This window comes from Hordeum vulgare, chromosome 1H (genome assembly GCF_904849725.1).
Source record: "Hordeum vulgare subsp. vulgare chromosome 1H, MorexV3_pseudomolecules_assembly, whole genome shotgun sequence".
In the NCBI taxonomy this organism is placed as follows: Eukaryota; Viridiplantae; Streptophyta; class Magnoliopsida; order Poales; family Poaceae; genus Hordeum; species Hordeum vulgare.
This window is the reverse complement of record NC_058518.1, coordinates 28,628,152-28,772,330: the sequence shown is the minus strand read 5'-3', so window position 1 is coordinate 28,772,330 and position 144,179 is coordinate 28,628,152. Positions and strand designations below refer to the sequence as shown.

At 44.8% G+C, this 144,179-nt stretch overlaps 2 long non-coding RNA genes and 2 pseudogenes across 4 annotated transcripts; 3 read left to right on the top strand and 1 right to left on the bottom strand.

Annotated features, from left to right (window-relative positions):
• Window positions 1-42,685: 42,685 nt before the first annotated feature.
• Window positions 42,686-43,255, top strand: LOC123405657. The gene is made up of 2 exons (XR_006611979.1): window positions 42,686-42,789; window positions 42,890-43,255. It is a non-coding gene; the product is annotated as an uncharacterized LOC123405657 (long non-coding RNA).
• A 2,351-nt stretch (window positions 43,256-45,606) lies between these two features.
• On the bottom strand, window positions 45,607-47,235 carry LOC123396042 (annotated as a pseudogene).
• Window positions 47,236-47,323: 88 nt separating this feature from the next.
• LOC123396031 lies at window positions 47,324-116,018 on the top strand (annotated as a pseudogene).
• A 6,101-nt stretch (window positions 116,019-122,119) lies between these two features.
• LOC123401700 lies at window positions 122,120-126,042 on the top strand. Of its 3 annotated transcripts, none has more exons than XR_006611186.1 (4): window positions 122,120-122,134; window positions 122,660-122,813; window positions 124,341-124,420; window positions 125,760-126,042. It is a non-coding gene; the product is annotated as an uncharacterized LOC123401700 (long non-coding RNA). The 3 variants fall into 3 exon arrangements; XR_006611182.1 differs by lacking the exon at window positions 122,120-122,134 and adding an exon at window positions 122,297-122,460; XR_006611176.1 differs by lacking the exon at window positions 122,120-122,134 and adding an exon at window positions 122,298-122,537.
• The last annotated feature ends 18,137 nt before the right edge of the window (window positions 126,043-144,179 follow it).

Sequence of the window (144,179 nt, the reverse complement as noted above, 5' to 3'; positions counted from 1 at the left end):
TTCAATGGACTGGTGCAAGCATCTCGGAGTTGGAATATACACTTTGATGAGATGATCAAAGATTTTGGGTTTGTACAAGGTTTATGAGAAACTTGTATTTCCAAAGAAGTGAGTGGGAGCACTATAGAATTTCTGATAGGTATATGTGGTTGACATATTGTGGATCAGAAGTAATGTAGAATTTCTGTAAAGCATACAAGGTTGTTTGAAAGAAGTTTTCAAAGGAGTACCTGGATTACGCTACTTGAACGTTGAGCATCAAAGATCTATGGAGATAGATCGAAAGCGCTTAATAGAAGTTTCAACAAGATGCATGCCTTGACAAGTTTTTGAAAGAGTTCAAAATAGACCAGCAAAGAAGGAGTTCTTGGTTGCGTTGTGAGGCGTGAATTTGAGTAAGACTCAAAACCCGACCACGGCAGAATAAAGAGAATAGACGAAGGTCGTCTTCTATGCCTTAGCCGTAGAATCTAAAGTATGCCATGCTGTGTACCGCACCTGATGTGTGCCTTGACTCAAAGTATGTTGAGAGATACAGAGAGTGATCCATGATTGAATCACTAGCAGCGGTCGAAATTTATCCTTAGTAACTAATGGACTAAGGAATTTTTCTCGATTATGGAGGTGGTTAAAGAGTTTGTCGTAAAGGGTTACGTCAATGCAAGCTTTGACACTAATCCGAATAACTATGAGTAGTGAAACGGATTCGTATAGTAGAGTAGATATTTGGAGCATTTCCGAATAGCACGTAGTAGTAGCATCTATAAGATGACATAAATATTTGTAAAGAACGCACGGATCTGAAAGTTTCAGAACCGTTGACTAAAACCTCTCTCACGAGCAAGACGTGATCAGACCCCATAACTATATGGGTGTTGGATTCGTTGGAATCACATGGTGATCTGAACTAGATTATTGACTCTAGTGCAAGTGGGAGACTGTTGGAAATATGCCCTAGAGGCAATAATAAATTAGTTATCATTATATTTCTTAGTTCATGATAATCGTTTATTATCCATGCTATAATTGTATTGATTGGAAACACAATACTTGTGTGGATACATAGACAAAACACTGTCCCTAGTAAGCCTCTAGTTGACTAGCTCGTTGATCAAAGATGGTCAAGATTTCCTGGCCATAGGCAAGTGTTGTCACTTGATAACGGGATCACATCATTAGGAGAATCATGTGATGGACTGGACCCAAACTAATAGACGTAGCATGTTGATCGTGTCATTTTGTTGCTACTGTTTTCTGCGTGTCAAGTATTTGTTCCTATGACCATGAGATCATATAACTCACTGACACCCGAGGAATGCTTTGTGTGTATCAAACGTCGCAACATAACTGGGTGACTATAAAGATGCTCTTTAGGTATCTCCGAAGGTGTTAGTTGAGTTAGTATGGATCAAGACTGGGATTTGTCACTCCGTGTGACGGAGAGGTATCTCGGGGCCCACTCGGTAATACAACATCACACACAAGCCTTGCAAGCAATGTAACTTAATGTAAGTTGCGGGATCTTGTATTACGGAACGAGTAAAGAGACTTGCCGGTAAACGAGATTGAAATAGGTGTGCGGATACTAACGATCGAATCTCGGGCAAGTAACATACCGAAGGACAAAGGGAATGACATACGGGATTATATGAATCCCTGGCACTGAGGTTCAAACGATAAGATCTTCGTAGAATATGTAGGATCCAATATGGGCATCCAGGTCCCGCTATTGGATATTGACCGAGGAGTCTCTCGGGTCATGTCTACATAGTTCTCGAACCCGCAGGGTCTGCACACTTAAGGTTCGACGTTGTTTTATGAGTATTTGAGTTATATGGTTGGTTACCGAATGTTGTTCGGAGTCCCGGATGAGATCACGGACGTCACGAGGGTTTCCGGAATGGTCCGGAAACAAAGATTGATATATAGGATGACCTCATTTGGTTACCGGAAGGTTTTCGTGCATTACTGGAAAAGTTTCGGGCTCATCGGTAGTGTACCGGGAGTGCCGGGAGGGGTGCCGGGGACCATCGGGAGGGGTGTCACGCCCCAAGGGGTCTCATGGGCTATGGGAAGAGATAAACCAGCCCCTAGTGGGCTGGAATAAGTTCCCACTAAGGCCCATAAGGTTTGAGAAGGAAAAAACACAAGGTGGAAAGAGTTTCCAAGTGGGAAGGTGGAATCCTACTCCAAGTAGGATTGGAGTAGGACTCCTCCACCTCCAATTTCGGCCAAACCTTTAGGTTTTGAGGCTGCCTCCTCCCCTCCCTCCCACCTATATATACGGAGGTTTTAGGGCTGATTTGAGACGACTTTTCCACGGCAGCCCGACCACATACCTCCACGGTTTTTCCTCTAGATCGCGTTTCTGCGGAGCTCGGGCGGAGCCCTGCTGAGACAAGGTCATCACCAACCTCCGGAGCGCCGTCACGCTGCCGGAGAACTCTTCTACCTCTCCGTATCTCTTGCTGGATCAAGAAGGCCGAGATCATCGTCGAGCTGTACGTGTGCTGAACGCGGAGGTGCCGTCCGTTCGGTACTAGATCGTGGGACTGATCGCGGGATTGTTCGCGGGGCGGATCGAGGGACGTGAGGACGTTCCACTACATCAACCGCATTCTCTAACGCTTCTGCTGTATGGTCTACAAGGGTACGTAGATCACTCATCCCCTCTCGTAGATGGACATCACCATGATAGGTCTTCGTGCGCGTAGGAAAATTTTGTTTCCCATGCGACGTTCCCCAAACAGTGGCATCATGAGCTAGGTTCATGCGTAGATGTCTTCTCGAGTAGAACACAAAAGTTTTTGTGGGCGGTGATGTGTGTTTTGCTGCCCTCCTTAGTCTTTTCTTGATTCCGCGGTATTGTTGGATTGAAGCGGCTTGGACCGACATTACTCGTACGCTTACGAGAGACTGGTTTCATCGTTACGAGTAACTCCGTTGCTCAAAGATGACTGGCAAGTGTCGGTTTCGCCAACTTTAGTTGAATCGGATTTGACCGAGGAGGTCCTTGGATGAGGTTCAATAGCAACTCATATATCTCCGTTGTGGTGTTTGCGTAAGTAAGACGCGATCCTACTAGATACCCATGGTCACCACGTAAAACATGCAACAACAAAATTAGAGGACGTCTAACTTGTTTTTGCAGGGTATGCTTGTGATGTGATATGGCCAACGATGTGATGTGATATATTGGATGTATGAGATGATCATGTTGTAATAGAAATATCGACTTGCACGTCGATGGTACGGCAACCGGCAGGAGCCATAGGGTTGTCTTTATACTAACGTTTGTGATTGCAGATGCGTTTACTATTTTGCTAGGATGTAGCTTTAGTAGTAATAGCATGAGTAGCACGACAACCCCGATGGCAACACGTTGATGGAGATCATGGTGTGGCGCCGGTGACAAGAAGATCGTGCCGGTGTTTTGGCGATGGAGATCAAGAAGCACGTGATGATGGCCATATCATGTCACTTATGAATTGCATGTGATGTTAATCCTTTTATGCACCTTATTTTGCTTAGAACGACGGTAGCATTATGAGGTGATCTCTCACTAAAATTTCAAGACGAAATTGTGTTCTCCCCGACTGTGCACCGTTGCTACAGTTCATCGTTTCGAGACACCACGTGATGATCGGGTGTGATAGACTCAACGTTCACATACAACGGGTGCAAAACAGTTGCGCACGCGGAACACTCGGGTTAAGCTTGACGAGCCTAGCATGTGCAGACATGGCCTCGGAACACATGAGACCGAAAGGTCGAGCATGAATCGTATAGTTGATATGATTAGCATAGAGATGCTTACCACTGAAACTATTCTCGACTCACGTGATGATCGGACTTGAGATAGTGGATTTGGATCATGTACCACTCAAATGACTAGAGAGATGTACTTTTTGAGTGGGAGTTCTTAAGTAATATGATTAATTGAACTAATTGTCATGAACATAGTCTAATGGTCTTTGCGAATTACGATGTAGCTTGCGCTATAGCTCTACTGTTTTTATATGTTCCTAGAGAAAATTTAGTTGAAAGTTGATAGTAGCAAACTTTGCAGACTGAGTCTGTAAAACCGAGGATTGTCCTTGTTGCTGCGCAGAAGGCTTATGTCCTTAATGCACCACTCGGTGTGCTGCACCTCGAGCGTCGTCTGTGGATGCTGTGAACATCTGACATACACATTTCTGATGACTACACGATAGTTTAGTACAAAAATACTTAATGGCTTAGAAGCAAGGCGCCGAAAACGTTGTAAAACGTCACGGAACATAAGTGATGTTCTAAAGAGATGAAATTGTGATTTCATGCTTGTGCCCTTGTTAAGAGGTACGAGACCTCCGACAAGATTATTTGTCCACAAAGTAAAGGAGAAAGGCTCAATCGTTGAGCATGTGCTCAAATTGTCTGAGTACGACAATCGCTTGAATCAAGTGGGAGTTAATCTTCCAGATGAGATAGTGATAGTTCTCCAAAGTCACTGCCACCAAGCTGTAAGAGCTTCGTGATGAACTATAACATATCAAGGATACATACAATGATCCTTGAGCGATTCGCGATGTTTGACACTGCGAAAGTAGAAATCAAGAAGGAGCATCAATAGTTGATGCTTTGTAAAACCACTAAGTTTCAAGAAGGGCAAGGGCTAGAAAGGATACTTCGTGAAACGGCAAAACAGTTGTTGCACTAATGAAGAGACCCAAGATTAAACCCAAACCCGAGACTAAGTGCTTCTGTAATGAGGGGAACAATCACTGAGGCGGAGCAACTCAAGATACTTGGTAGATAAGAAGGCTGGCAAAAGTCGAAAGAAGTGTATTTGATGTTGATGTGTACTTTACTAGTACTCCTAGTAGCATGAGGGTATTGGATACCGGTTCGGTTGCTAAGTGATTAGTAACATGAAATGTAAGCTACGGCATAAACGGAGACTAGCTAAAGGCGAGGTGACGATACGTGTTGGAAGTGTTTCCAAGGTTGATATGATCAAACGTCGCACGCTCCCTCTACCATCGGGATTGGTGTTAAACCTAAATAATTGTTATTTGGTGCTTGCGTTAAGCATGAACATGATTGGATCGTGTTTATTGCAATACGATTATTCATTTAAAGAGAATAATGGTTACTCTATTTTCTTGAATAATCACCTTCAATGGTTTATTGAATCTCGATCGTAGTGTTACACATGTTCATGATATTGGTGCCAAAAGTTACGAGTTAATGATGATAGTACCACTTACTTGTGGCACTGCCGCTTGAGTCATGTTAGTATAAATTGCATGAAGAGGCTCCATGCTGATGGATCTTTGTACTCACCTGATTTCGAATCACTAGTGACATGCAAATCATACCACATGAGCAAGGCCTTGTTTTCATTGAGATGAAATAAGATAGTAACTTGTTGGAAGTGATACATTTTGATGTATGCAGTCCAATGGGTGCTGAGGCACGTAGTGGATATCATTATGTTCTTGCTTCACTGACAATTTGAGTAGATACAGGAGTATTTACTTAATGAATCACAAGTCTGAAATGTTGAAAAGTTCAATTCCGTTTCAGAGTGAAGTTCATCGTAACAAGAGGATAAACTGTCTACGATATGATCATGGAAATGAATATCTGAGTTACGAGTTTTGGTACACAGTTAAGACAATGTGGAAATTGTTTCGCAGTTCATGCCACCTGGAACATCATAGTGTGATGATGTGTCTGAACGTCATAGCCACGCACTATTTGGTATGGTACATACTATGATGTCTCTTATCGAATTACCACTATCGTTTACGGGTTATGCATTAGAGACAACCGCACTCACTTTAAATAGGGCACCGCGTATTTCCGTTGAGATGACACAGTATAGACTGAGGTTTAGAGAAATCTAAACTGTCGTTTCTTGAAAGTTTGGGGTTTCGACACTTATGTGAAAAAGTTTCAGTCTGATAAGCTCGAACCCAAAGCGGATAAATGCATCTTCATAGGATATCCAAAACAGTTGGGTACATCTCCTATCTCATATCCGAAAGCAAAGTGTTTGTTTCTAGAAACGGATCCTTTCTCGAGGAAAGGTTTCTCTCGAAAGAATTGAGTGGGAGAGTGGTAGTGGAACTTGATGAGGTTATTGAACCATCACTTCAACCAGTGTGTAGCAGGGCACAGGAAGTTGTTCCTGTGGCGCCTACACCAATTGAAGTGGAAGCTGATGATGGTGATCATTGAGCTTCGAATCAAGTTACTACAAACCTCGTAGGTCGACAAGGTCGCGTACTGCTGCAGAGTAGTACGGTAACCCTGTCTTGGAGGTCATGTTGTTGAGCAACAGCAAACCTACGAGTTATGGAGAAAGCGATGGTGGGCCCAGATTCCGACAAATGGCTGGAAGCCATGAAATCCGAGAGAGGATCCACGTATGAAAACAAAGTGTATACTTTGGAAGAACTACTTGATGGTCAGAGGACTATTGAGTAAAGATGGATTTTTAAAAAGGAAGACAGACGATGATGGTGATAAATCACTATTAAGAAAAGCTCGACTTGTCGCAAAGATGTTTCCGACAAGATCAAACAGTTGACTATGATGAGACTTTCTCACTCGTAGCAATGCTGAAGGTCTGTTAGAATTATGTTAGTTGTTGATGCATTATTTATGAAATATTGCACGTAGGATGTCAAAACATTGTTTTCTCGACGGTTTCCTTGAGCAAACATTGTATGTGATACAACCAGAAGGTCTTGTCGATCCTAAAGATACTAACAAGTATGCAAGCTCCAGTGATCCTTCAATGGACTGGTGCAAGCATCTCGGAGTTGGAATATACACTTTGATGAGATGATCAAAGATTTTGGGTTTGTACAAGGTTTATGAGAAACTTGTATTTCCAAAGAAGTGAGTGGGAGCACTATAGAATTTCTGATAGGTATATGTGGTTGACATATTGTGGATCAGAAGTAATGTAGAATTTCTGTAAAGCATACAAGGTTGTTTGAAAGAAGTTTTCAAAGGAGTACCTGGATTACGCTACTTGAACGTTGAGCATCAAAGATCTATGGAGATAGATCGAAAGCGCTTAATAGAAGTTTCAACAAGATGCATGCCTTGACAAGTTTTTGAAAGAGTTCAAAATAGACCAGCAAAGAAGGAGTTCTTGGTTGCGTTGTGAGGCGTGAATTTGAGTAAGACTCAAAACCCGACCACGGCAGAATAAAGAGAATAGACGAAGGTCGTCTTCTATGCCTTAGCCGTAGAATCTAAAGTATGCCATGCTGTGTACCGCACCTGATGTGTGCCTTGACTCAAAGTATGTTGAGAGATACAGAGAGTGATCCATGATTGAATCACTAGCAGCGGTCGAAATTTATCCTTAGTAACTAATGGACTAAGGAATTTTTCTCGATTATGGAGGTGGTTAAAGAGTTTGTCGTAAAGGGTTACGTCAATGCAAGCTTTGACACTAATCCGAATAACTATGAGTAGTGAAACGGATTCGTATAGTAGAGTAGATATTTGGAGCATTTCCGAATAGCACGTAGTAGTAGCATCTATAAGATGACATAAATATTTGTAAAGAACGCACGGATCTGAAAGTTTCAGAACCGTTGACTAAAACCTCTCTCACGAGCAAGACGTGATCAGACCCCATAACTATATGGGTGTTGGATTCGTTGGAATCACATGGTGATCTGAACTAGATTATTGACTCTAGTGCAAGTGGGAGACTGTTGGAAATATGCCCTAGAGGCAATAATAAATTAGTTATCATTATATTTCTTAGTTCATGATAATCGTTTATTATCCATGCTATAATTGTATTGATTGGAAACACAATACTTGTGTGGATACATAGACAAAACACTGTCCCTAGTAAGCCTCTAGTTGACTAGCTCGTTGATCAAAGATGGTCAAGATTTCCTGGCCATAGGCAAGTGTTGTCACTTGATAACGGGATCACATCATTAGGAGAATCATGTGATGGACTGGACCCAAACTAATAGACGTAGCATGTTGATCGTGTCATTTTGTTGCTACTGTTTTCTGCGTGTCAAGTATTTGTTCCTATGACCATGAGATCATATAACTCACTGACACCCGAGGAATGCTTTGTGTGTATCAAACGTCGCAACATAACTGGGTGACTATAAAGATGCTCTTTAGGTATCTCCGAAGGTGTTAGTTGAGTTAGTATGGATCAAGACTGGGATTTGTCACTCCGTGTGACGGAGAGGTATCTCGGGGCCCACTCGGTAATACAACATCACACACAAGCCTTGCAAGCAATGTAACTTAATGTAAGTTGCGGGATCTTGTATTACGGAACGAGTAAAGAGACTTGCCGGTAAACGAGATTGAAATAGGTGTGCGGATACTAACGATCGAATCTCGGGCAAGTAACATACCGAAGGACAAAGGGAATGACATACGGGATTATATGAATCCCTGGCACTGAGGTTCAAACGATAAGATCTTCGTAGAATATGTAGGATCCAATATGGGCATCCAGGTCCCGCTATTGGATATTGACCGAGGAGTCTCTCGGGTCATGTCTACATAGTTCTCGAACCCGCAGGGTCTGCACACTTAAGGTTCGACGTTGTTTTATGAGTATTTGAGTTATATGGTTGGTTACCGAATGTTGTTCGGAGTCCCGGATGAGATCACGGACGTCACGAGGGTTTCCGGAATGGTCCGGAAACAAAGATTGATATATAGGATGACCTCATTTGGTTACCGGAAGGTTTTCGTGCATTACTGGAAAAGTTTCGGGCTCATCGGTAGTGTACCGGGAGTGCCGGGAGGGGTGCCGGGGACCATCGGGAGGGGTGTCACGCCCCAAGGGGTCTCATGGGCTATGGGAAGAGATAAACCAGCCCCTAGTGGGCTGGAATAAGTTCCCACTAAGGCCCATAAGGTTTGAGAAGGAAAAAACACAAGGTGGAAAGAGTTTCCAAGTGGGAAGGTGGAATCCTACTCCAAGTAGGATTGGAGTAGGACTCCTCCACCTCCAATTTCGGCCAAACCTTTAGGTTTTGAGGCTGCCTCCTCCCCTCCCTCCCACCTATATATACGGAGGTTTTAGGGCTGATTTGAGACGACTTTTCCACGGCAGCCCGACCACATACCTCCACGGTTTTTCCTCTAGATCGCGTTTCTGCGGAGCTCGGGCGGAGCCCTGCTGAGACAAGGTCATCACCAACCTCCGGAGCGCCGTCACGCTGCCGGAGAACTCTTCTACCTCTCCGTATCTCTTGCTGGATCAAGAAGGCCGAGATCATCGTCGAGCTGTACGTGTGCTGAACGCGGAGGTGCCGTCCGTTCGGTACTAGATCGTGGGACTGATCGCGGGATTGTTCGCGGGGCGGATCGAGGGACGTGAGGACGTTCCACTACATCAACCGCGTTCTCTAACGCTTCTGCTGTACGGTCTACAAGGGTACGTAGATCACTCTTCCCCTCTCGTAGATGGACATCACCATGATAGGTCTTCGTGCGCGTAGGAAAATTTTGTTTCCCATGCGACGTTCCCCAAACAGTGGCATCATGAGCTAGGTTCATGCGTAGATGTCTTCTCGAGTAGAACACAAAAGTTTTTGTGGGCGGTGATGTGTGTTTTGCTGCCCTCCTTAGTCTTTTCTTGATTCCGCGGTATTGTTGGATTGAAGCGGCTTGGACCGACATTACTCGTACGCTTACGAGAGACTGGTTTCATCGTTACGAGTAACTCCGTTGCTCAAAGATGACTGGCAAGTGTCGGTTTCGCCAACTTTAGTTGAATCGGATTTGACCGAGGAGGTCCTTGGATGAGGCTCAATAGCAACTCATATATCTCCGTTGTGGTGTTTGCGTAAGTAAGACGCGATCCTACTAGATACCTATGGTCACCACGTAAAACATGCAACAACAAAATTAGAGGACGTCTAACTTGTTTTTGCAGGGTATGCTTGTGATGTGATATGGCCAACGATGTGATGTGATATATTGGATGTATGAGATGATCATGTTGTAATAGAAATATCGACTTGCACGTCGATGGTACGGCAACCGGCAGGAGCCATAGGGTTGTCTTTATACTAACGTTTGTGATTGCAGATGCGTTTACTATTTTTCTAGGATGTAGCTTTAGTAGTAATAGCATGAGTAGCACGACAACCCCGATGGCAACACGTTGATGGAGATCATGGTGTGGCGCCGGTGACAAGAAGATCGTGCCGGTGTTTTGGCGATGGAGATCAAGAAGCACGTGATGATGGCCATATCATGTCACTTATGAATTGCATGTGATGTTAATCCTTTTATGCACCTTATTTTGCTTAGAACGACGGTAGCATTATGAGGTGATCTCTCACTAAAATTTCAAGACGAAATTGTGTTCTCCCCGACTGTGCACCGTTGCTACAGTTCATCGTTTCGAGACACCACGTGATGATCGGGTGTGATAGACTCAACGTTCACATACAACGGGTGCAAAACAGTTGCGCACGCGGAACACTCGGGTTAAGCTTGACGAGCCTAGCATGTGCAGACATGGCCTCGGAACACATGAGACCGAAAGGTCGAGCATGAATCGTATAGTTGATATGATTAGCATAGAGATGCTTACCACTGAAACTATTCTCGACTCACGTGATGATCGGACTTGAGATAGTGGATTTGGATCATGTACCACTCAAATGACTAGAGAGATGTACTTTTTGAGTGGGAGTTCTTAAGTAATATGATTAATTGAACTAATTGTCATGAACATAGTCTAATGGTCTTTGCGAATTACGATGTAGCTTGCGCTATAGCTCTACTGTTTTTATATGTTCCTAGAGAAAATTTAGTTTAAAGTTGATAGTAGCAAACTTTGCAGACTGAGTCTGTAAAACCGAGGATTGTCCTTGTTGCTGCGCAGAAGGCTTATGTCCTTAATGCACCACTCGGTGTGCTGCACCTCGAGCGTCGTCTGTGGATGCTGTGAACATCTGACATACACATTTCTGATGACTACACGATAGTTTAGTACAAAAATACTTAATGGCTTAGAAGCAAGGCGCCGAAAACGTTGTAAAACGTCACGGAACATAAGTGATGTTCTAAAGAGATGAAATTGTGATTTCATGCTTGTGCCCTTGTTAAGAGGTACGAGACCTCCGACAAGATTATTTGTCCACAAAGTAAAGGAGAAAGGCTCAATCGTTGAGCATGTGCTCAAATTGTCTGAGTACGACAATCGCTTGAATCAAGTGGGAGTTAATCTTCCAGATGAGATAGTGATAGTTCTCCAAAGTCACTGCCACCAAGCTGTAAGAGCTTCGTGATGAACTATAACATATCAAGGATACATACAATGATCCTTGAGCGATTCGCGATGTTTGACACTGCGAAAGTAGAAATCAAGAAGGAGCATCAATAGTTGATGCTTTGTAAAACCACTAAGTTTCAAGAAGGGCAAGGGCTAGAAAGGATACTTCGTGAAACGGCAAAACAGTTGTTGCACTAATGAAGAGACCCAAGATTAAACCCAAACCCGAGACTAAGTGCTTCTGTAATGAGGGGAACAATCACTGAGGCGGAGCAACTCAAGATACTTGGTAGATAAGAAGGCTGGCAAAAGTCGAAAGAAGTGTATTTGATGTTGATGTGTACTTTACTAGTACTCCTAGTAGCATGAGGGTATTGGATACCGGTTCGGTTGCTAAGTGATTAGTAACATGAAATGTAAGCTACGGCATAAACGGAGACTAGCTAAAGGCGAGGTGACGATACGTGTTGGAAGTGTTTCCAAGGTTGATATGATCAAACGTCGCACGCTCCCTCTACCATCGGGATTGGTGTTAAACCTAAATAATTGTTATTTGGTGCTTGCGTTAAGCATGAACATGATTGGATCGTGTTTATTGCAATACGATTATTCATTTAAAGAGAATAATGGTTACTCTATTTTCTTGAATAATCACCTTCAATGGTTTATTGAATCTCGATCGTAGTGTTACACATGTTCATGATATTGGTGCCAAAAGATACGAGTTGATGATGATAGTACCACTTACTTGTGGCACTGCTGCTTGAGTCATGTTAGTATAAATTGCATGAAGAGGCTCCATGCTGATGGATCTTTGTACTCACCTGATTTCGAATCACTAGTGACATGCAAATCATACCACATGAGCAAGGCCTTGTTTTCATTGAGATGAAATTAGATAGTAACTTGTTGGAAGTGATACATTTTGATGTATGCAGTCCAATGGGTGCTGAGGCACGCAGTGGATATCATTATGTTCTTACTTCACTGACGATTTGAGTAGATACAGGAGTATTTACTTAATGAATCACAAGTCTGAAATGTTGAAAAGTTCAATTCCGTTTCAGAGTGAAGTTCATCGTAACAAGAGGATAAACTGTCTACGATATGATCATGGAAATGAATATCTGAGTTACGAGTTTTGGTACACAGTTAAGACAATGTGGAAATTGTTTCGCAGTTCATGCCACCTGGAACATCATAGTGTGATGATGTGTCTGAACGTCATAGCCACGCACTATTTGGTATGGTACATACTATGATGTCTCTTATCGAATTACCACTATCGTTTACGGGTTATGCATTAGAGACAACCGCACTCACTTTAAATAGGGCACCGCGTATTTCCGTTGAGATGACACAGTATAGACTGAGGTTTAGAGAAATCTAAACTGTCGTTTCTTGAAAGTTTGGGGTTTCGACACTTATGTGAAAAAGTTTCAGTCTGAGAAGCTCGAACCCAAAGTGGATAAATGCATCTTCATAGGATATCCAAAACAGTTGGGTACATCTCCTATCTCATATCCGAAAGCAAAGTGTTTGTTTCTAGAAACGGATCCTTTCTCGAGGAAAGGTTTCTCTCGAAAGAATTGAGTGGGAGAGTGGTAGTGGAACTTGATGAGGTTATTGAACCATCACTTCAACCAGTGTGTAGCAGGGCACAGGAAGTTGTTCCTGTGGCGCCTACACCAATTGAAGTGGAAGCTGATGATGGTGATCATTGAGCTTCGAATCAAGTTACTACAAACCTCGTAGGTCGACAAGGTCGCGTACTGCTGCAGAGTAGTACGGTAACCCTGTCTTGGAGGTCATGTTGTTGAGCAACAGTGAACCTACGAGTTATGGAGAAAGCGATGGTGGGCCCAGATTCCGAGAAATGGCTGGAAGCCATGAAATCCGAGAGAGGATCCACGTATGAAAACAAAGTGTATACTTTGGAAGAACTACTTGATGGTCAGAGGACTATTGAGTAAAGATGGATTTTTAAAAAGGAAGACAGACGATGATGGTGATAAATCACTATTAAGAAAAGCTCGACTTGTCGCAAAGATGTTTCCGACAAGATCAAACAGTTGACTATGATGAGACTTTCTCACTCGTAGCAATGCTGAAGGTCTGTTAGAATTATGTTAGTTGTTGATGCATTATTTATGAAATATTGCACGTAGGATGTCAAAACATTGTTTTCTCGACGGTTTCCTTGAGCAAACATTGTATGTGATACAACCAGAAGGTCTTGTCGATCCTAAAGATACTAACAAGTATGCAAGCTCCAGTGATCCTTCAATGGACTGGTGCAAGCATCTCGGAGTTGGAATATACACTTTGATGAGATGATCAAAGATTTTGGGTTTGTACAAGGTTTATGAGAAACTTGTATTTCCAAAGAAGTGAGTGGGAGCACTATAGAATTTCTGATAGGTATATGTGGTTGACATATTGTGGATCAGAAGTAATGTAGAATTTCTGTAAAGCATACAAGGTTGTTTGAAAGAAGTTTTCAAAGGAGTACCTGGATTACGCTACTTGAACGTTGAGCATCAAAGATCTATGGAGATAGATCGAAAGCGCTTAATAGAAGTTTCAACAAGATGCATGCCTTGACAAGTTTTTGAAAGAGTTCAAAATAGACCAGCAAAGAAGGAGTTCTTGGTTGCGTTGTGAGGCGTGAATTTGAGTAAGACTCAAAACCCGACCACGGCAGAATAAAGAGAATAGACGAAGGTCGTCTTCTATGCCTTAGCCGTAGAATCTAAAGTATGCCATGCTGTGTACCGCACCTGATGTGTGCCTTGACTCAAAGTATGTTGAGAGATACAGAGAGTGATCCATGATTGAATCACTAGCAGCGGTCGAAATTTATCCTTAGTAACTAATGGACTAAGGAATTTTTCTCGATTATGGAGGTGGTTAAAGAGTTTGTCGTAAAGGGTTACGTCAATGCAAGCTTTGACACTAATCCGAATAACTATGAGTAGTGAAACGGATTCGTATAGTAGAGTAGATATTTGGAGCATTTCCGAATAGCACGTAGTAGTAGCATCTATAAGATGACATAAATATTTGTAAAGAACGCACGGATCTGAAAGTTTCAGAACCGTTGACTAAAACCTCTCTCACGAGCAAGACGTGATCAGACCCCATAACTATATGGGTGTTGGATTCGTTGGAATCACATGGTGATCTGAACTAGATTATTGACTCTAGTGCAAGTGGGAGACTGTTGGAAATATGCCCTAGAGGCAATAATAAATTAGTTATCATTATATTTCTTAGTTCATGATAATCGTTTATTATCCATGCTATAATTGTATTGATTGGAAACACAATACTTGTGTGGATACATAGACAAAACACTGTCCCTAGTAAGCCTCTAGTTGACTAGCTCGTTGATCAAAGATGGTCAAGATTTCCTGGCCATAGGCAAGTGTTGTCACTTGATAACGGGATCACATCATTAGGAGAATCATGTGATGGACTGGACCCAAACTAATAGACGTAGCATGTTGATCGTGTCATTTTGTTGCTACTGTTTTCTGCGTGTCAAGTATTTGTTCCTATGACCATGAGATCATATAACTCACTGACACCCGAGGAATGCTTTGTGTGTATCAAACGTCGCAACATAACTGGGTGACTATAAAGATGCTCTTTAGGTATCTCCGAAGGTGTTAGTTGAGTTAGTATGGATCAAGACTGGGATTTGTCACTCCGTGTGACGGAGAGGTATCTCGGGGCCCACTCGGTAATACAACATCACACACAAGCCTTGCAAGCAATGTAACTTAATGTAAGTTGCGGGATCTTGTATTACGGAACGAGTAAAGAGACTTGCCGGTAAACGAGATTGAAATAGGTGTGCGGATACTAACGATCGAATCTCGGGCAAGTAACATACCGAAGGACAAAGGGAATGACATACGGGATTATATGAATCCCTGGCACTGAGGTTCAAACGATAAGATCTTCGTAGAATATGTAGGATCCAATATGGGCATCCAGGTCCCGCTATTGGATATTGACCGAGGAGTCTCTCGGGTCATGTCTACATAGTTCTCGAACCCGCAGGGTCTGCACACTTAAGGTTCGACGTTGTTTTATGAGTATTTGAGTTATATGGTTGGTTACCGAATGTTGTTCGGAGTCCCGGATGAGATCACGGACGTCACGAGGGTTTCCGGAATGGTCCGGAAACAAAGATTGATATATAGGATGACCTCATTTGGTTACCGGAAGGTTTTCGTGCATTACTGGAAAAGTTTCGGGCTCATCGGTAGTGTACCGGGAGTGCCGGGAGGGGTGCCGGGGACCATCGGGAGGGGTGTCACGCCCCAAGGGGTCTCATGGGCTATGGGAAGAGATAAACCAGCCCCTAGTGGGCTGGAATAAGTTCCCACTAAGGCCCATAAGGTTTGAGAAGGAAAAAACACAAGGTGGAAAGAGTTTCCAAGTGGGAAGGTGGAATCCTACTCCAAGTAGGATTGGAGTAGGACTCCTCCACCTCCAATTTCGGCCAAACCTTTAGGTTTTGAGGCTGCCTCCTCCCCTCCCTCCCACCTATATATACGGAGGTTTTAGGGCTGATTTGAGACGACTTTTCCACGGCAGCCCGACCACATACCTCCACGGTTTTTCCTCTAGATCGCGTTTCTGCGGAGCTCGGGCGGAGCCCTGCTGAGACAAGGTCATCACCAACCTCCGGAGCGCCGTCACGCTGCCGGAGAACTCTTCTACCTCTCCGTATCTCTTGCTGGATCAAGAAGGCCGAGATCATCGTCGAGCTGTACGTGTGCTGAACGCGGAGGTGCCGTCCGTTCGGTACTAGATCGTGGGACTGATCGCGGGATTGTTCGCGGGGCGGATCGAGGGACGTGAGGACGTTCCACTACATCAACCGCATTCTCTAACGCTTCTGCTGTATGGTCTACAAGGGTACGTAGATCACTCATCCCCTCTCGTAGATGGACATCACCATGATAGGTCTTCGTGCGCGTAGGAAAATTTTGTTTCCCATGCGACGTTCCCCAAACAGTGGCATCATGAGCTAGGTTCATGCGTAGATGTCTTCTCGAGTAGAACACAAAAGTTTTTGTGGGCGGTGATGTGTGTTTTGCTGCCCTCCTTAGTCTTTTCTTGATTCCGCGGTATTGTTGGATTGAAGCGGCTTGGACCGACATTACTCGTACGCTTACGAGAGACTGGTTTCATCGTTACGAGTAACTCCGTTGCTCAAAGATGACTGGCAAGTGTCGGTTTCGCCAACTTTAGTTGAATCGGATTTGACCGAGGAGGTCCTTGGATGAGGTTCAATAGCAACTCATATATCTCCGTTGTGGTGTTTGCGTAAGTAAGACGCGATCCTACTAGATACCCATGGTCACCACGTAAAACATGCAACAACAAAATTAGAGGACGTCTAACTTGTTTTTGCAGGGTATGCTTGTGATGTGATATGGCCAACGATGTGATGTGATATATTGGATGTATGAGATGATCATGTTGTAATAGAAATATCGGCTTGCACGTCGATGGTACGGCAACCGGCAGGAGCCATAGGGTTGTCTTTATACTAACGTTTGTGATTGCAGATGCGTTTACTATTTTGCTAGGATGTAGCTTTAGTAGTAATAGCATGAGTAGCACGACAACCCCGATGGCAACACGTTGATGGAGATCATGGTGTGGCGCCGGTGACAAGAAGATCGTGCCGGTGTTTTGGCGATGGAGATCAAGAAGCACGTGATGATGGCCATATCATGTCACTTATGAATTGCATGTGATGTTAATCCTTTTATGCACCTTATTTTGCTTAGAACGACGGTAGCATTATGAGGTGATCTCTCACTAAAATTTCAAGACGAAATTGTGTTCTCCCCGACTGTGCACCGTTGCTACAGTTCATCGTTTCGAGACACCACGTGATGATCGGGTGTGATAGACTCAACGTTCACATACAACGGGTGCAAAACAGTTGCGCACGCGGAACACTCGGGTTAAGCTTGACGAGCCTAGCATGTGCAGACATGGCCTCGGAACACATGAGACCGAAAGGTCGAGCATGAATCGTATAGTTGATATGATTAGCATAGAGATGCTTACCACTGAAACTATTCTCGACTCACGTGATGATCGGACTTGAGATAGTGGATTTGGATCATGTACCACTCAAATGACTAGAGAGATGTACTTTTTGAGTGGGAGTTCTTAAGTAATATGATTAATTGAACTAATTGTCATGAACATAGTCTAATGGTCTTTGCGAATTACGATGTAGCTTGCGCTATAGCTCTACTGTTTTTATATGTTCCTAGAGAAAATTTAGTTGAAAGTTGATAGTAGCAAACTTTGCAGACTGAGTCTGTAAAACCGAGGATTGTCCTTGTTGCTGCGCAGAAGGCTTATGTCCTTAATGCACCACTCGGTGTGCTGCACCTCGAGCGTCGTCTGTGGATGCTGTGAACATCTGACATACACATTTCTGATGACTACACGATAGTTTAGTACAAAAATACTTAATGGCTTAGAAGCAAGGCGCCGAAAACGTTGTAAAACGTCACGGAACATAAGTGATGTTCTAAAGAGATGAAATTGTGATTTCATGCTTGTGCCCTTGTTAAGAGGTACGAGACCTCCGACAAGATTATTTGTCCACAAAGTAAAGGAGAAAGGCTCAATCGTTGAGCATGTGCTCAAATTGTCTGAGTACGACAATCGCTTGAATCAAGTGGGAGTTAATCTTCCAGATGAGATAGTGATAGTTCTCCAAAGTCACTGCCACCAAGCTGTAAGAGCTTCGTGATGAACTATAACATATCAAGGATACATACAATGATCCTTGAGCGATTCGCGATGTTTGACACTGCGAAAGTAGAAATCAAGAAGGAGCATCAATAGTTGATGCTTTGTAAAACCACTAAGTTTCAAGAAGGGCAAGGGCTAGAAAGGATACTTCGTGAAACGGCAAAACAGTTGTTGCACTAATGAAGAGACCCAAGATTAAACCCAAACCCGAGACTAAGTGCTTCTGTAATGAGGGGAACAATCACTGAGGCGGAGCAACTCAAGATACTTGGTAGATAAGAAGGCTGGCAAAAGTCGAAAGAAGTGTATTTGATGTTGATGTGTACTTTACTAGTACTCCTAGTAGCATGAGGGTATTGGATACCGGTTCGGTTGCTAAGTGATTAGTAACATGAAATGTAAGCTACGGCATAAACGGAGACTAGCTAAAGGCGAGGTGACGATACGTGTTGGAAGTGTTTCCAAGGTTGATATGATCAAACGTCGCACGCTCCCTCTACCATCGGGATTGGTGTTAAACCTAAATAATTGTTATTTGGTGCTTGCGTTAAGCATGAACATGATTGGATCGTGTTTATTGCAATACGATTATTCATTTAAAGAGAATAATGGTTACTCTATTTTCTTGAATAATCACCTTCAATGGTTTATTGAATCTCGATCGTAGTGTTACACATGTTCATGATATTGGTGCCAAAAGTTACGAGTTAATGATGATAGTACCACTTACTTGTGGCACTGCCGCTTGAGTCATGTTAGTATAAATTGCATGAAGAGGCTCCATGCTGATGGATCTTTGTACTCACCTGATTTCGAATCACTAGTGACATGCAAATCATACCACATGAGCAAGGCCTTGTTTTCATTGAGATGAAATAAGATAGTAACTTGTTGGAAGTGATACATTTTGATGTATGCAGTCCAATGGGTGCTGAGGCACGTAGTGGATATCATTATGTTCTTGCTTCACTGACAATTTGAGTAGATACAGGAGTATTTACTTAATGAATCACAAGTCTGAAATGTTGAAAAGTTCAATTCCGTTTCAGAGTGAAGTTCATCGTAACAAGAGGATAAACTGTCTACGATATGATCATGGAAATGAATATCTGAGTTACGAGTTTTGGTACACAGTTAAGACAATGTGGAAATTGTTTCGCAGTTCATGCCACCTGGAACATCATAGTGTGATGATGTGTCTGAACGTCATAGCCACGCACTATTTGGTATGGTACATACTATGATGTCTCTTATCGAATTACCACTATCGTTTACGGGTTATGCATTAGAGACAACCGCACTCACTTTAAATAGGGCACCGCGTATTTCCGTTGAGATGACACAGTATAGACTGAGGTTTAGAGAAATCTAAACTGTCGTTTCTTGAAAGTTTGGGGTTTCGACACTTATGTGAAAAAGTTTCAGTCTGATAAGCTCGAACCCAAAGCGGATAAATGCATCTTCATAGGATATCCAAAACAGTTGGGTACATCTCCTATCTCATATCCGAAAGCAAAGTGTTTGTTTCTAGAAACGGATCCTTTCTCGAGGAAAGGTTTCTCTCGAAAGAATTGAGTGGGAGAGTGGTAGTGGAACTTGATGAGGTTATTGAACCATCACTTCAACCAGTGTGTAGCAGGGCACAGGAAGTTGTTCCTGTGGCGCCTACACCAATTGAAGTGGAAGCTGATGATGGTGATCATTGAGCTTCGAATCAAGTTACTACAAACCTCGTAGGTCGACAAGGTCGCGTACTGCTGCAGAGTAGTACGGTAACCCTGTCTTGGAGGTCATGTTGTTGAGCAACAGCAAACCTACGAGTTATGGAGAAAGCGATGGTGGGCCCAGATTCCGACAAATGGCTGGAAGCCATGAAATCCGAGAGAGGATCCACGTATGAAAACAAAGTGTATACTTTGGAAGAACTACTTGATGGTCAGAGGACTATTGAGTAAAGATGGATTTTTAAAAAGGAAGACAGACGATGATGGTGATAAATCACTATTAAGAAAAGCTCGACTTGTCGCAAAGATGTTTCCGACAAGATCAAACAGTTGACTATGATGAGACTTTCTCACTCGTAGCAATGCTGAAGGTCTGTTAGAATTATGTTAGTTGTTGATGCATTATTTATGAAATATTGCACGTAGGATGTCAAAACATTGTTTTCTCGACGGTTTCCTTGAGCAAACATTGTATGTGATACAACCAGAAGGTCTTGTCGATCCTAAAGATACTAACAAGTATGCAAGCTCCAGTGATCCTTCAATGGACTGGTGCAAGCATCTCGGAGTTGGAATATACACTTTGATGAGATGATCAAAGATTTTGGGTTTGTACAAGGTTTATGAGAAACTTGTATTTCCAAAGAAGTGAGTGGGAGCACTATAGAATTTCTGATAGGTATATGTGGTTGACATATTGTGGATCAGAAGTAATGTAGAATTTCTGTAAAGCATACAAGGTTGTTTGAAAGAAGTTTTCAAAGGAGTACCTGGATTACGCTACTTGAACGTTGAGCATCAAAGATCTATGGAGATAGATCGAAAGCGCTTAATAGAAGTTTCAACAAGATGCATGCCTTGACAAGTTTTTGAAAGAGTTCAAAATAGACCAGCAAAGAAGGAGTTCTTGGTTGCGTTGTGAGGCGTGAATTTGAGTAAGACTCAAAACCCGACCACGGCAGAATAAAGAGAATAGACGAAGGTCGTCTTCTATGCCTTAGCCGTAGAATCTAAAGTATGCCATGCTGTGTACCGCACCTGATGTGTGCCTTGACTCAAAGTATGTTGAGAGATACAGAGAGTGATCCATGATTGAATCACTAGCAGCGGTCGAAATTTATCCTTAGTAACTAATGGACTAAGGAATTTTTCTCGATTATGGAGGTGGTTAAAGAGTTTGTCGTAAAGGGTTACGTCAATGCAAGCTTTGACACTAATCCGAATAACTATGAGTAGTGAAACGGATTCGTATAGTAGAGTAGATATTTGGAGCATTTCCGAATAGCACGTAGTAGTAGCATCTATAAGATGACATAAATATTTGTAAAGAACGCACGGATCTGAAAGTTTCAGAACCGTTGACTAAAACCTCTCTCACGAGCAAGACGTGATCAGACCCCATAACTATATGGGTGTTGGATTCGTTGGAATCACATGGTGATCTGAACTAGATTATTGACTCTAGTGCAAGTGGGAGACTGTTGGAAATATGCCCTAGAGGCAATAATAAATTAGTTATCATTATATTTCTTAGTTCATGATAATCGTTTATTATCCATGCTATAATTGTATTGATTGGAAACACAATACTTGTGTGGATACATAGACAAAACACTGTCCCTAGTAAGCCTCTAGTTGACTAGCTCGTTGATCAAAGATGGTCAAGATTTCCTGGCCATAGGCAAGTGTTGTCACTTGATAACGGGATCACATCATTAGGAGAATCATGTGATGGACTGGACCCAAACTAATAGACGTAGCATGTTGATCGTGTCATTTTGTTGCTACTGTTTTCTGCGTGTCAAGTATTTGTTCCTATGACCATGAGATCATATAACTCACTGACACCCGAGGAATGCTTTGTGTGTATCAAACGTCGCAACATAACTGGGTGACTATAAAGATGCTCTTTAGGTATCTCCGAAGGTGTTAGTTGAGTTAGTATGGATCAAGACTGGGATTTGTCACTCCGTGTGACGGAGAGGTATCTCGGGGCCCACTCGGTAATACAACATCACACACAAGCCTTGCAAGCAATGTAACTTAATGTAAGTTGCGGGATCTTGTATTACGGAACGAGTAAAGAGACTTGCCGGTAAACGAGATTGAAATAGGTGTGCGGATACTAACGATCGAATCTCGGGCAAGTAACATACCGAAGGACAAAGGGAATGACATACGGGATTATATGAATCCCTGGCACTGAGGTTCAAACGATAAGATCTTCGTAGAATATGTAGGATCCAATATGGGCATCCAGGTCCCGCTATTGGATATTGACCGAGGAGTCTCTCGGGTCATGTCTACATAGTTCTCGAACCCGCAGGGTCTGCACACTTAAGGTTCGACGTTGTTTTATGAGTATTTGAGTTATATGGTTGGTTACCGAATGTTGTTCGGAGTCCCGGATGAGATCACGGACGTCACGAGGGTTTCCGGAATGGTCCGGAAACAAAGATTGATATATAGGATGACCTCATTTGGTTACCGGAAGGTTTTCGTGCATTACTGGAAAAGTTTCGGGCTCATCGGTAGTGTACCGGGAGTGCCGGGAGGGGTGCCGGGGACCATCGGGAGGGGTGTCACGCCCCAAGGGGTCTCATGGGCTATGGGAAGAGATAAACCAGCCCCTAGTGGGCTGGAATAAGTTCCCACTAAGGCCCATAAGGTTTGAGAAGGAAAAAACACAAGGTGGAAAGAGTTTCCAAGTGGGAAGGTGGAATCCTACTCCAAGTAGGATTGGAGTAGGACTCCTCCACCTCCAATTTCGGCCAAACCTTTAGGTTTTGAGGCTGCCTCCTCCCCTCCCTCCCACCTATATATACGGAGGTTTTAGGGCTGATTTGAGACGACTTTTCCACGGCAGCCCGACCACATACCTCCACGGTTTTTCCTCTAGATCGCGTTTCTGCGGAGCTCGGGCGGAGCCCTGCTGAGACAAGGTCATCACCAACCTCCGGAGCGCCGTCACGCTGCCGGAGAACTCTTCTACCTCTCCGTATCTCTTGCTGGATCAAGAAGGCCGAGATCATCGTCGAGCTGTACGTGTGCTGAACGCGGAGGTGCCGTCCGTTCGGTACTAGATCGTGGGACTGATCGCGGGATTGTTCGCGGGGCGGATCGAGGGACGTGAGGACGTTCCACTACATCAACCGCGTTCTCTAACGCTTCTGCTGTACGGTCTACAAGGGTACGTAGATCACTCTTCCCCTCTCGTAGATGGACATCACCATGATAGGTCTTCGTGCGCGTAGGAAAATTTTGTTTCCCATGCGACGTTCCCCAAACAGTGGCATCATGAGCTAGGTTCATGCGTAGATGTCTTCTCGAGTAGAACACAAAAGTTTTTGTGGGCGGTGATGTGTGTTTTGCTGCCCTCCTTAGTCTTTTCTTGATTCCGCGGTATTGTTGGATTGAAGCGGCTTGGACCGACATTACTCGTACGCTTACGAGAGACTGGTTTCATCGTTACGAGTAACTCCGTTGCTCAAAGATGACTGGCAAGTGTCGGTTTCGCCAACTTTAGTTGAATCGGATTTGACCGAGGAGGTCCTTGGATGAGGCTCAATAGCAACTCATATATCTCCGTTGTGGTGTTTGCGTAAGTAAGACGCGATCCTACTAGATACCTATGGTCACCACGTAAAACATGCAACAACAAAATTAGAGGACGTCTAACTTGTTTTTGCAGGGTATGCTTGTGATGTGATATGGCCAACGATGTGATGTGATATATTGGATGTATGAGATGATCATGTTGTAATAGAAATATCGACTTGCACGTCGATGGTACGGCAACCGGCAGGAGCCATAGGGTTGTCTTTATACTAACGTTTGTGATTGCAGATGCGTTTACTATTTTGCTAGGATGTAGCTTTAGTAGTAATAGCATGAGTAGCACGACAACCCCGATGGCAACACGTTGATGGAGATCATGGTGTGGCGCCGGTGACAAGAAGATCGTGCCGGTGTTTTGGCGATGGAGATCAAGAAGCACGTGATGATGGCCATATCATGTCACTTATGAATTGCATGTGATGTTAATCCTTTTATGCACCTTATTTTGCTTAGAACGACGGTAGCATTATGAGGTGATCTCTCACTAAAATTTCAAGACGAAATTGTGTTCTCCCCGACTGTGCACCGTTGCTACAGTTCATCGTTTCGAGACACCACGTGATGATCGGGTGTGATAGACTCAACGTTCACATACAACGGGTGCAAAACAGTTGCGCACGCGGAACACTCGGGTTAAGCTTGACGAGCCTAGCATGTGCAGACATGGCCTCGGAACACATGAGACCGAAAGGTCGAGCATGAATCGTATAGTTGATATGATTAGCATAGAGATGCTTACCACTGAAACTATTCTCGACTCACGTGATGATCGGACTTGAGATAGTGGATTTGGATCATGTACCACTCAAATGACTAGAGAGATGTACTTTTTGAGTGGGAGTTCTTAAGTAATATGATTAATTGAACTAATTGTCATGAACATAGTCTAATGGTCTTTGCGAATTACGATGTAGCTTGCGCTATAGCTCTACTGTTTTTATATGTTCCTAGAGAAAATTTAGTTGAAAGTTGATAGTAGCAAACTTTGCAGACTGAGTCTGTAAAACCGAGGATTGTCCTTGTTGCTGCGCAGAAGGCTTATGTCCTTAATGCACCACTCGGTGTGCTGCACCTCGAGCGTCGTCTGTGGATGCTGTGAACATCTGACATACACATTTCTGATGACTACACGATAGTTTAGTACAAAAATACTTAATGGCTTAGAAGCAAGGCGCCGAAAACGTTGTAAAACGTCACGGAACATAAGTGATGTTCTAAAGAGATGAAATTGTGATTTCATGCTTGTGCCCTTGTTAAGAGGTACGAGACCTCCGACAAGATTATTTGTCCACAAAGTAAAGGAGAAAGGCTCAATCGTTGAGCATGTGCTCAAATTGTCTGAGTACGACAATCGCTTGAATCAAGTGGGAGTTAATCTTCCAGATGAGATAGTGATAGTTCTCCAAAGTCACTGCCACCAAGCTGTAAGAGCTTCGTGATGAACTATAACATATCAAGGATACATACAATGATCCTTGAGCGATTCGCGATGTTTGACACTGCGAAAGTAGAAATCAAGAAGGAGCATCAATAGTTGATGCTTTGTAAAACCACTAAGTTTCAAGAAGGGCAAGGGCTAGAAAGGATACTTCGTGAAACGGCAAAACAGTTGTTGCACTAATGAAGAGACCCAAGATTAAACCCAAACCCGAGACTAAGTGCTTCTGTAATGAGGGGAACAATCACTGAGGCGGAGCAACTCAAGATACTTGGTAGATAAGAAGGCTGGCAAAAGTCGAAAGAAGTGTATTTGATGTTGATGTGTACTTTACTAGTACTCCTAGTAGCATGAGGGTATTGGATACCGGTTCGGTTGCTAAGTGATTAGTAACATGAAATGTAAGCTACGGCATAAACGGAGACTAGCTAAAGGCGAGGTGACGATACGTGTTGGAAGTGTTTCCAAGGTTGATATGATCAAACGTCGCACGCTCCCTCTACCATCGGGATTGGTGTTAAACCTAAATAATTGTTATTTGGTGCTTGCGTTAAGCATGAACATGATTGGATCGTGTTTATTGCAATACGATTATTCATTTAAAGAGAATAATGGTTACTCTATTTTCTTGAATAATCACCTTCAATGGTTTATTGAATCTCGATCGTAGTGTTACACATGTTCATGATATTGGTGCCAAAAGATACGAGTTGATGATGATAGTACCACTTACTTGTGGCACTGCTGCTTGAGTCATGTTAGTATAAATTGCATGAAGAGGCTCCATGCTGATGGATCTTTGTACTCACCTGATTTCGAATCACTAGTGACATGCAAATCATACCACATGAGCAAGGCCTTGTTTTCATTGAGATGAAATTAGATAGTAACTTGTTGGAAGTGATACATTTTGATGTATGCAGTCCAATGGGTGCTGAGGCACGCAGTGGATATCATTATGTTCTTACTTCACTGACGATTTGAGTAGATACAGGAGTATTTACTTAATGAATCACAAGTCTGAAATGTTGAAAAGTTCAATTCCGTTTCAGAGTGAAGTTCATCGTAACAAGAGGATAAACTGTCTACGATATGATCATGGAAATGAATATCTGAGTTACGAGTTTTGGTACACAGTTAAGACAATGTGGAAATTGTTTCGCAGTTCATGCCACCTGGAACATCATAGTGTGATGATGTGTCTGAACGTCATAGCCACGCACTATTTGGTATGGTACATACTATGATGTCTCTTATCGAATTACCACTATCGTTTACGGGTTATGCATTAGAGACAACCGCACTCACTTTAAATAGGGCACCGCGTATTTCCGTTGAGATGACACAGTATAGACTGAGGTTTAGAGAAATCTAAACTGTCGTTTCTTGAAAGTTTGGGGTTTCGACACTTATGTGAAAAAGTTTCAGTCTGAGAAGCTCGAACCCAAAGTGGATAAATGCATCTTCATAGGATATCCAAAACAGTTGGGTACATCTCCTATCTCATATCCGAAAGCAAAGTGTTTGTTTCTAGAAACGGATCCTTTCTCGAGGAAAGGTTTCTCTCGAAAGAATTGAGTGGGAGAGTGGTAGTGGAACTTGATGAGGTTATTGAACCATCACTTCAACCAGTGTGTAGCAGGGCACAGGAAGTTGTTCCTGTGGCGCCTACACCAATTGAAGTGGAAGCTGATGATGGTGATCATTGAGCTTCGAATCAAGTTACTACAAACCTCGTAGGTCGACAAGGTCGCGTACTGCTGCAGAGTAGTACGGTAACCCTGTCTTGGAGGTCATGTTGTTGAGCAACAGTGAACCTACGAGTTATGGAGAAAGCGATGGTGGGCCCAGATTCCGAGAAATGGCTGGAAGCCATGAAATCCGAGAGAGGATCCACGTATGAAAACAAAGTGTATACTTTGGAAGAACTACTTGATGGTCAGAGGACTATTGAGTAAAGATGGATTTTTAAAAAGGAAGACAGACGATGATGGTGATAAATCACTATTAAGAAAAGCTCGACTTGTCGCAAAGATGTTTCCGACAAGATCAAACAGTTGACTATGATGAGACTTTCTCACTCGTAGCAATGCTGAAGGTCTGTTAGAATTATGTTAGTTGTTGATGCATTATTTATGAAATATTGCACGTAGGATGTCAAAACATTGTTTTCTCGACGGTTTCCTTGAGCAAACATTGTATGTGATACAACCAGAAGGTCTTGTCGATCCTAAAGATACTAACAAGTATGCAAGCTCCAGTGATCCTTCAATGGACTGGTGCAAGCATCTCGGAGTTGGAATATACACTTTGATGAGATGATCAAAGATTTTGGGTTTGTACAAGGTTTATGAGAAACTTGTATTTCCAAAGAAGTGAGTGGGAGCACTATAGAATTTCTGATAGGTATATGTGGTTGACATATTGTGGATCAGAAGTAATGTAGAATTTCTGTAAAGCATACAAGGTTGTTTGAAAGAAGTTTTCAAAGGAGTACCTGGATTACGCTACTTGAACGTTGAGCATCAAAGATCTATGGAGATAGATCGAAAGCGCTTAATAGAAGTTTCAACAAGATGCATGCCTTGACAAGTTTTTGAAAGAGTTCAAAATAGACCAGCAAAGAAGGAGTTCTTGGTTGCGTTGTGAGGTGTGAATTTGAGTAAGACTCAAAACCCGACCACGGCAGAATAAAGAGAATAGACGAAGGTCGTCTTCTATGCCTTAGCCGTAGAATCTAAAGTATGCCATGCTGTGTACCGCACCTGTAGTGTGCCTTGACTCAAAGTATGTTGAGAGGTACAGAGAGTGATCCATGATTGAATCACTAGCAGCGGTCGAAATTTAACCTTAGTAACTAATGGACTAAGGAATTTTTCTCGATTATGGAGGTGGTTAAAGAGTTTGTCGTAAAGGGTTACGTCAATGCAAGCTTTGACACTAATCCGGATAACTATGAGTAGTGAAACGGATTCGTATAGTAGAGTAGATATTTGGAGCATTTCCGAATAGCACGTAGTAGCAGCATCTATAAGATGACATAAATATTTGTAAAGAACGCACGGATCTGAAAGTTTCAGAACCGTTGACTAAAACCTCTCTCACGAGCAAGACGTGATCAGACCCCATAACTATATGGGTGTTGGATTCGTTAGAATCACATGGTGATCTGAACTAGATTATTGACTCTAGTGCAAGTGGGAGACTGTTGGAAATATGCCCTAGAGGCAATAATAAATTATTTATCATTATATTTCTTAGTTCATGATAATCGTTTATTATCCATGCTATAATTGTATTGATTGGAAACACAATACTTGTGTGGATACATAGACAAAACACTGTCCCTAGTAAGCCTCTAGTTGACTAGCTCGTTGATCAAAGATGGTCAAGATTTCCTGGCCATAGGCAAGTGTTGTCACTTGATAACGGGATCACATCATTAGGAGAATCATGTGATGGACTGGACCCAAACTAATAGACGTAGCATGTTGATCGTGTCATTTTGTTGCTACTGTTTTCTGCGTGTCAAGTATTTGTTCCTATGACCATGAGATCATATAACTCACTGACACCGGAGGAATGCTTTGTGTGTATCAAACGTCGCAACGTAACTGGGTGACTATAAAGATGCTCTACAGGTATCTCCGAAGGTGTTAGTTGAGTTAGTATGGATCAAGACTGGGATTTGTCACTCCGTGTGACGGAGAGGTATCTCGGGGCCCACTCGGTAATACAACATCATTCACAAGCCTTGCAAGCAATGTGACTTAGTGTAAGTTGCGGGATCTTGTATTACGGAACGAGTAAAGAGACTTGCCGGTAAACGAGATTGAAATAGGTATGCGGATACTGACGATCGAATCTCGGGCAAGTAACATACCGAAGGACAAAGGGAATGACATACGGGATTATATGAATCCTTGGCACTGAGGTTCAAACGATAAGATCTTCGTAGAATATGTAGGATCCAATATGGGCATCTAGGTCCCGCTATTGGATATTGACCGAGGAGTCTCTCGGGTCATGTCTACATAGTTCTCGAACCCGCAGGGTCTGCACACTTAAGGTTCGACGTTGTTTTATGCGTATTAGAGTTATATGGTTGGTTACCGAATGTTGTTCGGAGTCCCGGATGAGATCACGGACGTCACGAGGGTTTCCGGAATGGTCCGGAAACGAAGATTGATATATAGGATGACCTCATTTGATTACCGGAAGGTTTTCGGAGTTACCGGGAATGTACCGGGAATGACGAATGGGTTCCGGGAGTTCACCGGGGGGGCAACCCACCCCGGGGAAGCCCATAGGCCTTTGGGGAGACACACCAGCCCTTAGTGGGCTGGTGGGACAGCCCACAAGTGCCCTATGCGCCAAGGAGAAGAAAATCAAGAGAGAAAGAAAAAAAGGAGGAGGTGGGAAGGAAGGGGGACTCCCTCCCACCAAACCTAGTCCAACTCGGTTTGGGGGGGAGAGTCCTCCCCCTTGGCTCGGCCGACCCCCTTGAGGGTCCTTGGACCCCAAGGCAAGGCCCCCTCCCTCCCACCTATATATACGGAGGTTTTAGGGCTGATTTGAGACGACTTTCCCACGGCAGCCCGACCATATACCTCCACGGTTTTTCCTCTAGATCGCGTTTCTGCGGAGCTCGGGCGGAGCCCTGCCGAGACAAGGTCATCACCAACCTCCGGAGCGCCGTCACGCTGCCGGAGAACTCTTCTACCTCTCCGTCTCTCTTGCTGGATCAAGAAGGCCGAGATCATCGTCGAGCTGTACGTGTGCTGAACGCGGAGGTGCCGTCCGTTCGGTACTAGATCGTGAGACTGATCGCGGGATTGTTCGCGGGGCGGATCGAGGGACGTGAGGACGTTCCACTACATCAACCGCGTTCTCTAACGCTTCTGCTGTACGGTCTACAAGGGTACGTAGATCACTCATCCCCTCTTGTAGATGGACATCACCATGATAGGTCTTCGTGCGCGTAGGAAAATTTTTGTTTCCCATGCGACGTTTCTCCAACAGTAGTACCGCTGGGGGTCATAGCGGTAGTACCGCTACCCCTGGCGGTAGTACCGCTGGGGGTTTGACTTTCAGATCTGACATATAAAAATCGTTTTTCGAGGGCATGGGCTGAATGTGAACACTAAGACTTACACCCCAGCCCTATTGTCATGAGGAACACTTAGTAACACGAAATAAGTACATGCCTAGGCAAGAGAGAGCACGTTTTAGATCTAATCCAAAAGTTCAAGTGCTAGATCTAAAACGAGTAAATCCTAGGGCATGGTAACCAACTCAACAACAAACCATAGAACCTATACTCCCCTCAAATATCTCCTTCATGCCATCCAAGAACTAGCCATAAGATCAAAGATATGGATCCAATCCCCAATGCTCCTAACCCTAGAACACGAACATCAACCAAATAGAAGAAGGGAGGAGCTTTACCGGGATTCATGGCTCTTGGAGGAGGAAGAAGAGGTGAAGCAACCCTTCCAAACCAACGGGGAGAAGGAGCTCCACGAAGTGAGATCCAACCAGGGAGATTTCGGGCTAGGGGAGGGAGGAGCCGCGAGGAAGAAGAAACATATGAGAAAATCGGGCTCCCCCTCCCTTTATATAGCCCAAGGGGTACGAGCCAGCAGTAGTACCGCTGGGGTGCAGCGGTAGTACCGCTGACCTGGCGGTAGTACCGCTGGGGTGCAACGGTAGTACCGCTGGGGTCCTGGCGGTAGTACCGCTCCCCCTGGCGGTAATACCGCTCCCCCCCTTGAAACCCTAGAAATTTTCTAGCCGGTCGTGTTAGATTTTGAATCCTGGCGGTAGTACCGCCATACCTGGCGGTAGTACCGCTGGGGTCCTGGCGGTAGTACCGCTACCCCTGGCGGTAGTACCGCTGTAAATGTTGCAACACGGCTAAGGAAAAAGGATGAACTTGGACACATGACAAGTGAGTAAAAAGAGATGGCATCCAAGAAAATGTACTGACTTGTCATTATATATCCTTTCTTCTATACGCAAGAAAGGATGGAGGGGCGGTGGCCGAGGCCACCTATGTTTGAGACAATGGTATGACACCGCGAAGAATTATCCTTGAGTTCATGACCAATGCTCGTCTTTGAAGCACAAGTGCCATTTGACAACGGCTAAAGTGAAAGACTAGATTGATTTACGCATAATGGGGGGAGGGAAAGTTCATTGAGAGAACAACACTCCCCCTATGTCCATGCCTACATCTAGACCAAGATGGAATGCGAAGTGAGGTGCAATATGCCTAGTTTCAATCCACGTTACTTGAATCAATGATATTTAGCTCATGCCTTAACTCCCGGAACCTTGCTTCATCTAGAGGCTTAGTGAAAATATCTGCAAGTTGTTCTTCAGTGTGGATGAAGTGGACCTCAATATCACCTAGCTTGATATGTTCACGAATGAAGTGATGACGAATATCAATATGTTTGGTTTTGCTATGTGGCACTGGGTTGAGGGAAATCTTGATGGCGCTTTGATTGTCACATAGAAGAGGCACTTTGTCACAAGTGACACCATAATCCTTTAGAGTTTGCCTCATCCATAGCAATTGTGCACAACAACTTGCAGCTGCCACATACTCAGCTTCGGTGGATGATAAGGAGACACAATTCTGCTTCTTTGAAGACCAACTTACCAAAGAGCGACCAAGGAATTGGCATCCTCCAGGCGTTGACTTCCTCTCCACACAATCTCCAGCCCAGTCGGAGTCAGAATAGCCAATTAGATTGAACTTTGCTCCTTTGGGATACCAGAGGCCAAAGTTTGGGGTATGAGCCAAATATCGAAAGATTCGTTTGACAGCCATGTAATGACTTTCTTTTGGTGCGGATTGAAACCGTGCACATATCCCTACACTCAACATAATATCTGGTCTAGATGCACATAGGTAAAGGAGGGATCCAATCATGGAGCGGTATACCTTTTGATCCACTCCTTTACCATTGGGATCACTGTCAAGCTTGCATCTGGTTGGCATGGGGAACTTGACCGGTTTGACATCTTCGAGCTCGAAACGCTTGAGCATGTCTTGAGTGTACTTGGCTTGTTTGATGAATGTCCCTTCTAGACCTTGTCTAATCTCAAACCCGAGGAAGAACTTCAACTCTCCCATCATGGACATCTCAAACTTCTCAGTCATTAGTGCAGCAAATTCTTCATTGAATGAAATGTTAGGAGAGCCAAAGATAATATCATCAACGTATAGTTGGCATATGAACAAATCCCCTTTAACCCTCTTAGTAAAAAGAGTGGGATCAATCTTCCCAATTTCAAACCCACGATCTTGTAACAACTCAGTAAGATACTCATACCACACGCGTGGGGCTTGTTTAAGGCCATAGAGTGCCTTATTGAGTTTGTACACATGATTGGGGACCTTGGGGTGTTCGAATCCCGGGGGTTGTTTGACATAGACCAACTCGTTCAAAGGACCATTAAGAAATGCACTTTTCACATCCATTTGCTGTAATATGAAGTTATGATGAGAAGCAAATGCAAGTAACATGCGAATAGATTCTAGACGAGCAACAGGGGCAAAGGTTTCACCGTAGTCGATACCCTCGACTTGGGAGTAGCCTTGAGCCACCAATCTTGCCTTGTTTCGAATCACAATTCCATTTGCATCTTGCTTGTTCTTGAATATCCATTTGGTCCCGATGACATTATGTTCCTCCGTTGGCCGAGGCACTAAATCCCAGACATGGTTGCGCTTGAAGTTGTTAAGTTCTTCGTGCATGGCCATAAGCCAATCCTCATCATCGAGCGCTTCATGTACCTGTTGAGGTTCACAATACGAGACAAACGCGTGATGCTCACAATAATTCCAAAGCTGTTGACGGGTGGATACTCCCCTTTTTAAACTGCCAAGAACATTCTTCATAAGATGTGACTTGGCTCTCAGCTTGTTCGCATTCTTGGCTGCTCGACGCTCCAAGAGTTCTTCATTAGATAACGGGGGAGCATCGACTTGTTTCTTTTGTTTGCCCTTGCGTCTTGATCCGGTGGTTGGAGCTCCAGACGGGAATTGTGAGACAGACTCCTGATCATCTTGTCCTTCGACTTGAGCAGGTTCACTAGTTTGATCTTGTATTAGTGGTTGCTCTTGATCTTGATCTTGTGCTTCTACTTGGTCTTGGGGTAGTGCTTGAATATCATGGGGCATATCACCATTGTTAGGTAGTTGATCTTGACCGTGAGCTTGATCAACTTGTTGAGAGTCTTCTCTTTGTTCATCGGAAGCGTGTGGGGCTTGTGGGGGTGATGGCTCCACTTGAGTAGAGCATTGTCCTTCTCCTTCGGCCACAAAGGGTTCCTCAATGGGGAATATTTGACCAATCCCCATTCTTCTTATGGCTTCGGGAGGAATTTCATCACCTATATCACAAAGACCACTTTGCTCCACTTGGGAGCCATTATTTTCGTCAAACTCTACGTTACACGTCTCCTCAATTAGTCTGGTGGACTTGTTGAGGACACGGTAAGCATGAGAGTTTGTAGCATAACCAACAAAGATACCCTCATGAGCTCTAGAATCAATTTAGCTAACTGAGCTCCCTTTTTGAGAATGAAACACTTACAACCGAATACCCGGAAGTACTTGAGATTGGGTTTGTTTCCAGTTAGAATCTCATACGGAGTCTTGTTCAAGCCTTTGCAGATGTAGAGCCGATTGGACGCATGACATGCTGTGTTGATGGCCTCTGCCGAGAAGTTATATGGAGATTTGAATTCTGCCATCATTGTTCTTGCAGCGTCTATCAAGGTCCGGTTCTTCCTTTCTGCCATGCCGTTTTGCTGAGGGGTATATGGTGCAGAATATTGGTTCTTTATTCCCTCATCACCTAGAAACTCATCTAGGGTGTAGTTCTTGAACTCGGTGCCGTTGTCACTCCTAATCATCAAGATCTTTGCTTCATGTTGACGTTGCGCTTCATTAGCAAAGTTGATGACCGTTTGTTGAGTTTCACTCTTCCTTTTAAAGAAATATACCCAGGTAAATCTTGAGTAGTTGTCAACAATCACTAAGCAGTATTTTCTGCCTCCAAGACTATGAAATGTTGGAGGACCAAACAGATCCATATGGAGAAGTTCCAATGGCCTCTTAGTGTAGATAAGATTCGTTGGACGATGAGCAGTTTCATGAATCTTTCCTTCAATGCAAGCACTGCAAACACGATCTTTAGCAAAGCTCACATTTGTTAGTCCACGAACATGGTCCCCTGTCAGAAGACTTTGCAAAGATCTCATATTGACATGAGCTAAACGGCGATGCCAAAGCCAGCCCACGTCAACTTTAGCCATTAAACATGTCGCAGTCTTAGTGGGTCGCTTTGATAAGTTCACCACATAGAGACCATTTTCGACATGTCCAACATAGGCTACTTTAAGAGTCTTGCTCCTTAGGAGGACCACAGTGTCAATATTAAAGAATGTGGAAAAACCCATGATTGCAAGTTGACGAACCGAAAGTAAATTGTAGGCAAGTGACTCAACAAGCATGACCTTCTCAATAGCTAAATCTTGAGAGACGACCACCTTACCAAATCCCAATACCTTTGACGAGGATGCATCGGCGAATTGGACATGGGTGGGCATAGATGGAGAAGGATGCACATCCACCACTAAGTCCTTGCTTCCGGTCATATGATTTGTTGCTCCACTATCGAGCAATCATGACACCCCACCGGAAGCAAAGTCCTGCAATATATCAAGACTTGGTTTTAGGTACCCATTTTTTAATGGGTCCTTTCATGTTAGAGACAAGGGTCTTAGGAACCCAGATAGCCCATTCAATATCTTCATCGTAGGAACCAACAAATCTGGCATAAACATGCCCATCACTAGCACAACATAAAACATAAGAAGAATTGAGTTTGCCGGCGGTGTTAGTAGGAACGGTTTTGCCCTTCTTGGGGTTCCCATAGTCCACCTTGTTCCTGTTCACCTTCTGAGTCCCCTCACCCTCTTTGACAAAGATGTCCATGAGGGTGAGAGATCGTTTGTTCTTGTTCTTCCTTTTACCTTTTGACTTGGAGGTAAGTCCAAGTCCTTCCTTTCCTACAACACCCTTTTGAGTGCTCAAGAGATCGTTCAGGCTCTTCTCACCTTGTCTGCATGCCACAAGGCCCTTCTCAAGTTTCTCCTTTAACTTGGCATTTTCCTCCACAAGATGAACATGCTCACAACAGGGGTTAGTTGCACAAGTATTATCAATTAACACAAAGGGAGGACAAGTAGAGATCTCCTTGGTAAGCTTTGCTTGGAGTTGATCATGAGACTCTTTCAGAGAGAAATGGGCACCTTTCAAGGCTTTGTGGGCCTTGTCAAGTATGTCAAACTCCTCTTTGAGTCTGTCACGGCCAACCTCAAGAGCATACTTTTCATATTTAAGCATGCGAGTAAGAACAACATCATGATCTAGTTTCTTTTGCATCTTAGCGCAGTCATCGTTATATGACTCCTCAAGAGCCAAACGAAGAGTGCGCTCTTCTTCTAGAGCACTAGATAACTCGGCAATTTCATCGGCATAGTCACGACTATGTCCCTGAAGCTCGGAGATGGTCTCCTCATGAGACTCCATGAGGTCAGTGGCCTCACCCAGTTGTTCCAAGAGAGCAACAAAGTGCTTCTTGGGTTCTCCCTTAATAGTGCACAGAAACTTATCAAGATCATGCTCATTAAGTTCTCCAACATCACTATCTTCAACACAATTTAACAATGAAGGAGCAGAAGCAATGTTGGTCTTAATGATGGGAGTTACCTGATTGGTACCTTTTGCCATGAGGCACTTGGTGATGTGGTTCTCGTTGGGGCGTTGAAGAGAGACACCTTCTGGGAAGAGGTAGTGGCAATAGCAACAGTTGCCGTTGCCACTGTATCATCATCATCACCATCATCATCGGAAGGATACTCCTCCAGGGCCACCATCCCTTTTGGGTGAGGTTTCTTCACAAAGTTGTTCTTGATTGGAAATGATTTGGTTTTGTCTTTGCGGATGAGCTTGCCTCCGTTGTCTTCCCTTTTCTCATAGGGACATTCTTCCACGAAGTGACTCACGTTGCCACAGTTATAACATGTCCTTACTCGTTGTTTGGGTTTGAATCCACTCGAGTTGTTCTTGGTGAAGGTGGGTCTTGAGTTCCTTTTATTTCCCCAGAATTGCCTTGATGCAAGAGCCATGTGCTCATGATAAGCATACTTTGTGTCTTTAGGACAGCTCTCCTCTTCCTCATCTTCTTCTTCTTCTTCAGGCACCGCTCTTGCTTTCAACGCAAGGTTGGGTGAAGTAGTCTTTGATCGAACACGAGCATGTGCATTGTCGGCTGTTTCGTTCATGATTGACATTGCAATGAACTCATCCAACACTTCACTGGAAGACAAGGAGTGGAAGTCTGGCCGCTGACGAATGACAGATGACATGGCTTTATTGAAAGGCATGATGGCTTTGAGAAACTTGCGCTTGACCCATGTATCATCCACATCCTTACTCCCATGATCCTTTAGTGCCACAGCAATAGCAGTCACCCTCCGATAGAGATCACGAGGGTCCTCGTCTTCCTTCATCACAAACTCATCGGCCTTATCAAGTATCACTTTATAGTTGGATCGTTGAATACTTGAGCTTCCCTTGTACAGCACCATAATATGCTCCCAACAATCCTTGGCCAATGTGAAGGGACGTAAGTGAGGAAGATCTTCAGGTGGCACAGCAGACTGGAGAATAAACAACGCAGAGTGATTATATTGATTGTCTGCATCTTCTCTTGGAGTGAGGTTGCTTGGGTCATGGGGATAATATCCTTGCTCGATAATTCTCCACAAGTTTGTTGAGCTGTGATTCAAATGAGACTTAATAGAAAATACCCAGTTAGCAAAGTCACCTTTCACAAGTTTAGGAGGAGGACCAACAGGATTAAGACGAGGTGCGGGAACGGGTCCTCCATAGACCATGGGGGGTGGAACTGAGGCATATGTTCCAGTCCCATCCTTTTCGTGAGATGAAGCGGGTCGCATACCTTTAGCCGCTTCCTTAGAGGAGTTGGCCTCCGAATCGGAAATGGTGGGTTTAACCACTAAAGCCGGTTCGGGTGAACTTTTAAGACCCTCAGTTAATTCTTTAAGCATGGTTTTGACTTCGCTCGTCAAGGACGTCTTGAGGGCTGCCATAGCCGTATTCAAGTCGTCCCTTGTGACCGAAGTCAAGTCCATGTCCTCGGGTTGCCCATGGTTAACTTCCTCTCCGCCTTCCATACTCTTCGGGTGATTAAACCCTTAATAAAGAGACGTGGCTCTGATACCAATTGAAAGGATCGATATGGTTGGCTAGAGGGGGGGTGAATAGACAACGACCACTTTTTAATTGATCTTAGCAAGTTGAGGTAAACACTATACGGGTTCACAACTAATATGGCAATGAGGTGAACTCTATAGAAGCTAACAACGAGAGCTATTAAGACAAGTAAGATATAGTCACAAGCATAAGCAAATACAAAGTAAAGGATAGAGATAACCACAAGTGGAACCGATGGAGAAGAGGATGTGTTACCGAAGTTCCTTCCCTTTGACGGGAAGTACGTCTCCGTTGGAGCGGTGTTGAGGCACAATGCTCCCCAAAAAGCCACTAAGGCCACCGTATTCTCCTCACGCCCCCGCACGATGCAAGGTACCGTGATTCCACTATAGGTGCCCTTGAAGGCGGCGACCGAACCTTTACAAACAAGGTTGGGGCAACTCCACACAAAGCTTGGAGGCTCCCAACTAAACCACGAAGCTTCACCACAATGGAATATGGCTTCGAGGTGACCTCAACCGTCTAGGATGCTCAAACACCCAAGAGTAACAAGATCCGCAAGGGATTGGTGGGGGAATCAACTTTTCTCTTGGTGGAAGTGTAGATCTAGGCCTTCTCAACCAATCCCTAAAGAATCAACAAGTTTGATTGGCTAGGGAGAGAGATCGGGCACTTTTGAGCTTAGGGAGCAACAATGGAGCTTAGAGAGGTAAGAGATAGGGTTCCTCAGCTAGAAGAACCCTTTATATAATGGGGGGGATTCAGACCGTTTTCCCACTCACTGCCCAAGCTCCAGCGGTACTACCGCTGAGCAGGAGCGGTACTACCGCTGCCTGGCGGTACTACCGCTGGATGCAGCGATACTACCGCTGGGCCTCCAGCGGTACTACCGCTGACACCAGCGGTACTACCACTGACACCAGCGGTACTACCGCTGACCCGTTGGTAGTGCAAAAACACTACTACCGCCGAGAAAGTCTTCGCAAAAGGGTCCGTCCATGAACTACCGCTAGGTAGGTGGAACAAAGCACCTGGAGCGGTACTACCGCTGACCAGGGGCGGTACTACCGCCAGCTAGCGGTACTACCGCTGGCTGCAGCGGTACTACCGCTAGCAGTCCAGCGGTACTACCGCTGGGGACCATTTTGCACAGACCTAAAGACAAATAGGCGAGGGCCGCTCCAAAGATAAGGAAAGGGAGAATGTGAAGTGTGCGTGTGTAAAGATAGATTCCACCCAAACCTTTCCACTACGGATCCCCTCTTAATAGTATGGCTTTCCTATGACTCAAATAAAGAGAATCGTAGAGAGCGTCGTGCTTCCGTTCCATGAGATAGGAGACGTATCGTCTTGTGTCGTTGACGTGTGTTATCTGAAACCTTGACACACACGGTTAGTCCTGTACGGTACTGTCATCAATCACCAAAATTACTTAGGCATAAACTATGCCCCAACAGTCGATGTCTACGAAGAACCCTCCATTAGGGTCATTAGTAACCTCTGCAACATTTATTAAGCTAACATGAGTACGAAGGTACTCTACAAGACTTTAGGATAACTATCTACTCATGCAATGTATCAAAAGGTATTGTGGGGTTTCATGCGGGACGCCAGCATTTGACTCGTGGCTAGACAACTTGCATTTTTAAATAATTTTGACAACTTGATTTCTCGCACACGAGTCCACTAACACCACAACAATACACTATCGTGGAATCATTCCGTCTCCATACGGAATTGCCGTCCACGACACTCACGCTTATCTTGACAATTTTATGAGTAGCCATTGAAGTTATCTATGAACAACATATGTCTCCAAGTAGTCCATATCCGCGGACGCGGCTATTCGAATAGATCATAACCCTGCAGGGGGTACTTCGTCACACACGCTCTCGCCACTTATCGCCATGTGCACGTCATGCACCTCGGCAACCTTCAAGCGGAAGCCTAGCGAGGGAGTCGGCCACGACCGTTAACCACACTAGTACCTAGTTTAGGTTTATCGCCTATCTGAGAGTAACCCGTATGGAAGTCCGGCCGAGGTTTCCGCCACGGCCTCAAACGATGTGCGCAGGGTTCCCAAGCCCACCATCCGGGTGCCACTTTGTACACCGTGCCACTGCCTACCGCATCACAGCCCACCTCTCAGGTCAGCACCATGCACGGCCTCCAGCATGACTATAAACACCAGAAACTACTTGCAACTCCTGGACCGAGTACTAAGCGATTAATAGGTCGAGCGGGGTCATATTTCAGGTCCGAGCATGTGGTAGTATCTAGTCTTGGATTACATACACGGAACTCAGTTCCTAAGGACAGTTCCAATGGAAAAACCCGCCATGTACTCCTACACAGCCTTTCACCGGTACCTTTACCAAATCAGGTTCAACACACAGCCTTTGCTTACCGGACACATTCTCACCATTTTGTTCATCTCCCAGATGACAGACCATACACAACTCTAATCATAGCATGCATAGCAGGATAAGGCATATCATGGCTCAAGCAACTACCAGGTATGCTAGGTTGCAAGGTTTAGCTATTTACTGTGACAAGGATAGGTCATGCAAAGGAAGTGGGTTCAACTAAAGTGGCAAAAGCATTTGAAGCATTTGATCCTAATGCAATGAGTAAGTGCATGAGCAAGAACATGGGATTTATCGGGATGATCAAAATGGTTGCTTGCCTTGTTGCTCAAAGGATTGACAATATCCGTCGGACGGATATTCTGTGGAATCCGGGGGAGCGGAGCCTACCGAAAGGAATGACAACAATCAATATCAAGCATATGCAATCAAGATGATGCATGAGCGTGGCATGAGAATGCAAGGTGACAAACTAATATAGTTAGCATATATTAGGTTTGAAGTTGATTTGAATCATATTCAAATATCACTTCAAACGAGGTATTCTCGGATACCGTTTTAATTGATTCGACCTGATGCTCAGATCAACTTGATGTTAACATGCATGGGATGACATGTTAAGTTGCTGGTTTGGATTTAGAGCAGTGTGTGATCATGTCATTCATAAATAAAATTTAATATTTTCCATATTCCATTTATAAAATATTTATAAGAATTGACTTATTCATTAATCTACATGTTTGGGTTCTGTAACTTTTTCAAACATGATGGAAAATAGCATATTCAGATTCCTTGAATTTTTCTGATACTTTTTCATATATAAATTATTTTCATTGGAGTTACAGATTAATTTCTATGAATTTTTTAAGTTTTAAACATTTGTGGAATTATTTTTATACTGGAAAATACTTTTACTGCATCAGCATGACATCAGCAGGTCCAACTGGCCGTTGAAAGTCAAACCTGACAAGTGGGACCCACTGGTCAGTGTCTCTGGTTAGTTTTAGATTAGGATTAATCTTATTTAGTTAATTAAACTCACTAGACCCACATGCGAGTGACTTATTAATTTATTTGATTTATTTTTATTATTTCTAAACTATCCAGAGGCTGGCCCCACACGTCAGTGGCTCAGGCCAGCTGAGATCCACCGGCGGCGAGGTCGTCCTCGCCGGAGGGGAGCCTCCGGCGACCACCAGTACGGTGGAGGGCATCGGAAACTCACCTCCGACGGCCAAACTCACGGCAGAGACCACGGGGAGAACGGCCACTCGATGGCGCGCACAATGGGACAAACCCCAGGGGCTGGGGTGGCCGGAATCAACGCCGGCGACGAGCTTGGCAGCGACCAAGTTCGGCCATCGTCGAAGCCATCGCATACGGGGTCAAAACGCGCGGGGCTGAGCACCTAAAGCATCTACGTGATGTCCTGAGGCTGCTGATGGCCTCAGACGGACCAACCCTTCACCGGAGGGCTACCGGTGACGAGCTGCAGCGGCGGTCCTTGTCGGGCTCCGATGGAACTAAGCCTAGAGGAGGGGATCGATGGAGAGAGCTTAGGGAAAATGACCGCATACTCACGGGGAGTGCAGAGCAGGGTTTAGACGGCTCGGGGAAGGGCTGAGGGCGACGAATCGGGTAGAGCTCACCGACGGCCGAAGGTTGAAGACGACGGTGTCGTGGGCGTTGCAGGGCTCGGGAAGGCTTCGGCTTCTGCAGGGAGGACCAGATCGACGAGGCGGAGCTAACAGCACACTCAGAAAGAGGATTCTATGGCTAGGGGCACGGGCAGCTCGAGCTCGAGCTCCTGTCAATGGCGGCAGAGGGGATCGACAGAACCGAGAGGAGAGGGGGAGGAATGAGCACGGGAATGGATAGGAACGGGCTCGGGGAGCTTATCCCCGTGCTTGCCAGCGCGAAGCGGCGGCCAGGCAGGCGCACAGGTGCGTTGCCGCGCCGGAGTACGCGGCGGCCACCTCCTGCTGCCCACTGGCGGGGGAGGAAGACGACAGGAAGGGGATGGGCCGGGCCAGGTGAGCGTCACGTAAGCTTTTCTCATTTTCTTTTCTGCTTTGTTTCTGTTTTGCTATTTCATTGATTTACCATTTATTTTAACTCCCAAATAGTTTGTAAAAACTATTTTAAACACACCAGAATATTTTTTGGAATATTTCCAACCATTCCCAAAGTTTTCAATATTTTTGAAAGTTTAAAGTTTCTGATTTCAAATTTAAAACTTGAAATCAGTAGCTTTTTGCATTTATTTAAAATGTTTAAAGTGTCAAAAAAAAGGTTTTCTTCATTGCTCATTTACTTTCATGATTTATCAGAAAGATTGAACTTTTCTTGAGGCCATTTTGGGTTCATTGATTTTAACTAGTTTGAGATTTCCTTTATTTAAAGAAGTGGCTAGGGTTTTGAGTTTTTTCCTTCACCACTTTCTTTGTTCTTGTTGAAAATTTCTTAGATGCAATGCAAAGAAAAACATGAGCACAAGCTAACTTGCTTAAGGTGTCAGGGATGTGACATGAGGACACTTCAGGTCATTATGTACAAATACCTCTTCAGGTCATTATGTAGAGTTGCATTGGTCATCGTGGAAATTGTTTACAAGTAAGTATTTAAACACATTCTACTTTACTTCCAAAATTGCTTAGAATAAGTATAATTGGTTTGTTGGATTTGGGAAGTGGAATTGATAGGTTAATCTGTCTTATTTTAAGTGGAGTCATATTCTTCTGACTTTTGTCAAACTCTTCCCATTTTCTGTGTGTGGAATCCCTTCATTAGGTTGTACAGATCGTGTGATACTACTAATCAAAGAGTACAATTTGATATTGAGCCCTGTGGCAAGCATCTTGCCACTGGTGGGCAGGTTTGCTTCTCATGTTTTCTGTTCATTTTCGTTCTTATTCCAAACCATTGAACCTTTCAAACAAGATTTTTGTGTTTCGACAGGACGACATGGTCCATATTTACGACCTTCAAGGTGGTCAGTGGGTGACAGGCTTCCAAGCAGCTGCTGGTATGTGTTTCTAAATTTCTGTCTATAGAGCGGTTTACATAATATATATGCAATTCTTTTATGGTACAGCCCATGTGATTTTCTATCTCCTTGATCTTAGATATTGTCAACGGTTTCTCCTTTCATCCATACCTTCCTCTTGCTACAACATCATCTGGGCACAGAAGATTTGGTATGCAAGATGAATTCGAAGAGGAATCGAGTTTGGCAGGTGTGTGTGAATGTTCTAGACTTCAGGCATTCAGAATATGTTTATGTTGCTTCAATGGCAGGTGCTACACACTTCTTTATGATTTATCTTCCACATTTAGGCGATGAGAACTGCTGCTCCTTCTGGAAGTTTTCTTGCTGACAAGAAGCTTGAAACAACATCAAGCCCTAAGCTATGGAGGGACAGGCGAACATTTTGGACTGCGGATGCTGGAGATACATGGTGTAATGACATCGGGCTATAGCTATGGATGAGCAAGAACTGGATGCAGACCGCTAAAACGTGAACTGTACCGATGAGTTACTAGAGAATTTGCCGGCTTATCCTGTTCCAGACAGACAACTTACCGTGCTAGGTAACAAGCTGGTAAAGCATGATAGTACGATTGTTTTTTGGGGGATATGAGCTGATATTTTTATCATGGCATGTAAAGATGGTATTTGTGTGCATAAACACCTTGTATGTCGGTCGATTAGGTCCCATTCAATTTGAAGTCTTATTCACCAATGTCTCGTCATTTGCAAGTTTTCGCTGGGAACTCGGATCGCTCTAACTTTCCACATGCCCATGGCCCACCTATGATCTTGTGTATACATTTTGAATTTGGTTTTTCTTTTAAGTTTCACAGCTGCAATATTTGTACTTTTTTTTAATTGAACGCCCACGACTCAAGCATATTTGCAAAGCATTTGCTTGTCTTTTTTAAAGGTCACTTTTGGAATTTTTTATCAACACCCAACCATCATGTCCTCAGCCCCAAGTCTATGCTTAATTTGTAGAACGAAGATAACATTAACATATTTTGCTAAAATGGCACACCTTCAAACATCACATTTCAGGCTTAGTCGAGTGCAATTCTAGGGATCAATATTTCAAAATTATCAAGTCTATGCGCGGCATGTGTGCGTTAGACTAGGGCTCATGTAGCGTGCTGGACCGGGTCTCCATGGCACGATCTGACGCGGGCCTCGCGCGTGTGGGGCGCGTACGCGCGTGTGGTGGTCGCGCGAGAGCGGGCGGGGCTGGATCGTGTGCACTGGAGAGGGGGGGTTGTTCCCGACGCCAGCCCTGGGTATAAAATCCGAGTGGGGTGCGTTGTAACCTGGTGTGGGTGTCGAGTTCGTACTCTGAATAGAAGCCGTGGTTGCGGCGATGGTGTACGTGCGTCGGGAGAAAATCCCCACCATGTCCCTGTGCTCTCCTTCCTCCTTTCTTCTCCGTTCGCCGTGGAGTAGCGCGGCGAGGCAGTGCGTGAGCGAGCGAGAGGTGCCAGGGCAACAACAATGACACAAACCTATCTGTACTAATGGTACTTGTATTTTTTAAAGATTTTTTGATATATAAAAAATGAATTTTGGATTTTTCAGTTTATTATTTTCATCCCACATTATTGGATTATACGTGCGTTGCATGTGTACTGTTACTAGTTTTTTTAAATGGAACAACTTTTGAGAATTTTGACCGGTTTTAAAAAGGCATGAATATATATAAATGTGTATTTATTATAAAACTAATTTTACTACATTGAGTTTTTTAGATATATAAGTTTGTTGTTTGGTTGGAAATCGTTATTCTTGTATTTTTCATTATTTGGGCTTGACCCAAATAAACCACTTGACATAAATACTTTACGTACACAGAGAGCACTTCGGTATTAAAAAAAAGAAGTGTCTATATTACAATCGACTGAAATTGAATTGACCTTCAATAAAATATGCCAACCAGTGCATTTAACCACACTTCGGTATTAAAAAAAAGAGTGTCTATATTACAATCGACTGAAATTGAATTGGCCTTCAATCAAATATGCCAACCAATGCAATCATACGAGCGCTTCCGCATTTAAATATGCCGACTACTACGTTATAATAACAAATAGTTATAATCGATGGTCATTGAATATTATTTTTTATATAATCAATGCTAGCACGCTGCACGCATGACATCCATCAGCTTCCACGGTACAGCACAACAGCTAGCAATTCTACTTGGAAAAAAAATCTAGCAATTGATTAGTAGAAAAAAGCAATTGTGTCACTCCCACCACCCACTTTATCCAGAAAAATCTAGCAATTGATTAGTAGAAAAAAAACTGTGGCACTCCCACCATCCACTTTATGCAGAGCATCGTCATTTCATCTACTTGGAGTCTGCAGAAGATGCGGTGCCATCTTCAAGTAATTTCTTGATTTCTTTTAGTTATGTATTGCTACCTGAAATTTGAGTAATGTACAGTTTTAGCTTATGTTTGCTGACCGGTAACAAGCGCTCAAAGCTGAAGAGAGTAAATTCTTGAACATTTTGTTGCTCCAGCAACCAAATATAGAAGTCTGAATGGGAGGAACTTCAAACCTGTAACCCTGCTACCACTGTCAACATATCATTCGAACTTCTTAGTAGAAGAAATGATGAGGTATTTTTCATGGCCAAGTATATGATTTGTGTGCATTTTTGCGAATTTAGTAACACCAAATAATGTGCATACCAGCATTATATTTCAGTCACAGCTTCGAGTTTTGTTCTATCCTGGTAGGAACATAAGAACAATACTTAGATTCGGTAAATGAGGAGGACAGCCCATTGCAACCTGCTACTGGTTCTCAAAGAACATGTAGTGATATGTTGCTCTCAATCTCAAGATAATGACCTATTTCAGTGTACATTTTTACTTTAAGTTTACACAAAATATCATATTAGAGTACAGAGTGGTGTATCTAATAATGTACAACGACAATACCAAGCCTGAATGTCTGATGCTGAGAAAAAAAGAGTACACCTAGTTCACAGAAGGCGGCGACCGTGCAACCGGCAGAGGAGCTAGCGCCGCCACGCTAGCGGGCTACCGTCTTCCAGCTCCGGCCGCGTCCTCACCATCTTCGCCGCCGGCATCCTGCTCCCCCACACCGCCATCCTCCCCAGCTCCTCCCTGGCCAACGCCCGCACATCCATGTCCTCCCTCCTGCGCCTCCTGCTCCACCGCACCGCGGTGGCCACGGTGACCGCCAGGAAACTCACCGCCACCACCCCGCCCAGGCCAACCACCACCGTCCACGCCCACCACCGCTCCCGCACCATCGCGGGAGGCGGCGGCGGTGGCAGTGGCGTTGGCGGTGGCGGTGGCGGTTGCAGCCGCACCGCCACACCGTAGGGCCCCGTGCCGGTCACCGCGCACGCGGTCGCCGACGCCATGGCGTGCGTGGCCACGACCTTACCGCTGTCCACCACGAAGGTCACACACCTGGCCGCCATGGCGTTGAACAGCGTCGTCCCGTTCGCCGCCGCCGCCGCAGACGCGAGGTCCCCGAAATCCACGCGGACCGGCGCGCCGAGCGCCCGGAGCGAGACGGCCCGGCAGAGACGTCGTACGCGAGCAGCGCGGCGACCGGGGCAGCCAGTGCATACCCTCGCGGCGCGGCGAAGAGCGCGGTAGAGGTGTTGCCGATAAATCGCTCGAAGACGACGTCGACGCGGCGGGCGAACGGGGCCGGCACGACGCGCGGCGGTACTGTGAACCCGGCCGTGTTGTGGGTGGTGGCATTGACGCTGTCGAACCAGAGGGAGCTGCTGCGCACGCGCAACGCCGAGGCCTGGACCGCGACGCCGCCGCACGCCGATGCGCAGGCCGTGAGGGGCACGCCCACCGCCCACTTTATCCAGAAAAATCTAGCAATTGATTAGTAGAAAAAAAGCAACCGTGGCACTCCCACCGTCTACTTTATCCAGAGCATCGTCACTCACCTCCTCCTGATCCATCAGACATCAGCTAACGCCACCTCCTTCTTCTTCCTCCTGCTCTACCCCTGACCACCCAGCGCTCCTCCTCCTCACCACCCAGCGCACTGCTCTCCTCTTCTCTATCCAGTGGCTCGGGGCGATGGGGGCTGCGAGGCTGGTGTGTAGTGGCTCGATTGCTGTCCAGATCTGGCGGTCGACCAACACGCCCCGGGCCCTGGCTGGGCCTATGGTGGAGCCGCGGGAGGTAGTTTAGTGATGTTGCGTGTGTGCCAGCGATTCCCAATTTTTTCCTGCAGGAGTCTCCCTCGTGTTTTTCCTCTCGCAATCCATGGAGGAGCTTCGCCTGCACTGAATCCGCCGTCGATCGCCTCTAGCCCTCCTCCTGGATCCACTTCATCCCACCCTTGTTGGCCTCGTTCCTGTCGCGTTGTCCTCCTCTTCTTCCCGCAGTCCATGGAGGAGCGCCACCGCCTGCGCCTGAATCCGCCGCCAGTTGCCTCTAGCCCGCCTCTGGGATCCGGCCCCATCCAACCTCACTGGTCTCGTTGTCAGCGCTCTGTCCTCCTCTGCGCCTGCTTCGCTTCCTCTTCCCTCTGGAGGGACGGTAGGGCCCGGTCGGATCCGGTCGGATCTAGCCAGGGTGGATCCATTTCCGGTGGATTTGGCATGGACGCGGCCAGATCCGACGATATTGAGGGCCGGCGGCGCCATCGTCCTCCTAGAGGTCCCTGTTCAGCGAGAAAGAGGGAGAGATGCGAGAAGATTGAGAGGAAGAAGGAGAAGGGGGAGGGGCGAGGCGATGGTGTGGGGTCACCGGCGAGGCGGCCCGCAGGCGCGAGGGGAGCTCGGGCAGGATGAGCTGCGGGCGACGGTGCAGTTTTTTTATAGAAGTGAAACGTTTTCTCTGAATTCACTAAAGTAAGGGATTGCGGGTTGATTTCAAAATAACACGGGGGCTTTTGTGCAAAAGTGTTGACGACGGACGACAAAAGCCATCAGTGCTTTATTATTAGGGAGAGATAGCAATCCTAGACCGTTCCAATCTAGCAACTATGGGAACAATAACAATTATCCTAGCACCAAAAACTCCACTTCTGAATTAGAGAGCATGCTTAAGTATTTTATCACTTCTCAAAAATCCTTCAACAAGAATGTAGAGGAGAAACTAGAAAAATTAGATAGTCTCTCTTTGAAGGTGGACAACATAGCTCATGATGTAGATATACTTAAAATTAGAACTTCCCCACTTGAGGAAAGGAACACCACACCCATGAATGCTATCCAAGTCCAAATTAATGAGAACATAAGAATGCTAGCCAAAATTAAAGAGAGATCGGCTAGAGAAAAGGAAGAGGAAGAGAGAATTAAGAGCCTTCCTACACACACTACCATTGCTACTATAGAAGTTGTTGAGGATCTCAAAACTTTTAGCACCCATCGCACTCCTAGTGCCAATGGACCTATTAATGGTGATGCTAATACCTCAACTATAGGACAAGAAGGTCCTATGAATTTAGACACTACCAAAAGAATGAGCTTAGATGACATTACTACCACTTTAATTAATGGTAGTAACCTTGATTTTGAAAATTGTAGTCTCTCCGAAGTTATCACCTTTTTGCAAAGAATGGCTAAAGACCCCCACACTAGTACGCTCAATATTGCCTTCACCGAGCATATTACCAATGCTCTTATCAAAGCTAGGGAGGAGAAGCTCAAGCTAGAGACTTCTATTCCTAGAAAACTAGAAGATGGTTGGGATCCTATGGTCAAAATTAAATTGAATAATATCTCTTGCTTTGCATTGTGTGATGTTGGAGCTAGTGCTTCCGTTATGCCCAAAAGAATGTATGATATGCTTCATTGAAAACCTTATGATCCATGTTCTTTTGGTGTTCGTCTTGTTGATTCTTCTATAAAGAAACCTTTAGGGAGAATTTATGATGTTCTTATTATTGTCAATGATAATTATGTGCCCGTTGATTTTCTTATTATGGACATTGAATGTGATCCTTCATGTCCAATTATTTTGGGACGTCCTTTTCTCCGTACTGTTGGTGCTATCATTGACATGAAAGTGGGAATTATTGAATTCCAATTTCCTCTTAAAAAGGGAATGGAACACTTCCCTAGAAAGAAGATTAAGTTATCTTATGAGTCCGTTACTCGGGCAAGTTATTCTTTTGAAGTTGATAACATTTGATCTTCTTCCATTTTGCCTAGCTCAAAGGCATAAAAGAAAGCGCTTGATGGGAGGCAACCCAATTTGTTTTTACTTTATGTTTTAGAGGTATTGATGCTTGTTACTACTGTAGCAACATCATTCTATCTTTATTTTTAAGCTTTGTGCCAAGTTATAGCCTCCGATTGCAAGAAAGTTCAAAAAGTGTGACATGTTGTCTAGAAACAGATTCTATGTGCTTGACGGAAATATTCGCCAAACATCACCAGATCATATTTTTTATCTCAATTGTTTTGACAGCATGATCTATATAATTTCCTTTCTGGCATCTGTACTGATTTTTTTGATTTGAGTTGCAGAAGTGCCCCGGATAAATTATTTACTACCTGTTGTTCTGTTTTTCACACATTCTGCCATGTTTTGTGTTAACCTTGTTTTGCGAATCCTAAGCTTGCTTTTTATTTGCAAAACTCTTTTGGCAATCATGAGAAGTAGTAGATTTTCATGAAAATCTTTATTTCCAGTAGGTAATGAATTATTTTATTAATGGTACTAACCACTCTAATCAGCTTATGATGAGTTTCGTATGAAGGGAGTTTTCGAGTATGCGATGGAAGAGATGATGAAAGAAGATGCACGAGTGTCAAGCGCTCAAGCTTGGGGATGCCCGCATGCACCCCAAGAAATATTCAAAGGACACTCAAGCGTCTATGCTTGGAAATGCCCCCCGTGCATCCCCTTCTCTATCAACAATCATCAGTCCGTCCATCTCCATGCTATATTTTTATCACTTCATATGATATGTGCTATGCTTGGAGCATCCCGCTATTTGCTTTTTAGTTTGTTTTAGTTTTGCTTGCTGTTCATAACAAGCAGGAACCTAGCCTACCTTTTTTGGGAGAGAGACACGCTCCATTCCACTCTAAAACACAACATAGGTTTTCATGCTTATCTTCTTGTGTGTTCTTCATCTTTTCGTAGCTACTGTCATGCTTAGCTCTTAGTTTTCATGCTTATCTTTTTAAGAGCTATTATTTAGGTTGTTTCTGGAACTCTCCTCAGTTATCATGCTTACCTTGTTTAGAGAGTTGGCTCGTTGCACTGAGTTGTGTGTCTTGCATGAGTAGGTAATTGAGGTTGCTATTTAAGTATAATAGTAACTTGCAATAGTTTTGAGGTATTGATTTGAGTAATGTTTGGACTATTGGTGCCAAGAGCTTGAACCTATTAATGATAGTTGTCGTATTTTGGGAAATCTGTGTGTTTTTCAAAAACTAAAAATTAGTTGAGAACTCTAGCTACTAAATTGATCGCTAACCTCTGGAGGGGTTGGAATATATAGAGTACCCTCACGTTACCATGAGTCGAGGATGCGCAAGGATAACCAAACCCCCATACACTCTCCTCGGGATACTTGTCTCTTTGTGAATTTCCTAACTAGATAGAGAGTTACCGATAATAAGTGTATGAGTTCTTCGGGCTAATGTGAGTATTCGATTGTTGGCACTTCCACCATCCATATTTCGCTAGCCACCTCGGTACCGTGCATTGCCCTTTCTCACATTGAGAGTTGGTGCAAACTCCACCGGTGCATCCAAACCCATGACATGATACGCTCTGTCATACATAAGCCTCATTACATCTTTCCTCAAAACAACCACCATACCTACCTATTAAGGCATTTCCATAGCCTTTCCGAGATACATTGCCATGGAACATGCACCATCTCATGACTTGATCTTCATGTCATACATGCTTTTGCTTGATCGTAGAGCTGCATGATAGTTGGGCCTTGCCCTTATTACTGCTACATGACGCGCTAGTATCATTGCATATCCTGCTACACTGCCAGAGGCATACATTTGCATACATCCTGATAGTTTTCACTTGTCTTTATGTTGATTACTTCTTATAAAGTGTGATGATTTTTTTTCATGTAAAACATAGAGTGTTGCCCTTAAGTGAGGAAAAGATCCCAAAGTGGACAAAATAAAAGATCCCAAAGAGGACAAATGAGAGATAAAAAGAAAGAGCCAAAGAGGCCACAATTTAAAAAAAAGAAATAAAAAGAGAAATAAAAAGAGAGAAGGGGGCAACACTACTATCCCTTTTGAAAGATCCACACTCGTGCTCCATTGCTATATTGGTACTACATAGAGATTATCATTCATGCATAACTAAGTGGGGACCCTTACACTATAGAACTTGGTTTGCATATTCCAATGATGAGCCTCCTCAAATGAGCTCTAGGTCTTCATGAGCAAACAAGTTGGATACACCCCCACTAGTTCCATTGGAGAACTTACCTTAGCTCATATGTGCATCCGTTACATGGCAATCCCTACTCCTCACATCATATCTATCATTTGGCTTTCTCTCGCCTACGGTTGTCCTCATTGATGTGAGCCTTTCACACCTTTTTGTCTTCCTTCTCCAACATTATTCTCTTTGCCGCCAACATATCTTGCTTATGCTCATCCATTGCATGAGTGCTCAAAATCGAAAGGGAGAGGATCATTTTGACTTGTGCCTGACTAGTGGTCTGGGGATGAGTCAAAATAAGATTTCGACGGAGACTAAGTGTGAGGTTTAGTAGATTGAGTTCTCAATTAAAAAATATTTTATGATCTCAACCCATCTCCCACTTCTTGCACGCAAACACCATTTGGAGACATTCGAGTCACGAACAGCGAGAGCTCTTGCACCTTTATGTTCTTACTTTGCTAAACTCAATACTGGATATAGACTCTTGCTTGTTATTGTCTTGACTTGAATTGCATATCTCACTTCCTTTACTTTGAAGTTCTTATATGTGTGTTAGCATGTCACCACATAAATTATTTGTGTTATCATTTATCTACTCGAGGACGAGCAAAAATTAAGCTTGGGGTGTTGATACGTCCCGAACGTATCTATAATTTATGTTTGTTCCATGATCTTTGGGTGACATTGTATATGTTTTGCAACACTTTTATATCATTTTACACATATTTGGACTAACCTACTAACTCAGTGCACCCAGTGCCAGTTTCTGTCCGCTCATGTATATTTTGCACGGGCTTTTTACCAACTTTCCGAAGTCTAAAAAATTCCAGAAAATATATATAAAAAATTAGCGAAACATAAGCTTCCGGATCCCCGAAGGAGGGCCAGAGGGGGCCAGGGGCCTCCTAGGCGGCCTGCTGGTGCGACCAGGCCCTAGGCCGTGCCAGGAGGTCGCCTGGGTGGGTCCCACTTCTTTTGGTGCCCTCCTTTGGCCTATATTTAGAGTCTCGAGAGGAAACCCTCGCAGACTTTCTGGAATCGCGATTTTCTCCACCGTTCCGCCGCCGTAACGCTTCCGAGATTGGGAGCTTCAGGAGACCTCTTCCCGGCACCCTGTCGGAGGGAGGATTAACCTCCGGGAGCTTCTCCACCACCATGGACGCTTCCCAGACGTGCCATGAGTAGTCCTCCTTGGACCATGAGTCCATGACCAATAGCTATGTGATGTCTTCTCTCCAATCTTGTGCTTCAATGGTTAGTCCTTGTGTGCTTCCCTACATGATCAAGGCATCTATGTAATTATCTTGCTATTGCTATGCTCGGTTTGTTGGGATCCGATGGATTATGAGATTATGTTCAGATTGTTATGAGTTATATATTTGATTATCCTTTTATATTATGTTCCTTAGTGATTCATGCATGTTCTCAGTTGCTATTTATTGCTTTGGCGGAGTAGTAGATTGTAACTCCAAGAGGGAGCGTTATGCATGATTGTGGGTTCATGCCCCTCGATGTCTAGCTTGAGTAACAGAAACATGATACTAGGGGATGTGCTTGTTGCCACCAGGGAGAAAACAACGATACTTGTGACCACGGTTGCAAGGATTGTTTACCTTACGCATAGTTCATTAATGCAGTTGTCCGTTGCTTTGAGTTTACACATTGGGTGGGGCTCGCAACTTAATACCGGAGAAATGTTCCGGATAGATATCTCAAGGTGGATGATTAGTAAGTAGATGCTGATAAATAAACGGTCTACTTGTCTTGGCGTACTGCCCATTACTATTGAACCTCTAACTATCAAGTAGCATAATTAGCATAGCAGTGCAATCCTAATTCTGTCAATTGCCAACTGTGATTTTTTGCCCAAGCATAGTTGTTTATCGTCTTTTGGGAGAGAGACATCACTAGTGAACATCATGTGACTCCGGTCCATATCACCATCATTGTTTACACCTCCATCATTTACCGCTTTCATTTACTTTTCCGTTGCAATCGCTATTACTTCCCTGCTTGTGTTCTGATCCTTTGCAAACTACAAGGCCAGAGAGATTGACAACCTCTCTGTACTCGTTGGGAGCAAAGTTATTTGTTGTGTGTGCAGGTCAACTTCTTCTGCCAGCGCCAGGGTGGAAGAAGCCTACTTGTTGAGCCTAGGAGTCTTTCTGGTTCGATAAACCTTACAGTCTTCGTGTAAGGGAAATCTGTTGCTGACTACATCTCCACCTTCCACTTGGGGTAACCAACGAGGGGCGAGAAGTATATCCATGAACTCATCATCACCCTTATGAATTACCTTACCACAAAACTATATGTTACCGATAATTTTAGTGCTTGCATAGAATACCTTACTGAAAACCGCTTGTCATTTCCTTCCGGTCCTCGTTGCGTTCGACACTCTTACTTATCAAAAGGACTATGATAGATCCCCTACACTTATGGGTCAACAAGACTCTTTTCTGGCGCCGTTTTCAGGGAGTGAAGCGCCTTTTGTGAGTGGAACTTGGTAAGGAAAAATTTATATATTGTGCTGAAATTTACTGTCACTTGTCACTATGGAAAATAATCCTTTGAGGGGCTTGCTCGGGGTATCTTCACCCCAATGGGAAGCACAAAGAGATGTTCCTCAACCTTCTGCACCTACTGAAAATATTTATTATGAAATTCCTTCGGGTATGATAGAAAAACTGCTAGCTAATCCTAATGCAGGAGATGGAACACTACATACTGATTTGCATCTAATCTATGTGGATGAAGTTTGTGGATTATTTAGGCTTGCAGGTCTGCCCGAGGATGATGTCTAGAAGAAGGTCTTTCCTTTATCTTTGAAGGAAAAGGCGCTGACGTGGTATAATCTATGTGATGATATTGGATCATGGAACTACAACCGATTGAAATTGGAATTTCATCAGATGTTTTATCCTATGCATCTGGTTCATCATGATTGGAATTATATTTATAATTTTTGGCCTCATGAAGGAGAAAGAATCGCTCAAGCTTGGGGGAGTCTTAAGTCAATGTTATATTCACGTCCCAATCATGAGCTCTCGAGAGAAATTATTATTCATAATTTTTATGCTGAGCTCTCTTGTAATGATCAATCCATGCTCTATACTTCTTGTGTTGGTTCCTTTATGAAGAAAGATATTGAATTCAAATGTGACTTATTGGAATGAATTAAACGCAACTTTGAAGATTGGTAACTCTACGAAGGTAATGATTTAGGTATAAGCCTTAAGTTTGATTGTGTTAAATCCTTTATAGACACCGATGCTTTTCGTGATTTTAGCACTAAATATGGACTTAACTCTGAGGTAGTAGCTTCGTTATATGAATATTTTGCTATTCATGTTCATCTCCCCAAGGATAAGTGGTTTAGATATCATCCTCCCATTGAAGTTAAAGTGGTTGAACCTTTCAAAGTTGAAGAAGAAACTATTATTTGTAATGCTAATCATGTTATTCCGACTGCTTATATTGAGAAACCTCCCTTTCCTGTTAGAATAAAGGAACATGCTAAAGCTTTAACTGTGGTTCATAAGAGTTGTACTAGGAAACCTATACCTCCCGAACAAATTAAATTCAAACCTAATATTGCTATGGTTAAAGATCTCTTGGTTGATATTATTGATGGGCATGTCATTCATTTCTGTGATGAAGCTGCTAGAATTGCTAGACCTGATACTAAAGGTAAACATAGACCTTTTGTTGGCATGCCTGTTGTTTCTATTAAAATAGGAGATCATTGTTATCATGGCTTATGTAATGTGGGTGCTAGTGTGAGTGCAATTCCCTTTACCTTATACCAAGAAATTATGAATGATATTGCACCAGGTGAATTAGAAGAAATTGATGTTACCATCATGCTTGCTAGTAAGATACTATTGCACCAATTGGGATTGTTAGAGATGTTGAAGTCTTGTGTGGGAAAATAAAGTATCCTACTGATTTTCTTGTTCTTGGTTCCGCACAAGATGATTTTTGTCCCATTATATTTGGTAGACCCTTCTTGAATAGTGTTAATGCTAAGATTGATTGTGAGAAAGAAACGATTACTATAAATTTTGGGGATGTGTCCCATGAGTTCAATTTCTCTAAATTTCGTAGACAACCCCATGAGAAAGAATTGCCTAGTAAAGATGGAATTATTTTTCTCACTTCTATCACGGGGCCTCCTACTGATCCCTTAGAACAATCTTTGCTAGACCAGGAAAATGTTATTCATATGAATGAAAGGAATGAAATAGATAAGATTTTCTTTGATCAACAGCCTATTTTGAAACACGGCCTGCCTGTTGAAAGACTTGGGGATCCTCCTCCACCCAAGGGTGGTCCCGTGTTTGAGCTTAAACAATTACCTGGTACTCTGAAGTGTGCTTATCTTGATGAAAAGGAGATATATCCTGTTATTATTAGTGCTAACCTTTCAGAGCATGAATAAAAGAGATTATTGAGAACTTTGAGGAAGCACCGTACCGCTATTGGATATACTCTTGATGATCTTAAGGGCATTAGACCCACTCTATGTCAACACAAAATCAATATGGAGCATGATGCTAAACCAGTTGTTGATCACCAACGATGATTAAATCCTAAAATGAAGGAAGTGGTAAGAAATGAAATACTAAAGCTTCTGGAGGCAGGTATAATTTATCCTATTGCTCATAGTAGATGGGTTAGTCCCATTCATTGTGTCCCTAAAAAAGGAGGTATTACCATTGTTCCTCATGATAAAAATGAATTGATCCTCCAAAGAATTTATACCGCCTAGCTTCACATCCAACAAAAGAAAAAAGTTCTTCTATGATTTAATACATTACTTTTTGGACGATCCACACCTTTATAAAGAAGGAGGAGATGGCATTATTATATGTTGTGTACCTGACCTTGAATAGGGACATATCCTACACAAGTGTCACTCTAAGGCCTACGGAGGACATCACGCTGGAAATAGAAGTGCACAGAAGGTATTACAATCTGGTTTTTATTGGCCTACTCTCTTCAAGGATGCTCCTAAGTTTGTCTTGTCTTGTGATGAATGTCAAAGAATTGGTAACATTAGTAGACGTCAGGATATGTCTATGAATTACTCTCTTGTTATAGAACCATTTGATGTCTGTTTTTTTATTATATGGGAACTTTTCCAAAGTCCAACGGGTATACTCATATTCTAGTTGTTGCTGATTATGTTACTAAGTGGGTAGAAGCTATTCCAGCTAGTAATGTCGATCATAACATTTCTATTAAAATGCTGAAAGAAGTTATTTTCCTTAGATTTGGAGTCCCTAGATATTTAATGACTAATGGTGGTTCACACTATACTTATGGTGCTTTCCGTAAATTGCTTGCCAGGTATGATGTTAATCATAGAATCGCATGTCCTTATCATCCTCGGTCTAGTGGTCAAGTAGAATTGAGCAATAGAGAAATTAAATTGATCATGCAAAATATCTTTAATAGATCTAGAAAGAATTGGTCTAAGAAACTTGACAATGTGTTATGGGCTTATAGAACTTCTTACAAAAACCCTATGGGTATGTCTCCATATAAAATGGTTTATGGTAAAGCATGTCACTTACCTCTAGAGCTAGAACATAAAGCTTATTGGGAAATTAAAGAGCTTAACTATGATTTCAAACTTGCTGGTGAGAAGAGGTTATTTGACATTAGCTCACTTGATGAATGGAGAACCCAGGCCTATGAGAATGCAAGTTGTTTAAAGAAAAGGTTAAGAGATCGCATGATAAAAGGATACAAAAGCGTGAATACAGTGTAGGTGATCATGTCTTGCTATACAACTCTCCTTTAAGATTTTTTACAGGAAAACTTCTCTCTGAATGGGAAGGGCCTTACATTATCGAGGAAGTATATCGTTCTGGTGCCATCAAGATCAACAACGCCGAAGGCACAAATCCTAAGGTGGTAAATGGGAAAGAATCAAACATTATATCTCAAGTACTCCCATAAATGTTGAAACCAATATTATCAATACCATAACTCCGGCAGAGTACATTACGGAGATTTATCAGAATGTTTCAGACTTCGAAAAGGAATAGGTATGTGTTATGGTAAGCAAACCTAATCCAAAATGTTCCCAATGGCAATTTTTATCAGTTTTGGAATATTTAAAAAATTAGGAAAATTTAAAGCAGTCAAAAAAGTGCACGAGGAGGGAACAAGCCAGGGGGCGCGCCTACCCCCCTGGGCGCGCCCTACAGGCTTGTGGCCACCCGTGTACCCTTCAGACTCCGTTTTCTTGTGGTATACTCTTTCGGGTTGGTAAAAATTCATTATATAATCTCTAGAAGGTTTTGACCTTCGTATCACGACAATATCTGTTGTTTCGTTTTGAACTGTTTCTGGAGCAGATTTAGAGTAAGATATCGTCCCAAGATTCCGGTGGGGAGAGCTATGTATCACATCATGATACGTCCATTTTGCATCATGATTTTATATCATTATTTATTGCATTATGGGATGATATTACATATTATGGTACAATACTTATGCCTTTTCTCTCTTCTTTTACAAGATTTACATGAAGAGGGAGAATGCCGGCAGCTGGAATTCTGGACTGGAAAAGGATTAAATCTTAGAGACCTATTCCGCACAGCTCCAAAAGTCCTGAAAACTTACTGAGAATTGTTTTTTAATATATAAAATATAATTGGCAAAAGAAGTAACGTAAGGGACCCACCAGGAAGCCACAAGCCCAGGGGGCGCGGCGTACCCCCCTGGTCGCGACCTACATGCATGTGGGCCCCCTGGCAGGCCTATGATACGTTCGTTCTGCATCATGCTTTCATGTTGATATTTATCGCTTTATAGGCTGTTATTATACTTTGTGGAACCATACTTATGCCTTTTCTCTCTTATTTTGCAAGGTTTATTTGAAGAGGGAGAATACCGGCAACTGGAATTCTGGACTGGAAAAGGAGCAAGTCTGAGTCCTCTATTCTGCGCAACTCCAAATGCCCTAAAAATCAACGTGGATTTTTCTGGGGATATATAAAAAATATTGGGCGAAAGAAGTGTCAGAGGGGAGCAACCAGGGGCCCACAAGCCTGGTTGTCGCGGCCTACGCCCCTGGCCACGGCAACAGGGCTTGTGGGCACCCTGGTGGCCCACTGGCCCCCCTCTTTTGCTATATGAAGGATTTCGTCCGAGAAAAAAAATTAGAGTGGAGCTTTTTCGTGGATTCACCGCCGCCACGAGGCGGAACTTGAGCAGAACCAATCTAGGGCTCCGGCAGGACGATCCTGCCGGGGAAACTTCCCTCCCGGAGGGGGAAATCGTCGCCTTCGTCATCACCAACACTCCTCTCGTCGCAGGGGAGTCATCTCCATCAACATCTTCATCAACACCATATCCTCTCCAAACCCTAGTTCATCTCTTGTAAACAATCTCCGTCTCACGACTCCGATTGGTACTTGTAAGGTTGCTAGTAGTGTTGATTACTCTTTGTAGTTGATGCTAGTTGGATTACTTGGTGGAAGAGTTTATGTTCAGATCCTTGATGCTATTCATTACACCTCTGATCATGATTAAGATTATGCTTTGTGAGTAGTTACTATTGTTCTTGAGGACATGGGATAAGTCATGCTAATAATAGTCATGTGAATTTGGTATTCGTTCGGTATTTTGATATGTTGTATGTTGTTTTTCCTCTAGTGGTGTTATGTGAACGTCGACTACATAACACTTCACCATATTTGGGCCTAGAGGAAAGCATTGGGGAGTAGTAAGTAGATGATGGGTTGCTAGAGTGACAGAAGCTTAAACCCCAGTCTATGCGTTGCTTCGTAAGGGGCTGATTTGGATCCACTAGTTTAATGCTATGGTTAGACGTTGTCTTAATTCTTCTTTCGTAGTTGCAGATGCTTGCGAGAGGGGTTAATCATAAGTGGGATGCTTGTCCAAGTAAGGGTAGTACCCAAGCGCCGGTCCACCCACATATCAAACTATCAAAGTAACGAACGCGAATCATATGAACATGATGAAACTAGCATGACAGAAATTCCCGTGTGTCCTCGGGAGCGTTTTTCCTCTTATAAGACTTTGCTCAGGCTTGTCCCTTGCTACAAAAGGGATTGGGACACTTTTCTGCACCGTTGCTACTACTTGTCACTTGCTACTTTTCGCTTGCTATGTTTCACCTCACTACACCATCACTTGTTACCGCTACTTTCAGTGCTTGCAGTTATTACCTTGCTAAAAACCGTTTATCTGAGCCTTCTCCTCCTCGTTGAGTTCGATACTATTACTTATCGAAAGGACTACGATTGATCCCCTATACTTGTGGGTCATCAGCCTACGGCACGCATATTCTCCTATATGAAGGGTTTTAACCTGGAAAAAATCATACAGGCCTTTCGGGATGGGACGCGACGCTGTCGTCTCGAGGAGTAACTTTGACAGAACCAATCTAGAGCTCGGCGGAGCGATTTGCTGGGGAAACTTCCCTCTCGGAGGGGGAAATCGAAGCCATCATCATCACCAACGATCCTCTCATCGAGAGGGGGTCAATCTCCATCCACATCTTCATCAGGACCATCTCCTCTCCAAACCATAGTTCATCTCTTGTATCCGATATTTGTCTCAAAACCTAAGATTGGTACATGTGGGTTGCTAGTAGTGTTGATTACTCCTTTTAGTTGATGCTAGTTGGTTTATTTGTTGGAGATCATATGTTTAGATCCTTAATGATTATTAATACACCTCTGATCATGAATATGAATATGCTTTGTGAGTAGTTACATTTGTTCCTGAGGACATGGGATAAGTCTTGTTATAAGTAATCATGTGAGTTTGGTATTCGTTCGATATTGTAATAAGTTATATGTTGTCTATCCTCTAGTGGTGTCATGTGAACGTTGACTACATGAAACTTCACCATTGTTTGGGCCTAGAGGAAGGCATTGGGAAGTAATAAGTAGATGATGGGTTGCTAGAGTGACAGAAGCTTAGACCCTAGTTTATGCGTTGCTTCGTAAGGGGCTGATTTGGATCCATATGTTTAATGCTATGGTTAGATTTATCTTAATTCCTATTTCATAGTTGAGGATGCTTGCGAGAGAGGTTAATCATAAGGGGGAGGTTTGTCCAAGTAAGGGCAGCACCCAAGCACTGGTCCACCCACATATCATATTATCAAAGTAACAAACGCGAATCATCTGAGCATGATTAGCTTGACATAAATTCCCATGTGTCCTCGAGAGCGCTTTTCTTTACATAAAAGTTTGTACAGGCTTGTCCTTTGTGACAAAAAGGATTGAGCCACCTTGCTACACCTTAGTTACAATTGTTACTTGTTACCAGTTACAAATTACCTTATCACAAAACTATCTGTCACCGATAATTTCAGTGCTTACACAGAATACCTTAATGAAAACCGCTTGTCATTTCCTTCTGCTCCTCGTTGGGTTCGACACTCTTACTTATCAAAAGGACTACGATAGATCCCCAGCACTTGTGGGTCGTCAAAACTCTTTTCTGGCGCCGTTGCCGGGGAGTGAAGGTCCTTTGGTAAGTGGAACTTGGTAAGGAAAAATTTATATACTGTGTTGAAATTTAATATCACTTGTCACTATGGAAAATAATCTTTTGAGGAACTTGTTCGGGGTATCTTCACCCCAACCAGAAGCACAAATATATGCTCCTTGATACGTCTCCGTCGTATCTACTTTTCCGAACTCTTTTGCTCTTGTTTTGGACTCTAATTTGCATGATTTGAACGGAACTAACTCGGACTGACGCTGTTTTCAGCAGAATTGCCATGGTGTTGTTTTTGTGCAGAAATAAAAGTTCTCCGAATGTCCTGAAAATTTACGGAGATTTTTTCTGGAATAAAAGAAAAATACCTGCGCAAAGATCTACCGAAGGAGGTGGACCAGTGGGCCACAAGCCCACAGGCCGCGGCCACCCCCCCCCCCCCTGGCCGCGCCGTGAGGGCTTGTGGGGCCCAAGTGGCTCCACCGCCCCCAAACTCAGCTCTATATCTTCCGTCTTGCCCGGAAAAAAATCAGAGAGAAGGTTTCATCGCGTTTTGCGATACGGAGGCGCCGACACATCCTGTTCTTCATCTGGAGGGCAGATCTGGAGTCCGTTCCGGGCTCCGGAGAGGGGAAATCGTCGCCATCGTCATCGTCAACCTTTCTCCATTGACAATTCCATGATGCTCTTCATCGTTCGTGAGTAATCTCATCGTAGGCTTGCTGGACGGTGATGAGTTGGATGAGATCTATCATGTAATCGAGTTAGTTCTTGATGGGGATTGATCCCTAGTATCCACTATGTTCTAGATTGATGTTGCTACTACTTGGCTATGCTTAATGCTTGTCACTAGGGCCCGAGTGCCATGATTTCAGATCTGAACCTATTATGTTGTCGCCAATATATGTGTGTTTTAGATCCTATCTTGCAAGTTGTAGTCACCTACTATGTGTTATGACCCAGCAACCCCGGAGTGACAATAGCCGGAACCACTCCAGGAGATGACCATAGTATGAGGAGTTCATGTATTCACCAAGTGTTAATGCGTTGGTCCGGTTCTTTATTAAAAGGAGAACCTTAGTATCCCGTAGTTTCCATTAGGACCCCGCTGCCACGGGAGGGGTGGACAATAGATGTCATGCAAGTTCTTTTCCCTAAGCATGTATGACTATATACGGAATACATGCCTACATTAGATTGACGAACGGGAGCTAGTCACATATCTCTGCATGTTATAGCTGTTACATGATGAATCACATCCGTCATACTCATCCATCACCGATCCACTGCCTACGAGTCTCTTACTCATGGTCCTTGCTACGTTACTTTGTCTAGGCTTGTCCCTTGCTACAAAAGGGATTCGGCCACTTTGTTGTTACTGTTGCTAGTGTTGTTACTTTGTTGTTGCTGCTATTGTTGTTCCTTGCTACTCCGTTGTTACTTGTTGCAAGACTTTTCTAGAGCCCTTGCCTCGGAAGAATAGTTCCCCGTCCACGTGCTCTTTACTGGCGCCATTGATACAACAGTTAGGAATAGTCTGCCATCAACAGATCGTTTCTGGCACCGTTGCTTTCGTACCACTTTGCTACTAATACTTTGCTTGCAGACACTAATCTTTCAGGTGTGGTTGAATCTGACAACTCAGCTGCTAATACTTGAGAATATTCTTTCGCTTCCCCTTGGCGAACCAACAAATTTGGGTTGAATACTCTACCCTCGAAAACTGTTGCGATCCCATACGCTTGTGGGTTATCAAGGCTTTTTCTGGCGCCGTTGCCAGGGTGTGGGGACCCCGACTAGCAAGTCGAGTTCGCCGTGCCCAGTGACCCCAAGGATCAATGTTCACTGAACACAGATACTGAATAATATAGTCTTACATCCAAGTACCGAATTATTACATCAAATGACCAGAAGGTCGGGTTCAAGAGCAAGGCCTAAAGCCAAATTAAACGGATACATCGAGTAGCGGAAACTCGTAAGGGCTAAGCGGTGCCCATGACATCAAGCCTACACCGATATGCATTCTGACTTGGAAGCGTCCTAGATCGCGGGTCCGTCTCCGACGGCGTACTCATCGCCAAACTCCGGTCCTTCCATGTCTGGTCAATAACATAACCAGTGGCAAGCCAATGAGTACTTTGAATGTACTCGCAAACAGCCCATGATATAAATATGGTAAGGAGTAACAGTAACCGTTATCTTTAGTGGAATGCAATGTGGTGGTATGGTCAAGTATGAGCAACAAGTTAAAGAATTACTTTTGAAGAACAGGTTACAGATATCAACATATCTGCTAAGGGTTGAACCATCCGGGTTCACCCTATATGCCAAGTCATCGGACTTGTCATAACCTCAAGGTATTAAGTGAGGGTTAAACCATCCGGGTTTACCCTATATGTCAAGTCACCGAACTTGATCATGTTATTGCGATTATCATAACAACACCTTTTAACACCACGCACACACACTTGGTTTATGCGGAAACTCAGGACGTAGTTTAAGCAGCACCACCCAACTGTCCTTGACCGTGGACACGGCTATTCGAATTGTTTACACTCTGCAGAGGTAGTACGCTGGACCCACGAGAAACGGGAAACTTCCGTGTCATCCACGACTCGCGGTATATCACATATACCCGAGGTAAGTACCCGATCATCATCTTTCCCCTGACGATACTAGACAAAGAGGTCCACTCGATTGGTACCCAGCCCACATGTTGTACGTCTTACGAGCACCGACTCTGGACTGTAACAACCATGCAGGGACCAACGGTGTGCCTGGAACTCATAATAATGGCATAGTCGTCCTACCTGGCACGACCCCATCACGAGAGTGACACCGATCACTCCCGCCACTAGTAATGTGGCTCTTTGCTAGTACCGACCAGAGTAATCAACAAAGCCCCGTCCCATAAAGGGGTATCGTGGTCGTACTGGTAAGGTTGGGACGGTCGACACATCATAAATGTAATCCATTTCCGAAACCATACTCACACCAAAATCACCGGTGCATCACTTCACCAAAAGTGATCACCAACTCATCATCACCCTCGGGCATTAGTGGCACCCGACGGGGTTTTCATAAACTCTTTATTTAACTCATCATTATGCTTGAGATAATATGCCTTAACATTACTTGTCAACATGATAATATCATGACCCTCACGGGGTAGGGTCAAGTTCAATGCAGTGATTATACTCTACTAGCCAACATGATAGTAGCATGATCCTCGTAGATGGTAGGGTCAGCTCATCATGTTTGTGCTCCGAGGAGCCATGTGAATATCATTATCAACATGCAAGTGCTTCGAAGAAGCCTCCGGTACCATCACCACAATGATGAACCGGCACTGCGATCACATGCAACGGGAAAATACTTGCTATACTAGCATGCATCATTTTATTTACTTAAGTCATGGCAAAAGGGCTGCTTGCCTTGGTCAGCTAGGTATCCGGGGTCTTCGAGGTCTTCCGCTCCGGATCCTCCGTCACTCGGTAACTCTACCGTCGAGAAAGGAATAAATAAATACTAGCTCTCACTAAAACAGATCACAAAGTGCTTTTAAAAATGTTGCAAGGCTTGAATAAATTCAGGATATTATTTTGAAAAATGTTTCCTATTGTTTTATTAGCTAAGCATATTTATTTAAAAGCAAATAGAAGCAAACAAGTGCTTTTTAATATCATTTTATTATACCAAAATAGTTTCTGTTTTTGATAAATGTCAACTATTACAGAATCAAATACTACTCATTTTTAGAAAATTACTCGTGGAAGAATTATATTTTTCTACTGGCTAAATATTTTTATAAAAATCATTTAGTTTGCAGGATTAAAACAAAAGAAAAAGGCCAGGGGTTTGGATCCAATCGGCCCAGCCAGCAGGCCTGGCCACCAGGCGCGCGCGGGCCAGGTTCAAACCTGACCTGCGGGCCCCTGGGGTGAGCGTCAGCGGCTGCACGCGCTGGCTGCCCCAGGACACCGACAGGTGGGCTCCACCTGTCGGGCCCTTCTCCTACCTCCAGCCACAGAGGTGGAGATGGACGCCGGCGAGGCTGCCTTTGTCCTCAGACCTAGCTAGGAACGGGAATGGGTTCCTTGTGCCTCCGCCTACCTGCTCGCGGTCGGGACGTCACCGGAGGTGGTCTGGGTCGCCGGCGACGAGGTGCTCGTGGCGGAAGGGTTTCGGGTTGGTGTTTAGCTAGGGGCTAGGGGTATGGATTCGCTCGGGAGAGTTAGGGGAAACGTTCCTGGTGTCAAGGGGAGTGTAATGAGAGGTCGGGCAGCGCAGGAGCCGACGTGTAGCCGGAGATCGACCGGAGCTCCGAGGCGGAGGGGCCTCGATCGATCTCGAGCGCCGGGGCTCTGCGAGCTCGATTGGGCAGCTAGGGAGTGTCTATTGGTTGTGCTGAAGCTGCTTGGAGGGTGCTGGAGTGTCGGGGGGACCTATTTATAGGCCAACGACGGTGACCCGACTTGGGCAAGCTGGTGACTCACCGTGGCACGCGTGCAAGCACAGTGAGGTGCTGGCCGCGAAACCACGGGTTCGGGACGTGGTTTAGGGCCTCCTGGTGCAACGGCCGCAGAGGGAAAGTGAGTGGGGACGAGCTGCAGCAACCGTGCATGCTCGGCCGCGTCGGACGCGCACGGGCACGCGTCGCCTAAGCTCTTGCCCGAGGGGGAGAGGGTCCCTGGGGTAGCTTTGCACTGAATGGTTGTCGGGGGAGCGCTTGGACATAACTGGGGAGGCTGGGACCGGCCGGAGTGTCGGCCCCTTGCGGGTGGTTCTCTACAGCGCCCAGAGCACAGTTTTGGCATGCCACGGCATGCTGGCTTGCTCTGGGGCACTTGGGACGTGTCCTCCATGTCCTGAGTGTTGCTGGGAGTGTGCCTAGCCGTTGTGGTTTAGTGAGAGCTCGAGCTGGTCAAGGGAGCAAGGAACACTAGTGTTGCCAGTACTGCCCTGCAGCTCAAATTGGAGTTCTTGTCACTTGTGCTTGGAGTTGGGGAGGGGCTGATTGACTCGGTGTTCAGGGTGTTCTGGTTCTCTAACCCACCAAGTTTGGGGCCTTGACATTGGGTAAAACAATGGCTAGGAGGGTTTTTACCTTCCTGTCAGTAGGTGTTCGACAGTGACTTGGGGTGCTTCCACTCCACCACTAAAAATGAAACTTAACAGGTTTGGTCTTGGGGTAAAAACATGGGGTTCCACCAAATCTGAGCTCCATTGAACAAGTTTGGCTTTGCAAACTTGGAAATGTCTCAAAATGACCAGTACTGTCCTTTACAAAGGAAGTGTGGCCAAACAGATTCTCACAAATACCATCTTTGGTGTGGAGTCCTCATTTGGGGTGTTAAACACCTCTGCAAAGTTTCAGCTCCATTGGAGAAACTTCGCAATGTAGAGTTGTTCCAACTCTACTCTGTACACAGAGGGTTTTGGGCTCTTTAAGTGCACTTCCCCACCTTGGATCAAGGTGAGATTTTAGGTGAGGACCTAATATGGTTTGGGAGGGCTCCCGTAATTTTATGGGAATTTACTGAGATAATTTCCTTTGGAAACATCTCAAAAAGCTAAAACAGACAGAAATAGTTTTCAGGGTTTTACTCAAATAATATTAATATAAAATAGGGTTGAAAATCTTATATGTGGAAAATATATGTCCTTCTGAGCTTCCATGAATTTACTCGGAATTTTCTAAGGCAGGAAAGTAATTTTCCTTGTGGGAATATCATTACTGGCCTTAGAAATAGACATAGATATAAAATAGGAAAATAATATTTTAAATCACCAATTAATGTTTTTAATGAATGAAAATAATATTGGGATCAGATCACCAACTTTGGTTGGAAGTGCCACTTGGCTTCATGAGCTAGTAGTGTATCCCAACATGATGAAAGTGATCTTGATATAAAGGAAAAAGGGTTTTTGAAGAGAGCAAAATAATAAGTTTTTCATGGGTTTGAGTCATCAAACAAGCAAGCATACACTCAAACAAGGGCTGACATTGCACTCACAACATTATTTGAATAAGTTTTAACAAGCTCTGATTTTTGCAACACAGAAAACTTGGGGTGAAAAACAGGGTGTGACAGACCTATCCCCCTTACAAGAATCTCGTCCCCGAGATTCCTAAGCTAAGCGTTAAACAACTCGGGAAATTCTGATTGGAGATAGTCTTCACATTCCCATGTGGCTTCTGCTTCGGTATGGTTGCTCCACTGAACCTTGAAAAACTTGATGGTGCGGCTTCTGGTGCAACGCTCGGCTTCATCCAAAATGCGGATCGGTCTCTCGCGGTAGGTAAGGTCCGGTTGAAGGTCAATAGCTTGATGATCAATGTCCTTGTAAAGATCGGGACGGTTCGGCACTTGCAAACACTTTCGGAGTTGTGACACATGGAACACGTTGTGCACACCCGAAAGTTCAGGAGGTAGCTCCAACTGATAAGCTACTTCCCCGCGCCTTCCCGTGATCTTGAAGGGTCGAATGAACCTTGGAGCTAGCTTCCCCTTGACGTGGAAACGCTTGGTCCCCTTGAGAGGCATGAATCGCAAGTACACCTGGTCTCCTTGAACAAACTCCACGTTTCTGCGGCGAGGGTCCGCATAGCTCTTCTGCCTTGACTTAGCTGCCTCCAAATTCTCTCGGACAAGCTGAACCTTGTCCCCTGCTTCCTGCAGTGCTTCTGGTCCAAAAACTAGTCCTTCACCGGTTTCAGACCAATTGAGCGGGGTGCGGCATTTCCGCCCATATAATGCTTCGAATGGGGCCATCTGAAGACTGGACTGGTAACTGTTGTTGTAAGAGAACTCAGCAAAGGGTAGGCAGTCTTCCCACTTGGCACCATGGGCCAAAACACAAGCACGGAGCATGTCCTCAAGTATCTGGTTTACCCTCTCGGTCTGTCCGCCCGTTTACGGGTGGAAAGTCGTACTGAAGGAGAGTTTAGTTCCGAGAGCTTCTTGAAACTTCTTCCAGAATCTTGAGGTGAACTGCGTGCTGCGGTCGGACACGATCTCTTTGGGAACTCCATGGAGACTCACGACTCGATGAATGTACAGACTGGCCAGCTGGCTGCCATCGTAAGTGGTGTTAATGGGGATGAAATGGGCCACCTTGGTCAAATGATCAACTATGACCCAAATGGAGTTATGTCCCTTATTCGACCGGGGCAACCCGATGATGAAGTCCATGCCGACTATATCCCACTTCCATTCCGGCACTTGAAGAGGTTGTAGTAATCCAGCGGGTCGCTGGTGTTCAGCCTTGACTCGCTGACATACATCGCATTTAGCGACATAGGAGCCAATTTCCCTCTTCATGCCATGCCACCAGAATCGTTCTCGGATGTCTTGGTACATCTTGGTACCACCTGGATGGATAGAGTACGGTGTGTCATGTGCCTCTTGCGGGATCAAGTCCTTAATTCGGCCTTGTTGGGTACGCATAAGCGTTTCCTGTACCACAGTACGCCTTGCTCATCAGTTGAGAATCCTGGGGCTTTGCCCTCTCGTACCTTCCTCTTGAGGCCTTCGATACTCTTGTGCCCCTTCTGGGCTTTCTTGATGTCATCTGCCAGAGTAGGCTTGACTTCGAGGTTGGCCAGGTACCCTCGTTCGACTATCTCAAGTCCTAAGCCCTCCATCTCTTCACACAAGGCGGGTAACCTTTCCTTGAGCGTGACGTTCAAGGAGCCTGCCTTCCGGCTCAAGGCATCGGCTACCACATTCGCCTTGCCGGGATGGTACTGAATGCTGAGGTCGTAATCCTTGATTAACTCAAGCCATCTCCGCTATCTCATATTCAGCTCCCTCTGGGTGAAGATATATTTCAGACTCTTGTGGTCTGTATATATCTCGCATCGCTTTCCCAGAAGGTAATGTCGCCACGTCTTCAGAGCATGCACTACAGCTGCTAGCTCGAGATCATGGGTGGCGTAGATCTCCTCATGCGGTCGCAATTGCCGTGACAAGTACGCCACGACCCTGCCATCTTGCATCAGGACTCCACCGAGCCCGGTTCCCGAGGCATCACAATATATCACGAATTCCTTGTTGATGTCCGGAGTGGCCAATACCGGGGCGGTAGTTAGCCTCTTCTTCAACTCCTGGAAGCTTGCTTCACACGCCGGTGTCCACTCGAACTTCCGGCCTTTCTTCAAGAGCTGAGTCATAGGTCGAGCGATGCTGGAGAATCCTTCAACAAACTTGCGGTAGTATCCCGCGAGCCCGAGGAAACTCCTGACATCCTTCACGTCCTTTGGTGACTCCCAGTTGGTCACTATAGTAATCTTGGACTGATCTACGGCCAAACCGCGTGCCGTCAAGGTATGACCCAGAAATTCAACTTCGTTCAGCCAGAACTGACACTTGCTGAATTTGGCATAAAGTTGGTGCTCTCGAAGCTTTCCCAGAACTAGCCTCAGGTGTTGCTCATGCTCTTCTTCGGACTTGGAGAAGATTAGTATGTCATCGATGAACACGACGACAAACTTGTCCAAATATTCCATGAAGACCTTGTTCATGAGGTACATGAAGTAGGCTGGGGCATTTGTCAAACCGAAGGGCATGACCGTGCATTCATATAGACCGTACCGGGTCACGAATGCCGTCTTGGGTATATATTTGGGTCGGATCTTCAACTGGTAGTATCCCGATCGGAGATCGATCTTGGAAAATACCCTGGCCCCGTTTAACTGGTCAAACAGGTCTTCGATCTTGGGGAGCGGGTACTTGTTCTTAATTGTGACTTCATTAAGGGAACGGTAGTCGACGCAGAGTCGAATGGTACCATCCTTCTTTGAAACAAATAGAACAGGTGATCCCCAAGGTGACGCACTCGGACGGATGAACCCTTTCCTGAGTTGCTCATCCAGCTGCTTCTTCAGCTCTGCCAACTCCTCGGAACCCATCCTGTAAGGCTTTTTATATATAGGCCTCGATCCGGGCATGAGCTCAATGATGAACTCAATGTCTCGGTCAGGAGGCATTCCGGGTAGCTCGTCAGGAAAGACGTCCGGGTATTCACAGACTATAGGCACTCGATCAAGCTCTACCTCGGACAGACTGTTGACTCGAGGTGCGTGAGCCGATACTAGCTCGGAGACGAACTTGACCTTGACACCTTGGTTGCTCATCATGGTGATGGCCCTGTTGGCACAGTCCAAAAGACTCTAGTGCTTGGCCAACCAATCCATACCGAGGATTACTTCTACACCTTGCGTTTTAAGCACAATGAGGTCTGCCAAGAATCTCGTCCCATTGGTAACTTTCTCGACCCTTCTACACCCTAGGTTGGTCCTTAATACTGCTCCCGGGGTTTGGATTGCCATTTGCCCGCGGAGTAAAGTGGGTTTTAAACCGCATTTTTCCGCAAACCCTTGAGTAACAAAAGAATGCGAGGCACCACAATCAAACAACACTGTTGCTGGAGTTGAGTTGACGAGGAACGTACCCAGAATGCAGTCCGGGTCTTCCTGTGCTTCTTCTGTGGTGATGTGATTGATCCGGCCCCTACCATTGAACTGTTGGTTGCGGGGGGCCTGGTTCCTCCCTGGTGCACCTTGACCGGGGTTGGGTGCATTGGGACGCGGTGCGTCGGGCATCTTGTTGGGGCACTGCCTGGAATAGTGCCTAGTCTGACCACACCCAAAGCAGGTGACTTTCCCCAGAGGGTTGGTCTTGACTCCACCGTTGTTCGGTGGTTTGACTACTAGCTTGGCTTGCTGCTGAGGCTGATAATTCTGGCGGAACACCGGGTACTTGTACTGTTGCTGCTGAAAGTTGGGTCTTGCAGGTGCTGACTGCCATGGTCTTGGTCTTGCGTTACCGGGTCCTCCACTGCCTATCAGTTTGCGCTTGTGGGTGTCGTTCATTGCACGACGCTTGTCTTCCAGCATAAGCGCTTTGTTAACCAACTCGCTGAAAGTCCGGCAGTCGCAAACCACCAGCTGGTATTGCAGGGACTACTGTAACCCTTCCATGAAGCGTTCCACCTTAGCGGCCTCAGTGTTAACATCTTCAGGCGCGTACCTCGACAAGAGATTAAACTTTTGCAGGTACTCCTTAACAGTTCCACTGCCCTGCCTCAAGGCTCGGAATTCCCGCTTCTTAATGGTCATCAGTCCAGGTGGAATGTGAGCCGCGCAAAATCCTTCCTTGAACATCTCCCACGTGATGACTTGTCCTGCCCGCATGATCTGGAATCCATCCCACCATGCCCTGGCGGTGCCTCCGAGACAGTGAGAAGCATAAAGGACCTTCTCATGATCATCGGTGCACTTGACCAGCGCAAGGAGGTCTTCAATGGTGCGAATCCAGTCATCGGCGTCCAGGGGTTCAGTCGACTCCGTGAATATGGGGGGCGTAGTCCGAATGAACTCAGAAAGAGTAGAGCGACCACCGCCATACTCATTCTGCGGCGGGTTGTCCACCAGGACTTGAGTCAGCTGCTGGATAGCGGCATTGCTAGCTTGACGCTCCTCCCGAAGAGCTTGAAGGAACTGAGCCATCGTCAAGTTCTCAGGAGGAGGTGGTGGCGGAAGGTCTCTAGGCTGCTCGTGGTGACCTCCAGCGTGAGCTTCTCCTTCGGTTCCCTGCGGCGTCCCTGAGGAGCCGGCGCCGGGGTTGCCGAAGGTGCTGTTGCGGGTTGCGTTCACCATCCTGTCATAGAAATAGACAGGTCAGAATGCCACCTTGCTCGGGAGTACAAGGATTTGCTCCTAGTAAGAGGGGGTCCAATACGTGCATGTGCCAAGTCTTTAAAACCAAAGTTTTTGACAAACTGGAAATTGCATTCATGACAACTAGGTGATGTAGTCACTTACACGCTGCCCAAGGCAGTAGGTGACTTACATCAAGCACACATACACAAATTAAAAATGGATACATGGATACCCTATACTCGGGGTACTCCGAATTGCCTACGCTAAAACCTACGCGGCGGACTGCTCGGTCTCAAAGGCGGACTCAACGGGATCCTCATCTTCATCAACATCCTCTTCCTTTATAGGAGTGGAAGAAAGAATCCGCACATCTCGGCGTCTCTTGGGCGAGGCGGCGAAGATCTCAGTGTACTCTTCCGCCGTCAGGCGGCGACTCCGAAGAGGGACTGCCTGGATGGGTAACACACCACCCTTAGTGGCAACAGCTGCCCTCCCTTCAGGTGCGCCTGCCTTCTTTACTGTGCGGTTCTTCATCTTCTCAGTGTGGAGTAGGCCTTTGACTAGGTGCAGCTCTTGGCGAAGCTTGACTGATTCCTTAACCAGAAAGTGTGTCAGGGTGTCTGACGAGAGACTGAAGTAGGTCTGAAACCTTAGTGGCATCCCATCCTCCATGGCTGGGGTGAGTGTCCAACTCCCATCCACTCCTTCCTTAATGAAAGGTAGATGACGAGTGACAGGCTCATTAGCCATCTCAGGGAGGATGCTGCGGAGTTGCACGAGCGCCTCTCGTGCAGCCGTCTCCACTGCCAACATCAGCTCTCCCATCTGTGGTCCTTCGAAGAACCAACTAGACGGGGAGTCATTAGCCTTCACTATCACGTCCACGTGATATTCCTTGGTGTCGGCGTTGACCCAGTGCTCGTGGTAGAGGAAGATGGGCGTGCATCGTACGTGGCACTTCTTGAGACAATCCACCAGAAGTAGTGGAAAGCCGGTCTCCAGAAGCGTCTCAGGTACGACAGCCATCTACAAGGCATAGGAGAGAAGTCAGGAGGTTATATGTGCAAGAGTCTTGTGCAAGGCTGGCATTCTAACATTCTTGGTTAACGTCCATGCTATCTAAGGCTTCCTATAGTCAGGATGGCTCTCATACCAGTTCTGTGGGGACCCCGACTAGCAAGTCGAGTTCGCCGTGCCCAGTGACCCCAAGGATCAATGTTCACTGAACACAGATACTGAATAATAGAGTCTTACATCCAAGTACCGAATTATTACATCAAATGACCAGAAGGTCGGGTTCAAGAGCAAGGCCTAAAGCCAAATTAAACGGATACATCGAGTAGCGGAAACTCGTAAGGGCTAAGCGGTGCCCATGCCATCAAGCCTACACCGACAGGCATTCTGACTTGGAAGCGTCCTAGATCGTGGGTCCATCTCCGACGGCATACTCATCGCCAAACTCCGGTCCTTCCATGTCTGGTCAATAACATAACCAGTGGCAAGCCAATGAGTACTTTGAATGTACTCGCAAACAGCCCATGATATAAATATGGTAAGGAGTAACGGTAACCGTTATCTTTAGTGGAATGCAATGTGGTGGTATGGTCAAGTATGAGCAACAAGTTAAAGAATTACTTTTGAAGAACAGGTTACAGATATCAACATATCTGCTAAGGGTTGAACCATCCGGGTTCACCGTATATGCCAAGTCATCTGACTTGTCATAACCTCAAGGTATTAACTTAGGGTTAAACCATCCGGGTTTACCCTATATGTCAAGTCACCGAACTTGATCATGTTATTGCGATTATCATAACAACACCTTTTTAACGCCACGCACACACACTTGGTTTATGCGGAAACTCAGGACGTAGTTTAAGCAGCACCACCCAACTGTCCTTGACCGTGGACACGGCTATTCGAATAGTTTACACTCTGCAGAGGTAGTACGCTGGACCCACGAGAAACGGGAAACTTCCGTGTCATCCACGACTCGCGGTATATCACATATAGCCAAGGTAAGTACCCGATCATCATCTTTCCCCTGAAGATACTAGACAAAGAGGTCCACTCGGTTGGTACCCAGCCCACATGTTGTACGTCTTACGAGCACCGACTCTGGACTGTAACAACCATGCAGGGACCAACGGTGTGCCTGGAACTCATAATAATGGCATAGTCGTCCTACCTGGCACGACCCCATCACGAGAGTGACACCGATCACTCCCGCCACTAGTAATGTGCCTCTTTGCTAGTACCGACCAGAGTAATCAACAAAGCCCCGTCCCATAAAGGGGTATCGTGGTCGTACTGGTAAGGTTGGGACGGTCGACACATCATAAATGTAATCCATTTCCGAAACCATACTCACACCAAAATCACTGGTGCATCACTTCACCAAAAGTGATCACCAACTCATCGTCACCCTCGGGCATTAATGGCACCCGACGGGGTTTTCATAAACTCTTTATTTAACTCATCATTATGCTTGAGATAATATGCCTTAACATTACTTGTCAACATGATAATATCATGACCCTCACGGGGTAGGGTCAAGTTCAATGCAATGATTATACTCTACTAGCCAACATGATAGTAGCATGATCCTCGTAGATGGTAGGGTCAGCTCATCATGTTTGTGCTCCGAGGAGCCATGTGAATATCATTATCAACATGCAAGTGCTTCGAAGAAGCCTCCGGTACCATCACCACAATGATGAACCGGCACTGTGATCACATGCAACGGGAAAATACTTGCTATACTAGCATGCATCATTTTATTTACTTAAGTCATGGCAAAAGGGTTGCTTGCCTTGGTCAGCTAGGTATCCGGGGTCTTCGAGGTCTTCCGCTCCGGATCCTCCGTCACTCGGTAACTCTACCGTCGAGAAAGGAATAAATAAATACTAGCTCTCACTAAAACAGATCACAAAGTGCTTTTAAAAATGTTGCAAGGCTTGAATAAATTCAGGATATTATTTTGAAAAATGTTTCCTATTGTTTTATTAGCTAAGCATATTTATTTAAAAGCAAATAGAAGCAAACAAGTGCTTTTTAATATCATTTTATTATACCAAAATAGTTTCTGTTTTTGATAAATGTCAACTATTACAGAATCAAATACTACTCATTTTAGAAAATTACTGGTGGAAGAATTATATTTTTCTACTGGCTAAATCTTTTTATAAAAATCATTTAGTTTGCAGGATTAAAACAAAAGAAAAAGGCCAGGGGTTTGGATCCAGTCGGCCCAGCCAGCAGGCCTGGCCACCAGGCGCGCGCGGGCCAGGTTCAAACCTAACCTGCACGGCCCTGGGGTCAGCGTCAGCCGCTGCGCACGCTGACTGCCCCAGGACACCGACAGGTGGGCTCCACCTGTCGGGCCCTTCTCCTACCTCCAGCCAGAGAGGTGGAGATGGACGCCGGCGAGGCTGCCGTTGTCCTCAGGCCTAGCTAGGAATGGGAACGGGTTCCTCGTGCCTCCGCCTACCTGCTCGCGGTCGGGACGTCACCGGAGGTGGTCTGGGTCGCCGGCGACGAGGTGCTCGTGGCGGAAGGGTTTCGGGTTGGTGTTGAACTAGGGGCTAGGGGTATGGATTCGCTCGGGAGAGTTAGAGGAAACGTTCCTGGTGTCAAGGGGACTGTAATGAGAGGTCGGGCAGCGCAGGAGCCGACGTGTAGCCGGAGATCGACCGGAGCTCCGAGGCAGAGGGGCCTCGGTCGATCTCGAGCACCGGGGCTCTGCGAGCTCGATTGGGCGGCTAGGGAGTGTCTACTGGTTGTGCTGAAGCTGCTTGGAGGGTGCTGGAGTGCCGGGGGGACCTATTTATAGGCCAACGACGGTGACCCGACTCGGGCGCGCCGGTGACTCACTGTGGCACGCGTGCAAGCACAGTGAGGTGCTGGCCGCGAAACCACGGGCTCGGGACGTGGTTTAGGGCCTCCTGGTGCAACGGCCGCAGAGGGAAAGTGAGTGGGGACGAGCTGCAGCGACCGTGCATGCAAGGCCGCGTCGGGCGAGCACGGGCACGCGTCGCCTGAGCTCTTGCGCGAGTGGGAGAGGGTCCCTGGGGTAGCTTTGCACTGAATGGTTGTCGGGGGAGCGCTTGGACATAATTGGGGAGGCTGGGACCGGCTGGAGCGTCGGCCCCTTGCGGGTGGTTCTCTGCAGCGCGCCCAGAGCGCAGTTTTGGCATGCCACGGCATGTTGGCTCGCTCTGGGGCACTTGGGACGTGTCCTCCATGTCCCGAGTGTTGCTGGGAGTGTGCCTAACCGTTGTGGTTTAGTGGGAGCTCGAGCTGGTCAAGGGAGCAAGGAACACTAGTGTTGCCAGTACTGCCCTGCATCTCAAATTGGAGTTCTTGTCACTTGTGCTTGGACTTGGGGAGGGGCTGATTCACTGGGTGTTCAGGGTGTTCTGGTGCTCTAACCCACCAAGTTTGGGGCCTTGACATTATGTAAAACAGTGGCTAGGAGGGTTTTTACCTTCCTGTCAGTAGGTGTTCGACATTGACTTGGGGTGCTTCCACTCCACCACTGTAAATGAAACTTAACAGGTTTGGTCCTGGGGTAAAAACATGGGGTTCCACCAAATCTGAGCTCCATTGAACAATTTGGCTTTGCAAACTTGGAAATGTCTCAAAATGACCAGTACTATCCTTTACAAAGGAAGTGTGGCCAAACAGATTCTCACAAATCCCATCTTTGGTGTGGAGTCCTCATTTGGGGTGTTAAACACCTCTGCAAAGTTTCAGCTCCATTGGAGAAACTTTGCAATGTAGAGTTGTTCCAACTCTACTCTGGACAGAGAGGGTTTTGGGCTCTTTAAGTGCACTTCCCCACCTTGGATCAAGGTGAGATTTTAGGTGAGGACCTAATATGGTTTGGGAGGGCTCCCGTAATTTTATGGGAATTTACTGAGATAATTTCCTTTGGAAACATCTCAAAAAGCTAAAACAGACAGAAATAGTTTTCACGGTTTTACTCAAATAATATTAATATAAAATAGGGTTCAAAATCTTATATGTGGAAAATATATGTCCTTCTGAGCTTCCATGAATTTACTCGGAATTTTCTAAGGCAGGAAAGTAATTTTCCTTGTGGGAATATCATTACTGGCCTTAGAAATAGACATAGATATAAAATAGAAAATAATATTTTAAATCACCAATTAATGTTTTTAATGAATGAAAATAATATTGGGATCAGATCACCAACTTTGGTTGGAAGTGCCACTTGGCTTCATGAGCTAGTAGTTAATCCCAACATGATGAAAGTGATCTTGATATAAAGGAAAAAGGGTTTTTGAAGAGAGCAAAATAATAAGTTTTTCATGGGTTTGAGTCATCAAACAAGCAAGCATACACTCAAACAAGGGCTGACATTGCACTCACAACATTATTTGAAAAGGTTTTAACAAGCTATGATTTTTGCAACACAGAAAACTTGGGGTGAAAAACAGGGTGTGACACGGGGAAGCACAGCTATATTCTCTGAGTCACTTGGGATTGACGTCTGCTGATCACTATGAGGAATCCAAAAGATACAAGAACTAAAATCCTACCTTCCACTACGAGGAGAGGTAAGGAACTGCCATCTAGCTCTGCACTTGATTCACCTTTAGTTATGAGTAAGTTTGCGACATCACCTCCTCCTAGAAATCTTGATATGCCGCCTGTGCTTGATGATGCTACTTCTGCTGCCCATGATGCTTATGATGATGCTATGCTTGATACTATGCCTGATGATGCCATGCTTGATACTATGCCTGATGATGCTATGCTTGATACTATGCCTGAAGATGCTATGCCTAATACTGCTTTGCCACTAGGTGCCCTTGATGCACATATTGCTAGAGTTGCTGCTAGACGTGATGATACTTCTGAAATTGCTGATACTATTGAAGTAGAACCTGCTACTATGCCTGAATTGCCTGTTATGCCTGATACGCGCTATGTTATGGAGGGAGAGATAGTTGAGGATTTTCTTGCATGTAAGGATAGCTATGATGTTGAGAAACTTCTGGGCAAGTGGAAAGAAAAATCTCTGAACGCTAGGATGAAATACAACCCGGAGTTTGCCACTTCGCCTATCTTTGTGACCGATAAGGATTATGAATTCTCTGTCGACCCTCAGTTAATCACTCTGGTCGAATCTGATCCTTTTCACGGTTATGAGTCTGAAACGGTTGTAGCCCATCTTACCAAACTGCACGATATAGCCACCCTATTCACTAGTGAGGAAAAGATCCGCCACTACTACATGCTCAAGCTATTTCCTTTCTCGCTAAAGGATGATGCTAAGACCTGGTTCACTTCTCTTGCTCCTGGTTGTGTGCGTAGCCCCCAGGATATGGTATACTACTTCTCTGAAAAATATTTCCCTGCCCATAAGAAGCAAGCTGCCTTGCAGGAAATATACAACTTTGCTCAAGCTGAAGAAGAGAGTCTCCCACAAGCTTGGGGGAGGCTCACCCAGCTACTAAATGCTTTGCCTGATCACCCTCTTGAGAAGAATGAAATACTTGATATCTTCTATAATGGACTTACCGATGCTTCCAAAGACCACTTAGATAGTTGTGCCGGTAGTGTTTTTAGGGAACGAACTGTAGAACAAGCTGAGATTCTACTGAATAACATCTTGTGCAATGAGAATGCTTGGACTATTCCCGAACCACCTCCTAAGCCAACTCCAAAGAAAATAGGTATTCCATTCCTAAGTCCCAAAGATATGCAAGAAGCCAAGAAATCTATGCGAGAGAAAGGCATTAAATCTGAAGATGTCAAAAATCTACCACCTATCGAAGAGATCCATGGTCTCGATAACCCGATACAGGTAGTAGAAGTAAATTCTCTGCGTAGGTTTGACGAGAGTGATATTCCTTTTGATAAACCTGCTAGCTTATGCATGGGTGAATTTGATAACTTCGTTGCCAAACAACAGAGTTTCAATGATTATGTTAGCAGACAATTGGAAAAGAATGCTCGTATGCTTAGTCATTTAAGTGCTTGTGTGGACAGAAATGTCAATTATCTTAAGCTTCTGACTAAACATGCCTCTATGGTTACTACTAAGGTAGAACAAGTGCTGAAAGCTCAAAATGACTTGCTCAATGAGTTGAATGACAATTCCGCCAGAGTCGTTACTAGAGGCGGTAGAATGACCCAGGAACCTCTGTATCCTGAGGGTCATCCGAAAAGAATTGAACAAGATTCTCAAGGACTTAGCACTGATGCACCTAGTCATCCTAGAAAGAAGAAGAAAGATGATAGGAACCTGCACGCTAGCAACCCTGTTGCTGCTACACCTGAGAGTCCAAACGATGCCTCTGTCTCTAATGTTGAAACACAATCTGGTGATGAACATGAGCCTAATGATAATATCAATAGTGATGTTTAATCTGCAATCTCTAGAGAATGCTAGACGAATGCTGATGACAACAAACCTTCCCCGGCAACGGCACCAGAAGAATGCTGCTAGCACTCCCCGGCAATGAAACTAGAAGAATGTTGTTGATGGCCCACCAGCGCGTGGGTTCGCAGCAGTTTTCGAGGGTAGAGTATTCGACCCAATTTGTTGGTTTGCACGACGGGAGGTGAGAGAATACTCTCAATTATTAGCAGCTGAATTTGTCAGATTCAACCAAACCTGAAAGATTAGTATCTGCAAGCACAGTAGTAACAGCAAAGTAGTGAGTAACGGAAGTGTAACGAGCAATAGCAGTGGCAAGGAACAGTAGTAGTGACAACAGTAGCAAGTAGCAACAATAGCAAGCGACAGTAGTAGCAATAGTAGCAGCAGAGCAAGACAAGTAACAGCAATAGAAACAGTAGTAGCAGCAGCAGCAGAGGAAGACAAGTAGCAGTAGTATCAACAGAAGTAGCAGCAGGAGCAGTAGGACAAACTCGTAGGCAATGGGTCGGTGATTTGTTTGGATGATATTCATCATGCAACAACTATAACACGGAGAGATATGTGGCTAGCTCCCGTTCGTCAATGTGATGTAGGCATGCATTCCGTGTGTCATCATACGTGCTTAGGGAAAAGAACTTGCATGACATCTATTGTCCATCCCTCCCGTGGCAGCGGGGTCCAAAAGGAAACTACGGGATATTAAGGTTCTCCTTTTAATAAAGAACCGGACCAACGCATTAGCACTTGGTGAACACATGAACTCCTCAAACTATGGTTATCACCGGGAGTGGTTCCGGTTATTGTCACTCCAGGGTTGCTGGATCATAACACATAGTAGGTAACTACAACTTGCAAGATCGGATCTAAAACACACATATATTGGTGACAACATAATAATTTCAGATCTGAAATCATGGCACTCGGGCCCTAGTGACAAGCATTAAGCATGGCAAAGTAGTAGCAACATCAATCTCAGAACATAGTGGATACTAGGGATCAATCCCCATCAAAACTAACTCGATTACATGACAGATCTCATCCTATTCATCACCGCCCACCGAGCCTACGAATAGATTACTCACCAACGACGAAGAGCTTCATGGAATTGGAGAGGGAAGAAGGTTGATGATGACGATGGCGATGATTTCCCCTCTCCGGAGCCCAAGACGGACTCCAGATCTGCCCTCGAGATGAAGAACAGGTGGTGGCGGCACCTCCGTATCAAAAACGCGACGAAAACTTCTCTTTTTATTTTTTCTGGGACGAAATGGATCTTATAGACCCGAGATTGGGGGCGGCAGAGCCGTGTGGGCCCCACAAGCCTGCACCACGCCACCAGGGGGGTGGTGGCAGAGCAAGGGCTTGTGGCCCACTGGCCCACCCCCTAAGGTGGAACTTGGCGCAGATATTTTTGATATTTTCCAAAACTGCTCCCCGTAAATTTTCAGGACGTTTGGAGAACTTTGATTTCTGCACAAAAATAATACCAAGGCAATTATGCTGAAAACAACGTCAGTCCACGTTAGTTCCATTCAAATCATGCAAATTAGAATCCAAAACAAGGGCAAATGAGTTTGGAAAAGTAGATACGATGGAGACGTATCAACTCCCCGAAGCATAAAACCTTGCTTGTCCTCAAGCAACTCAGTTGACAAACTGAGAGAGAAAGAAAAACTTTGACAAACTCTGTTTGATCTTGTTGTTGCAACTATGTCTAACTCATAACCAGAATTTCAGCAAGATCACAAGTTAACCACATAAGCAAATGACACAAAGGTCTCACGGTAAACTAATATCAATGGCATAATCAACTAACGAGCAAATAATAATGAGTTTCAAATACCAACACTTCAATCAAAACAGGCATGAAGCAATATGAATAGGTGGTATCTCGCTAGCTCTTTCTCAGACCGCAAAACATAAATGCAGAGCACTTTCAAAGATCAAGGGCTGACTAAACATTGTAATTCATAGCAACCAAGATCCAGTCATAGTCATACTCAATATCAATCAAAAGCAAAGTATAAAAATGACAGAGGTGCTCTCTAATTGGTGCTTATATAAGAAGAGGATGACTCGACAGGAAAATAAATAGACATGCCCTTCCCAGAGGGAAGCATTGATTTGCAGAGGTGCGAGAGCTCAAGCTTTGAAAACAGAGATAATAATTTTGGGTGGCATGCTTTCATTGTCAACTCAATGACCAAGAGTTCTCAATATCTTCCATGCTACTCATGCTATAGGCGGTTCCCAAACAGAAAAGTAAAGTTTTACCTCCCCCACCACCAATCAATCACACTCCACGGCTAGCCGAATCCTCGGGTACCGTCCATACTAACATCAATCCGGGGGGAGTCTTGTTTTACAGTTATGTTTTCGGTTTAAGCATGGAACTGGGCATTCCAAATACCGGCCCCTTTCTCGTGAAGGACTGTGAATAAACACATGTCGAGGATAACACTCCTAGCATGGAAGATACCAATAGCCCTCTGTCACCACATGAGCGGTTCGGGCATGCAAAACAGATTATTTCTTGAAGGTTTAGAGAATGGCACATGCAAATTTACTTGGAACGGCAGGTAGATACTGCAAATAGGTATGTATGGTGGACTCTCATGGAAAAACTTTTGGGTTTATGGAAGTGGATGCACAAGAAGTATTCCTGCTTAGTACAAGTGAAGGCTAGCAAAAGATTGGGAAGCGACCAACTAGAGAGCGACAACAGTCATCAAGATGCAATGAGTTTGACTAACATTGAATGCAAGCATGAATAGGATAAAAATCACCATGAATACGAACATCATAGAGGCTATGTTGATTTTGTTTCAACTACATGCATGAACATGCGCCAAGTCAAGCCACTTGAAACATTCAAAGGAGAATACCATCCTATCATACTACATCACAGTCATCTCAAAATCTATGTTGGCAATCAAGACAAACCATTATAAGCTCTCAGCTAAATAAGCATGGCATCAGAAACTATGATCTCTAAGTTGTTATTGCAAACATGGTTCTCTCACAACAAAGCTAAATCTGGGTCAACAAGCTAGTCATATTTACAAAAACAAAATAGATAGAGTTCATACCAGCTTTTTAGTCTCAGTCACTTCATCATATATCATCATTGTTGCCTTTCATTTGCACGATCGAACGATGAGAACGATAATAAGCGCATTGCACTAAGGTGAATCTGCAGGCAAACACAAAGGAGAAGACAACGTAATATGGCTCTTTGAAAGTTAAACAGGTAAGCATGCAAGAACCAATAAACATTGTAAGCAATATCTTCTACCTTGACACAAAGAAAAAGAAAACTATTTACACGGGAAAACTCCCAACAAGCAAAAGAAGAAAGAAAAATCTTTTTGGGTTTTTTCAAAAGGACACAAAACAAGAAAACAAGAAAACGAAAAGAAACTAGCATGGATAATACAGTGGCAAAGTGTAAACACCGGCTAACAAAGTGAAAGCATAAGCATGAATGTAAAATCGGTGAGAACACGTACTCCCCCAAGCTTAGGCTTTTTGCCTAGCTTGGTCTACTCCCAAGGTGGGAAATAACCAGCTCCAGGATACTCCAGAGCAGACTGTGGATGCCACTGCTGTGTGAGCTCCTCTGGCTCCCACTGATAAACTAGCGTCTGGTACTCGACTGGCGGCTCGGGCACGGGCGCCTGTGGTTGGGCCAAGCCCCAATATGCGTAGATGCCCGCGGGCATAATGGTGTACCTGCCTGCATGAAGATCAAACAAAGAAGGAGCAGGCAAAGTAATAGTCTCTCGAGTACCCTGACTAAACACCAGGTTATAAATCATTCCTCTACTAGCATCTCTATCCAGAAAATCATGGCAAACCATGCTGTCATAATCCAGATATCTCTCAGGGAGAAGCATCTCTCCTTCCTCTCCCAGTCTAATGGGTATCTCAAAGTGTCTGGCAAGACGGGTAGCATAGATACCTCCATAGACAACACCTTTAGAACGGTTCAGGTTCAACCGTTGAGCTATTATAGCGCCCAAGCTATAAGTCTTATCGTTATAAAGGCCTTCGTGCAGAACCGCAAGGTATGGAGAACTAAGTGATCCAGCCTCCCCACGGCCAATCAAACATTTTCCCACAAATAGTAAGAAGTACCAAAGCATAGGAAAATGTATGCTAGCAATTCTAGCGCGAGACACTCCTCTCTCCTCTCCAACAGCAATAGAACCAATGAAACCCTCCAAGTCCCATGGACGAGGGACACGGATATCCCCAACATAAGGTAATTTGCATACATTGCAAAAGTCCTGGAGCGTCATGCACTGGGGAACATCGTATATCATGAACTCAACCATGGGAGGATTCTTCCTCGGATAAAAGTTGAAGCTTTGAACGAAAATATTGGTGAGGAGGAGATATTGTGGGCACTTATCTTCAAGGAACGCAGTAAGACCTGCGTTCTCCACCAAGTAATAAAAGTCTTCATAAAGTCCAGCGGCGCGCAAAAATTCATCACTTGGCCACTCGCACGCTCGAACTTCTGTGACTCGAGGGACTACGTACTTGGGGTGATTCTTCTCATCCTCCTTGTGGTTACGGCTTGAAGAGCCTCTCAAGAACCTCCTCATCTTTTCCCTTTTCTAGCTCTGAAAAATTCTAAAATTTTTAGAGACTTTGAAAGAAAAGTGAATAAGGATTAACCCAACTTGTAGCAACTACTCCTACTAGTGCCTAGAGACCGTATCACGCGCTAAAACTACTTGGGACCGGCTAAAATCAACATTTCTAGCTCAAGAACAGGGTCACCAAGGTAGCAAGAATTCGTGAAGGATAAAGCACTAGAGCAAAAACTAATTGGACCAATGGAGGAGTTACTTACCAAGGAGTAATTTCCCCAAAACGCTTCGGAGAATGGTGCTTTGAGCAAGGAGATCGAAAATCACAGCCAAATGAGCAAGAACACGGGTTTGAGCTGCGAACAATTTTTTCTGGAGGTGGAAGAAGAGGCTGGGAGCTGGAATGAGTGGAGGGGGTGCCTGTGGGCCCCACAAGCTTGCACCAGGACACCAGGGGGTGATGGCGGAGCAAGGGCTTGTGGCCCACTGGTCAGGCCCCCAGGCCAGCTCTCAGGCCCAGAAATTTTCAAAAATTCCAGAAAAAATCATACTAAATTTTCAAGACCATCGGAGAACTTTTATTTTTGAGGTATTTTTCTCCGGGGCGCTAAAACAGAAAACAGGAAAAACTAAACTAATTCTATCATTTTTCTTCTAAGCAACAGAAAAGGAAAACTCAAAACAGAGGTATGTGACTCTTTGATTCATCTGTTTCATGGTCATCGAAAGAAATCCGTCAATGGGATTGATCAAGTCCTTATGACAAAACCTTCTCGAATCGCAAGAGAGAACGGAGAATTTTCGAATAGCCACTAAGTCACCTCAATGGGGATATGTATCTCCCCAACAAGCAAATCATACTTCATCTTGACACGAGGAATAGGGCATTCAAACCTCCCAATGAGAATCGATGAAGTCTTTTCGATAACATTGATGCAATGTACTGGATATCGTTTCTTCGGAAAGTGCACTGTGTGCTCATTACCATTGACGTGGAAAGTGACATTGCCTTTGTTGCAATCTATAACAGCCCCTGCAGTATTTAAAAGGGTCTTCCGAGGATGATAGCCATGGCATTGTCCTCGGGAATATCCAAGATAACAAAGTCTGTTAAGATAGTGGTATTAGCAACCACAACAGGCACATCCTCGCAAATGCCGATAGGGAAAGCAGTTCATTTGTTGGCCATTTGCAGAGAAATTTTAGTGGGTGTCAACTTATCCAACTCAAGTCTACGATAAAGAGAAAGCGGCATAACACTAACACCGGCTCCAAGGTCACATAAGGCAGTTCTTACGTAGTTTCCTTTAATGGAGCAAGGTATAGTGGGCACTCCGGGATCACCAAGTTTCTTAGGAGTTCCACTTTTGAAAGTGTAATTAGCAAGCATGGTGGAGATCTTAAGATCTGGTATGTTCCGTTTATTAGTCACGATATCTTTCATGTACTTGGTATACGGAGACATCTTGAGCATATCAGTTAACCGCATTTGCAGAAAGACGGGTCTTATCATCTCAACGAAGCGCTCAAAATCCTCATCATCCTTTTTCTTGGATGTCTTAGGAGGAAAGGGCATAGGTCTCTGAACCCATGGCTCTCTTTCTTTACCATGCTTCCTAGAAGTGAAGTCATTCTTATCGTATCTCTTAGGTTGTGGATTATCAGGATTAACCGTAGGTTCAATCTCCACATCCTCATCTTTACTAGGTTGAGCATTATTATGAACATCACTGTCCATATTGTCACCAGGTTCATGTTCATCACCTCATTGTGTTTCTGCATCAGACGCAGAAATATCATTAGGTTCTTCAGGTGTGACAGTATTTGGTGAACTGGCGTGCAGGCTTCCATCATCCTTCTTCTTCTCCTTAGGATGACTAGGTGTATCAGCATTGATTCCTTGAGAATCTTGATCAATTCACTTAGGATGACCTTCAGGATACAAAGGTTCCTGAGTCATTTTGCCTCCTCTAGTAATGACTCGGACAGAGTTGTCATTTAGTTCATTGAGCAAGTCATTCTGAGCTTTAAGTACTTGTTCTACCTAAGTAGTAATCATAGAGGCATGTTTACTCAGAAGCTTCAGAGCATTGACATTTCTGTCTACACAAACACTTAAATGGCTAAGCATACGAGTACTTTGTTCCAAATGTCTGCTAACATAATCATTGAAATTCTGTTGTTTGGCAACAAAGTTGTCAAATTCATCAAAGCATAGGCTAGCAGGTTTATCAAAAGGAATATCACTCTCATCAAACCTACGCAGAGAATTCACTTCTACTACCTATATCGGGTTATCGAGACCGTGGATCTCTTCAATAGGTGGTAGATTTTTGACATCTTCAGATCTAATGCCTTTCTCTTGCATAGAATTCTTGGCTTCTTCCATATCTTCGGGACCGAGGAATAGAATACCTCTCTTCTTAGGAGTTGGCTTAGGAGGTGGTTCGGGAATAGTCCAAGCATTATCGTTGATCAAGAGGTTATTCAGTAGGGTCTCAGCTTGTTCTACAGTTCGTTCCCTAAAAACACAATCGACACAACTATCTAGGTGGTCTCTAGAGGCATCGGTAAGTCCGTTACAGAGGATATCAAGTATCTCGTTCTTCTTAAGAGGGTGATCAGTGAAAGCATTCTGTAGCTGGAGGAGCCTCCCCCAAGCTTGTGAAAGACTCTCTTCTTGGAGTTGAGCAAAGTTTTATATTTCCTGCAAGGCAGCTTGCTTCTTATGGGCAGGGAAATATTTCTCATAGAAGTAATAGACCATCTCCTGGGGACTACGCACACATCCAGGAGCAAGAGAGGTGAACCATACTTTAGCGTCATCCTTTAGAGAGAAAGGAAACAGCTTAAGGATATAGTAGTGGCGGATCTTCTCCTCATTAGTGAAAAGGTTGGCTATTTCGGATAGTTTGGCAAGATGGGCTATGACCGTCTTAGACTCATAACCGTGAAAAGGATCATATTCGACTAGAGAGATTATCTCAGGGTCGACAGAGAATTCATAATCCTTATCGGTGACAAAGATGGGCGAAGTGGCAAACTTCGGGTCATTTTTCATCCTAGCTTCCCGAGATTTTTCCTTCCACTTTAGAAGTAATTTTTCAGCGTCATAGGCATCCTTACACGCAAGAAAATCCTCAGCTATCTCTCCCTCCATAACGTAACCCTCAGGTATATCAGCAATTCTTATCTAGGAGAGCTAGATCTAGCAGGAGCAAAAGCATGTTCTATCTCAATAGTATCGGTAGTTTCAGAAGCATCACGAGCATTGGCAGTAACTCTAGCAATATGAGCATCAAGGAACACTCCTAGTGGAACATCAGGCAAAGGAGTATCTCTAGCAGTATCAAGCATAGCATCATCAGGCAAAATAGCATCTCTAGCATCATCAGGCAAAGCAGTATCAAGCATAGCATCTCTAGCAGTATCAAGCATAGTATCATCAGGCATAGTATCAAGCATAGTATCATCAGGCATAGTATCAAGCATAACATCTCTAGCAGTAGTATCACAAGCATCATCAAGCACATGCGACATATCAAGATTTCTAGCAGGAGGTGATGTCGCAAACTTACTCATAACTGAAGGTGAATCAAGTTCAGTGCTAGATGGCAATTCCTTACCTCCCCTCGTAGTTGAGGGCAAGACTTTGGTTTTTGGATCCTTCAGATTCTTCATAGTGATCAGCAGATATAAATCCCAAGTAACTCAGAGAATATAGCAATACCTCCCCAGCAACGGCTCCAGAAAAATGTTGATCTGCAATCTCTAGCGAATGCTAGACGAATGCTGATGACAACAAACCTTCCTCGGCAACGGCACCAGAAGAATGCTGCTAGCACTCCCCGACAATGAAACTAGAAGAATGTTGTTGATGGCCCACCAGCGCATGGGTTCGCAGCAGTTTTCGAGGGTAGAGTATTCGACCCAATTTGTTGGTTTGCACGACGGGAGGTGAGAGAATACTCTCAAGTATTAGCAGATGAATTTGTCAGATTCAACCACACCTAAAGGATTAGTATCTGCAAGCACAGTAGTAACAGCAAAGTAGCGAGTAACGATAGTGTAACGAGCAATATCAGTGGCAAGGAACAGCAGTAGTGATAGCAGTAGCAAGTAGCAACAGTAGCAAGCGGCAGTAGTAGCAACAGTAGCAGCGGAGCAAGACAAGTAACAGCAGTAGCAGCAGCAGCAGCAGAGCAAGACAAGTAACAGCAGTAGCAGCAGCAGCAGTAGGACAAACTCGTAGGCAATGGGTCGGTGATTTGTTTGTATGATATTCATCATGCAACAGCTATAACATGGAGACATATGTGGCTATCTCCCGTTTGTCAATGTGATGTAGGCATGCATTTCGTGTGTCGTCATACGTGCTTAGGGAAAAGAACTTGCATGACATCTATTGTCCATCCCTCCCGTGGCAGCGTGGTCCAAAAGGAAACTACGGGATATTAAGGTTCTCCTTTTAATAAAGAACCGGACCAACGCATTAGCACTTGGTGAACACATGAACTCCTCAAACTATGGTCATCACCGGGAGTGGTTCTGGTTATTGTCACTCCGGGGTTGCCGGATCATAACACATAGTAGGTAACTACAACTTGCAAGATCGGATCTAAAACACACATATATTGGTGACAACATAATAATTTCAGATCTGAAATCATGGCACTCGGGCCCTAGTGACAAGCATTAAGCATGGCAAAGTAGTAGCAACATCAATCTCAGAACATAGTGGATACTAGGGATCAATCCCCATCAAAACTAACTCGATTACATGACAGATCTCATCCTACTCATCACCGCCCAGCGAGCCTACGAATAGATTACTCGAACGACGAAGAGCTTCATGGAATTGGAGAGGGAAGAAGGTTGATGATGACGATGGCGACGATTTCCCCTCTCCGGAGCCCAAGACAGACTCCAGATCTGCCCTCGAGATGAAGAACAGGTGGTGGCGGCGCCTCCGTATCGAAAACGCGATGAAAACTTCTCTTTTTATTTTTTCTGGGACGAAAGGGATCTTATAGACCTGAGATTGGGGGCGGCAGAGCCGTGTGGGCCCCACAAGCCTGCACCACGCCACCAGGGGGGTGGTGGCGGAGCAAGGGCTTGTGGCCCACTGGCCCACCCCCTGAGGTGGAACTTGGCGCAGATATTTTTGATATTTTCCAAAACTGCTCCCCGTAAATTTTCAGGACGTTTGGAGAACTTTGATTTCTGCAGAAAAATAACACCAAGGCAATTCTGCTGAAAATAGCGTCAGTCCAGGTTAGTTCCATTCAAATCATGCAAATTAGAGTCCAAAACAAGGGCAAAAGAGTTTGGAAATGTAGATATGATGGAGACGTATCAATGTTCATGAAGATGCTCAACCTAGCAATGAAAAGGATGTGGAGATTGAACTTGTTGATCTTGATAACCCACAGCCTAAGAATAAAAGATACGATAAGAATGACTTCGCTGCTAGGAAGCATGGTAAAGAAAAGGAACCATGGGTTCAGAGACCCATGCCCTTTCCTCCCAAACCATCCAAGAAAAAGGATGATGAGGATTTTGAGCGCTTCGTTGAAATGATCAAACCTGTCTTTCTGCAAATGTGTTTGACAAATATGCTCAAAATATTTCCGTTTGCTAAGTATATGAAAGATATTGTGACTAATAAGAGGAGGATACCTGAGGTTGAGATTTCCACCATGCTCGCTAATTACACTTTCAAGGGTGGAACTCCTAAGAAACTAGGTGATCCCGGTGTGCCCACTATACCTTGCTCCATTAAAGGCAACTATGTTAGAACTGCGTTATGCGACCTTGGAACCGGTGTTAGTGTTATGCCTCTCTCTCTTTATCGTAGGCTTGAACTGGATAAGTTGACACTCACTAAAATCTCTCTGCAAATGGCCGACAAATCAACTGCTTCCCCTATCGGCATTTGCGAGGATGTGCCTGTTGTGTTTGCTAACACCACTATCTTAACAGACTTTGTTATCTTGGATATTCCCGAGGACGATGCCATGCCTGTCATCCTCGGAAGACCCTTTTTAAACACTACAGGGGCTATTATAGATTGCAACAAAGGCAATGTCACTTTCCATGTCAATGGTAATGAGCATACAATGCACTTTCCGAAGAAACAATATCGAGTACATTGCGTCAATGCTATCGAAAAGACTTCATCGATTCTAATTGGGAGCTTTGAATGCCCTATTCCTCGTGTCAAGATGAAGTACAATTTGCTTGTTGGGGATATACACATCCCCATTGAGGTAACCTAGTGACTATTCGAAAATTCTTCGTCTTCTTTTGCGATTCGAAAAAGTTTTGTCGAGGGGATTTGATCAACCCCATTGACGGATTTCTTGCGATGACCATGAGATGGTTGAATCGAGGAGTCACAAACCTCTGTTTCAAGATTTCACTTTAGGTTGCTTAGAAGGAAAATGATAGATTTAGTTTACTTTTCCCTGTTTTCTGTTTTAGCGTCCAGTAGAAAAGCACCCCGAAAATCAAAGTTCTCCAAACGCTGTGAAAATCAAGTATGATTTTTTCTGGAATTTTTGAAAAATACTGGGACAAAGAGTCTGTCTGAGGGCCACACCAGGGGGGCACAAGACCTAGGGGCGCGGGCACCCCGTGGCCACGCCACCCAGGCTTGTGGGGCCCACAGGCACCCCCTCCACTAATTCTTGCTCTCATCTGGTTCTCCTACCTCCAGAAAAAAATCGTTTCGCAGCTCAAACCCGTGTTCTTGCTCCTCTTGCTGGGATTTTCGATCTCTTTGCTCAAATCACCGTTCTCCGAACTGTTTTGGGGAAATTACTCCTTGGTAAGTGACTCCTCCATTGGTCCAATTAGTTTTTGCTCTAGTGCCTTATACTCCGCGTATTTTTGCTGCATTAGTGACCATGTTCTTGAGCTTTGCATGCTGATTTTAGCTGGTCCCAAGTAGTTTTGATGTGTAATATGGCCTCTAGGCACTTGTTGGAGTAGTTTCTACGAGTTTAGTTGAACCTTGTTCACCTTTCCTTTGGGTCACTGAAAATTTCAGAAAAGGAAGATGTCCAGGAGAAACTTTCATGGTGGTTCCTCAAGCAAGAGAGGTCCCCGTCTTGCGATTCGGGAGCCTGATCCTTACCAACCTAGGGTCGCGCAGGTACAACCGTGTGAATGGCCTTCTGATGAATTTATGATTGAGGCAGGTTTCAAAGATAAGTTTGATGCACTTGTTCGCAACGTCAGACTCGAAGAATTCATCTCCGATAAATGTGAACAGTATGTTTCTCTCACTGCCTCTTTTGTTCGTAGATTCAAATTTTCAGCTAGCCGTGAGCCATTGGTACTGTTTGATCTCTATGATAAATCTTATACCATGGATTTAGAGGATTTCAATAGAATTTGCAAAATACCTACTTGGGGTAGCCTCAATGATCCTCCTAAATCTTTGGTTAGAGATTTTTGCTCTGGTATTACAGTTGGAGAAACTAGAGACATTACGCAAGCTACCATGGGGAGTATTCATTTTCCTGCCGTGCATTACTTTGCCCTCTTCATAGGCAAATGCATTAATGGCAAGATTGAGCATTGTCACCTCTGCGCACCCGACCTTAGTATCCTTAAGAGCGCAGTGACAAGTGACAAAAGCTTCAACATGGGAGCTATTATAGCAAGGAGGCTGAATAAGAATGCAATTGAAGGGGATTTCTTTGGTGGGATCTATGCCACTCGCATAGCAAATTTTCTTGGAGTACCCATCCGCGAAGGAGATCCCCTGCTCCATACAGCTTTCCTTGATCGCGTCGCTTTGACACGCTACCAGTTCCTTGAGAGGGATGATGAATCCCTCCTATACCGATTGATATTCAACCGGCAGCGTGTTTTCCATATTACCCTTCATGCTCCTGCTTTCTTTGACTTTCAGGTAAAACGGAGATATTACATAACCAGAGGAGAGGCAGAGGAGTATGAGAGGGAGGCAAAGGCTGCTCGTCTCCGTGAGGCAGCTATTCACGCAGTGGCTGCAGCGCTCCCGTATAACTCCCATTATGATTTTGGGTTTCGCCAGGACCATCCTTGGGAGTATACCAACTTAGGCCAAAAGCCTAAGCTTGGGGGAGTATGTGTTCTCACCGACTTTACATTCTTGCTTATGCTTTCACTTTGTTAGCCGGTGTTCACACTTTGCCACTGTATCATCCATGCTAGTTTATTTTCTGTTTCTCGTTTTCTTTTCGTGTGTGTGTCTAGTGAGAAAACCCAAAAAGATTTTCTTTTTCTTCTTTTGCTTGTTGGGAGCTTTCCCGTGTAGATAGTTTTCTTTTTCCTTGGGTCAAGGTAGAAGATATTGGTTACAATGTTTAGTGGTTCTTGCATGCATACCTGTTTAGGTTTCAAAGAGCCATATTACTTTGTATTCTCCTTTTTGTTTGCCTGCAGATTCCAACTTTAGTCCAATGCATGAGCACTCTTATTATTGTTCACATCGTTCGGTCGTGCAAGTGAAAGGCAATAATGACGATATATGATGAAGTGGCTGAGCCTGGAAAAGTTGGTATGAACTCGATCTATTTTGTTTTTGTAAATATGACTAGCTCACTATTCCTAGTTCAGCTATGTTGTGAGAGAAACATGTTTGCGATGACAACTTAGAGATCATAGTTGCTTATGCCATGCTTACTTAGCTAGGAGCATATAATGGTTTGCCTTGGTTGCCAACATGAATGTTGAGATGACTATGATGTAGTATGATAGGATGGTATCCTCCTTTGAATGATTCAAGTGGCTTGACTTGGTGCATGTTCACGCATGTAGTTGAAACAAAATCAACATAGCCTCTATGATGTTCATGTTCATGGTGATTTATGTCCTACTCATGCTTGCACTCAATGTTAGTTAATCTCAATGCATTTTGATGACTGTTGTCGCTCTCTAGTTGGTCGCTTCCCAGTCTTTTGCTAGCCTTCACTTGTACTAAGCGGGAATACTGCTTGTGCATCCACCTCCCATAAACCCAAAGTTGTGCCATATGAGTCCACTATACCTACCTATGTGAGGTATCTACCTGTCGTTCCTAGTAAATTTGCATGTGCCACTCTCTAAATCTTCAAGAAATAATCTGTTTTGCATTCCCAAACCGCTCACGTGGTGACAGGGGGCTATTGGTATCTTCCATGCTAGTCGTGTTATCCTCGATATGTGTTTATTCACTATCATTCACGAGAAAGGGGCCGGTAATTGCAATTCCTAGTTCCATGCTCAAATCGAAAAGATAATTGCAAACAAAACTCCCCCAGGATTGATGTTGGTATGGACGGTACCCGAGGATTCGGCTAGCCGTGGAGTGTGATTAATTGGTGGTGAGGGAGTCAAAACTTTACTTTTCTGTTTGGGAACCGCCTATAGCATGTGTAGCGTGGAAGATGTTGAGAACTCTTAGTCATTGCGTTGATAATGAAAGCGTGCCACCCAAAATTATTATCTCTGTTTTCAAAGCTTGAGCTCTGGCACCTCTGCAAATCAATGCTTCCCTCTATGAAGGGCCTGTCTATTTATGTTCTTGTTGAGTCATCCTCCTCTTACAAAAGCACCAATTAGAGAGCACCTCTGTCATTTTTATGCTTTGCTTTTAACTGTGTTGAGTATGACTATGACTGGATCTTCATTGCCTTGAATTACAATGTTTAGTCAGCCCTTGGTCTTTGAAGGTGCTCTGCATTTATGTTTTGCGGTCTCAGAAAGAGCTAGTCAGATACCATCTGTTCGTACTGCTTCATGTTGTTTTGATTGAAATGTTGACACTTGAGGCTTATTATTATTTGCTCGCTAGTTGATTATGCCACTGATATGAGTTTACTGTGAGACCTAGAAGTCATTTGCTTATGTGGTTTGCTTGTGATCTTGCTGAAACTCTGGATATGAGTTAGACATAGTTGCAACAACAAGATCAAACAGAGTTCGTCAAAGTTTTTCTTTTGTCTCTTTCAGTTTGTCAACTGAATTGCTTGAGGACAAGCAAGGCTTTAAGCTTGGGGGAGTTGATACGTCTCCGTCGTATCTACTTTTCCGAACTCTTTTGCTCTTGTTTTGGACTATAATTTGCATTATTTGAATGGAACTAACCCGGACTAACGATGTTTTCAGCAGAATTGCCATGGTGTTGTTTTTGTGCAGAAATAAAAGTTCTCGGAATGTCTTGAAAATTTAGGGAGATTTTTTCTGGAATAAAAGAAAAATACATGCGCAAAGATCCACCGGAGGAGGTGGACCAGTGGGTGATACGTCTCAAACGTATCTATAATTTTTGATGGTTTCATGTTGTTATCTTGTCAACTTTGGATGTTTTATATACCTTTTATATCTTTTTTGGGACTAACTTACTAATTCAGTGCCAAGTGTCAGTTCCTGTTTTTTCTGTGTTTTTGACTCTTTTCAGATCTGATTTTGGAACGGAGTCCAAACGGAATAAAATCCCCAAAATGAATTTTTCCAAAACAAAAGAAGATCGGGGGATTTGAGGGCCAAGGCAGGAGGCCCACAGGGAGCCCACAAGCCCTGTAGCCGCGGTCAGGGGGGCCGCGGCTACCAGGCTTGTGCCCCCTGGAGCTCCCCTACCCTAGCTCTTTGGCCTATATATTCCCTAAAATCCCAGAAAAAATTAGGGCGTCCACGAAACCACTTTTCCGCCGCCGCAAGCTTCCGTTTCCATGAGATCTCATATGGAGACCCTTCCTGGTGCCCTGTCGGAGGAGACTTTGGAGCTGGAGGGCTTCTACATCAACATCATTGCCTCTCCAATGACTCGTGAGTAGTCTACTTCAGACCTACGGGTCCGTAGTTAGTAGCTAGATGACTTCTTCTCTCTCTTGGATCTTCAATACAAAGTTCTCCATGATCTTCATGGAGATCTATCCGATGTAATCCTCTTTGGCGGTGTGTTTGTCGAGATCCGATAAATTGTGGATTTGTGATCAAATTATCTATGAATTATATTTGAGTCTTTGCTGATTTCTTATATGCATGATTTGATATCCTTGTAAGTCTCTCCGAGTCTTGGATTTTGTTTGGCCAACTAGATCTACGATTCTTGCAATGGGAGAAGTGCTTGGTTTTGGGTTCATACCGTGCGGTGACCTTTCCCAGTGATAGAAGGGGCAGCAAGGCACGCATCATGTTGTTGCCATCAAGGGTAACAAGATGGGCTTTCATCATAGATTTGAGATTGTCCATCTACATCATGTCATCTCGCTTAAGGCGTTACTCTGTTCTTATGAACTCAGTACACTACATGCATGCTGGATAGCAGTCGACGTGTGGAGTAATAGTAGTAGATGCAGAAAGTATCGGTCTACTTGTTTTGGAGGTGATGCCTATATGTATGATCATTGACATAGATAACGTCATGACTTTGCGTGGTTCTATCAATTGCTCGACAGTAATTCGTTCACCCACCGTCTACTTGCTTTCATGAGAGAAGCCACTAGTGAACACTACGGCCCCCGGGTCTACTCACAATTATCATCTCAGCTTTTACTTTTACTTTGCTTTGTTTACTTTTTGCTTTCAGTTCTCACTTTGCAAACCATCTATAAGGGATTGACAACCCCTTCATAGCGTTGGGTGCAAGCTCTTTGTGTTTGTGCGGGTACTTGTGACTTGACGCGATCCTCCTACTGGATTGATACCTTGGTTCTCAAACTGAGGGAAATACTTACCGCCGTTGTGCTACATCACCCTTTCCTCTTCAAGGGAACACCAACGCAAGGCTCCAAGGCCACGGGGGAATCCTTTGCATATTTGCCAAGCAAATCCCTATAGGCGTAGCCAGCAGCAGAAGGATTTCTGGCGGCGTTGCTGGGGAGAGATCAAGTCAAGATCTATCCAAGTGTCACAAACTCATCTCTTGCATATACCTTTTTTCCAGTTGCCTCTCGTTTTCCTCTCCCCCACTTCACATTTGCCGTTTTCATTTGCCTTTCTCCTTTGCCGTATTCATTTGCCTTTTTGTCATTCTCTTTTGCCCGTTTCACTCGCTTACTTCCTGCGTGTTTGTGTGTGGGATAGTCCATCAATGGCTAGACCCACCACTCCAAACGATACCCCTGAGAACGAAGTTCTCAATTTCAAGTAGAATGAGGAAGAAAATTTAAAGGACGCTTGGTACAGGATTTGCAATGCTCAAAGTAGATCTACTCGTAAGCAATCCACTACCGTTCTTCTTCGCAGTTTTTATGTTGGAATCTCTCCTTGGAATAGGTATATTCTTGATACCATCGTAGGCGGGAATTTTTTGGGGAGCCATACTGTTGACTCCTATGGAGCTATCATGAATTTGGTAGGCTCACACGCGCTCATGGTTAATGGAACTACCTTGACCTTGGAACACGTGATGCAAAGGCTTGACGCCATTGAAAACAAAATTGCCACAATTGAACTTATTAAGGATTTGGATAGAAAGATCCACAATCAAATTACTCAGTACAGATCCAAAGTGGGAACGGTTTTGAAAAATTTAAGGGAGAAGGAACCTATAGTTAATGACTCCTCTAGAATTGGCAAACTAGAAAATGTCATAACCAACTTGGGTTCCGCTTTTGCCGCTGTGCAAAATACTCCAAATCTCACTCTCAAAAAGATCGTCAAGTCTGTTTTTGTTCCTAAAGCTAGTGGTGAGTCATCCAATAAAGATGAAGATCTTAAGATGATAAATGATCACACTACTTATGGTTTGAGCACCAAAGATGACTATACGTGATTCCATCACCTTATGCCTAGCTAGGGGCGCTAAACAATAGCGCTTGTTGGGAGGCAACCCAACGAATCTATCCTTTTCTTTCTGTTTTGTGTTTTCCACACTTTCATAATTCTGTTATGTTTGTGTTTTTTGTGTTTCTTTTGCGTTTGTGCCAAGTGAAACCGTTATGATTAGTCTAGGGGATGATCGTTTGATCATGCTGGAAAAGACAAAAACTTTCTGCTCACGAAAAGAATTTTCATTTTTTCCTGTGAGAGATTTTGAGTTGATTCTTTTTGCTACTGATTGCTACGCAAATTCTTCAGACTGTCGTAGTTTTTCAGAATTTTTGAAGTACCAGAAGTATACGAAGTATACAGATTGCTACAGATCGGTCTGCTGTTAATAGATTCTGTTTTTGTTGAGTTGGTTGCTTATTTTGATGAAACTATGGATAGTATCGGGGGTATTAGCCATGGAAGATTGAAAATACAGTAACCCAACATCAACATAAGTAGAATTTAAGTTTGCCACAGTACCTAAGGAAGTGGTGATTTTCTTTCTTATACTAATGATATCACGAGTTTCTCTTTAAGTTTCGTGTTGTGAAGTTTTCAAGTTTTGGGTGAAGTTCTTATGGACAAAGAGATAAAGAGTGGCAAGAGCTCAAGCTTGGGGATGCCCAAGGCACCCCAAGTTGATTCAAGGATGCCAAAAAGCCTAAGCTTGGGGATGCCCCGGGAAGGCATCCCCTCTTTCGTCTTCAATCCATCGGTAACGTTACTTGGGGCTATATTTTTATTCACCACATGTTATGTGTTCTGCTTGGAGTGTCTTGTATCGTAGGAGTCTTTTTTTGTCACAATCTTCCTTGCTATAGACCTAGAGAGAGAGACATGCACTCACCGTGATTTTGTCGAGCTTCACTTATATCCTTTGGTTAGGCTATTCAGCTCACATGTGTTTCACTTATATCTTTTGAGCTAGTTGATTTTGCTCTATGTGCTTCACTTCTATCTTTTGGAGCACGGCAGTGCGTGGCATGGTGGTTGATCTATGCTATGAAAGTAGTCTCAAAAGGGGTAGTTATCCAAAGGGATATGAAAACTTCCACCTTCATGTGCGTTGAGTAGTTAGAGAAGTTTGATTCATCTCAATTAGTTTTGAGTTGTGGTTGTGGTAATATTGAAGTTATACTAGTAAGATGTTGTGGATCTAGAAATACTTGTGTTGAAGTTAGCGATTCCCGTAGCATGCACGTATGGTGAACCGCTATGTGATGAAGTCTGAACAGGATTAGTTTATTGATTGTCAACCTTTGTGTAGCGGTCGGGATCGCGCGATGGTTTATACCTACCAACCCTTCCCATAGTAGTATGCGTTGAATGCTTTGTTTCGATTACTACTAAAACTTTTACAACAAGTATATGAGTTCTTCATGACTAATGATGAGTCCATGGTTTAGATGCACTTTCACCTTCCACCATCACTATCTTCTTTAGCGTCGTGCAACTTTCGCCGGTGCATAAAACCACCATTAGCCTCCCTCAAAACAGCCACCATACCTACCTACTATGGCTTTTTCAAAGCCATTCCGAGATATATTGACATGCAACTACCACCATGACATGTGCCACCACTTCTACATTGCCATTGCATGATCATAAGATAGCTAGCGTGATGTTTCCATTGATGTCTATGCCATGCTAGATCATTGTCACGATACACTACCGAAGGCATTCCATATAGAGTCATCATTGCTCTAAGTTTTGAGTTGTAAGTGTGATGATCATCATTGATGGAGCATTGTCCCATGTGAGGAAATAAAAGAGGCCAGGGAAGCCCATTTACAAAAAGAGGCGAAAGTTGCCCACCAAATTAAATAAATAAATAAAATAAAAAATAAAAAGAGGCCAAAGAGCCCACCAAAAAAATGAGAGAAAAAGAGAGAAGGGACAATGCTACTATCTTTCCACACTTGTGCTTATTAAGCACCATGATCTTCATGATTGAGAGTCTCTCGTTTTCTCACCACCATATAGCTAGTGGGGAATTTTCATGATATAACTTGGCTTGTATATTCCAATGATGGGATACCTCAAAATTGCCTTAGGTCTTCGTGAGCAAGCAAGTTGGATGCATACCCACTAGTTTTCTTTAAGAGCTTTCACATACTCCTAGCTCTAGTGCATCATTTGTATGGCAATCCCTACTCATTCACATTGATATCTATTGATGAGCATCTCCATAGCTCATTGATATGCCTAGTCAATGTGACCATCTTCTCCTTGTTTGCCTTGCAACCTCCACCACACTCCATTCCACTTATAGTGCCAAAACCATGGCTCACGCTCATGTATTGCGTGAGAGTTGAAAAAGTTTGAGAATGTAAAGGTGTGAAAACAATTACTTGGCCAATACCGAGGTTGTGCATGATTTAAATTCATTGTGCAAAGATGATAGAGCATAGCCAGACTATATGATTTTGTAGGGATAACTTTCTTTTGGCCTTGTTACCTTGAAAGTTCATGATTACCTTGCTAGTTTGCTTGAAGTATTATTGTCTCCACATCAATAGCAAACTATTGTTTTGAATCTAACGGATCTGAACATTCATGTCACATAAGAGGAGTTACAAAGGACATCTATTCTAGGTAGCATGAAAACATCAAAAATTCATTCTTTATCACTTCCCTACTCGAGGACGAGCAGGAGTTAAGCTTGGGGATGCTTGATACGTCTCAAACGTATCTATAATTTTTGATGGTTTCATGCTCTTATCTTCTCAACTTTGGATGTTTTATATACCTTTTATATATTTTTTGGGACTAACTTATTAATTCAGTGCCAAGTGCGAGTTCCTGTTTTTTCTGTGTTTTTGACTCTTTTCAGATCTGATTTTGGAACGGAGTCCAAACGGAATAAAATCCCTGAAATGAATCTTTCCAGAACAGAAGAAGATCGGGGGACTTGAGGGCCAAGGCAGGAGGCCCACAGGGAGCCCACAAGCCCTGTAGCCGCGGCCAGGGGGGCCAGCGGCTACCAGGCTTGTGGCCCCCCTGGAGCTCCCCTGCCCTAGCTCTTTGGCCTATATATTCCCTAAAATCCTAGAAAAAATGAGGGCGTCCACGAAACCACTTTTCCGCCGCCGCAAGCTTCCGTTTCTGTGAGATCTCATATGGAGACCCTTCCCGGTGCCCTGCCGGAGGAGACTTTGGAGCTGGAGGGCTTCTACATCAACATCATTGCCTCTCCAATGACTCGTGAGTAGTCTACTTCAAACCTACGGGTCCGTAGTTAGTAGCTAGATAGCTTCTTCTCTCTCTTGGATCTTCAATACAAAGTTCTCCATGATCTTCATGGAGATCTATCCGGTGTAATCCTCTTTGGCGGTGTGTTTGTCGAGATCCAATGAATGTGGATTTGTGATCAGATTATCTATGAATTATATTTGAGTCTTTGCTGATTTCTTATATGCATGATTTGATATCCTTGTAAGTCTCTCCGAGTCTTGGGTTTTGTTTGGCCAACTAGATCTATGATTCTTGCAATGGGAGAAGTGCTTGGTTTTGGGTTCATACCGTGCGGTGACCTTTCCTAGTGACAGAAGGGGCAGCAAGGCACGCATCGTGTTGTTGCCATCAAGGGTAACAAGATGGGCTTTCATCATAGATTTGAGATTGTCCATCTACATCATGTCATCTTGCTTAAGGCGTTACTCTGTTATTATGAACTCAACACACTAGATGCATGCTGGATAGCGGTCGACGTGTGGAGTAATAGTAGTAGATGCAGAAAGTATTGGTCTACTTGTTTTGGAGGTGATGCCTATATGTATGATCATTGCCATAGATAACGTCATGACTTTGCGCGGTTCTATCAATTGCTCGACAGTAATTCGTTCACCCACCGCCTACTTGCTTTCATGAGAGAAGCCACTAGTGAACACTACGGGCCCCGGGTCTACTCACAATTATCATCTCAGCTTTTACTTTTACTTTGCTTTGTTTACTTTCTGCTTTCAGTTCTCACTTTGCAAACAATCTATAAGGGATTGATAACCCCTTCATAGCGCTGGGTGCAAGCTCTTTGTGTTTGTGCAGGTACTTGTGACTTGACGCGATCCTCCTACTGGATTGATACCTTGGTTCTCAAACTGAGGGAAATACTTACCGCCGTTGTGCTATATCATCCTTTCCTCTTCAAGGGAACACCAACGCAAGGCTCCAAGGCCGCGGGGGAATCCTTTGCATATTTGCCAAGGAAATCCCTATAGGCGTAGCCAGCAGCAGTGGGCCACAAGCCCACAGGCCGCGGCCACCCCCTGGCCGCGCCGTGAGGGCTTGTGGGGCCCAAGTGGCTCCATCGCCCCCAAACTCATCTCTATATCTTCCGTCTCGCCCGGAAAAAAAATCAGAGAGAAGGTTTCATCGCGTTTTGCGATACGGAGGCGCCGCCACATCTTGTTCTTCATCTGGAGGGCAGATCTGGAGTCCGTTTTCGGGCTCCGGAGAGGGGAAATCATCGCCATCGTCATCATCAACCTTTCTCCATCGACAATTCCATGATGCTCTTCATCGTTCGTGAGTAATCTCATCGTAGGCTTGCTGGACGGTGATGAGTTGGATGAGATCTATCATGTAATTGAGTTAGTTCTTGACGGGGATTGATTCCTAGTATCCACTATGTTCTAGATTGATGTTGCTACTACTTGGCTATGCTTAATGCTTGTCACTAGGGCCTGAGTGCCATGATTTCAGATGTGAACCTTTTTATGTTGTCACCAATATATGTGTGTTTTAGATACTATCTTGCAAGTTGTAGTCACCTACTATGTGTTATGACCCGGCAACCCCGGAGTGACAATAGCCGGAACCACTCCCGGAGATGACCATAGTATGAGGAGTTCATGTATTCACCAAGTGTTAATGCGTTGGTCCGGTTCTTTATTAAAAGGAGAACCTTAATATCCTGTAGTTTCCATTAGGGCCCCGCTGCCACGGGAGGGATGGACAATAGATGTCATGCAAGTTCTTTTCCCTAAGCACGTATGACTACATACGGAATACATGCCTACATTAGATTGACGAATGGGAGCTAGTCACATATCTCTCCGTGTTATAGCTGTTACATGATGAATCACATCCGTCATACTCATCCATCACCGATCCACTCCCTACGAGTCTCTTACTACTGGTCCTCGCTACGTTACTTTGTCTAGGCTTGTCCCTTGCTACAAAAGGGATTGGGCCACTTTGTTGTTACTGTTGCTACTGCTGTTACTTTGCTGCTACTGCTACTGCTGTTCCTTGCTACTCCGATGTTACTTGTTGCAAGAATTTTCTGGAGCCATTGCCTCGGAAGAATAGTTCCCCGTCCACGTGCTCTTTACTAGCGCCATTGATACAACAGTTAGGAATAGTGTGCCGTCAACAGATCATTTCTGGCACCGTTGCTATCATACCACTTTGCTACTGATACTTTGCTTGCACACACTAATCTTTAAAGTGTGGTTGAATCTGATAACTCAGCTGCTAATACTTGAGAATATTCTTTTGCTTCCCCTTGGCGAACCAACAAATTTGGGCTAAATACTCTACCCTGGAAAACCGTTGCGATCCCATACGCTTGTGGGTTATCACTCCTCAACCTGCTGCACCTACTGAAAATATTTATTATGAAATTCCTTTGTGTATAATTGATGTCTACTATGCAACCTTCTCCTTGTAGATGTTGTTGGGCCTCCAAGTGCAGAGGTTTGTAGGACAGTAGCAATTTTCCCTCAAGTGGGTGACCTAAGGTTTATCAATCCGTGGGAGGCGTAGGATGAAGATGGTCTCTCTCAAGCAACCCTGCAACCAAGTAACAAAGAGTCTCTTGTGTCCCCAACACACCCAATACAATGGTAAATTGTATATGTGCACTAGTTCGGCGAAGAGATGGTGATACAAGTGCAATATGGATAGTAGATATAGGTCTTTGTAATCTGAAATTATAAAAACAGCAAGGTAATTAATAATAAAAGTGAGCACGAATGGTATTGCAATGCGTGGAAACAAGGCCTAGGGTTCATACTTTCACTAGTGAAGTTCTCTCAACAATGATAACATAATTGGATCATATAACTAGCCCTCAACATGCAACAAAGAGTCAGTCCAAAGTCACTAATAGCGGAGAACAAACGAAGAGATTATTGTCGGGTACGAAACTGTTGGGTAACGTAGCATAAATTCAAAATTTTCCTACGCATATTCAGATCTTCCTATGGAGAGACCAGCAACGAGAGAGGGGTAAGAGCATCTTCATACCTTTGAAGATCGCTAAGCAGAAGCGTTGCTAGAACGCGGTTGATGGAGTCGTACTCGTAGCGATTTCGATCTAGTGCCGAACAAAGGCACCTCCGCGTTCAACACACGTGCAGCCCGGTGACGTCTCCCGCACCTTGATCCAGCAAGGAGGAGGGAGAGGTTGGGGAAGAAGTCCAGCAACACGACGGCGTGGTGTTGATGGAGAGACGAGGTCTCCCGGCAGGGCTTCGCCAAGCACCGGCGGAGAGGAGGAGGAAGAAGAGCAGGGCTGCGCCGAGAGAGAGGGAAAAACCGTGTGTCTCAATGGCCAAAAGTGCCCGATATATATAGGGGGAGGGGATAGGGGGTGCCACCCCTAGGGTTCCCACCCTTGGGGGTGCGTCAGCCCCCCCCCCCCCAGATGGGAGGTGCGGCGGCCAGAAGGGGGAGGAGGGGGTGGCGCACCATCTGGTGGGCCTTAGGCCCACCTGGCCTAGGGTTTGCCCCCCCTTTTCTCTCCCTTGCGCAATGGGCTGAGTGGGGAGGCGCACCAGCCCACCTAGGGGCTGGTTCCCACCCCCACTTGGCCCACCTTATCCCCCGGGGTCGTTGCCCCCCTTCAGTGGTCCCCCGGGGCCACCTCCGGTGGTCCCGGTGGTCCCGGTACGTTACCGGTGATGCCCGAAACACTTCCGGTATCCGAAACCATCCGTCCTATATATCAATCTTTACCTCCAGACCATGCCGGAGCTCCTCGTGACGTCCGGGATCTCATCCGGGACTCCGAACAACTTTCGGTAACCTCGTATAACAATTCCCTATAACCCTAGCGTCATCGAACCTTAAGTGTGTAGACCCTACGGGTTCGGGAGACAGGCAGACATGACCGAGACACCTCTCTGGCCAATAACCATCAGCGGGGTCTGGATACCCATGGTGGCTCCCACTTGCTCCACGATGATCTCATCGGATGAACCACGATGTCAAGGATTCAGTCAATCCCGTATACGATTCCCTTTGTCTGTCGGTATAGAACTTGCCCGAGATTCGATCGTCGGTATACCTATACCTTGTTCAATCTCGTTACCGGTAAGTCTCTTTACTCGTTCCGTAGCACGTCATCATGTGACTAACTCCTTAGTCACATTGAGCTCATGATGATGTTCTACCGAGTGGGCCCAGAGATACCTCTCCGTCACACGGAGTGACAAATCCCGATCTCGATTCGTACCAACCCAACAGACACTTTCGGAGGTACCCGTAGTGCACCTTTATAGTCACCCAGTTACGTTGTGACGTTTGATACACCCAAAGCACTCCTACGGTATCCGGGAGTTGCACAATCTCACGGTCGAAGGAAAAGATACTTGACATTAGAAAAGCATTAGCATACGAACAATACGATCTAGTGCTAGGCTTAGGATTGGGTCTTGTCCATCACATCATTCTCCCAATGATGTGATCCCGTTATCAATGACATCTAATGCCCATGATCAGGAAACCATGATCATCTATTGACTAACGACCTAGCCAACTAGAGGCTTGCTAGGGACACATTGTGATCTATTTATTCACACATGTATTACCGTTTCCTGTTAATACAATTATAGCATGAACAATAGACGATTATCATGAACAAGGAAATATGATAATAACCATTTTATTATTGCCTCTAGGGCATATTTCCAACAGTCTCCCACTTGCACTAGAGTCAATAATCTAGTTACATTATGATGTATCGAACACCCATAGCATTATGGTGTTGATCATGTTTTGCTCGTGGAAGAGGTTTAGTCAACGGGTCTGCAATATTCAGATCCGTGTGTACTTTACATATATCTATCACTCCACTCTGGACATGGTCCTGGATGGAGTTGTAGCGGCGCTTGATGTGCTTCGTCTTCCGGTGAAACCTGGGTTCCTTGGCTATGGCAATGGCTCCAGTGTTATCACAGAAGAGTGTCATAGGACCCGACGCACTTGGAACCACTCAAAGGTCGGTGATGAGCTCCTTCATCCAAATTCCTTCATGAGCCGCTTCTGAAGCAGCTATGTACTCCGCTTCACATGTAGATGCTGCCACGACTTCTTGCTTGCTGCTGCACCAGCTCACTGACCCACCATTCAACACATATACGTATCCGGTCTGTGACTTAGAGTCATCCAGATCTGTGTCGAAGCTAGCGTCGACGTAACCCTTTACGACGAGCTATTCGTCACCTGCATAAACGAGAAACATTTCCTTAGTCCTTTTCAGGTACTTAAGGATATTCTTGACCGTTGTCCAGTGTTCCGTACCGGGATCACTTTGGTACCTCCCTACCAAACTTATGGCAAGGTTTATATCAGGTCTGGTACACAGCATGGCATACATTAGAGAGCCCACGGCTGAAGCGTAGGGGACAGAACTCATCTTCTCTCTATCTGCTGCCGTGGTCGGCGACTGAGTCTTACTCAATCTCATACCTTGCAAAACTGGCAAGAACCCTTTCTTTGAGTTTTCCATATTGAACTTCTTCAATATCTTGTCAAGGTATGTACTTTGCGAAAGACCTATGAGGCGTCTCGATCTATTTCTATAGATCTTGATGCCTAATATGTATGCAGCTTCTCCAAGGTCCTTCATTGAAAAACTCTTGTTCAAATAGGCCTTTATGCTCTCCAACATCTCTATATTATTCCCCATCAATAATATGTCATCCACATACAGTATGAGGAAAGCTACAGAGCTCCCACTCACTTTCTTGTACAGACAGGCTTCTCCGTAAACCTGTATGAACCCAAACGCTTTAATCACCTCATTAAAGCGAACGTTCCAACTCCGAGATGCTTGCACCAGCCCATAGATGGAGCGCTGGAGCTTGCACACTTTGTTAGCACCCTTAGGGTCGACAAAACCTTCTGGTTGCATCATATACAACTCTTCCTTAAGGTTCCCGTTAAGGAACGTTGTTTTGACGTCCATTTGCCAAATTTCATAATCATAAAAGGCGGCAATTGCTAACATGATTCGAACTGATTTCAGCTTCGCTACGGGAGAGAAAGTCTCTTCGTAGTCAACTCCTTGAATTTGTCGAAAACTCTTGGCGACAAGTCGAGCTTTGTAAACGGTTACATTACCGTTTGCATCAGTCTTCTTCTTGAAGATCCATTTATTTTCTATGGCTCGCCGGTCATCGGGAAAGTCCACCAAAGTCCATACTTTGTTCTCATACATGGATCCTATCTCGGATTTCATAGCCTCAAGCCATTTGTTGGAATCCGGGCCCGCCATTGCTTCTTCATAGTTCGAAGGTTCACCGTTGTCTAACAACATGATTTCCATCACAGGGTTGCCGTACCACTCTGGTGCGGAGCGTGCCCTTGTGGACCTTCGCGGTTCAGTAGTAACTTGATCCGAAGCTTCATGATCATCATCATTAACTTCCTCTTCAGTCGGTGTAGGCGCCACAGGAACAACTTCCCGCGCTGCGCTACTTTCCTGTTCGAGAGGGGGTGTAATTACCTCATCAAGTTCTACCTTCCTCCCACTTACTTCTTTCGAGAGAAACTCTTTCTCTAGAAAGGATCCGTTCTTGGCAACAAAGGTTTTTACCTTCGGATCTAAGATAGAAGGTATACCCAATAGTTTCCTTAGGGTATCCTATGAATACGCATTTCTCCGCTTTGGGTTCGAGCTTTTCTGGTTGAAGTTTCTTCACATAAGCATCGCAGCCCCAAACTTTAAGAAACGACAACTTAGGTTTCTTGCCAAACCACAGTTCATACGGTGTCGTCTCAACGGATTTAGACGGTGCCCTATTTAAAGTGAATGCTGCAGTTTCTAATGTGTATCCCCAAAATGATAGCGGTAAGTCGGTGAGAGACATCATAGATCGTACCATATCTAATAAAGTGCGATTACGACGTTCAGACACTCCGTTGTGCTGCGGTGTGCCAGGCGGTGTCAGTTGTGAAACGATTCCACACTTCCTTAGGTGTGTGCCAAACTCGTGACTCAAATATTCTCCTCCACGATCAGATCGTAGACATTTAATTTTTCTGTCACGTTGATTCTCAACCTCACTCTTAAATTCCTTGAACCTTTCAAACGTCTCAGATTTGTGCTTCATCAAGTAGATATACCCATACCTACTCAAATCATCGGTGAGAGTGAGAACATAACGATAACCACGGCGAGCTTCAACGTTCATTGGACCACACACATCAGTATGTATTATTTCCAATAAGTCAGTTGCTCTCTCCATTATTCCTGAGAATGGAGTCTTAGTCATCTTGCCCATGAGGCACGGTTCACATGTGTCAAATGATTCAAAGTCAAGAGACTTGAATAGTCCATCAGTATGGAGCTTCTTCATGCGCTTAGCGCCGATATGACCAAGGCGGCAGTGCCACAAGTATGTGGGACTATCATTATCAACTTTGCATCTTTTGGTAATCACACTATGAATATGTGTAACATCACGATCGAGATTCATCAAGAATAAACCATTCACCAGCGGAGCATGACCATAAAATATATCACTCATATAAATAGAACAACCATTATTCTCTGACTTAAATGAGTAGCCGTCTCGCATTAAGCAAGACCCTGATACAATGTTCATGCTTAAAGCTGGTACTAAATAACAATTATTAAGGTTTAAAACTAATCCCGACGGTAGATGTAGAGGTAGCGTGCCGACGGCGATCACATCGACCTTTGAACCATTCCCGACGCGCATCGTCACCTCGTCCTTGGCCAGTCTCCGCTTATTCCGCAGTTCCTGCTTTGAGTTGCAAATCTGAGCAACAACACCGGTATCAAATACCCAGGAGCTACTACGAGCGCTGGTAAGGTACACATCAATAAAATGTATATCACATATACCTTTAACGTTGTCGGCCTTCTTGTCCGCTAAGTATTTGGGGCAGTTCCGCTTCCAGTGACCCTTTCCCTTGCAATAGAAGCACTCAGTCTCGGGCTTGGGTCCGTTCTTTTTCTTCTTCCCGGCATCTGGCTTACCGGGCACGGCAACAGCTTTGCCGTCTTTCTTGAAGTTCTTCTTACCCTTGCCTTTCTTGAAACTAGTGGTCTTGTTGACCATCAACACTTGATGCTCTTTCTTGATTTCTATTTCTGCAGATTTGAGCATCGAGTACAACTCGGGAATGGTCTTCTCCATCCCTTGCATGTTGTAGTTGAGTACAAAGCCTTTGTAGCTTGGTGGGAGAGATTGGAGGATTCTGTCAATTATAGCATCATCCGGAAGTTCGACTCCAAGTGAAGTCAGACGATCGTGTAACCCAGACATTTTGAGTATGTGCTCACTGACAAAACTGTTCTCCTCCATCTTACAGCTAAAGAACTTGTCGGAGACTTCATATCTCTCGACACGGGCATGAGCTTGAAAAACTAGCTTCAGCTCCTGGAACATCTCATATGCCTCGTGTTGCTCAAAACGCCTTTGGAGCCCCGTTTCTAAACTGTATAACATGCCACACCTAACCAGAGAGTAGTCATCACTCCGCGTTTGCCAGACGTTCAGAATGTCCTGGGCTGCTGCGGGAGCGGGAGGGTCACCTAGCGGCGCATCAAGGACATAAGCCTTTTTAGCTGCTTCAAGGATGAGCTTCAAGTTGCGAACCCAGTCCGCATAGTTGCTACCATCATCTTTCAGCTTGTTTTTCTCTAGGAATGCGTTGAAATTGAGGTTGACGTTGGACATCTACAATATTTATAAAGACAACTTTTAGACTAAGTTCATGACAATTAAGTTCATTTAATCAAATTAAGTATGAACTCCCACTTAAATCGACACCCCTCTAGTCATCTAAGTGATACATGATCCATGTTGACTAACCCGTGTCCGATCATCACGTGAGACGGACTAGTCACCATGGTGAGCAACTCCATGCTGATCGTATTCAACCATACGACTCATGTTCGACCTTTCGGTCTCTTGTATTCGAGGTCATGTCTGTACATGCTAAGCTCGTCGAGTCAACCTAGGTGTTTCGCTTGTGTAAATCTGGCTTACACCCGTTGTATGCGAACGTTAGAATCTATCACACCCGATCATCACGTGGTGCTTCGAGACAATGAACCTTCGCAACGGTGCACACTTAGGGGAATACGTTCTCGAAATTTTAAGAGGGATCATCTTATTATGCTACCGTCGTTCTAAGCAATAAGATGTAAAACATGATAAACATCACAATGAAATCATATAGTGACATGATATGGCCATTATCATCTTTGCTCTTTCGATCTCCATCTTCAGGCATCGCATGATCATCATCGTCACCGGCGTGACACCATGATCTCCATCATCATGATCTCCATCATCGTGTCTCCGTAAAGTCGTCACGCCAACTACTACTATCACTACTACTATAGCTAACCATTAGCAATGAAGTAAAAGTAGTAAGCACATGGCGTTGCATCTCATACAATAAATTAAGACAACTCCTATGGCTCCTGCCGGTTGTCATACTCATCGACATGCAAGTCGTGAAACCTATTACAATAACATGATCATCTCATACATCATACATGCAACATCACAACTTTGGCCATATCACATCACATGTCAAACCCTGCAAAAACAAGTTAGACGTCCTCTAATTGTTGTTGCAAGTTTTACGTGGCTGATTTGGGTTTCTAGCAAGAACGCCTTCTTACCTACGTGACAGCCACAACGTTCCAAAGCTATTGACCCTTCATAAGGACCCTTTTCATCAAATCCAATCCGACTAGAGTAGGAGAGACAGACACCCGCTAGCCACCTTTATGCACGGTGTGCATGTCTGTCGGTGGAACCAGTCTCACGTAAGCGTACGTGTCAAGTCGGTCCGGGCCGCTTCATCCCACAATACCGCCGGAAAAGAATAAGACTAGTAGCGGCAAGCAAATTGACAAATCATCGCCCACACCTTTTGTGTTCTACTCGTGCATAGAATCTACACATAGAAAACCTGGCTCGGATGCCACTGTTGGGTAACGTAGCATAAATTCAAAATTTTCCTACGCATATTCAGATCTTCCTATGGAGAGACCAGCAACGAGAGAGGGGTAAGAGCATCTTCATACCTTTGAAGATCGCTAAGCGGAAGCCTTGCTAGAACGCGGTTGATGGAGTCGTACTCGTAGCGATTCCGATTTAGTGCCCAACAACGGCACCTCCGCGTTCAACACACGTGCAGCCCGGTGATGTCTCCCGCACCTTGATCCAGCAAGGAGGAGGGAGAGGTTGGGGAAGAAGTCCAGCAACACGACGGCGTGGTGTCGATGGAGAGACGAGGTCTCCCGGCAGGGCTTCGCCAAGCACCGGCGGAGAGGAGGAGGAAGAAGAGCAGGGCTGCGCCGAGAGAGAGGGAAAAACCGTGTGTCTCAATGGCCAAAAGTGCCCGATATATATAGGGGGAGGGGAGAGGGGGTGCCACCCCTAGGGTTCCCACCCTAGGGGGTGCGTCAGCCCCCCCAGATGGGAGGTGCGGCGGCCAGAAGGGGGAGGAGGGGGTGGCGCACCATCTGGTGGGCCTTAGGCCCACCTGGCCTAGGGTTTGCCCCCCTTTTCTCTCCCTTGCGCAATGGGCTGAGTGGGGAGGCGCACCAGCCCACCTAGGGGCTGGTTCCCACCCCCACTTGGCCCACCTTATCCCCCGGGGTCGTTGCCCCCCTACAGTGGTCCCCCGGGGCCACCTCCGGTGGTCCCGGTGGTCCCGGTACGTTGCCGGTGATGCCCGAAACACTTCCGGTATCCGAAACCATCCGTCCTATACATCAATCTTTACCTCCGGACCATTTCGGAGCTCCTCGTGACGTCCGGGATCTCATCCGGGACTCCGAACAACTTTCAGTAGCCTCGTATAACAATTCCCTATAACCCTAGCGTCATCGAACCTTAAGTGTGTAGACCCTACGGGTTCGGGAGACAGGCAGACATGACCGAGACACCTCTCTGGCCAATAACCATCAGCGGGGTCTGGATACCCATGGTGGCTCCCACTTGCTCCACGATGATCTCATCAGATAAACCACGATGTCAAGGATTCAGTCAATCCCGTATACGATTCCCTTTGTCTGTCAGTATAGAACTTGCCCGAGATTCGATCATCGGTATACCTATACCTTGTTCAATCTCGTTACCGGTAAGTCTCTTTACTCGTTCCGTAGCACGTCATCGTGTGACTAGATCCTTAGTCACATTGAGCTCATGATGATGTTCTACCGAGTGGGCCCAGAGATACCTCTCCGTCACACGGAGTGACAAATCCCGATCTCGATTCGTACCAACCCAACAGACACTTTCGGAGGTACCCGTAGTGCACCTTTATAGTCACCCAGTTACGTTGTGACGTTTGATACACCCAAAGCACTCCTACGGTATCCGGGAGTTGCACAATCTCACGGTCGAAGGAAAAGATACTTGACATTAGAAAAGCATTAGCATACGAACAATACGATCTAGTGCTAGGCTTAGGATTGGGTCTTGTCCATCACATCATTCTCCCAATGATGTGATCCCGTTATCAATGACATCTAATGCCCATGATCAGGAAACCATGATCATCTATTGACTAACGACCTAGCCAACTAGAGGCTTGCTAGGGACACATTGTGATCTATTTATTCACACATGTATTACCGTTTCCTGTTAATACAATTATAGCATGAACACCCATAGCATTATGGTGTTGATCATGTTTTGTTCGTGGAAGAGGTTTAGTCAACGGGTCTGCAATATTCAGATCCGTGTGTACTTTACACATATCTATCACTCCACTCTGGACATGGTCCTGGATGGAGTTGTAGCGGAGAACAAACGAAGAGATTATTGTCGGGTACGAAACCACCACAAAGTTATTCTTTCTGATCGATCTATTCAAGAGTCTGTAGTAAAATAACACGAGGCTATTCTTTCCGTTCAATCTATCCTAGAGTTCGTACTAGAATAACACCTTCAGACACACATCAACCAAGACCCTAATGTCACCTAGATACTCCATTGTCACCTCAAGTGTCTGTGGGCATGATTATACAATATGCATCACACAATCTCAGAATCATCTATTCAACCAACACAAAGAACTTCAAAGAGTGCCCCAAAGTTTCTACAAGAGAGTCAAAACGTGTGCCAACCCATATGCATAGGTTCCCGATGTCACGAAACCCGCAAGTTGATCACCAAAACATACATCAAGTACTCACATGAATATCCCATTGTCACCAGAGATAGACACGTGCAAGACATACATCAAGTGTTCTTAAAGACTCAATCCGATAAGATAACTTCAAAGGGGAAACTCAATTCATCACAAGAAGGGAGAGGGGGAAGAACATCATAAGATCCAACTATAGTAGCAAAGCCCGCGGTACATCGAGATCATGACATCTTAAGAACACGAGAGAGAGATCAAACACATAGCTACTGGTACATACCCTCAGCCCCGAGGGAGAACTACTCCGTCCTCATCATGGAGATCGCCGGGATGATGAAGATGGCCACCGGAGATGGATTCCCCCTCCGGTAGGGTGCCGGAACGGGCTCCGGATTGGTTTTTGGTGGCTACAGAGGCTTGCGGCGGCGGAACTCCTGATATAGGTTTATTTCTGGAGGTTTCTGTATTTATAAGACCAGATGGCATCAAGAACAAGTCAGGGGGACCCATGAGGGAGTCACGAGCCCCCCAGACGCGCCCAGGAGGGGTAGGCGCGCCTCCCTGTCTCGTGGCTTCCTCGGGACTCCTCTCCGGTATCTTTTTCTTCTGGTATTTTTGATATTTTCCATAAAAAATCACGGCAAAAGTTTTATTCCGTTTGGACTTCGTTTGATATTCCTATCTAAAAAAGGTCAAAAACAAGGAAAAAACAGGAACTGCACTGGGTTCTAGGTCAATAGGTTAGTCCCAAAAATAATATAAAATAGCATATTCATGCATATAAAACATCCAAAGTTGATAATATAATAGCATGGAACGATCAAAAATTATAGATACGTTGGAGACGTATCAAGCATCCCCAAGCTTAATTCCTGCTCGTCCTCGAGTTGGTAAATGATAAAAACATGTTTTTTGATGTGGAATGCTACCTAACATATATTGTGGCATGAATATTCAGATCCATATGATTCAAGACAAAAAGTTTAATGTTAGCATAAGAACAATAATACTTCAAGCATACTAACAAAGCAATCATGTCTTCTCAAAATAACATGGCCAAAGAGAGTTATCCCTACAATATCATATAGTCTGGCTATGCTCCATCTTCCCCACACAACGTATTTAAATCATGCACAACCCCGGTATTAGTCAAGCAATTGTTTTCACACTTTTACTTTCTCAAACCTTTTCAACTCTCACACAATACATGAGCGTGAGCCATGGACATAGCACTATAGGTGGAATAGAATATGTTGGTGGTTGTGAGGCAAAAAGGAGGAGATGGTCACATCAACTAGGCGTACCAACGGGCTATGGAGATGCCCATAAATAGATATCAATGTGAGTGAGTAGGGATTACCATGCAAGAGATGCACAAGAGCTCTAAGTTTATGAAAGCTCAAAAAGAAACTAAGTGGGTGTGCATCCAACTCGATTTCTCACGAAGACCTAGGGTAATTGAGGATGCCCATCATTTCTCTCCCTAATAATAGAGCACGCAGTGCTTCTTCCGTCGGTCGTGGTTGTTTTTCAGAAAACCCCCTGGAGTTTTCCGAAATCAACCCGCAGTCTGGATTTAAGTGAGAAACGAATCGTTTTTTCGTTTTTACAGGAAACCCCCTGTGCTTTCCCGAAATCAACCCGCAGTACATAATACAGTGAGCCTCGCTGGCGTCCCCCGGCGACGAGGTCCAGGACGGCGCCATCTCCTACGTCCCGTACTCGGATGGCTACGACCACGGCTTCAGCCTCTTCGCCGGCGACGGGGACGAGGCAGAGAGGTACGTGGAAGCGTTCGGCCGCGTCGGCCGAGAGACCTTCTCCGCGGTGCTGGACCGCCTCGCGGCGCGGGGCTGACCCATCACGTGCGTCGTGTACACCATGCTCATGTGGTGGGCCACCGAGGTCACCCGTGAACGCGGTGTACACCATGCTCATGATGCTGGCCGTGTACTACCACTACTTCCATGGGTACGAGAGGACCGTGACGGAGCATGCTGCCGAGCCGGGGTTCACGGTCTCTATGCCGGGCCTCCCACCGATGGTGATCCGTGACCTCCCGAGCTTCTTCACCAACTTTACGGATGGAAGGTTGGCTACGGCGTTCGGAGACATCAGCAGGACGTTCCAATAGCTGGACCTGGACGTCGGCAGTGGCGGCAGCGGCGCTGGAGGAAGCAGGCGAGCCATGGTGCTTGTGAACACCGTCGAAGAATTAGAGTCCGCTGCTCTCGCGTCCGTTCCTGAACTGGATGTGTTCCCCGTCGGGCCAGCCGTGGTGTCGCTCTTCACGGAGGGCGAGGGTGGCACGAGCAGTGTGGCACCGCCGCCGCCGTCGTAGGAGACCTCTTTGAACACGACGAAAAAGGGTACATGGAGTAGCTGGACTCAAAGCCAGCAGGGTCGGTGGTGTACGTGTCGTTCGGGAGCATGTCAGCGGTGAGCAAGCGGCAGAAGGACGAGCTGAAGCGAGGCCTCGCCGCGAGCGGCCGAGCGTACCTGTGGGTGGTGCGGAACAACAACAGAGACGATGGCTTTGACGTCGCCGGCGACGTGCGGGGCATGGTGGTTGGGTGGTGCGACCAGGTGCGGGTGCTGTCGCATCCGGCCGTCGGGTGCTTCGTCACCCACTGCGGCTGGAACTCCACGCTGGAGGCCGTGGCGTGCGGCGCGCCGGTCGTCGCCGTGCCGTAGTGGTCCGACCAGGACACCAACGCACGCCTGGTCGTCAAGTGGGGCGTCGGACGCTTCCGTTGCAACGCACGGGCTCTTTTCCTAGTTGGAATATACAAGCCAAGTTCTATAACGAAAATTCCCACTAGTATATGAAAGTGACAATATATGAGACTCTCTATCATGAAGACCATGGTGCTACTTTGAAGCACAAGTGTGGTAAAGGATAGTAGCATTGTCCCTTCTCTCTTTTTCTCTTTTTTTTGTTTGGGCTCTTTGGCCTCTTTTTTTCAATTTTTTTCATTCATTTTTTTGGTGGGCTCTTTGGCCTCTTTTATTTTATTTTTATTTTAAGTCCGGAGTCTCATCCCAACTTGTGAGGGGATCATAGCTTCCGTCCTTTCCTCACATGGGACAATGCTCTAATAATGATGATCATCACACTTTTATTTACTTACAACTCGATACTTCGAACAAAGATATGACTCTATATGAATGCCTCCGTCAGTGTACTAGGATGTGCAATGACTCATGAGTGACATGTATGAAAGGTAACGGTGGCTTTGCCACAAATATGATGTCAACTATATGATCGTGCAAAGCAATATGACAATGATGATGCGTGTCATAATAAACGGAACGGTGGAAGTTGCATGGAAATATATCTCGGAATGGCTATGGAAATGCCATGATGGGTAGGTATGGCGGCTGTTTTGAGGAAGGATATATGGTGGGTGTATGCACCAGCGAAAGTTGCACGGTACTAGAGAAGCTAGCAATGGTGGAAGGGTGAGAGTGCGTATAATCCATGGACTCAACATTAGTCATAAAGAACTCACATACTTATTGCGAAAGCTTATTAGTTATCGAAGCAAAGTATTAGACGCATGATCCTAGGGGAAGGGTTGGTAGGAGTTAACCATCGCGCGATCGCGACCTCCACACAAAGGATGACACTCAATAAATGAACCATGCTCTGATTTCATCACATAACGGTTCACCATACGTTCATGCTACGGGAATCACAAACTCTAACACAAGTATTTCTACAAATCCACTATTACTCACTAGCATTACTCTAATATCACCATCCTTATATCTCAAAACTACGTGCAAAGAATCAAACTTCTCATAGTATTCGATGCACTCTATATGAAAGTTTTTATTATATCCCTCTTGGATGCCCATCATATTAGGACTAGATTCATAACATAAGAAAATTACCATGCTGTTTAAGACTCTCAAAATAATATAAGTGAAGCATGAGAGTTCAACTATTCCTATAAAATAGAATCACCGCAATGCTCTACAAAGATATAAGTGAAGTACTAGAGCAAAAGGCAAACTACTCCAAAAGATATAAGTTAAGCTCAATGAGTAGTTGAATAATTATTTGACTATGTGAAGACTCTTCCATTTAATAATTTAAGATCTTAAGTACCTTATTCAAACAAAATAAATTGACACTCCAAGGATAGCACGAATCGTGTGAAGAAGCAAAAATTTAGGTTCAACCGATATTAACCGATAATTGTTGAAGAAGAAAGGTGGGATGCCAACCGGGGCATCCCCAAGCTTAGCTGATTGAGACTTCTTGAAATATGGGTTGGGGTGTCTTGGGCATCCCCAAGCTTGAGCTTTTGTGTCTCCTTAATTCCTCTCATATGGTGGTTTCCAAAATCTTAAAAACTTCACCCACACAAAACTCAACAAGAACTCGTGAGATAGGTTAGTATAAATCAATGCAAAACTATATCATCCTCTACTGTAGTAAATCACTAAGATTATTATTTGACATTGCATACTAAATTCCTCTGCATATTTAAAACTCCCATCATCGAATGGAATCATTAAACAAGCAAACATATGCGAACAATGCAAACATAACAGCAATCTGCCTAAACAGAACAGTCTGTGAAGAATGCAGCAAGATCCATACTTAATCAACTCAAAAAACTCTGAAACAATTCCATACCGTATAGAATTGATAAGATCATACTGTGTGCAAATTTCAAATTATTCTGACATACAGAAAATTTCTAGGGCATTTTTGCACTACAAGCAAACTTTCTGTTTTGGAACAGCAACTCCTAAACTTGCAAATTAAGCATGGTAAAGGCTATCCTTGACATTTTTATTGAACTAAATGATGCAAAACATTAATATAAATAACATAAATCAATTACTAATAAAATAAAATGACGCTCCAAGCTAAACACATATCATGTGGTGAATAAAAATATAGCCCCAAGTAAAGTTACCGATAGATTGAAGACGAAAGAGGGGATGCCTTCCCGGGGCATCCCCAAGCTTAGGATTTTTGGTGTCCTTGAATATGGCTTTGGGGTGCCTTGGGCATCCCCAAGCTTAGGCTGTTGTCACTCCTTGTTCCGTTGTCCATCTGAACTTTACCCAAAACTTGAAAACTTCACAACACAAAACTTAACGGAACTTCGTGAGATGGGTTAGTATAATATAGACAAATCATTCACTTTGGTACTGGCAAGACAAGATTCATAATTGTTCTCGCACAATGCCTAGTGTATATTATCATTTCCACAATTTATATAACTTAATATAATCTATGGAAACACTAAAACAAGCAATTTATGCATTGAAAACAGAATCTGTCAAGAACAGAACACTCTGTAATGATTTGGATGATAACCATACTTCTGCACCTCCAAAAATTCTAAAACAATTATGAAAATTAAGGCAATTTGTATACCAATCAGCAGAAAAAAGAATAAGCTCAATATCTATCTCTGGATAGGAATGGAAAATAATTTCGTGAGCGCAAAGTTTTTGTCTTTTTCAGCATGATCAAACAGCTATCACCCAAACTAATCATAAATGCTTTACTTGGCACTTTATTGAAACTAAGGCAATAAAACATGATTAATACAGTATCTTAATCATGTGAACACACAAAAACATTAAGGATACATATTGGGTTGTCTCCCAACAAGCACTTTTCTTTAATGCCTTTCAAGCTAGGCATGATGATTTCAATGATGCTCACATAGAAGATAAGAATTGAAACATAACACGAGCATCATGAAGCATATGACTAACACATTAAGTCTAACCCACTTCCTATGGATAGGGATTTTGTGAACAAACAACTTATTAGAGCAAGAATCATCTAGCATAGGAAGGCAAAACAAGCATAGCTTCAAAAATTTCAACACATAGAGGGGAAACTTGGTATTATTGCAATACGTAGAAGCATATGATCCTCTCTCATAATAATTTTCAGTAGCATCATGAATGAATTCAACAATATAACCAGCACCTACAACATTCTTTTCATTATCTACAAGCATAATTTTTTTACTACTCTCCACAATAGCGAATTTATTCTCATGATTAATAGTGGGAGTATCGTAAAAGACTTGAACACTACGAATTCTTTCCACATTAAAAGAGTAATGTTCAGTAAAAGGGTACTCATAATTGTGACAAGTTTTATCATCTTTCTTATTTATAGCATAAGTATCATCACAATAATCATCATAAATAGGGGGCATGCTTTCATCATAATAAATTTGATCGTTCAAAGTGGGGGAACTAAAAAGATCATCTTCATCAAACATAGCATCCCCAAGCTTGTGGCTTTGCATATCATTAGCATCATGGTATTCAAAGAATTCATACTAACAACACTGAAATCATGCTCATCATTCACATATTTTATGCCAAGCATTCTATGTAATTCTTCTTCTAGCACTTGAGCACAATTTTCTTTTCCATCATTTTCATGAAAGACATTAAAAAGATGAAGCATATGAGGTAACCTTAATTTCATTTTTTTGTAGTTTTCTATTAATAAACTAAACTAGTGATAAAACAAGAAACTAAAAGGTCCAATTGCAAGATCTAAAGATATACCTTCAAGCGCTAACCTCCCCGGCAACGGCGCCAGAAAAGAGCTTGATGTCTACCACGCAACCTTCTCCTTGTAGACGTTGTTGGGCCTCCATGTGCAGAGGTTTGTAGAACAGTAGCAATTTTCCCTCAAGTGGGTGACCTAAGGTTTATCAATCCGTGGGAGGCGTAGGATGAAGATGGTCTCTCTCAAGCAACCCTGCAACCAAATAACAAAGAGTCTCTTGTGTCCCCAACACACCCAATACAATGGTAAATTGTATAGGTGCACTAGTTCGGCGAAGAGATGGTGATACAAGTGCAATATGGATAGTAGATATAGGTTTTTGTAATCTGAAATTATAAAAATAGCAAGGTAATTAATAATAAAAGTGAGCACGAACGGTATTGCAATGCGTGGAAACAAGGCCTAGGGTTCATACTTTCACTAGTGAAGTTCTCTCAACAATGATAACATAATTGGATCATATAACTAGCCCTCAACATGCAACAAAGAGTCACTCCAAATTCACTAATAGCGGAGAACAAACGAAGAGATTATTGTCGGGTACGAAACCACCACAAAGTTATTCATTCTGATCGATCTATTCAAGAGTCCGTAGTAAAATAACACGAGGCTATTCTTTCCGTTCAATCTATCCTAGAGTCCGTACTAGAATAACACCTTAAGACACACATCAACCAAGACCCTAATGTCACCTAGATACTCCATTGTCACCTCAAGTATCCGTGGGCATGATTATATGATATGCATCACACAATCTTAGAATCATCTATTCAACCAACACATAGAACTTCAAAGAGTGGCCCAGAGTTTCTACCGGAGAGTCAAAACGTGTGCCAACCCATATGCATAGGTTCCCGATGTCACGAAACCCGCAAGTTGATCACCAAAACATACATCAAGTACTCACATGAATATCCCATTGTCACCATAGATAGACACGTGCAAGACATACATCAAGTGTTCTTAAAGACTCAATCCGATAAGATAACTTCAAAGGGGAAACTCAATTCATCACAAGAAGGGAGAGGGGGAAGAACATCATAAGATCCAACTATAGTAGCAAAGCCCGCGGTACATCGAGATCATGGCATCTCAATAACACGAGCGAGAGAGATCAAACACATAGCTACTGGTACATACCCTCAGCCCCGAGGGAGAACTACTCCCTCCTCGTCATGGAGATCGCCGGCATGATGAGAGATGGCCACCAGAGATGGATTCCCCCTCCGGCAGGGTGCCGGAACGGGCTCCCGATTGGTTTTTGGTGGCTAGAGAGGCTTGCGGCGGCGAAACTCCCAATGTAGATTTATTTCTGGAGGTTTCTGTATTTATAAGACCAGATGGCATCGAGAACAAGTCAGTGGGACCCACGAGGGAGTCACGAGCCCCCCAGGCGCGCCCAGGGGGTTGGCGCGCCTCCCTGGCTCCTGGCTTCCTCGGGACTCCTCTCCGGTATCTTTTTCTTCTGGTATTTTTGATATTTTCCATAAAAAATCACGACAAAAGTTTTATTCCGTTTGGACTCCGTTTGATAATCCTATCTGAAAAAGGTCAAAAACAAGGAAAAAAACAGGAACTGGCACTGGGCTCTAGGTCAATAATTTAGTCCCAAAAATAATATAAAATAGCATATTCATGCATATAAAACATCCAAAGTCGATAATATAATAGCATGGAATGAGCAAAAATTATAGATACGTTGGAGACGTATCAATGATATAAAAACTACTAGCTAATCCTTATGCAGGAGATGGAACAATACATCCTGATTTGCATCTAATATATGTGGATGAAGTTTGTGGATTATTTAAGCTTGCGGGTCTGCCTGAGGATGATGTCAAAAAGAAGGCCTTTCCTTTATCTTTGAAGGAAAAGGCGTTGACATGGTATAGGCTATGTGATGATATTGGATCATGGAACTACAACCGATTGAAATTCGAATTTCATCAGAAGTTTTATCCTATGCATCTGGTTCATCGTGATCAGAATTATATTTATAATTTTTGGCCTCGTGAAGGAGCAAGAATCACTCAAGCTCGGGGGAGGCTTAAGTCAATGTTATATTCATGCCCCAATCATGAGCTCCCGAGAGAAATTATTATTCAGAATTTTTATGCTCGGCTCTCTCATAATGATCAATCCATGGTTGACACTTCTTGTGCTGGTTCTTTCATGAAGAAAGATATTGAATTCAAATGGGACTTATTGTAAAGAATTAAACACAACTCTGAAGATTGGGAACTCGACGAAGGTAATGAGTTAGGTATAAGCCTTAAGTTTGATTGTGTTAATTCCTTTGTAGACACTAATGCTTTTCATGATTTTAGCACTAAATATGGACTTCACTCTGACGTAGTAGCTTCATTTTGTGAATATTTTGCTACTCATGTTGATCTGCCCAGGAGAAGTGGTTTAAATATCATCCTCCCATTGAATTTAAAGTGGTAGAACCTATTAAAGTTGAAGAAGAAACTATTATTTATAATGTTGATCCTGTTATTCCTACTGCTTATCTTGAGAAACCACTGTTTCCTGTTAGGATAAAGGAGCATGCTAAAGCTTCAACTGTGGTTCGTAAGAGTTGCACTAGAACACCTATAACTTATGAGAAAATTAAAGTAGAACCTAATATTGCTATGGTCAAACATCTATTGGTTGATAATATTGATGGGCATGTCATTCACTTCTATGATGAAGCCTCTAGAATTGCTAGACCTGATACTAAGGCTAAACATAGACCCGTTGTTGGCGTGCCTGTTGTTTCTGTTAATATAGGAGATCATTGTTATCATGGCTTATCTAATGTGGGTGCTAGTGTGAGTGCAATTCCATTTACCTTATACCAAGAAATTATGAATGATCACTACAAGAAATATGGTTGTTTATGACAAAAAATCATGACGGCGGTTTAATTGGTCATAGATCAATGACCAAAATTTAGAATTTGGTCAGGGCGAGCGTTGGAGGGTCCAAACCCTATAGTATTATGACAATTTGTGTCCATAAGGTCATGATTCCATTGCCCAAAATGGTCATTAACATGTCTAGCACTACTCATGATGTTAATTCATACCAGCAATGAAAAAATGATAAGATTATAATCATAGATTTTATGTGACTGGATGATACCTCCATTTTTTTCCTACGTGTCAATTTTCTATGTGTCAACCACACTTAAGGGTGGGATCAATCTGTCATTCAAACCTAATAATCTAGCAAATCGATGGACCAATTATAAGATTCGGGTCTCGAAAGCTTTTGTTGTGGGCCCATGTGTTATATGGACCTGCTTACCGAGCTAACCGGTGCAACCACCACCATGTGAAGTGTGTTGACATGTCGGACCCACCTGGGAGACCCATGGCCCAATAAGAAAATAAGGATGATGAATGACCTCAAAACATGGAAGGGGGACGGTCTAAACGATAATTTCAAGCTAAGGAGTGAAAATCGGTTTTTAGTATGTATGTATGCAAGGCATATTAGAAAAAATCCAAATGAAATAGGAAAAAGCCAAAATTACTCGCTTCGACGTGCCCATGATAATTTCATAATTTTTAGAACTTGTTTAGATTTTAGAAAAATAAAAGTCACTAAGACATATCGAGATGTTTGAATGATCCCAAGAAATGATTCAAATTAGTTATACATAATCTAGATATGAGATAAAAGTTATAAAATTGCTAAACTATGAATTTTATTTTTATTTCGACATAAGATTTGTGATAAATGTACTACAAGATTTAATTATATCCAATAAAAATCATTTAACACTTAAATAATAGCAGATGATGTTAATGACATATATATTGTAGTATGTTCTATGATTTTTTTAGAAAAAAATCGATGAAATATTTTTTCAAAGGTACTAAAGAATGTACATTAACTTGGTCTTTGGGAAAATAAAGAACACATTATATTACATAACAAGATTTAATATGAAGGAGTATTCGTTAATTCTAATGTTTATACGGGATAAGATGAAAACATAACATGCACATTATTACTATACACAACAACCTGGGTCCCATTATCATCCAGGGTTAAAAAATCGGTTTCTCTTAAACAAAACGAGAAAATGGAGCGCGTGGCAGCCAAAATTTTAGAGAAGGATGGCGGCATCGCGAAATTTTCCCCACCTGGATAACCCTAAATCCTCCACAGCGCCGCCACTCTCCGTTTTGTATCTCAGATCCAATCGAGTCCCACCACCGCTATCCTCTTCCATCGTTGTATCACCGCTCCTAGCCCTCGCTGCCACCAGGTTATCCCCCTCCTTCCTCCGTGCATCTGAGACGAGCGGACGGTGGCGAAGTGAATCAAGACTGGGCAACAGGAGGACAATGGCGAAGTGATGGATCCCCCCCCCCCCCCCCCCCCCCCCCCCCCGCGCCGGTGACTGGACCTTGCGCGCGCGGTCGGTGGTGTGATGGCGGCCGGCATATCTCCGCCGCCTCTCTCCCCCCGCCGACGACGACGCGTATTCCAGCACCCCTCTAGCCCCTATAGGCCTGCCGGAACCTTGCCCAGGCGATGGGTCACCTGGTGGACGTCCTCGATCCTTGGCAGCGCAAGCAGTACTGGTCGTCTGTAGGTGCCGGACGGCCCAAATATCGCCACCACTAGATCCATCTGCCCCTGTCGTTGCTGCCGCATTGCCATATCTCGTAATTCGCAGTTGCCGTCGCCATCTTATTTTCTCCGGATGCTCTGCCGTCCTGTGAATCCCTCCCTTTATTTGTGCAATAAATACTCTGATTTTTGCTGCTCTGTCTGCCTCATCTTGCAGCACGACACCTTTGGACATGGGGGTGGCAAGATGGAGTCCCGACTACTGCTGTCGTCGCCTTGAGCTTGCTTGCCCTTGATGGAAGAACCACAAGCGGGACTGCCACGGGTTGCTCGCTCTCACCAAACCAGACCAACATCTTCAAGTTATCATTGTAAGCACCCCCTTCCTCCTCCTGTTGCTACTAAAATCAATCTGTACACATGGGTTTCATTGTCTAGGTGAGTGCTCGGGTTGCTGTGTTGGTATCGGGGCAAGGTGGGAAACTTTAGTATGTGATAGTTGGATCAGTAGGTGTCCGTAGAAGTGTCTGTCGGCAGAAAATGGTTTCAGCAGTAGAGTGACTGATTGCTTAGCAGTTGGGTCGACCTATATTTTGTGGCACAACACTGACTTTGTGTAGCTGTTGATTCTAAAAGCCAAATATATCATGCCTTCTGGACCTTACATATATATTTCTAGCATACTGATGAATTCAGTGTCATATCAAATATGACATCAACCCCTTTTGGTAGTTCCATGTTACTAAATGATATCCTGTCATGTAGACTTGCAGATTAACATTGTCGAGTAGCAATTTGTGTTGAAAGGCTAGAACTAGACGCTGGGAGATATGTGCGTTCGTTTGTGCCATCCTCACTGTCGTCGTGCGCAAGGACCCTAGGCATCCCATGTATGTGGCCAAGGTGACCACGCCTCTTGCAGCTTTGTTTGTGCCATCCTCACTGTCGTCGTGCGCAAGGACCCTAGGCATCCCATGTATGTGGCCAAGGTGACCACGCCTCTTGCAGCTTTGTTTGTGCCATCCTCACTGTCGTCGTGCGCAAGGACCCTAGGCATCCCATGTATGTGGCCAAGGTGACCACGCCTCTTGCAGCTTTGTTTGTGCCATCCTCACTGTCGTCGTGCGCAAGGACCCTAGGCATCCCATGTATGTGGCCAAGGTGACCACGCCTCTTGCAGCTTTGTTTGTGCCATCCTCACTGTCGTCGTTGCCTTTGTGTTCAACATCGATCAGTCTATATCTTTTCTTTCTGAAAGATGTCGATTGATGAAGGTGTTTGCGACTTCTAAATGTTTACATGAATATTCCAAATCTGCTGCTATGTACGAACTAAAATCTGTTGTTCTGAAGGTGCTAGCGATGGTCAGGGAATTTGTCAATGCTAGACTCAATACTAAGCCAGATTTTCTCCTATATGTAGTTTTCAACTAGACAAGATTGATGTTCCTGCCATTTGCTTAACTCTGTCACCCGTTTTCAGCTAGTGTACACACAAACAAATTCTAGGCATGCATGAGTAGTCCAGTTAGTCGTGCGAGAGTACATCTTACTTGAGATGGACCAAGTCTTGCTTTGCTTAAGTAAAACTGAACATGCATGGTAAGAACAAAATCCCGATTCATTTATGTAGTATATCCACTGTTTTGTAATATTTCACCGAAATTTTCCTTAGTTGTTTGTATAACGGTCTCCTAAATAATTTGGTTAAATGTAGAAGCATTGACTAGAGATGTATGTTTTACAAGGTGGCATGGTTTGAGCATTCCTCGTTATTTTCATGCTTCCAGTATTTCCTACCCCATTTATATGTTCTGTTCATTGGCATATCCTGCTACAAGTGTCATGACCACAAGATAACATGATATTAGTTGTCTTATAACCGCTTATGCCTTGCAGGTGTCACGAGATGATTGCATGGAGTATCTCATGGGATAATATAAGAGGCAACAATAGATAAAAAGATGCGAAAACAAAAGGTTTTCACCTGTCAACCATTTTCTGTTATTTGTCAAGTATATGTTAATTATTTTGGCCCACATTACAAATTTGGACGTGTAAATACGAGGCCTTGGCTTATAGGTTGATACAGGTGGATATATTTTATCTTGTCGAATTCTAGTAGGCATGCCTTTTTAAGATGATCTTTTTATGTTTAAGCATTCCAGCCCCTTGATCAATGAGAGTGCTTTCTCGAGTAGAAAGTACAGTAATAAACATGAGAAAATAAGTATATATGCAACTGTTGTGGTTAAAGTTGCTATTAACTGTCTTAGTGGTTCTATACCCACTTTGTTGAATAGGTGTGCTGTGTGCATAAGTATATATTCAGTTTTACTAGTTATGAATAAATATATTGTATATATTCTGTATTGCTGGGTGTGCATAGGTATATACATAGTATTGCATGGAGTATCTGATGGGAAGTTTCATTGTGTTATTTGATCCTTATTCGACCTGCCTTGTTTCTTCAGATAAAAATGCAAGGTGTGCCACCTGTTTGGCGTTCCTACACTCCATCTTTGCAAACAACTCTATTTTAATAAAAAATCCATCAAAACATAACATCATTTTTGCCGGCAAGATGCTCGTATCCAATTGGATCCCTGAGTGAGCATAAAACTAAAAGAATATATAAAACTAAACTAAACTATTGTTTTTGCTCATAAGAAGCATAGCTAATTAAACTAAAGAAACAATGTAATGCCCCAAAATGACTTATCTACTTTCAACTAAACTTAGAAGAGGTGATTGAGTTCACTGTCCAGAAGAAATTAATTGGGAAAACTTACTATAGATTATTCACAATTTCTCCATTGTTAGGAGCAAGTGCTTAACTAGAACTTTTAGAACTGGTTATGAGCTAAAATTACAATCGTTAATTTTTATATCTATATATATCCTGATCTGTTGCTCGTGGGCTGATTCTTGTTATACCAAGATTGTCCTGATTATCCTAAGATTGTAGATTTATTTTTCTCTTTAAGCTAGGTTTCTTTTCAAGCATGTCTAACATCTACATGGAATTTTTGAGATAAGTAATATAAGGATATTCTTTGTGGTACATGTGCACGGACCTATAATCTCTTATTATCTGCTGCCCTTTTTATTATTATACTTCCTCCGTCTCAAAATAACTGTCTCAACTTTGCACTTGCTCTAGAACAAAATTGTATTAAGTTTAAGACACTTATTTTGGGACGGAGGGAGTATGTGGCTCGTTGTCGACAGGCTTATCTATGCATTAGTATTTGATGCTCTATCATGTTAGTTTCCTTGGTCTGCTTTCTGAGCCTTGCCATCATTTTCTTCTTGCAGGTGACAATAGTAGGAGTGGCAGATTGTGTAGAGGAAGAGGATGAGAAGAAACTTGTGCTTCTCATTCAATCTTTGTAGAGCTCTCTTGATGTGCGATTGTGCACTTGTTGGATCCTCTTTCTGTGCACTTGTAGTTGCATAAGTATTATGTTGTGCACTTGTAAAATTATTTTGATGTACACTTGTTAGGCCTTGAACCTTGATGTGTAGAGGAGTCGGTGGATGATGTATTATATTTTATGTGATGTGCTACTGAAATGAAATATATAGTTTATTTGCAATATTTTATTATGTTGTACTTGTTTTTTAATAGGCCCAAAATAATGCATCAACCCAAACAAATTAGACATTTTCAATAGTAAAATAGGTATTGGGCCAGGTCCATGTAGAAATTCATGATGATTTCATTTGGTTACTAGCAATGCCACGTCAGCTTGGTCACGTCAGATCCTACGTGGCTAACACAAATGGGTAGTGACCAAAGCAAATTTTTGGTAAATAGAGATCGATGACCAAAATTTTAGAAAGGTCATGTTTGTTCATTCTTGACGGCCAACTGTTGACCTTGTAATTTGGTCAAAAAAGGTCAATAAACAAGAACAATGACGAATCAACGACCAATATAGGGAGTCATAATTGACCTTATTTCTTGTAGTGGATATTGCACAAGCCAAATTAGAAGAAATTGATGTTACCATCAAGCTAGCTAATAGAGATACTATTTCACCAATTGGGATTGTTAGAGATGTTGAAGTCTTATGTGGGAAAATAAAGTATTCTACTGATTTTCTTGTTCTTGGTTCCCCATAAGATTATTTTTGTCCCATTATATTCGGTAGACCTCTCTTGAATATTGTTAATGCTAATATTGATTGTGAAAAAGAAACGGTCACTGTAAGTTTTGGGGATGCATCTCATGAGTTCAATATCTCTAAATTTCGTAGACAACCCCATGACAAAGAATTGCCTAGTAAAGATGAAATTATTGGTCTCTCTTCTATTGTTGTGCCTCCTACCGATACTTTAGAACAATATTTTCTAGACCATGAAAATGATATGCATATGAATAAAATGAATGAAATAGATAGGATTTTCTTTGATCAACAACCTATTCTGAAACACAACCTACCTGTTGAAATACTCGGGGATCCTCCTCCACCCAAGGGTGATCCCATGTTTGAGCTTAAACAATTAGCTGATACTCTGAAGTATGCTTATCTTGATGAAAAAGAGATATATCATGTTATTATTAGTGCTAACCTTTCAGAGCATGAAGAAAAGAGATTATTGAAAACTCTGAGGAAGCACCTTGCCGCTATTGGATATACTCTTGATGATCTTAAGGGCATTAGTCCCACTCTATGTCATCACAAAATCAATATGGAACCAGATGCTAAACCAGTTGTTGATCACGAATGACAATTAAATCCTAAAATGAAGGAAATGGTAAGAAATGAAATACTAAAGCTTCTGGAGGCAGGTATAATTTATCCTATTGCTGATAGTAGCTGGGTTAGTCTCATTCATTGTGTCCCTAAAAAGGGAGTTATTACCGTTATTCCTAATGAAAAAGATGAATTAATCCCACAAAGAATTGTTACAAGATATAGAATGGTAATTGATTTCAGGAAATTAAATAAGGCAACTAGGAAAGATCATTATCCGCTACCTTTTATTGATCAAATGCTAAAAAGATTACCCAAACATACACATTTTTGCTTTCTAGATGGTTACTCTAGTTTCTCTCAAATACCCGTATCAAAAGAGGATCAAGAGAAGACCACTTTTACTTGCCCTTTCGGTATCTTTGCTTATAGAAGTATGCCTTTTGGTTTATGCAATGCACCTGCTACCTTTCAAAGATGTATGATGGCTATATTCTCTGACTTCTGTGAAAAGATTGTTGAGGTTTTCATGGATGATTTTTCCGTTTATGGAACTTCTTTTGATGATTGCTTGATCAACCTTGATCGAGTTTTGCAGAGATGGGAAGAAACTAATCTTGTCTTGAATTGGGAGAAGTGCCACTTTATGGTTAATGAAGGCATCGTCTTGGGACACAAAATCTCCGAAAGAGGTATTGAAGTTGATAAAGCTAAAGTTGATGCTATTGAAAAAGTGTCGTGTCCAATAGATATTAAAGGTATAAGAAGTTTCCTTGGTCATGTTGGTTTCTACATGAGATTTATTAAAGACTTCTCTCAAATTTCTAAGACTCTCACTAATCTTTTGCAAAAGGATATTCCATTCATTTTTTATGATGATTGTGTAGAAGCATTTGAAATTCTTAAAAAAGCCTTGATCACTGCACATGTTGTTCAACCACCTGATTGGAACCTATCATTTGAAATTATGTGTGATGCTAGTGATTATGCTGTTGATGTTGTTCTAGGACAAAGAGTCGGTAAGAAATTAAATGTCATCCATTATGCTAGTGAAACTCTAGACAATGCTCAAAGAAACTACGCTACCACTGAAAAGGAATTTTTAGCAGTTGTGTTTGCTTGCGATAAGTTTAGACCTTATATTTTTTATTCCAAAGTAACTATTCACACTGATCACGCCGCTATTAAGTACCTCATGGAAAACAAAGATGCTAAGCCTAGACTTATTAGATGGGTTTTTCTGCTACAAGAATTTGATTTGCATATTATTGATAGAAAGGGCGCTCATAACCCCGTACCAGATAACTTGTCTAGATTAGAAAATGTTCTTGGTTACCCACTACCTAGTGATGATAGCTTTCCTCATGAACGACTAGCTGTTATAAATGCTTCACGCAATTCTCCTTGGTATGCTGATTATGCTAATTACATTGTTGCTAAATTTATACCGCCTAGCTTCACATACCAACAAAATAAAAAAAAATTCTTCTATGATTTAAGACATTACCTTTGGGATGATCCACACCTTTATAAAGAAGGAGTAGATGGAATTATTAGATGTTGTCTACCTGAGCATGAATAGGGACAAATCCTATTCAAGTGTGACTCCGAGGCCTACGGAGGAAACCACGCTGGAGATAGAACTGCACACAAGGTATTACAATCTGGTTTTTATTGGCCTACTCTCTTCAAGGATGCTCGTAAGTTTGTCTTGTCTTGTGATGAATGTCAAAGAATAGGTAATATTAGTAGACGTCAGGAAATGCCTATGAATTACTCTCTAATTATTGAACCATTTGATGTTTGGGATTTTGATTATATGGGACCTTTTCCAAAATCCAATGAGTATACTCACATTTTAGTTGTTGTTGATTATGTTACTAAGTGGGTAGAAGCTATTACAACTAGTAGTGCTGATCATAACACTTCTATTAAAATGCTGAAATAAGTTATTTTCCCTAGTTTTGGAGTCCCTAGATATTTAATGACGGATGGTGGTTCACACTTTATTCATGTTGATTTCCGTAAATTGCTTGCTAGGTATGATGTTAATCATAGAGTTGCATCCCCTTATCATCCTCAGTCTAGTGGGCAAGTAGAATTGAGTAATAGCAAGAAATAAAACTGATCTTGCAAAAGACCGTTAATAGATCTAGAAAGAATTGGACTAAGAAACTTTACGACGCATTATGGGCTTATAGAACCGCTTACAAAAACCCTATGGGTATGTATCCTTATAAAATGGTTTATGGTAAAGCATGTCACTTACCTCTAGAGCTAGAACATAAAGCCTATTGGGCAACTAAAGAGCTTAACTATGATTTCAAACTTGCTGGTGAAAAGAGGTTATTTAATATTAGCTCACTCAAGGTTGTCAGAATCGCAATTCTGAATCGGGTCGGAGTTCTGTGAGTAGGATCGTGAATCGTAGAATCGTAACTACTAGGATCGTAGAAACGTAGATTCTATGAGCAAAATCGTAGAATCGAAGGGGCTAATTTGGATCGTAAAGTCGTAAGATTCTAAGTCCTGAGTCACGATTCTGACAACTTTGAGCTCACTTGATGAATGGAGAACCGAGGCCTATGAGAATGCCAAGTTGTTTAAAGAAAAAGTTAAGAGATGGCATGATAGAAGGACACAAAAGCGTGAATTTAATGTAGGTGATCATGTCCTGCTATACAACTCTCGTTTCATATTTTTTGCAGGAAAACTTCTCTCTAAATGGGAAGGGCCTTACATTATCGAGGAAGTGTATCGTTCCGGTGCCTTCAAGATCAACAACGCCAAAGGCACAAATCCGAAGGTGGTAAATGGGCAAAGAATCAAACATTATATCTCAGGTACTCCCATAAATGTTGAAACTAATATTATAAATACCATAACTCCGAAAGAGTACATTAGGGAGACCTATCAGAAAGCCTCAGACCCCGAAAAGGAACAGGTATGTGCTACGTTAAGAAAACCGACTCCAAAACGTTTTCAATGGCAATTTTTACCAATTTTGGAATATTTAAAAAAATAGGAAAATTTAAAGCAGTTCGAAGCGTGCACGAGGAGGCGACAAGCCCAAGGGCGCGGCCTACCTCCCTGGTCGGGCCCTATAGTCTTGTGGCCACCCCGTGCACCCTCCGGACTCCCTTTTCTTGTGGAAGACTCCTTCGGGCTGGCAAAAATTCATTATATAATCTCTCGAAGGTTTTGACCTCCGTATCTCGACAATATCTCCTATTTTTGTTTTGAGCTGTTTCTACAACAGATTTAGAGTAAGATGTCGTCCCAAGATTCCGATGGGGAAAGCTATGTATCACACTATCTTGCCAATCCCAAGCTCTACGGGGATGTAAATCCCCATGGATTGTGCTCGGCGGAGGAATAGGAGACATGCAAGTATGCGGAAGAAAGCTCGGATGAAGAGGAGATTCCCTTGCCTCAACTCGAAGATATGCATGTGGAGTTCAAGAAGTCGATGTTGGGGAACGTTGCATGGGAAACAAAAAATTTCCTACGCACACGAAGACCTACCATGGTGATGTCCATCTACGAGAGGAGATTAGATCCACATGCCCTTGTAGATCACTAAGTGGGAAGCGTTAAGAAACGCGGTTGATGTAGTGGTACAACTTCGTGACTCAAATCACCGTCGTCCCACGGTCCGTTCCGATCTAGCGTCAACGGATGACACCTCCGCGTTCAGCACACGTACTGCTCGATGACGATCTCAACCTTCTTGATCTAGCAAGAGAGACAGAGAAGTAGATGAGTTCTCCAGCAATGTGACGGCGCTCCGGTGGTGGTGATGATCTACTCCTGCAGGGCTCCGCCCGAGCTCCGCAGAAATCCGATCTAGAGGAAGAACTACGTGGTATAGGTTTGAGTTGCACCTGGCAAAGTTGTGTCTCAAAAAGCCCTAAACCACCAATATATATAGGAGGAGGGGAGGGGTTAGCCTTGGGGCTCAAGGGAGCCCAAAGGGCGCCAGTCGAGTGGGAGGAGGTGGACTCCCACTCCAATTCGGTTTGGGGGGAGGAGTCCCCTCCTTCCTTCCCACCTCCCTCTTTCCTTATTTTTTCTTTTCTTTTGGTTTTTTCCACTTGTGGTGCCATGGACCTATTGGGCTGGCCTCAACAGCCCACTAAGGGCTGGTGCGCCACCCTAGGATCAATGGGCTCCCACCCGGGTGGGTGGGCCCATCCCGATGAATACCTGGAACCCATTCGTCACTTCCGGTACACTGCTGGTAATGCCCGAAACTTTCCGGTGACCAAATGAAACCATGCTATATATCAATCTTTGTTTCCGGACCATTCCGGAAACCTGCGTGACGTACGTGATCTCATCCGGGACTCCGAACAACCTTTGGTAACAGCACATATAACTCAACTATACTAAAAGATCATCGAACCTTAAGTGTGCAGAACCTGCGGGTTCGAGAACTATGTAGACATGACCCGAGACACTCCTCGGTCAATATCCAACAGCGGGACCTGTGTCGGGGGGATAACCCCGGGGTAGGCTCATCAAGCCTTCTCCTTCATTTCCGGCCCAATGGACATGAAGATATTGAGCTTCCCAAGGCCCAAGTCTCCTGACCGGCTAGGCATCGCCTGCCGGCTGGAAGACGAGGCGACCACCTTTCTGGCCGGCCAGGCACCCCCTGCCGGCTAGAATGCAGGCGGCCTCCCCTTCAGAGCCGGCCTGGTCCCGCCAGCCGGACTGGGGAGGAGGCGGCCACCCGTGAGCCGGCTAACCAAGCAGGCTAGCCGGCCGAGGATCACCAGTCACATCAGATTGTAGGTCAGGAAAGGACCTCACGATTAAAGGTAGCTACGCGTCAGCAAAGGTACTGGATCGGGGCGCCCGGCAGGTACGAGCGTCAGCGGCCACGCCGCTGACCTACCCCGGCTCTGATCCATCACCTAGCCTAATGTCGGACCGTCACACTCCCACTCCATTACTGCACTCGGCATGGGGAACAGTGGAGGCGGTCGTACTGCCTGCCCATGAAGAATCTCGCGGGGCGACGCTTGACGTACAACACGTGCTCTGCATCAACCTTACGCGGGAGCCCCATTGACCAGCCGGCAGGTCCCACAGGTAAACGAGACCATGCAGCCGGCGGGCCCCTCATCGACAAGACAAGACCGTTGTGGGCCCCTGGCCAGCCGGCGAAGCAGCCAGCCGGGTCCCACACTTGTACCCTTTATCCATATTGTAGGCCGGTGGGTTCGTCTATAAAACCCCCCGGTCGCCCCCCATGCAGAGGGGCCAATCACTTGCTAGTCATCCAACACTACACACTCACCAACCAACAGAGAGCAAGGGAGAGACGAGCCAGCTGCTCCCCTCTTCCTCCTCCCAACACAGCTCCAAGAGCAACATTGTACTGTGTTCCCATACATCAACACACCAGCAGGATTAGGGGTATTATCTCTACGGAGAGCCCTGAACCTGGGTACATCGTGCGTCCCATACGTGTACCAACCTCGTTCCCAGCGCCCACCTTTGTCCCTTCGGTTCTCACCGACTTTAGCCTACCCATGGCATATGTTGTGAGTATTCACCGACATTTGGCGCCCACCGTGGGGCCGATCCCGGCATCGGCTGGCTTCACGCGCTAGGCGGGGTGTGACATCCTCGACTTTTGCTACAGTAGTAATTGTAATTAAGCTACAGTGATCACCGCTAATGATGCCACGTCATCGAATTCCCATCTCAGACCCGCGTGGATTCGCGTCTGTCCGGATCGATGATTTGAAAGCAATGGGAAGCACCTTATCGGTTCATTACAAGTATTAAAAGGATATACATATAAGAGGAAAGTATTGAAGAAATAGTAATGATAAAAGAAAGAAAAGAAAACTGAAAGAAAGGATTAATAAAAAGAAAAGGAAAAAGGTAAAACAAAATAAAAACAAATCAAAAAAAAGAAAAGAAAAGAGAAAGCCCTCCCCCCAGCCGGCCCAAACTGGGCCAAGTGGCCCAGCCGGCCCCCCCCGCCAAACCCTAACGCCCCCCCTGGCGGTCAAGCCCCCCCACGCCAACTCCCTCCCATTCCCACGCCGCCGCCGCCGCCAGCCCCCCTCGTGGGGGGGGCCCCACCCCCACGCCGCCACCTCACCCTCCACTCCCTCCCTCTCGGCCCCCCCACCCCCGAGATCCCGTCGCCCCCTCCACACCCCATCGCCCCATCTCCCTCCCACGACCGACACCTCCCCATCTCGCCCCTCCCTGGCCGCCCCTCATCCCACCGGCCGGCGGCCACCCCTCCCCGCCGGCAGCCCTCTACCCCGCCGGCCTCCTCCCTCCACCGCCTCCTCCCCACCCCACGGCCTCCTCCCCACCCCACGGCCCCCCTTCCTCCCCCGGTGGCCCCTCCCCTCGCCCCGCCGGCCGAGCCCCTCCTCCCCGCCGGCCGAGCCCCTCCCTCCTCGCCGGCGAGCCACCCACCCCGCCGGCAGGGGGCCCCGGTTGCCTCGGCCCCCCCATCTCGGCGGCCGGCCCCTTCCGGGAGGTCCCTCTCCGGCGGCCCTCTCTACGGTGGCCGCCCCTCCCCGTCGGCGGCTCCACCTCCGGGGGCCTCTCCTCACCGGGGCCCTCCTCACCGGCTCCTCCTCGCCGGCACGTCACCACCACCGTCACCGTCACCGCCTCCACGTCCGTCTCCACCGACATCTTCGTGCGAACTCCGGCTTCACCGGGCCGTCACGTCACCGTCGGTGAGCCCCTCCTCGGGCTCCTCCCACCGTGTCGTTCTCCTCGACGTCCCGGTTCCGTTCCGGCAAACGGGGCCTCGATCCGTCGACGGTGGACTCCGGTAGAAGGATTTGAGTATTTGGTTCTTCTAGGTGGTGTTAGAGAAAGTTGTGTCTCTGTTAACAGAGAGATGAGAGATGAGTGTTTTGAGAGAAAAAGAAATAAAAACAATTGATGTATTAGATGCTGTATGTATGTATGTATGTATGTATGTATTCGATGCCCGTATTATGTATGTATTTGTGTATTTGGATATTTAGAGAAATACGGTATTTGCACGGATAGGTATCTAATAAAAATAAATGAGAAATTAGCTTTAGGCCACTTACCGGTGGGGCCAATGCACCGCTGTCAATGACAGGGAGGCCCCACGCGATAATTAAAAATAATGTTTTCTTAAAATAAATAAATAAATAGATATATTAGTTAAAATAATTAATTAACATAATTAGAGTATGACACGTGGGTCCCTCGTTGAATTTATCTGATTAATAAATATTTTAATCTTAAATAAAACTTGTGCCTATGACGTTCGGGACCCGCTGGTCAGTTGACCAGTCAAACGTTGATGTCAGCCTGACATCGCGATGATGTCATAATAGGATTTTACTAAATCTTTTAAATCTGTTTTTAATTCCTAAATAATTAATAAAAACTTTGAAAATTAATATTAAATAATCCGTAAGTCAGATCGAATTAATTTCAACATGAAAGTTGATCAGCAAAGCGAGACGAACCCGGATACACGGCCCGTTCGTCTGTCACGCGTCCCTAGCATAGCAAACATGGAACTTTTCCATCGTTTCCAGTGTAACCGGTAGTAGCCCGAGACCCGGAAAATATCGTCAGATATTCTTCCGACCCGTCTATGACGGATGTTCCTGCGTTAGCTCATGCCTAGCCTGCATATTTCCATGTCATGCTTTGTGTTGCATCGGTGCTATAATTTATTGTTTCTTCCCCCTCTTCTTACCGGTAGACCCCGAGACTGACGCTGCTGCCGGGTACATCTACGACCCTGCCGATCAGTCCTTTGCCGCAGAGCAGCAAGGCAAGCAAACTCCCCTTGATCATTCCTATATCGCCTATGTCTTTCTTCCTACTGCTTGCATTAGTATTTTGCTACTGTTGTAGTTAGCTCCTATATCTGATGCATAGCCTGTTTTTGATGAACTGCTACTTTCAGTCCTGTACCTTTAATATGCTTAGTATAGGTGGAGCAGTCATCCCCTCTGACCCCGTAGATCAGTTGCCCCGCTTGTTTCCAAATCTCGATCTCTGATCGACGAGCCAGACCCGACACAGCACGTTCACCCCCCTTCGTTGTACGACGCTACAGGGATACTATCGGGTACCGAGGGTGACACCTCGCTAAGTACTCCTGATGATATCTCTGTAGTATAGCTAGTCGGTCGTGGTTATCGAGGGTGATTCCTCTTTCACCATTCCCGATGACGCCTCTGTCGTGCAACCCCGCAAGTGTGGGACCCCCGAGGGTGATTCCTCTAAGCCCACCTTGACGGGTACATCGTTCGGAATCCAACGAGGGTGATACCTCGGATTCCCCCGATGATACAACCACACAGTTACTCGACCATGTTACTGGGATCTTTGGTGATTAGTTGTAAGACGGGTGGATTCCCGCGAGACCGTGTTGTTGGCCTAATTAAAATGCTAATGGATTTGGGTATTTGATCTGGGTTGGTCGGAGACCTTTTCGCACTAACCGGCTACGCGGGAAGAATTATGGGTACTCGGCGTCGCGGTATCAGCCGAAGCTTTTCAGATGCCAGCAGTGTAGCGGCGCGCGCCCGAGTGGTCCCGAGATGCATCGCGCTTGTGATTAAGGGATGCTAGGACTGACGTCGGCCGCCCACGCCACGTGCAGGAGCGTGAAGGGGAACTGGGCCCATGAACCCTTTGTGCTTAGGTTTTAGACCGGCGGGCTGGCCTCTCTGATTAGTCTTAGGTGGGGCTGCGACGTGTCGATATTCCGAGGCCGGGCAGGACCCAGAAAAGTATGTCCGGCCAGAGTGTTATCGAGCGTGACGGGACATGTGGTGCACCCCTGCAGGGATGAAAATTAACTATTCGGATAGCCGTGTCCACGGTTACAGGACGACTTGGAGTTGTGCCCCGATCTTATACAACTACAATTGTTACTTAACTGGATTTAGTTTGCCTCGGGATTGCTTCCTCGCAGGGAGACGAGGGAGGATCCTTAGGCGTGACCTCACTTTAATATTGCTGCAACAATATGACTATTAATGTGTTACCCCTGTTCTACTCTCGTCTATTGCTGCAAGATCCTGAAGATGCTAGTCTTCGATAGGACTAGGCCTTCTCTCTCTATTCTCGCATTGCTGCAGTCAGTCCACATATAACCCCCTTCTTTGATACTGATGCATTATTAGAATAGTTCTGATGTAAGACTTGCGAGTACTTTGGATGAGTACTCACCGCTGCTTTGTTCCCCCCTTGTTCCCTTGATCCGTTTGCTGCGACCAGATGATGAAGCCCAGGAGATGGAGGTCCCCGCCATCGACGACTGCTACCCCGACGGTGCCTACTACTACGTGGAGGCCGCTGATGATCAGGAGTAGTTAGGAGGTTCCCAGGCAGGAGGCCTCGCCTCGTTCGATCGTTGTATCTTTTGTGCTAGCCTTCTCTAAGGCACCCCCCATGTTTTATGTCTGTACTCAGATATTTGTTGCTTCCGCTGACTCGTGTGTTTATCGAGCTTTCGTATTCTAGCCCTCGAGGCCCCTGGCTTGTAATATGAAGCTGATGTTATTTTATTTGTGTCTAGAGTTGCGTTGTGATATCTCCCCGTGAGTCCTTGGGTTTGATCGTACGCATTTGCGTGTATGATTAGCGTACGATTAAGCCGAGGGCGTCACAAGTTGGTATCAGAGCCAACTGCCTGTAGGTAGCCCCCTTTCCAACTCCTTGGCCGAAGTTGAGTCTAGTGTTTGAAAAACTTTACTAACACTGATGTTGTGGCTTACGGGCCCACATCTCAATTGGGTGGTATTAGTATCTCTTACTCCTTTTCCTATACTCTGGGCTCTACTTCCTCTTCTCTTTCGGGTCAAAGATTTTACTAACTCTAACATTAGGTTCTCGAATCACATCAATCCGGAGCGCTGGACTATCTACTCTTTCTCTCGTGAATATGTATTACACACACTGTCATTGACATCCGTCAATCTTATTTTCAGATGCGTCCCGCAAGGCAGCACGTGCGCCTGACACAGGCCACCGAGACGACTGGGTTCCCGGCCATTTTGGTCGATCTCCTGACCAGACTGGGATATCGCTGGTACCCCGAGTACACCGTGTTCGAGGATTTCCGCGAGTACAACCAGTGCCAGTACCAGGCTGAGGTTCGCATCTTCGATCAGAGAGGCGGCGAGACCCTCGAGCGCCACGTGTTCTGTGGTATTGGAGTGTCGGTCGAGATGGCCGTCCATGATGCGGCCTACATCGCCATCACCCGTCTCCGTGGAGCGTACCCTCACCTGGAGGAGAGCCCTTTCAGATACATCCCGCATGCTCCTGCTGGGGATGAGACTGGGTCTGATCTCACTGCCTACACTTCTGACGTTCGGGAGCGCAGCGACCGTTCCTACGTCGCTGTCTGCGCCCCCTACGTAACGCGTCGGTACGACGCGCGGATTCTGGTGCAGTACACTGAGGCAATGGATCGTGCTTTCCGAGCTCTGACTGTGGAGTTGTATGCTACACGCGCTCGTCTTTACGACGCGTTGACAGAGCTGCAGCCATCACACTGTCCGAGGGTTCCCCCTTTGCGCATCCGCGAGCCGAGCAGGACAGAGCTACCATCAGCTCTCGAGTGGACAGATGTTGGGGGTAGAACCCCTGCACTTGGACCTCAGCTCCTCGACTGGATGCGGTACCGTCACCAGAGTCACAACGGGACACAGGGTCCTGTCCCTACCTTCTATCACCGCCAGCTACCAGGATTCGTTCGTCCTCTCCGACGTTGATGTAGCCTTATCGCTACATCTCGTCGTGGTACTCTTCCACCGCGTGCCTGCGCGCCGCCTAGTGAGTCCAGGGTATCGTCAAATGCGTCCGGGCTATCGCCAAATTTCGAGTTTTTAATCGTTAGTCTGGAATCGAACTTATGTATGGGTCTGTATGTCGAACTCAACTACTATGGAGTATCTATCGCATTTCCCTTTCATTATGCTTGATTACTTCATGAATGCGTGCGATGCCTTTCGATTACTTTAAGCTAAACTACCCCTGCTAAATATTTAACAGGATGGTTAGACCAGCTGGCCGCCCGCGTGGCCGTGCCAACGATGCACCACCCCCGCCTCCTGAGTATATGGCGGGGATGATCCAACAGTTTGAGCTGAACCGCCAGTTTATGCAAGGGCTCATGGATCAGTTCCAAAGGCCGAACATGAACCAACCACAAGGCGTGACACTGCAAGACTTCTGCCGTCTCAACCCTGCGATCTACCGCAGCTCAACTCAGCCTCTAGATGCTGATGACTGGCTCCGTGACATTTCTTATGAGCTAGAGTCTGCCAATGTGCCCCTGGCGAGCTATGTCAACTTTGCCGCATACTTTCTGAAGGGTCCCGCTGCTCAATGGTGGGACAGCCACAGGCGCTCTCAGCCCGATGGAACTATCATCACTTGGGAAGAGTTCAAGGCTGCTTTCCGTGCTCGATACATTCCCCAGGGAATCATGGACCGGAAGAAGCGTGAGTTCCGCAACTTAGTCCAGGGCAACAAGACCGTGGATGCTTATCAGCGGGAATTTCTGGAATTATCTCGCTATGCTGAAGAAGACATTGCGACTGATACACGCAGGCAGGAGAAGTTCCGTGAAGGCCTCCACCCTGATATCAAGCTGACACTCCTCGTTCAGGACTATGCTGATTTCGCCACCCTCGTGAACAAGGCTATTCAGGTTGAGACTGGTCTGCAGGAATACAAAGATAGCAGCAAGCGCAACCGTGACATGGGCTCATCTGCACAGAAGCGGAAGATCTGGATTCCCAACATGTACCATGCACCTGCTCCTACTCCGAGGCCGTCCTATGCTGCACCTCGCCTGCCTCCTCCACCACCTAGGCAGCCGAGGCTTCCAGCTCCACCGCCTCGAGTTCCTCCTTCCCGTCCCGAGGACGGGCTGTGCTTCAAGTGTGGCCGTCCAGGTCACCGTGCTAGAGACTGCAGGCAGAATCAGAATCAGCTGGCACTTCCCGCAACTGGCCGTGGCAACAACCAGAACCGCAACTTCAACGCTAAGCCTGCTTATGTTCGTGGTCAGGCCAACAACATTGATATGGGTCAAGCTCAAGACCAGCCTGCTACCGTGATGGGTACACTTCTCGTTAACTCAGTACCTGCTTCTGTATTGTTTGATACAGGAGCATCGCATTCCTTTATGTCGGAAAATTTTGCATACATGCATGACATTAGGAGCGAAGAGATGAACATCCCGATAGTGGTAAACACCCCTGGGGGCGAATGCCGAACCTCTGTGGTTTGCCCCCATGTTCCAGTTGAAATTGAAGGATTAGAATTCCTTGCCAACCCCATCCTACTAAAGTCATCCAACATTGATCTCATATTGGGGATGGACTGGTTGAAAGCTCATACGGCATCGATCGTTTGTGCCACCAAAACCGTCCACCTCCTACACCCTTCAGATGAACTAGTAAGCTACCATGCTCATCTCGTCCGTAATGCTGAGGCACGGCTGTATGCCGTGAATGCATTAAATGCGTCGCCTCTTGAAGGGATTGAAAACATTCCAGTGGTCCGAGAATTCCAAGATGTCTTTCCAGAAGAACTTCCGGGGATTCCCCCTGCTCGAGCTGTCGAGTTTGTCATTGACTTGGTACCCGGTACCACTCCTATTGCCAAGCGTCCTTATAAAATGCCACCACATGAACTCCTTGAACTTAAGCAAGAAATTGACAACTCGCTCCGTCTGGGTTTCATCCGTCCGAGTTCCTCTGCTTGGGGAGCACCTTCTCTCTTTGTTAAGAAGAAGGATGGGACAAATCGATTGGTTCAAGACTATCGTCCTATCAACCAGGCCACTATTCAAAACAAATATCCTCTCCCTCGGATAAATGATTTGTATGATCAACTTGCTGGTTCCACCGTTTTCTCTAAGCTCGACTTGAGATTGGGATACCACCAGATCCGTGTTCGCAAGGAGGATATTCCAAAGACCGCCTTTGTTACTCGATATGGGTCCTACGAGTACACCGTCATGTCCTTCGGATTAACCAATGCACCGGCAACTTTCTCTAGATTGATGAATTATATATTCATGGACTACCTCGACAAATTTGTCGTGGTATATCTGGATGATATTCTGGTGTTTTCAAAGAACAAAGAAGAGCATGCTGAACATCTTCGTCTTGTACTGGATAAGCTTCGGGAGCATAAACTCTATGCGAAGTATTCCAAATGTGAGTTCTGGCTAGACGAAGTGACTTACCTTGGTCATGTGATTTCCAAGGATGGTATTGCGGTCAATCCCGAACGAATTCAAGCTATTCTTGACTGGACTCCCCCGAAGAATGTCAAGCAAGTCAGAAGTTTTCTCGGACTCGCCAGCTATTGCCGTCGATTCGTCGAGAACTTCTCCAAGATTGCGAAGCCCTTAACCAACCTGCTTCACAAAGGTGTTAAGTATGAATGGACTGATAAATGTCAGGAAAGTTTTCAGGCACTCAAGGACAAACTGACGTCCGCTCCAGTACTTGCTCCTCCAGATACAAAAAGGGATTTCGTCATATACTATGATGCTTCTCGTCAAGGAATAGGTTGTGTCCTAATGCAGGATCGCAAGGTGATCGCTTATGCTTCACGTCAACTGCGTGCTCATGAAGAGAACTACCCAGTTCATGATCTCGAACTTGCCGCAGTCATTCATGCATTGAAGGAATGGCGACAATACCTTGTCGGTAATCGCTGTGAAATCTACACCGACCATCAAAGTCTGAAGTACTTGTTCACTCAACCGGAGCTGAACCTGCGTCAACAAAGATGGATGGAGCGTATAGCAGATTTTTACTGTAGTATATCATATACCCCTGGCAAGGCTAATGTAATGGCTGATGCCTTAAGTCGCAAGTCATACTGCAACCACCTCCAGGTTCATCAGGTTCACGATCGTCTGCAAGAGGAATTCCGTAAGCTGAACCTCCACATTGTTCCTCAGGGTTACCTTGTTCCTCCCCCTGAAGAGTATCAAAAGATGAACCTTCGTGTTGTTAATCAGGGTTCCCTCAGTAACCTAGTGGTTGAACCAGATCTTGTAAGCTCCATAAAGAATATACAGAACTTTGACGATGATGTCGACAGGATTAAGAGCTATATTGCAAAGGGTAAACCCTCCTTTTTCACTGTTGATGAAGGTGGCGCCTTGTATTTCAAGGGTCGCCTATTCGTCCCAAATAAGAAGGAAAATCTCAGGATGACTGGGAAGGTGATGGAAGAAGCTCATGACACACCATTGTCTATTCACCCGGGTAGTACCAAGATGTACCAAGACATCCGGCAAAGATTCTGGTGGCCCAATATGAAACAAGACATTGCACGCTATGTGGCAGAATGTGATATATGCCGGCGTATCAAAGCAGAACACCAAAAGCCTGCTGGAACTCTGCAACCTATCTCTATTCCCGAGTGGAAATGGGATCACGTTGAAATGGACTTCGTCACTGGTTTTCCCAGGTCTCAGAAAGGTAATGATGCTATTCTTGTCGTCATTGATCGACTGTCCAAAGTTGCACATTTCCTGGCCGTCAAAGAAACGATTAATGCTAGTCAGCTGGCAGATCTTTATATGTCAAGAGTTGTTTCACTTCACGGTATTTCGTTGGTAATCAGTTCGGACCGTGGTAGCTTGTTTACTTCAAAATTCTGGGAAAGTTTTCAGAAGGCTATGGGGACTCATCTGTCCTTCAGCACTGCATTTCATCCTCAATCCCAGGGACAAGTTGAACGAGTCAACCAAATTCTCGAAGACATGCTTCGAGCTTGTGTCATTTCTTTCGGTAAGAAATGGGAGGAATCTCTCCCGTATGCCGAGTTCTCGTACAACAATAGCTATCAAGCTAGTCTGAAGATGGCCCCTTTCGAAGTATTGTATGGGCGAAGGTGTCGAACTCCTCTGAATTGGTCAGAAACTGGAGAACGATCACTCTTCGGTCCGGATATTATTCAACATGCCGAAGATCAAGTCCGCATTATTCATGAGAATCTGAAGGCTGCTCAGTCTCGTCAGAAGAGTCAGTATGACCGTCATCATCAAGATATAGTCTATCAACCTGGCGAAAAGGCTTATCTTCGAGTCACACCAATGAGGGGTGCACACCGTTTCGGAATCAAGGGCAAGTTAGCTCCTCGTTATATTGGTCCTTTCACTGTTCTCGAAAGGCGTGGAAGAGTGGCTTATCAATTGGAACTGCCGGCGAACCTTTCTCAGGTTCACGATGTCTTCCATGTTTCTCAACTCCGTCGCTGCTTCAAGGATCCTATTCGAGCAGTGGATCACGATATGCTTGAGCTACAACAAGACCTCTCTTATAAAGAGCATCCGGTCCGCATTCTCGACCAAGCTGAACGTAAGACTCGTCGCAAGGTCACTAAGTTCCTTAAGGTGCAGTGGTCAAATCACTCTGAAGATGAAGCCACTTGGGAACGCGAGGATCATCTTCGTGATGAATACCCCGGGCTCTTTCCCTCTACCTCTTAATTCTCGGGACGAGAATTCTTGTTAGTAGGGGAGAATTGTGACATCCTCGACTTTTGCTACAGTAGTAATTGTAATTAAGCTACAGTGATCACCGCTAATGATGCCACGTCATCGAATTCCCATCTCAGACCCGCGTGGATTCGCGTCTGTCCGGATCGATGATTTGAAAGCAATGGGAAGCACCTTATCGGTTCATTACAAGTATTAAAAGGATATACATATAAGAGGAAAGTATTGAAGAAATAGTAATGATAAAAGAAAGAAAAGAAAACTGAAAGAAAGGATTAATAAAAAGAAAAGGAAAAAGGTAAAAAAAAATAAAAACAAATCAAAAAAAAAAAAAGAGAAAGCCCTCCCCCCAGCCGGCCCAAACTGGGCCAAGTGGCCCAGCCGCCCCCCCCCCCCGCCAAACCCTAACGCCCCCCCTGGCGGTCAAGCCCCCCCACGCCAACTCCCTCCCATTCCCACGCCGCCGCCGCCGCCAGCCCCCCTCGTGGGGGGGGGCCCCACCCCCACGCCGCCACCTCACCCTCCACTCCCTCTCTCTCGGCCCCCCCACCCCCGAGATCCCGTCGCTCCCTCCACACCCCATCGCCCCATCTCCCTCCCACGACCGACACCTCCCCATCTCGCCCCTCCCTGGCCGCCCCTCATCCCACCGGCCGGCGGCCACCCCTCCCCGCCGGCAGCCCTCTACCCCGCCGGCCTCCTCCCTCCACCGCCTCCTCCCCACCCCACGGCCTCCTCCCCACCCCACGGCCCCCCTTCCTCCCCCGGTGGCCCCTCCCCTCGCCCCGCCGGCCGAGCCCCTCCTCCCCGCCGGCCGAGCCCCTCCCTCCTCGCCGGCGAGCCACCCACCCCGCCGGCAGGGGGCCCCGGTTGCCTCGGCCCCCCCATCTCGGCGGCCGGCCCCTTCCGGGAGGTCCCTCTCCGGCGGCCCTCTCTACGGTGGCCGCCCCTCCCCGTCGGCGGCTCCACCTCCGGGGGCCTCTCCTCACCGGGGCCCTCCTCACCGGCTCCTCCTCGCCGGCACGTCACCACCACCGTCACCGTCACCGCCTCCACGTCCGTCTCCACCGACATCTTCGTGCGAACTCCGGCTTCACCGGGCCGTCACGTCACCGTCGGTGAGCCCCTCCTCGGGCTCCTCCCACCGTGTCGTTCTCCTCGACATCCCGGTTCCGTTCCGGCAAACGGGGCCTCGATCCGTCGACGGTGGACTCCGGTAGAAGGATTTGAGTATTTGGTTCTTCTAGGTGGTGTTAGAGAAAGTTGTGTCTCTGTTAACAGAGAGATGAGAGATGAGTGTTTTGAGAGAAAAAGAAATAAAAACAATTGATGTATTAGATGCCGTATGTATGTATGTATGTATGTATGTATTCGATGCCCGTATTATGTATGTATTTGTGTATTTGGATATTTAGAGAAATACGGTATTTGCACGGATAGGTATCTAATAAAAATAAATGAGAAATTAGCTTTAGGCCACTTACCGGTGGGGCCAATGCACCGCTG